At 40.7% G+C, this 141,658-nt stretch overlaps 11 protein-coding genes across 17 annotated transcripts in view; 7 read left to right on the plus strand and 4 right to left on the minus strand.

Annotated features, from left to right (window-relative positions):
* The first annotated feature begins 2,929 nt into the window (after nt 1-2,929).
* Nucleotides 2,930-14,405, plus strand: nkpd1 (NTPase, KAP family P-loop domain containing 1). The gene is made up of 5 exons (XM_078257146.1): nt 2,930-2,969; nt 4,581-4,697; nt 8,023-8,351; nt 10,870-12,333; nt 13,884-14,405. Exons 1-5 carry the CDS (start codon nt 2,930-2,932, stop codon nt 14,169-14,171), a joined length of 2,238 nt encoding a protein of 745 aa, XP_078113272.1. The 3' UTR covers nt 14,172-14,405.
* A 2,197-nt stretch (nt 14,406-16,602) lies between these two features.
* On the minus strand, nt 16,603-22,828 carry LOC144515556 (LIM and senescent cell antigen-like-containing domain protein 1). 3 transcript variants are annotated; one of them, XM_078246528.1, is made up of 10 exons: nt 22,668-22,826; nt 21,541-21,697; nt 21,302-21,368; nt 20,180-20,300; nt 19,819-19,968; nt 19,553-19,703; nt 18,523-18,615; nt 18,359-18,407; nt 18,153-18,228; nt 16,603-16,896 (listed from the first exon to the last, which is right to left on the minus strand). In XM_078246528.1, the coding sequence occupies exons 1-10, from the start codon at nt 22,694-22,696 to the stop codon at nt 16,782-16,784; spliced, it is 1,008 nt and encodes a 335-aa protein (XP_078102654.1). In that variant the 5' UTR covers nt 22,697-22,826; the 3' UTR covers nt 16,603-16,781. The 3 variants fall into 3 exon arrangements, with proteins under 3 accessions (XP_078102654.1, XP_078102663.1, XP_078102672.1); XM_078246546.1 differs by lacking the exon at nt 16,603-16,896 and adding an exon at nt 16,923-17,924 and having other exon boundaries at nt 22,668-22,828; XM_078246537.1 differs by lacking the exon at nt 22,668-22,826 and having other exon boundaries at nt 20,180-20,271; nt 21,541-21,587.
* Nucleotides 22,829-26,113: 3,285 nt separating this feature from the next.
* txnl4b (thioredoxin-like 4B) lies at nt 26,114-28,438 on the minus strand. Its single transcript, XM_078246558.1, has 3 exons — nt 28,234-28,438; nt 27,984-28,135; nt 26,114-27,440 (listed from the first exon to the last, which is right to left on the minus strand). The coding sequence occupies exons 1-3, from the start codon at nt 28,363-28,365 to the stop codon at nt 27,275-27,277; spliced, it is 450 nt and encodes a 149-aa protein (XP_078102684.1). The 5' UTR covers nt 28,366-28,438; the 3' UTR covers nt 26,114-27,274.
* Nucleotides 28,439-28,672: 234 nt separating this feature from the next.
* Nucleotides 28,673-30,565, plus strand: trmt10c (tRNA methyltransferase 10C, mitochondrial RNase P subunit). Its single transcript, XM_078246583.1, has one exon. The coding sequence runs from the start codon at nt 28,925-28,927 to the stop codon at nt 30,470-30,472; it is 1,548 nt and encodes a 515-aa protein (XP_078102709.1). The 5' UTR covers nt 28,673-28,924; the 3' UTR covers nt 30,473-30,565.
* Nucleotides 30,566-30,925: 360 nt separating this feature from the next.
* Nucleotides 30,926-36,427, minus strand: blzf1 (basic leucine zipper nuclear factor 1). 2 transcript variants are annotated; one of them, XM_078246605.1, is made up of 7 exons: nt 36,340-36,427; nt 35,422-35,507; nt 33,846-34,297; nt 33,258-33,457; nt 32,862-32,990; nt 32,012-32,231; nt 30,926-31,915 (listed from the first exon to the last, which is right to left on the minus strand). In XM_078246605.1, the coding sequence occupies exons 2-7, from the start codon at nt 35,438-35,440 to the stop codon at nt 31,730-31,732; spliced, it is 1,206 nt and encodes a 401-aa protein (XP_078102731.1). In that variant the 5' UTR covers nt 35,441-35,507; nt 36,340-36,427; the 3' UTR covers nt 30,926-31,729. The 2 variants fall into 2 exon arrangements, with proteins under 2 accessions (XP_078102731.1, XP_078102722.1); XM_078246596.1 differs by lacking the exon at nt 36,340-36,427 and adding an exon at nt 35,863-35,973.
* Nucleotides 36,428-36,441: 14 nt separating this feature from the next.
* On the plus strand, nt 36,442-46,462 carry ercc5 (excision repair cross-complementation group 5). Its single transcript, XM_078246570.1, is given in 16 exon segments — nt 36,442-36,808; nt 36,941-37,116; nt 37,246-37,361; nt 37,513-37,525; nt 37,527-37,615; nt 37,900-37,975; nt 38,391-38,534; nt 38,628-38,838; nt 39,221-40,177; nt 41,020-41,303; nt 41,463-41,582; nt 43,329-43,542; nt 43,996-44,140; nt 44,272-44,472; nt 44,666-44,750; nt 45,449-46,462. Coding segments are annotated over 16 exon segments (3,447 nt in total). The 5' UTR covers nt 36,442-36,720; the 3' UTR covers nt 45,977-46,462.
* Nucleotides 46,463-46,545: 83 nt separating this feature from the next.
* Nucleotides 46,546-51,673, plus strand: mettl21e (methyltransferase like 21e). Its single transcript, XM_078246616.1, has 5 exons — nt 46,546-46,874; nt 49,005-49,165; nt 49,268-49,385; nt 49,495-49,592; nt 50,004-51,673. Exons 1-5 carry the CDS (start codon nt 46,820-46,822, stop codon nt 50,328-50,330), a joined length of 759 nt encoding a protein of 252 aa, XP_078102742.1. The 5' UTR covers nt 46,546-46,819; the 3' UTR covers nt 50,331-51,673.
* A 2,166-nt stretch (nt 51,674-53,839) lies between these two features.
* On the plus strand, nt 53,840-56,992 carry mettl21ca (methyltransferase 21C, AARS1 lysine a). The gene is made up of 5 exons (XM_078257159.1): nt 53,840-53,919; nt 54,403-54,576; nt 54,673-54,818; nt 55,186-55,303; nt 55,616-56,992. Exons 2-5 carry the CDS (start codon nt 54,426-54,428, stop codon nt 55,999-56,001), a joined length of 801 nt encoding a protein of 266 aa, XP_078113285.1. The 5' UTR covers nt 53,840-53,919; nt 54,403-54,425; the 3' UTR covers nt 56,002-56,992.
* Nucleotides 56,993-58,766: 1,774 nt separating this feature from the next.
* Nucleotides 58,767-76,582, minus strand: tpp2 (tripeptidyl peptidase 2). Of its 3 annotated transcripts, XM_078246628.1 has the most exons (29): nt 76,332-76,581; nt 74,438-74,566; nt 74,161-74,256; nt 72,672-72,776; nt 72,408-72,532; nt 72,129-72,292; nt 71,796-71,950; nt 71,625-71,701; nt 71,413-71,540; nt 70,104-70,352; nt 69,899-70,014; nt 69,602-69,773; nt 69,334-69,491; nt 69,162-69,238; nt 68,958-69,064; nt 68,287-68,441; nt 67,990-68,106; nt 67,788-67,888; nt 67,602-67,698; nt 67,360-67,497; nt 66,922-67,166; nt 66,329-66,407; nt 65,125-65,163; nt 64,487-64,650; nt 64,275-64,371; nt 63,987-64,117; nt 62,581-62,833; nt 62,099-62,218; nt 58,767-61,931 (listed from the first exon to the last, which is right to left on the minus strand). In XM_078246628.1, the coding sequence occupies exons 1-29, from the start codon at nt 76,494-76,496 to the stop codon at nt 61,842-61,844; spliced, it is 3,849 nt and encodes a 1,282-aa protein (XP_078102754.1). In that variant the 5' UTR covers nt 76,497-76,581; the 3' UTR covers nt 58,767-61,841. The 3 variants fall into 3 exon arrangements, with proteins under 3 accessions (XP_078102754.1, XP_078102763.1, XP_078102771.1); XM_078246637.1 differs by lacking the exon at nt 65,125-65,163; XM_078246645.1 differs by lacking the exons at nt 58,767-61,931; nt 62,099-62,218; nt 62,581-62,833 and having other exon boundaries at nt 64,024-64,146; nt 76,332-76,582.
* Nucleotides 76,583-85,801: 9,219 nt separating this feature from the next.
* Nucleotides 85,802-131,440, plus strand: rasa3 (RAS p21 protein activator 3). Of its 2 annotated transcripts, none has more exons than XM_078246657.1 (24): nt 85,802-86,055; nt 101,991-102,108; nt 104,648-104,751; nt 105,892-105,986; nt 109,036-109,112; nt 114,815-114,895; nt 115,017-115,089; nt 117,842-117,915; nt 118,022-118,126; nt 119,038-119,194; nt 119,296-119,444; nt 119,914-120,028; nt 120,183-120,257; nt 120,406-120,529; nt 120,976-121,082; nt 121,714-121,791; nt 121,907-121,984; nt 122,282-122,355; nt 125,559-125,665; nt 126,163-126,245; nt 126,354-126,562; nt 126,653-126,756; nt 126,890-127,073; nt 127,460-131,440. In XM_078246657.1, the coding sequence occupies exons 1-24, from the start codon at nt 86,001-86,003 to the stop codon at nt 127,533-127,535; spliced, it is 2,502 nt and encodes an 833-aa protein (XP_078102783.1). In that variant the 5' UTR covers nt 85,802-86,000; the 3' UTR covers nt 127,536-131,440. The 2 variants fall into 2 exon arrangements, with proteins under 2 accessions (XP_078102783.1, XP_078102792.1); XM_078246666.1 differs by having other exon boundaries at nt 126,656-126,756.
* A 1,771-nt stretch (nt 131,441-133,211) lies between these two features.
* pros1 (protein S) overlaps nt 133,212-141,658 on the plus strand; it is an 8,993-nt gene continuing 546 nt past the window's right edge. The window contains 15 exon segments of the mRNA XM_078246679.1: nt 133,212-133,544; nt 134,172-134,329; nt 134,811-134,835; nt 134,937-135,017; nt 135,199-135,321; nt 135,500-135,625; nt 136,734-136,862; nt 137,080-137,320; nt 137,554-137,740; nt 137,886-138,050; nt 138,201-138,369; nt 138,951-139,084; nt 139,214-139,442; nt 141,011-141,093; nt 141,095-141,658. The exon segment at nt 141,095-141,658 is cut by the window's right edge and continues 546 nt beyond it. Of these exon segments, the coding sequence (XP_078102805.1) occupies nt 133,466-133,544; nt 134,172-134,329; nt 134,811-134,835; nt 134,937-135,017; nt 135,199-135,321; nt 135,500-135,625; nt 136,734-136,862; nt 137,080-137,320; nt 137,554-137,740; nt 137,886-138,050; nt 138,201-138,369; nt 138,951-139,084; nt 139,214-139,442; nt 141,011-141,093; nt 141,095-141,199 (2,034 nt within the window). The 5' untranslated portion in view covers nt 133,212-133,465 and the 3' untranslated portion in view covers nt 141,200-141,658.

Genomic DNA, 141,658 nt, shown 5'->3' on the forward strand with positions numbered 1-141,658 from the left:
AAAGATCAACTTGTACCAGAGTGATGGGAAGAGAAGAGTATGGAGAAGGAAAGGAACTGCTCATGATCCAAAGCATACCACCTCATCAGTGAAGTATGGTGGTGGTAGTGTCATGGCGTGGGCATGTATGGCTGCCAATGGAACTGGTTCTCTTGTATTTATTGATGATGTGACTGCTGACAAAAGCAGCAGGATGAATTCTGAAGTGTTTCGGGCAATATTATCTGCTCATATTCAGCCAAATGCTTCAGAACTCATTGGACAGCGCTTCACAGTGCAGATGGACAATGACCCAAAGCATACTGCGAAAGCAACCAAAGAGTTTTTTAAGGGAAAGAAGTGGAATGTTATGCAATGGCCAAGTCAATCACCTGACCTGAATCCGATTGAGCATGCATTTCACTTGCTGAAGACAAAACTGAAGGGAAAATGCCCCAAGAACAAGCAGGAACTGAAGACAGTTGCAGTAGAGGCCTGGCAGAGCATCACCAGGGATGAAACCCAGCGTCTGGTGATGTCTATGCGTTCCAGACTTCAGGCTGTAATTGAATGCAAAGGATTTGCAACCAAGTATTAAAAAGTTAAAGTTTGATTTATGATTGTTAATCTGTCCCATTACTTTTGGTCCCTTAAAAAGTGGGAGGCACATATACAAACTGTTGTAATTCCTACACCGTTCACCTGATTTGGATGTAAATACCCTCAAATTAAAGCTGAAAGTCTGCAGTTAAAGCACATCTTGTTCGTTTCATTTCAACTCCATTGTGGTGGTGTATAGAGCCAAAAAGATTAGAATTGTGTCGATGTCCCAATATTTATGGACCTGACTGTAGTTATACAGTAATTATGTTATTCATTGTCATGCACATACAAGTGCCCAGCCCATGTTGACTTACTGTATGACACCAAAGATACTGTTGCAGTGGTGAAACACTTGTTGGACAAGAACACACCTTGTTACATATAATATTACACTGCAAACTAAATGTTGTATTCTAAGCCAAGCTCAACAAATATGTCACAAAATGAGGTTCCCTTCCTGAAACATGAATCTTTAATCTCACCTGAATCAAATTAGAAAATAAAGATTTATTTATTAATGAATTAATGTATTAAATATTAATTTAAAAGATTAAAACCTGCCTGCCTCTATAGCTAATAATTATGTTCCTGTAGGTAACCGTGCACACAGAACTCTGTTAGAATACACATGCTGTACATTTACACCAGTATGGGCTTTTTTTAAGATGTATTTTTTATGCAATCGGGATGTCTAAAAAGAGGAGCTAAATGAAAAATCTTTTAAATTTCAACCATGATTCACATGAAAAATTACCTGTGTAAGTGCATGGAACTTTGGGAATGAATGTATGAAAAATAGCCACCTTGACATGATAGGCTAGTTTATTTGTAGCTTGTGAAGGTACACCGTGACACCAGATGGTAAAGAAAGGCTAATCCACAAAAGACAAAGATACAAAGACCACAATTAGGCTTCTAGCTTGTTGGTCAAAGCTTGACTAATCAGTTATGTTATAACAAATCCTGCTCTGGGAAAAAAACCTTTGGTGCTACTGCTTTGACATCTTAAACTGCTATGCATGTCAATTCAGGCCAGGAAGAGCAATCTAGCCATTCCCAACCTGGAGGAAACTAGGAATTCAGTTCATGAAACAGATCATGCAGACCCAATGCTCCAGTATTAAAATCACTCATTTGTTCCATTTTTCCATGGACCAAAAAAGTTGGACAGTGAATGCCAGCAGCTATTGCAAGAATGGGGATTTTTCTAGCTCGTAATGCTTTCAGCAACTACCCACTTCACTCAGATTCTATGAATAGAGAGACGATTGGAAGCAACAGGAGTAGTATGGTGTAACAGATTGGAAAAGGAGAATGGAAGAAATGTACAGCTCCATCGCTCAAGACATAATTTCACTTGCATGTGACCTCACTTCCTGGAAAATGTCCTTCCTACAGACATAGCATGTGGTTATCAGGTGCCTTTTTATCCCTCTCTTATCAGTGTTTTAACGTTTTATGGCACTGAAGTCTTGAGGTTCACCACACCCTAGCTGCTTGGTCCTCTCTGTTTGTTGGATACGTTAAAAGTAGCGATTCAAAGATAAGTTATAATAAAGATCAGGACTGACTTTTGGAACTTAACCAGGTAAGTTTTAGTGATTATCTTATGGGTTCTAAGAGCATAATTACAGCTTTATGCCGATTTAGTATTATTTTGTGCAAGCTGATCAAAAGGTTGTATCATCAAAGTTAAACAAACTTTCTCAAAACTAAAAGTCTGTCTGTAACTCCGTTTTCTTATTTGTCTCTGTCTATGAGTCCATTAAGCATGTGCAGGCAAGAACACAAAAAGAAAATATGTTGCCAGTAGTGAAAGGGACTAGGTAATTCAAGGTAATCATTGACACAGCATAACTGTTGACATTTTGTGCACATAAAAAAAAGAACACCCTGCACTCTGGGAGAGTGCATAGTCAACGCATTCTCACGAAGAATGTCAGGATATCATCTTAAAACACTTCACTTAAATGCCTGTCAATCAACTCTCTGTAAAAGAAAAATGAACTGTGGGTTGTGAAATTCTGTTTTTGCCATGTAAGCACTCTGAAGGACATTCATTCCACACGTGCAGCTTTCCATTTAGCTGTAGAAGTGTTTGTTACATTAACAAACAAGTCTTTCACACCAAATCCTCAAGTTAAATTGAGTGTACTGAATCAACAGTGTGAGTGTCCGTATCAGTGGGTTTTTGCATTGGAGATCCCCTCACTGGGGACTGAAAGTACTATAGTCTGCTGTAGCCAAACAGAAAGCAAACACACAGACACACACCTCGACTGCCTGCGCCGACTTCCCTGCTGTTTCTCATTCTTCGCAGGTCAAAGGGATTTTCTGTGAAAGGTGCATGTCACACCACACAGTCATCATGTATAAGCCAAAAAAAGGTGAGTTATCTGCAGGTTATGATACGTATGTGGCACGTTCTTCTCTCCTCCTGCTCAGAAGGGCTCCATTTTCACTTTCCTTTGCCAGTCTGAATTAATAAATATTACTGGTGTTGATGATGATGATGATGATGATGATTATTCTCTCATTAATTCAGGGTCCCATTTTCCAGCATGCTGTTCTTTATCATAATGTACTAGATCGTTTAGCCAACAGTTATGGTTGGTTTGTATTTCAGCTTGAAACTGTTATTCTTTATTGTTCAGTCCCTCCAGGATTTCGCAATGTCGTGATCGCAAAAAATTCACACGAATTCAACCATGAATTCGGTGCGACTCGCAATTTTGACCAATCACCGGAACTTTACAGCAAATTTGACCATTAACCGGAGTTTACCACGACTTCAACCACTCACAGCAGTCCCACGTGCCAGACTTTGCGTCAGTATGTGACTCTGCAGACTGATCTCATGAAGTGGCGTATGTATGACACAGCAATTTGTATGCCATTTTGGCGTGTTATCAAGATCGCTTTTTAGCGTGTTTATCAACGCCGTTTGGCCTCCATTGACTTACATTACCTTGCGATTGCGTGTCAATTTACGCCGTAGCGAGTAGTATGAAAGGCCGAAAATCCGCGTAGGGAGGTTGGTTGGGGTGGTGGATGGGTCAAATACAGGACTTTCGCAACTTTTTTGCAATTTTCACTGTCTCTCGCAACTTCATTGCACCAAAAAGACATTGCAACTTTTTGGCCATTTTTTACAAAAGCTCCTGCAAAATCAGGCATTTTGGGCCGCAACAATCTAAAAAAAAGGCCGCAAAATCCTGGACGGACTGATTGTTTGTCATGTATCAATTAGCATATAGCACACCGCATGGAGGATGTATTTTTGTTTCTTTTTAACTACTTATGTCTATCCATTGTGGTTTAACATGAGTTAATTTGTTGTTACTGTTTTGACGCTTATAGACACCACACATACACACACACACACACACACACACACGTTGCCAGTGGGTCTTAATCTAGCTAAATTCTAAATATATAATTATGAAAAATGTAGTGTGTAAAGTGATAGGCCTACATATGTACCAAGTTTACAGTTTAAAGTTTAATGTAACCTACATTATAGCCTATACTCTATAGTGTACAATAGAATATTCAATAAAAAGTGGCTTCTCCACTCCTGTTCAAGAGATCTATTTTTACCAGTTTTTCCTCTGAAAATGTAAATGCTCATAGACACCGACAGTCTAAGCTGTGAATGTTTTCCTAATAAGCTCACCTTATTAATGCCTACATGATCAAGTGTCATGTACCTATACTGTTGTTTCAGTTTAGTTCAGCATTATTGAGCCAAAGTAAGTTTTCCTTTAATTAAGAACATTGTCGGTAATGGTTAGTACTTTGAGCCAGTTTTCTCAGTTCAAATGTGAGCAATTCTTTAAATAGGTGTGTATATTCATCCTTTAACTTTAGGTTGCTTGTAATGTTTTTGCTCACAGTTGTGCATAAGAGTATCAGCTACTGTAAGTTAATTTGAATACAAAATGAAATGTAAAATGAGTTATCCATGCTGTTTTGTTTCATTCTAAATCTCCTTTTAGATGATATTTATGCATATGCGCTGTCCAAGACCCTGACAAAAGTTTCATCACCTGCAACTGTAGGACTCTACTCTTCATGTCAGAATCGAATTAACATGATCCTCGGACAAATGGAAGGTATTTAAACACTCTCTGTCCCCCAGCATGTCGTCTTTTTTGTCTGCTGGATCACTGTTGCTTTATCAACCACTTAAAGACCAGTTGCAGAGCCGCAGCTTCTCAACAGGCAAGCCAGGCAACTGCTTGGGGCCCCAGGCCGTTAGGGGGCCCCCCGAGGGCTGACAAACTTTACTCCACAGCAATGTCTCAAAATGTGGCCACCACAGTGAAGCATGATAGAATTTTTTTCAATTGAAAGTCAAAGGGAAAGAAAGAGGAGTTATCCTTCTGGGAGAAAAAAAGAAAGAAAAAATAAGGATGAGAATATGCAATGAATGTTTTTTTTTGGCAACTTTCAATAACAGCTTAATACACTCCGCCCACAGTCCCATCCTCAAGGATATAAGGGTGCAGGGGCAGTTACAGCACACAATGTAATCTTTCAACAAACAAAACATAAATTGGCTCTTTGACGAAACAAAAGATACAAGTTGTAATTCTGTTTAACAGCCAGATGCTGTTCACCTCTTTGTGACCTTCTGCATGCAAGACAAAAAAAATAATTGTAAAACTTAAATGTTACTGTATATGTTGCTAACTTGAACAAAATTGAAAACAAAATGTTTGCAACTTACCCAATTACCCTAGTTGGGATTGTTTTGTGCCTCTTACACCTAGTCTATCAGCAGGAAATGTTTGACGTACAGCATGGTACAGTGTCAAGGCACAAATCTATGGTAGAACCTTTCTAGCAAACTTTAGCGTCAAGCAATATGCTAAATTCTGCAGGTAACAATTCAAAATTTGAAATGTAATGATAATACAGTAAGAGAAGGGGGCTTTCACATCTGACAACAAAGTCCAGTTTAGAGCTGAAGATCTTTGGTTGGGTTCGGTCTTAATTTCTATCATTTTACACAGGCTCGGGCCGGGCTCGGGTTCCGGGTTGCGCGGTAAATGAGCGGTCAGGTGATGCGTTTCGATTAGTGTGAAAATGGATGCTGAGGAGGTGAAACAGAGGCTGGCCTCTGGAGGACTTATTTTATTTCTTTGTTCCAACTTCCAAGTGGCCTATAGCCTACGTTAGTCATGAATAAATGATGTTAAAAACAATGTATAAATGACTCATTCTTGATGAAAGACAAATGAGCTGTGTGCATCTCTTTTTTCTTTCTCTCCCTTTTCCCGCTCACGGTGTGAGGCGCGTGTCCACGCTATTCTCCGACATGCACTCTAATCACTGCTGATAGACAGCCTTTTGTACAGTCGGGCTGTAAACGGGTACTGGCTTTTAAAAAGCTGTCATCAAAACGTACTTGTCAGGCTCTGGCCAAATTTTGTCGAGCTCGGTCCTTGTCGGGCCTAACTTTTAAGGCCCGATTACAGCTCTAGTCCAGTTCATTTGATTAGTATGAACAGGGCATAACCGTATATTTTTCCCAAGGAGCACGTTTTGCTCCTCAGTTGAAAAATGTAGGAGTGACTTACATAAGATAACTGCTATTACTGTTGTAGCTAATTTGTACAATAATACAATAGTACAATCTTGGTTTCATTAGACCAGAGAATCTTGTTTCTCATAGTCTGAGAGTCCTTTAGGTGCTTTTTGCCATCTCCAAGCAGGCTTTTATGCGTCGTTCACTGAAGAGAGGCTTCCATCTAGTCACTCTGCCATAAAGCCCAGATTGGTGGAGAGTTGCAGTCCTTCTGGAAGTCTCTCCCATCTCCACACAGGATCTCTGGAGTTCAGCCAGCGTGACCATCGGGTTCTTGGTAGTCTATATCAACGGCGTTTCATTTCCGGGATTGTTCCCTTGCTGCTGGAAATTACGCCGGATGTCCCTAATTTTCGGCCGGATGTCCGTTACATTCCGCTTTCTTTGTGTTGGCATTTGAAACTTCGGTCAATTTATGAGGACTATGGTTAACTGCTCCTCAGATATCTGCAGGGTCAATCCAGACAGTTAGCTAGACTATATGTCGAATCTGAGTTTTCTGTTGTTGCACGACTAAAACAACTTTTGAACAATCTGGCAATGCAAGACTACGTTCTTGATCACCTCTCTTACCAAGGCCCTTTGCTCGGGGGCTTAGCTCTAGGAGGAGTCCTGGTTGTTTAAAACTTCTTCCGTTTAAGAATGATGGCGGGGCCACTGTGCTCTTGGAAACCTTCAATACAGACTTTTTTTTATAGCCTTCCCCAGATCTGTGATGTGACATAATCCTGTCTCTGAGCTCTGCAGGCAGCTCCTTCGACCTTTTGGCTTGGTTTTTGCTCTGATATGCAGCTGTGAGAACTGTGTGCGCCTTTTCAATATTTGTCTAATCATTTGACCACAGGTGGACTTAAAGTGTATAAATAGAACTCAAAGATGATAGAGAGAAACGGGAGGTACCAGAGCTAAATTTCAAGTGTCACAGCAAAGGGTGTGAATACTAATGTCAACATTTTCTCTCACATTTTTTCTTCTTTTTAATACATTTACAAACATTTGTTAAAATCCCGTTTTCACTTTTTCATTATGGGACATTGAGTAAATTGTTGATAGGGGGTAATGAATTTAAACATATTTAGCATAAGGCTGCAACAAAACAAAAAGTGAAAGGGTTTGAATACTTGGTGAATGCTCTGTATATCCCAGCTCAAGGTGTGCTCACATCACACTCCTTTTATACCCCCCCCAAACACATTTATGTCATATGGGATGTATAGCAAATATGGTAATTACAAGTGGTTTCCTTTCGCAATATACTGTGGCCAAACAATCCCCCTCAGTAACGACTGTAACAGGGCAAATGTGACCAAATCAAATTACAATTTACAACAATGTCTGCAAAATGATAAGCATATTTTCGCCTCAATAATGACGGCTGAACAGGTGCTACTTTGATCTTTAAAGATAAGACGCACATTTTTGAATTGAGGACATAGTCACCTTGCACAGGAAATATGTGAAAACTCAAACATGACAACACAGGTTTCCATTTTATAGACAAGTGGCATTAAATAGACTGAATGGAGCGTGTGCGGCTCTCGTGGAGTCCGTGTTACCCAGAAGGTCTTGCAGTATAGTTGTAGTAGCTTTGACATGTTGCAAAAAATCCATTGTTCACTGACTACATTTTAATTTTTTGAATGTGCTTTTTGCACATATTTAAATAAACAGGCATATATGTATTATCCTCTTTATGTCCACGCCATTATCCAACATGTTGTTTTACCTGTCTTGATGTCTCTTTGCCTTGATGTATATTACTTGGTTTACTTACATGTACCCCACCCAGCTATATCATTTATCCTAAATCTAAATGTAAATAATAACAATGTTTTGTGTCTCTTCAGTGTACATGAAGCGGGAAGCTTTGCGGATTGAGCAGGAATATGAGGGAAGATACAGGCCTCGCTCAGTTACGCCTTCATTTAGTGGCTTTCTAGCACTCATTGGCCGAATGCTCTTCTACAGGCCCATTTGGACAGAGGAGAACCAGCAACACCATAACATTAGGTTCATTCATGTACATTTTAGTGCCTGGCATTTTGCAGGCAGTGACCTGCTTTGGGCCGGGCTAGCCATACGGCTGTTTCATGCCATGCAGATAAACTTTGGGAAATTACAGATTGTACTCTACCGTGTTGCTCAACATAATGAAGAAGACGAAGTCAAGAACAAGGTTCGTAAATTGAACTTTTCTCAGTTAATAAGTAAAATCTACAGCCATGCTAGTGACTCTGTATCTGTACTCGGGTGAAGCTGTGCTTTGAGCTAAATGCATGCCAACATGCTTACAATGACATTATATACATGCTACTGTGTCACAGGTTCACCATGCTCACCATCTTAGTTTAGCACATGGACATAAATCAAAGTACTCACTTTTTTTTAATGTTTTTGTCAATTATTTTCCTAAATTTTTTAAGCTTTTTCTAACATTTGTCACTTTTTTCCAACGTTCTTTTGTCTTTTTTTTTCTTTTTTTCCAAATGTTATAAAACACCCAAATTCAATGAAGAGTGTACTTACTTGTGAAGAGCGTTGTATGGAACAATCCACGTTGGGTTTTTTTTTACAATTTGGTTGAAAGAAACCCAAATTTGTGATGTAGAAACTTTTTGAAAATGGGTCGAATTTGACCCGAAGACAATAGGAGGGTTAAAGAACACATTTAGGCTACAAAAGGTGCATTAACATGTCAACATACACACATCACACCACAGAGACCCTCTGTCCAACAGCACTTTGCAGCCTGTGCAGTGTGCACACAGAACTGATTATTAATCAATAACTATACAACCGGAAAAGAGGCCAAAACTTAGACAATAACACAAACATGACCAACAAACAAAGACATAAAAAGAGCTATGTACACCTCAGTGGGTGCAACAAGAAATATTAAAAAGCAACAAATGAAATAGCCTGACGCTTCTTACAGAACCAACAGCAGATCAAAACAACGCCAAGGCAAACATGACATGCATAAACAATAAAAACTCCACCACAGCTGCAGCCACAAACACGTGTTAAAGCCAAAGGGGAGCTGCACAGTTTTCGCACAACACATGCACACAACGCTACGTTGAAATCTTCTTCTGGAGGAAAGAGTGTGGAGTCTTGAGCACAGCTAAGTCCTCCACAATCTGCTGCAGGTTCAACTTCTCTGCTCATCCATTTTCAAAGCGTAATATATCCAGGCAACTCAGCCTCTCGGTCCCACTATAACCAGTCCACTCAGTCTCTCTGTCTGTTTTCAAACATTTTAGCTAAATATGAGGCTCTATAGTCGTTGTGACAGAGATTATTGTTAAAATAGCAGAAAGGCCTCACATACCTCACTAAAGGTAAAAGTTAATGTGACGTCACGTTGGAGGATCTACCATGTGCATTTCATCATTTAGCGTTAAGCAACACACCCAGCATGCACCTGCTCACGCCAAATTGTGGGTGTGTTTGATTTGGGTCACTTAGCGTGTTAGCCGGGTGGTGCATTAAACCAGGAATTCATTAAAGGTCGATGCAACCTTTTTTTTAACCTATGTGCCGAGGTACATGAATGCTAACTTTCCATTCTCACATGGTTTAGCTGGACTTTTGTATGTGACTTTTGTTTTTACTCTGTAACGGATGCAACTTGAAATAAATACTTGAGATAATAACAAAATACTTTAGTAAAAGTACAATGTTTTATTTAAATTAAATATAAGTACAAGTAGCGTACACGAAAAAGACTTTCTTACAGTTACAAGAGTAAATGTAATTTGTTATTTTCACCCCAAGACATGTATTGTAAAAAGTGAAATTTTGACGTGATGATGGCGTTAGATGAAAAGTCAGGGGATCACCAAAGTTATTAGGATTCATAGTCTGGGCACCATAAATGCATGTCATGGCAATCTATCTTAAAGGAGAATTCCGGTCGATTTCAACACGTAGCTCTGTTGTTTGGAAATTTGGAGTGCTGTCAGTAGCAAGAAAAACTAAAACAATCGGTGCTGCCTACACGTGTTATCCTCCTGCTAGCGTTAGCACCCAACAGGCTTAAACAGCGCAAGTTGTTGCGCACGTGTTTTTAGCCTCTAAACATGCTCGAAATGTCATTACAAGTGCCTACCCATGTGCAGTGATTCCTTCCGAGGGAACACAGAAAATTTGACTGGAATATTGGATTGTATGAGTTCGACAATCGACTAGTGTGGACTTGACCAGAAAACAGGAAATAAACAGAGGTATGTGCACTGGCTGGATTAACACAACTTTTATGCCTTTCTGTCAAAGCTACTGCAGTCAGATTCGCTGTGTTCCCTCGGAAGGAATCACTGCACATGGGTAGGCACTTGTAATGACATTTCGAGCATGTTTAGAGGGTTAAAACACGTTTAAAACTTGCCTTGTTTAAGCCTGTTGGGTGCTAACGCTAGCAGGGGGATAACACAGTGTAGGCAGCACCGATTGTTTTCATTTTTTTTGCTACTGCCAGCACTCCAAATTTCCAAACAACAGAGCTACGTGTTGAAATTGACCGGAATTCTCCTTTAAGGTTTTTATTGATATTTCAGTCTTAACCAAAATGGAGGACCAACCAACAAACAACCAATAACATTGCAATCTCTAGGAAACATTGGCATCTAACCTTCCTAACCCTTCTGAACTGCTTCCCATATGCTGTATTTCTTTTTTTTCTTCTTTTAATTCAGACAGTGGAGAATGGTCCCAACCATTGGAGGTCCAAAAAAGTTTGCTGCTGCCCTCTGTGGTTTCTCGTCCTGTCCATTCTTGTGGTACCAATTATCATCCTGGTATTCGTGTTGACTTTTGGCCTTCCCAAACCTGAGGTGAAAACAGGCGGGGCAGTGAATGGAACAAACAGCCAGGTGGATGTGCTGGAGGGCCTGGCCATCGCTGCCTTTGGAGTCCCTGCAGCAAGCGCATTGAGGTTTGTCTTTCTGATTGGTAAGAACCTTATCTTCAACCAGGAAAAGAACATAAAGAAGGGGATGGACAATGAGCGGGTCAGCAGCCATCTGGGCTTCATGAACGAAGTGAGGAAGGAAATGTGGTTTCTGTCTCGATTCATCCAGTTTATGGAGGTGTTTGAGAGGAGGAGGATCCGGGTGGTACTGCAGATCACCAATCTGGACCGTTGCTCCCCCAAAAAAATTGTCGCAGTTCTGGATGCCATCAACATTCTGCTTTCAGATGAGGAATGTCCATATATTTCTATTCTGGCCGTCAACCCAGATGTTCTTGTGGAGAAGGTGAACTTTGCAGATGGCTGCTTTAGCAAAGAGGACAGAGCTTATGCACTGTTGCACCGCATCGTGACTCTGGCCTTCACGGTCCCACCGCTGTGCGATGATTCAAAGCGCAGTTTATTTTACAGCCTCACTAGTAATTCAAAAAACCCTGAGGACATAAGCATGAGTGGAAATAAATGTAGAACTGGGGGCCTCGAAAAGACATCCTCCTCAGATTTATTTTCACTGGAGATTGCATTTGAAACGAAAGAGTCATATCTACTGATGGACAAAACTACAGCAGACCTGGATGTAAATGAGAAGGAAGTAGAAATGTTGGTCCGGAACATCCTGACCAGCAATGAAAGGAATCTAAACACGTACATGTTTGAGGATGCCATGTCTATGAGGAGGGCGATCAACTCCATTCGGGTGACTGTGATAATCATGAAGACTTTAAAGAAAGAGCTTCCTCAACCAGAATACATCGCAGCATGGGTGGTCTTGGCCAATCAGTGGCCTTGCCGCCTCAGCTGGATCATCCAGTGTGTGGAAGACGCTCAGCAGAGAGCAGATATTGATCGTAACAATTCAGCAAACACTGATGATTCAAAGACCTTGTGGACAGTGTTCAGCGAGTCCAGGGCAGAGCTGTATGTGATGAGTGCACAGATTGAAGACCTCCTCGAGCAGGATGGAGATCCTGAGATGTTTGAAAAATTCCTCACGGTAGATTTCCAATTCACTGTGAAGGACTTGAAGACATTTGAAGAGGCGACGGTGAACCTGGATCATTCAATTAGGAAGGAGCTGGCTCACATTAGAGGGACATCTAGGCTGAAGGATTCTGGTTGGATGAGGAACCTAGCTCCTCTGCCAATCACAACTATCATCAATATGAAGAAAGAGGATGTATGTGAAGAGGTAAGAAACTTCTTTGAAGTTATAATCTTTAAACCTACATTGTGTAATTCTTTGAGTTGATTCTTAGCAAAAAAAAACTTTGTTCTTTCAGAAATATGTGCTCATTCATGTGTAATGACATCCACCAACTAATCAAAGTCTTCTCGTAAGCGTAGAATCTGACATTCAGAATCATTCAGAATACATACGGGCGAGTCGCTCGAATGACGGCCGGCATGTTGCGCCTCCATCTTTAAAATACATTAGCCAAAGAGGGACATACCTCCGCATTTCGCCCTTTTACATTCAGTTGCACCCCGCACCGTGAAGAATGCCAGGGGGAGATTACTCGCCAGGGAAGCGAAAAAGAGAATTAAAACGACAACGCGACAGGAGTTAATATTGGAGTGGCTAGAACAGCTGCGTGTAAACAATGGAGATACTAAGAGCTAATTTCGGGTTCGGCCACCGTAGCAGTTAAAACGCGATCGGAATGGGAGAGGCTAGAAAGTAATATTCAGTTGGTTGTCATATACAATTTCACCGCTAGATGGGAGAAATTCTTACACAATGTAGCTTTAAGATTTCAGTCCTGGTTGATTTGCTGTGGTGATATCAGCGAGTGCAGTCTAACACTTCTTGAGCACTTTATCAGAAATACAACAGCTGGTTTTTAACAACTGGTGTATCTGTTTAAAGTGCAGCCAAACAAATTCATGTTATTTTGATGAAGATGTTAGTCAATAATTTGCCTTTTTCTATCATGACATGAGCAACCACAATCTGATTTTCCCATGGCACGAGTTGGAGGTGTGCAGCCAGTTGGCTACAGCTCACAGTGGCTGCTCGTTCTTGTGACATTCAACGAACGATCACTGTCAGTGCTAACCTTTGTGACAAAAACATTGCATTTCCTGTAACTGCTTACCCTCTGTGTCACCAGTTCAATGTTTTTTTTCTTTTATGTGAAGCAGCAGTAGTAGAAAATGTTCGGTTTATATTAACAGTAACCTAAAACAGCTGCAGATCTAGAGTTTGGTGAGTGATCAGTAAACAGTGAGGCTGTTATCAATAAGTTATAAAGTAATACAATTACAAATAGTAACACAGGATTACATGCTGCATCATTTCTGTGAAACCCTTGAGCATAGGTAGTCCATTTTAATCAATCCCGGTAATTGCGGACACCGCCACTAACAATGTAAATTACTATATAGAAGGGAATATATATTGAACTTAAATACATTGAATGACTTTTGCTGAAAAATGCTTGCTTGCTTAGCTTAACATAAATAGTATCCAAAAAACAGGGTTTCATTTTTAAATTTAAATCTAGTATTGTAGAGTATTGTAAATTGAATGTACCTTTATTAGGGTACAAAGCAGTATTGAAATGAATGTTTATTCAACTCACACGATGGTGCAAAACAAAACTATGTTTGGACTTTTGCACGTGCAAAAAAAAAAAAAATAATGTTTAGATCAATTCAGTTATTTCAGGGAGGATTAGGAAGTCATTTATATTAGGTCTCTGTGTTTATAATGCTTAAATGTTCTTATTTTTTTCCTAGTTGGAGCGGATGGAATACCCCCGTAAGTACATTGATACTGTGAAAAGCCACAACCTCAACGGTGCAGCACTGGTCTTTGGTGATGCAGATGATCTTAAAGACCTGCTCGGTATGACCTTTGGTGAATGGGCAACTTTCAGACTCCACTTCCTGGGTTTACCATCACATCTCCGACCACAATACAAGAACATGGCACTGACACATTCTCATCCTCAGAACAAGCTGTCTGGAGTTCCCCTCCATGTTTCCAATCAGTACTTGTCTAATCCCAGTCTGATTAACAGCTAAATTTCAATCCATTTCCAGTAAGTGCGATAACCCTAAAATTATTATCTGCATTTGTAACATTTATTAACAATCTTTACAGTAACAATACCAAGTTTGGGAGTTTATTTAAGTGTGAAGTAATTACATTCACTTTGCAGGAGCTTGTGAAAAACTCTTGATTCTGCCAAGAAAGATATCTTCTGTAACTATGTCAAATACCTATCACGTACATGTTGTTCTTTTACTTAAAGGGGCCAAGCCCAACAATGATAGCTGTAGTTTTACACACAATATATGTCCAGTAAATCAACGGCAGTTGACATGATTGCACATTTGTGTTTTTCATGGATCCCATTTTCCTATAATGAAAAGGTCTTTTTCACAATAGATATTTGTGTGTGTTAAGCGTCACACTAGGAAAAGCACATTTATGATGGCTGAATGTCATTTAGCTGCTTCAGGTTCAGGGTCCTGGTATTGTGCATGTTGGCTCACTGTCACACTGTAATGGCCTCACTGTGACACTTGGAGAAAAAATATAAAATAAAACGGAGTCATTGTTTGTGTCACTAATAATAACTGCTTTTCCTGCTACAAGTCAACATGTCTACTGTGAAAAGACCTATTATGAGACACACTGTTGTTTTTACAGAAAAGCTGTGGAACATACCTGAAGACAATACAGAGCAAATATTGTTTTAACATTGCTTTTAAAATTATTTTCAGTAATATTAAAATATATCATTACAGATTACATGACCTTATTGTTGGAAAATAATAAGCTTAACCTATTAAAAGCCTCTATTTTCAATCTGTCTTGCCACACTATCACACTAAAGTGTGACATGCACATTAAGATATGGTGTTTGATCAACCTTTAGTTCACTTAGGGTTAACAGAAGGCTCCATATAAAAAATTGCAACTTGATTGTAGGTTTCTTTTTTATGTTTTGAATGTATTTTAATTTTCTGTTTTGTTTGTTTGTACTGTAACTTTTACTGTGGCTTTATTCTGGAATCAGTGAATGTTTATAATGAGGTGTGTGGTGTGCTTATACCAAACATCATAAATGCATGCTAGTTTGCAAGTTTGGTACCATAACTTTTTTATTTTTATTTTAACGTTTAGGTTGTGGAAATTCCTTTGATGCAGACATAGTAGGATTACATGTATTTCAGAACCTGAATTGGCTTTAACAAGGTATATTTGGTATTTCATCAATTCAAATTAATTTGGGAATACTTATTGATCCTTAAGAAGAAAATAAGTACTTATTAATACTGTATATGTGCTGCAGTAAACTGTAATTCCCTATTTCATGCAAATCAATTAAATGTAAAGTCTGACAAATGAAATGCATATGCAAGTGTCCCATAATTAAAATGCCCATCCAAGCGGATGTATTATTTGTTTTGTAGCAATGCTAATTTTTTTCAAAATACTTTTTCCAGTTTGCAGCAAGCCCAAGTAATGTGCTGACTCATTAATGATATTTTTTACATCAAAGTGTGCTCATGTTAAATAATCATTTTAAGTTTAATTTCATCTGGATTCATTTCATCTGAATTCCTTTGAACTATTTCCCTCCGAAAGTTGCAAAAATTAATTTGGCTAAAAATATCAGGCTAACAAACCCCAGGCATTTACAGTACACACAATACTGAAAGCATACAGTACATGCTGACGTTTATTTAAATGAGGATTTTGTAGTCTTTCTAATCACATGAGCACCCTCTGATCTCATGTTCTTCCAACTCTCTGTTTGAAAACATTGGGATTAAGGGACCAGTTGGACAAATCAGCAGTCAGTAATTCTTTCAATAAAATATTTACCTGCCAAGCCAGGCTAGTAGAACATGACAGGAGGCACCAGTTAATCACCATCTGATATTTATTATATTAACCATATCCAGTGGATTTATTAACACTTAATGGTTTGTATATAAGCCTCGCTCCCAGTGATAGCTCATTTCTAAAGTTTTTCTTAAACATGTTTATTTTTTCATGTTAGCAAGAGGAGACATCATTACAATATCCTCAAGAATACAGTGGATGCTTTGTAATTAGTCATACTGAGGTATAAAAGCTCAAAGGTGAAAAGGCAGGTAGAATTCTGATTTGGGGTATATTAAGGCATAACTATAACTGCACACAAGTCACATTTTAACCATTATATGCATTTTAAGACGTATATATATATTCAAGGCACACGTAATTCACACATAATGACATAATGTCAAACAGCAATCTTTTCAAATTAAAGAACATGTTATACATAGCAGTTTGCAATCGTGCTCATGGTAAAGTCATAATAAACTGGGACAACACATCTTTTCTAGAGAGAAAAACTTATTTGGACAATTTAGGAATGTTTAAAAAAATTAACATTTGCGTATAAAAAAAAATAAGCATCTGCGAACAGGCTCCTTTTATGACAACACCACAGTGATATACATTTTTATATATTTATTTATTTATTTTTTTTTTTTAAATCGGATCCCATTTCAATGACTAATCGTGATGTTCTGGTATAATGCTGGGTCCTTATGTTGTTATTCAGCATTTGTCCTGGATGTTTTACCATCACAGAGACAGTAGCAACACTTCCAGGTAGTTTGGCCGGAAGCAGTTTACTTGCGTCCCAAGGACTCGGCTAGCTTCTTGAGCCTTTTCTTCAGCTCCAGAGGAAACTTCTCATAACACTTTTTACAAACGGGCTTCATGTCAAACTCAACAAACTTGTTCCTGCAAAGGGAAGAAAGACCATGTCAATACAAATGTGTCATCTAATTATTAGTCTTTAGCCCTAACCTTTCAGATTTCCTTCCCAAATGCATTCTTTTTTTATCTAAATATGATCATCACTGCAGGTTAAAATTTATTTAAGGTCACAATCTGCTCACTTTAAATAATACTAACATTAGGGCCGTACTTTTAGGAGGTAACATCCCATCTTCGGATCTGGAATTATCTTGGATACCATTGAAATTATCATGCAGGTTTGTCGTTTAGTGCAAGGCAGCAATTACTTATCTCACTCAAAAAAATAAAGCTCGAGGGAAGTAGAAATTTCTCATAAATTAAGCTGAAACAATTAGCAGATTAAGCGATTAGTTGATCGACAGATCGTTTAAATTGATTTTTAAGCAAAAATTAAAATAAATACAGTGGCCCTGAGAGCGCAATGCACTGCAACTTAAGAAAACACATGCAATAAGCCAAGACACAAGCAAATGGAGAAAACATCTTCACCAATTTGATAGAATATGCACAGAATATCATGGGCTTTAGACCAATTGAACAAAACAAGACATTTGAAGTTGTCACCTTGGACTTCTGTTTTCTGACATTAATTGAGCAGATTATTCAATAATGAAAATAACTGTTAGTTGCAGCCCTACTGATAAGCATCACTAAAGGCAAACTTGTGTTTGATATAAATGTATACTATAGCGGTTTTGCAGAAATTCCATTAACACAAAACAATGGCAGGGTGTTGGTTTTACTTGACACAATAAATAATGAAATAATGACACCATGCCATACTGTCAAACAAGTAACACCACAGAAAAAGAAGAAGGTAGCGATAGCACCAACCAAGGATGGAGTGGTGAGTTGTTGAACAATAACAACACTACAGACAGACAGCAGTTTTTTTCTTGCGGTCTTTGGCATCACGCTCACGCCGAGCCAAGCGTCGTTTCAGCTCCTCAGGCATGCGCTCATAGCAGTGCTTGCATACCGGCTTCAGGTCAATTTCAACAAACTTATCTCTGAGTTACCATAGAAGGGAAGTGAAGCATGGAAGAGGAGAAATTGGAGGAAAAAGGAGGGAAGAGTTGTAGCAGGAGAGTGAAATACACAAAGACACGTGTTAAGACTGACACTAAGGTAGGGGTTAAGTAGGAGTGTTAGAGTACTGAGAGGAAAACAACAATCAGCTGGCACTAGTGTACATGATTAGTTAGTAAAAGACGCTATTAATGAACAACATCACTTACTTGAGAGTGAGTTTTGTGTGGCAGGTGGAGCACGAGAAACAACTGACACACCAAGCCTTGTTGAGAGCAGACACCACTGAGGGGTTCACAGAAGGAAAAAAAGGATATTATGAACATTCAACGGTTGTGTGTTCAAGTGACATTTTATGTAAAAAAAAACAAAAAAACACTGTACTGAATATGCTCTTTATTACAGTGATACTCACCATCGCCTTCAATCACACGGTTGCAGTGATAGCACACATCGCCGAAGAGCTTGATAACAGAGAAAACACAGAGATGGAGTTTTTATACAGCAAACATTGCTAACATTATAATGTGCGTCATGTCCTCCACAGCCATTACTTTAATTGGCTCTTTTGTTTCTTACCTGGTTATAGTGAGTCTCACAGTAAGCCAATCCCTTCCTCTCGTAATGCCGATGGCCGAGGAAAGGCTTCTCACACTTGGCACACACAAAATGCTGTAAACAAAAACAAATGTTGCTGAGGGAAACATGAAGGCATGTGAAACTGACTAGAGGAGCTGGTGCCAACACAACATGAATATTACATGAATACGTTTACTTATTTACTTACTTACTTACAGGCTTGACCTATGGAGACATGTTTTTTAATCACATTTAGCCGACCAGTGCCAAGAAGAAACCACTGTAATATTTCTATAGTGTTCCCACAGTGTTACTTTTTTTAAATTAATTCTACTTGTCTGGCACCTACCAGATTAATTTCAGATAATTACTGTCTTTAGCATTAAATCGACTGCTATACGCTGTTGATAGAGCTTGTGAACAGTATAAATTCAGCAGCCTCCAGACAGATGAACACACAACTTGATCTGCTGTGCTCTGCCTCAGGAGAAATAATCCTACTTAAAAGTGCTCACATCTCCTACTGCCTTAATGCTGCTTGTTAACAGTGTTTTGGTACTTAAGTGGTTTATTTAATGAATTCATATGCATAAGTAATGGTAACCAACTGTGAAATGTATTCTAGATTTGTATTCTGCTTTTGTGTGAAGGCATTACATACATCAACCATTAAAATTGATCAGCATGACATTTGTCCACGACTATAAACCTGTCAGTGGTCTTTCTGAAGCCTACTCCCTTTAGTCCAACTTACAGTGTGCAGAAGAATGTTAATGAAACACTTGTTATACTCAATTTAGGCTTTTCCTGAATAAATGCCACATGATTCTGTTACTACGTCTTAATTATTTAATTCGCCCCTTGATGTACCTCTCTCTGGGAATTTGGACACATCAAGTTGGCAACTCAATGGAGAGATAATGTCTAAATCAGTTACACTTGCCTGTCCTTACTTCTTTCCAAACAAATACCAAATACAGGAACGTAACATTGCATCCAGTGTATTATAGTCTCATTCTTGTTGACAAACCTCCACATGCCACTGCTTGCCCATGGCATTGACAACACGCCCCTCAATAGGTCTCCTACAGGCGCCACAGATTGGTACACCCATCTTGTCGTGGCAGGGCAAACAGAAGAGCTCTCCCTTGAGTTCCCTGGCTTCAACTGTCAATTCTTTCCTGTGGACAGAGAAACATTGAACAACACAATAAAGATATGTTTTCATGTGGTCCTGAAATATATTCTGAAGTGTGTTTTCTGTGCTAAAAAGTGGGGCGGAGTGGGGTGACTGACCCACAGTTGCTGCAGTTGAAGTGGTCTGGGTGATATGGGTCATTCTTAAAGATCAGTGGCTGCTCCTCAATGATGGCATGGCACTTCTGGCAGATATACTTGCCCAGGCCACGAGCTTTCTCGCGGTTATGGCATGGTCGACACAGGTGCCTGAGGTAAAATAGGAGGAGAACAAAATGTCTGGGTGTCAAGAAAGTCTACGTATTATATGATGTTTTGACATACTCTGTCACAGCTGCTTAAAATTCCATTATTTGTTAAAACGCAAAAGTAAGGGAGTCAGCAGCTTGACGTGTGTAACCACCTGTTTTACAGGCTGTCACAGTGTTATATTAAGACTGTAATAAGATGGGATACTTACCTGCCAGCATTTTTGACAAACCCCACATCTGCAAGCACAGCCTGGCAAATGTCACAGCAGAAGCAGTCAGGGTGCCAACTATTGTTCATGGCCTTAATGACACGACCAATGATGAACTCCCCTAAGGGAAACCCATAAGTGAGAGATCAGTTTGAGACAAGTCTAAGTTTGGCTTTTCCAATATTTGTTGGGACTGGATGCTATTTTTGGGTACTGTACAGTAGTTTCTATAGAGCACTCCATTATGGAGTCCTGGTGTTACTACAATACACTGCAGTGCTTCCTATAGTGTTCTCAAAGTGACACTTTAATGTTGAATGCATTTTAATTGTCCATTTAATTTAATTAGAGCATACCGTCTCCCCTTGGACACAGGCAAGCAGTATTAAAATAAACTTACGTAGCACTAAAATGCATCTTGGGTGATCCAAACACAAGTGGGAAGTTAAAAGTATGAATAGGGGATCTGATCTCTCAAACAAGATATGGAGGTCAGGGATGCTTACATTCACATATGTACCGTAGTGCAGTGGTTCCCAAACTGTGTGGGGAGATGTGGTGAAGGCTAGATGCTTTGGTATACAGTGTTTGCTAAGCATGGAGCAGTTTGTGAAAGGTCTGTTGGATAAACGTTGAGCAAACAACGATCCAAAGGCAAACGGGGGACCAACGGAAAGGATTTGGGAACCACTAGTGTGGTGAGAACACAATGACGGCAATAAATGAATGCTTAATAAACATTTTAATGTGCTTATGTCTGACAAACCATCCACATATATACACCAATGTCAAACAACTAGGCAAGGGTTTCAAGTTCAACCCTACACAAAGTCGAAAAAGCCAAAACAATCCCTTCTATGGCCATATTGTTAAGTGCAAATGATATTTTTTTCTGTCCATCTCCCGCAAATGAAAACAGATGTAAGCAGGAAGTCTAAAAAAAAGTCTAATCATAAATAATCATGTGAGGCACGTCTATCTCAATTAGATCTAGACATAGTCAGAATATATACTTTATTCATTACACAATGTGGTCACTAGTCTTTTTGGGGTCCACACAAACCCACAAATACTAGATCTGGACAGGCCCTAAATGAACGAATGAGGCCCTATAACACTCACCACACTGGTGACAGCAAGGGGCAAAGAGCATCTGGAAGTCATGTTCACAATATTTTCTTCCTTCAAACTGTGAAGAGAAGAATATTGAGATTCCTTCACTTAAGAAAAACATTCTGTATATAAAAGAGTAGCAGACAAATCATCACCACACATGCAGTGCATAAAGTATGGCTCATCATTTTTCAGTTCAGTTCAGTTCATTTGTAATTCATATTACAGTGATTATTTGAGTGCACTACCTCATAGAAGAGTCCATCTGGGAACTGCTGAAAACACTGAGCGCACACAAAGCACTGCTCATGGTACAGCTCTCCATTACTGTTGACAATCTTCTCTGTTGGAGCAAAGCCACTCTTACATCGCTCACAGGCCGCACTGGCCAGGGCATTAGCAATGCTGTTGCATAAGACAAGAAAAATACATATTAGTACATTACTTACCCTGAGTCACTGTGAAATGTTAGGCTGACAAATAGCTGAGATGCAGGGCTGCACCAATGTTTATCATTTCTCACATAACTTCTATATTAACTGCTTGTTTCAACAGCTGTCACCATGCAGAGTGGGAAATAATATGTGAATCAGTTGTGGAACTCACTAACACCGTTACTCACTGCACAGCTATCGCCTAATTTGGTAAAGGAATAGAGGTACTCAAACCTAGCTGAGAGACGACGTGCAGTATCTATCTCTCTCGCTCTCACACACACACACATTAATACTAGTTAGTAGTTGGTTCAATAAAGTTCAAGGGCAATGCTGGCTTCGTGTGGAACGTAAAGAGGTTAAAATTAAGTTGAAAACTAAAACAACATTAGCGTTAGCTAACCCAAACAAACGTAACGTGAATTAATGTTTAAGTTCATCCTTAACGTTAGCTAGTTGCTGTCTTTTAGTAACTTCAAATCAATCACGGTCACACCTAGCTAAATCCTTATAACCTTTATGATTAACGTTAGAGTTCAGGTGCGGTGAGTACTAATAGCTAACTCGCATTATGTTGAGAATTCAAAAACCATTAACTTAAACAGCTAGCTAGCTAACTAACGTTAGCATGCTAATCTTACAGTTAGCTTCAATATGGGAAAGAACCGAAGAACACTAGCTAACGTTACCATTATTTCGCATATCGTTAGTTAACCAGCTATAACTTATCAACAGTGAACCAACATTTAAACTGGACCAAGATATGAACTGATAATAACATTTTTGCTGGTGCCTTAAAAATGGTGCATCTAGCTATTCTAGCTAAACGGTTAGCTAACTAACTTTACCCCAATGGTTAGATACGTTGGCAAGCTAATGTGACGTTAGCTTTGACTTACTGGCTGAAATTAGCGGTTGTGTATGTTTGCTAATAATCTTACCTGCCCGTCATTCCAGCCACCCCCAGCATCACCCCCGATCACGACAGTTTTAGAAACTAATACACTAATTGGTGTGCTAGCTAATTACTTTCGCTGTTGCCAAAGTTTTCAGTGGTAAGCAGAACAGACTCGTTTACGCCGTGTCGCCCCCTACCAGCAGAGCTGTGCCGTGCCGTTCAGGCGACCCACTTGGGGAGTGTCCATGGTATCCTTGATCATCAACTTTCTAAATCTGCTCTTACACCAAACTGCCCTTGATTAGTATGGATTTTAAAAAGCCTCATAATACTGGATTACAGGCGGGACAACAGTCTATACAAAAATGTCCATACAAAAATGGGATATGGGCTATATATCTATATCTAAAAGACATAGTGTAGGCTACATGAATGCACTGTATGTTTCTTATTTTATATCTTCCATATTTTCTTACCAATATCCAAGACAGAGTCACATATAGGATATGTGGTAGGCCTATAGATGTCCCTACACATCTGCACAGCCTGCTGATGGATTAGGACCCGTTTACTAAAGAGACAAAATTCTGATATGTGCATGCATTTAAATCTTGTCTTTATATTTCGGATTAAATAAAGACGTTGCTTGTTTAAACACTGCAACTAACAGAATACATAGACTATATAGTATTACCTGGCCTGTGATGTGTACAAAGCTGTGTGACAAAGCTACCAAATTCACACTTCATCTCATTCAGAGCGCCCACTGAGTTATGTCTTATATCTGATTTCACTTAATAGACCTATTATTTGAATGTGTCCTCTCTTGCTTGTGCTTATTTTTTATGATGTCCATGTCATGTTTACGGTTGTTTATATACCTTCTTGGAAAGCACTCTGCTTGTATTACACTCTATTCCTTTTCCCTGTAATGATCCAATTTCCTCACAGAGATGTTTGAAGTTTTAATGTAAACCTTGCGACTGAGTTTATCCTGTGTAGAGGTGTATTTTTCTACTTGGTAACATGACTTATATTTTGCCTATTTTTTTTTACTGTAAATACATAGCATCTATACATTAGACACAACATATTTTGCACAGTGTTTGACCAATAAAATGTTTTCTGTGAGCCGTTAGGACAGAGGATAAGAGCTCTGCAGTAGGCGCACAAGAGTTATAAAGGGATATAAAAAGTGTTATAGAAAAAAAATAAAGAATCTAAACAAAAACAATAAATTTCTGGTATTTTTGTTGGATCCACCAAAAGAAACCTCACTCCCAAAATAGTCTGTTTTACTAAATGCTTAAAAAAATATTAAACTTTGTGGAGCATCTTAGAACAGAGATCAAACTCAGCTCAGCTCTCTACAACCCTGTATAGTCTTAAAACGAGAAAACTGTGCAACAAAGCTATAATAATAAATAAAAAAACACTAAAAGCAAATTAAAACAACAGTATTTTTATAGTTCAGACATGACATACATATTCAAACTCAAATATTACATCTTTGGGAAATGTAAAAAAAAAGAAACAAATGTTACCGTCCAATAAATCTTCTCAGTACTTGTTTAGCTAAAAGAAAACACACTGTCACTATAAGCACTGAATACAAATGCAGTTTATACCCAGCAAATGGCATGTTGTTATACAACAAAATGTACTGTAAGTCAGTAAAGGACTGCAGACTTTCAGAAACAGAAAACAGAAAATTAAGACATGATGGGTCGCTGTTAGAGGGCAACAACTCAAGGGCAAGATTTTTCAATTAACATGTACACATAAAATACACAAAAAGGATGACTATCCACCCTGTAAAACAAGTATCCATTTTAAGTGAACATAATAGTTTACAGGTCTCTTTCATTGCACAGTCCAAGAGTGTCCATAGACAACATCCTTGATGAGTCCACTTAACAGATCTTCCAACTATTATTCTTTCTCTATTTCTTTCTATTTCTTTCTCAGTTTGCTACACACTTTCTTTTTATCACTTGAACCCCCCCTAACCACAAACTTCTCTCCTCCTCACCATCATTTCATACCTTGAAGCGGACATGCTGCAGGTGGTTGGAGTGTCTTTTGATTATCTGTTTGATGAGTTCTGGGTGTGTGGCCTTCAGGTAGGAGCTGGCTGGCTGGTTCAACTGAAACTCAAAGCAGCACCACAGTTCTGGCATGTGAAAAACACGCTTCCTGGGGCACCCTGGTAGCTCACCTGGTAGAGCGTGTACCAAGGCTCAGTCCTTACTGCAGCGGCCCAGGGTTCGATTCCAACCTGCGGGCCTTTGCTGCATGTCTTCCCCCTCTCTCTCCCCGATTTCCTGTCTACAGCTGTCCTTTTAATTAAAGGCCCAAATGCCCCCCCCCCCCAAAAAAAAAGAAATCTTTAAAAAAAAGAATAAAAAAGCATGGTTCCAGCCCCAGCACACCTGTAGCGACCCCGATAAAAATTAAAATCAGATTCAAGTGATCTGACTCTCGCAGAAATATTCTTCATTTGGTTAAGCTTAAAAGGAATACTTCACCCACAGAATGATCATGTGTATATCAATCACTCACCCCGTGTTACCGTGAATTCTTGAAGAGCATTTTGTTTTACTTGCATGCCTCCACAGTCAACGAAGAATCCAAAAAACGGAGCAAATTCTTGATGAATTAAAGTAGAAATAAGAATTTTCTCCGTTTTTGGATTCTTCATTCACCATGCAGGCATGCAAGAAAAACACATTTTTCTTCTGGAATTCAAGGTAACGGGGTGAGTAACTGATGTACACATGATCATTTTGAGGGTGAAGTATTCCTTTGAAGAGCATTCTTATTCAAAACTGACTTTACAAAAGACAATTTAAGTTTATTTTAACCTCTATAAAAATGTTTAAAATGTCTCATTTTTTCACACAGCTAACATCAGCAGCAAAACTAACCTGCTAGTAGCAAACTGAATACTTGAGGACAGAATGCTTAGTAAATCCCTAGCCCAGCTGACAAAATGTGACGAGAAACCATTCATTTACCCTGAGGCAAGTGGCCTTCACCCCAGCCAACACCAGGTATGAGTGTATGTTTGTGTTTTTATCCTTTTCTGGTTATTTTTTTTGTTCTTGGGGCCACTTGAGGGCAGTGAGCTGCAGATTCAGGTAACAATTCTCTATGTTCATCACTATGAGTGACCACTTTCACAGTGTCACACTGTTTTCATGTTATCATTTGATACATTATTATTAAAAAAAAAAAAAAACTATTAAGTGAGAATTAGATTTTATAATGATAATCTAATGATGAATAATAAACACATTATCTGTTTTGAAAATCATGTATGCTTTTATATTTTGTTGCAATAATGTCACTGGGTCAATGCATCTGTTAAATTTGGGGGAGTCAACTACTCAGCGTTTGATTTAAAAAAAAATCCTATTCAAAGTACTGAGACTTACTAAAGCAGCCAGATGCAAAGCATGTGTAATATCTGAATTAAATGGTGCAAGATAAAATATAAAAGTTTATTACAAAAAAAGAGCATGTACATTACATTAATTGTATATCTCTGATGATATACAGCTCTTTTCCATGGGAAACATCAAGATGACACAGCATTTTTACAATAAATAAATTCAGAATGCAGTTGCAGAACCTTATCAAAACTCACATTGTCTCTATCAAGTCTAAAATGTCAATACATCTCAGTCTTTCCAACCTGTTTTGATTATAGGCTGTTTATAAAGATGAACGGCTTGACAGAGTCCCTAAAGTGAAGTCTCAAACGCCCCCTGGTGGCTGGCTGCAGTATAGCTCATAATATCCCCCATCCACTATGTTAGTGGATGGGACATGGGCTAAACTAAAAAAAACAAAGTACACGTCAAATGATTTTTGCCCCAAAGATTGTTTCTGTCATTTTAGGTAGTTATTATGACGTTGTTTGTTCAAGTGTTTAATTTTCTGATAAGTTAGGTTTTATTAGTTATTTGATGCTATAAAAACATGCTGAAACGTCATGATTGACTTGCAATTGGTCGGGCGGGATGTTGATAACGTGGCTTCGCCGCCCGATCACTACTGCGCAGCCTCTGGCTCCAAAATTACAAGATGGCAGCACCTGTGTCTGGAATATTTTGGCTTCACTTTTGTACAGTGGGAGGAAGTGGAGATGCATAGTCCATCTTTGTAAACAGTTTATGGTATTGGTAGTAACTGTATTTCCAAAAAAAGTGCCCACTGGACTTTTCTTGTAAACAAACAAATGTTTGTGTTCACAGTCTGTGTTCATTACCAAAACTAATTGTGTGTATTTTTGACGTCTAACAAACATATTTAATGCATTTACTTTCTTTTTTCTTAAAAGTTTGAAACCTGTTTTGTTTACATCCATGTTTACTGGCTTGCAGTCTTCTTATCCACTGTCTCACAGTGACTTTACATTAGTGTGTGTGTTGTTGTTTTTTTTAAAATATTACCTGTTGATAGTGAAACCAGCTGGAATGTGTGCATTAGAGCAAACAAAACTGGGAACCACACATAAAAACATTGCTCTATAGCGTTAAGATCATTGATTGCTTGAAAGGTAAAGCTATTTTTTGACAGTCAATCTACCAGACATGGTTGTTGCCACTCAGAAAGAAATAAGGCCGCAAAGTGTTGGAGTTGATTTTAAATTCCATGGTAGAGGAGATCATATTTGGGAATATTTTGAGGATCTATGGGACTCTGGACAATCATCTTCCCACGCATGGCTCCTCTGTATATGACTTCAATCAGATCCATGAAATCTTGTTTGGTTTTGAAGCTGCCGACAAACTTGGTGTGATCTGGGGAGCTGAGAGAGAAAATAGGGTCAATCTGACAGCGTGTACAATCTTTGGTAACTATGGTAACTATGCAAAGCCAGCTTCTCAAATGTAAATATGTGCTGCTTTTCTTAAACTACATAGCTGTGGGATATGGACTGTTGGCTGTGGAGCTGTAACAATGACTCTATTAGTCCATCAACAGAACATTAATCTGCAATTATTATGATAATCTATTAATTATTTAAGTCATTTTCACAGCAAAAATGTAAAAAAATAAAATAAAAGAAGGTTTCAGCTTATCTAAATTGAATATGTTGAACTGTTTGTTGGGCAAAACAACACATTTGAAGATCAGGCTCTGCGAATTCTGGTCATTTTGTAGACCAATACTAATTTGAGAAAATAATCAGCATATTAATTGATGACGAAAATCGTCGGTTCCAATATTTCCATTCTATGGTTTCAGTCCTATTTTTGATACATTTTGACGTAGAGAATAATACATAACGTTATATTACTTATTATTAGTTATCATACAACTACAACCTCAGCAACCTCCGTCCACTCACCCATAATCCACTTTCATGTGCTGTCCGTTGAAAAAGAAAACAGTGGAGGGGATGTAACTGATGTCAAAGTATCTTGTGTAGACGGGAGCTTTATCCACATCAACAATGTAGATGGACGCCATGTTGCTTAGGCCATGTGCAGTTTTTGACAGCTAAAATGAACAGAAATGACAAATTAACAAAAGCACAACAGTCGTGACACTTACAGGCGTTTGATGAGTTATTTGCATTAGCCAATGATCTTGCTTACAATCTCATCGAGCTGGAGACAAATCGAGTCTTCGTCTCTCCCAAACCTCAAAACTACGACTTTCTCTGCTACGCATTTGATAACTTCATCTATGTCTTTTTTGCACGTTAATTTAGGCAAAAACAAACTCATTTTCGAGGCTAAAAAGTTAGCTTTCCCTTGTTGTGCTAACAGGAGGAAATTACGTCATTATTGCTGTACGACACTGTGAAAAAATCCGCCTGGAAACTACATCAAATTGACGCGAGTGTAAAAATGGTTATTATCATTATCGACCCGTCATAGAGAATTTAAGCTACAGTAAAAGTGTATTCGTTGAATTATCGTGTTATGGTCAGCTAGATACACATTTAAGACCAGACAAGCTGTGTCATGCCCTATATATATGGTCATGCTATGTAGTGGCATTTCACTACGACACATTACAGTGTGACACCGTTTTAACAACGTGACCTTCTTTCTCCTAACATTTGACAAGCACGAGCGGCCTGACAAGTGGAAACAACTTTGGGACAATTTAGGACACATTATGCACATGGTACTTTGATGCTACATTTTCATGACGGTGGACAACGGAGAGAACCGCGTTGACGACACTTTTTGTTCCGTTTAAATTCTCAAATTCATAGTCAGACAGTCTTCCTCGTTGTAGTACTTTTGATAGAGCTGCAGTGTGATATATACTATCGCGATGTTACGGCTCTTCACTAACCAGGGTTTTTATGAACTCTGTAAATGCAGTCATTTTGTGGCATCCTTTGTTACCAAGAGGCAAGTCATCAAGGCTCATCACCGACTAACGTTACACATCCCTGCTCGCCTCTTCAATACTGGGATCCCAGTTTGGAACGACGCCCTCCAGCCAAAAAGAGATAAATCTGAGGAAATGCATACACTAGATCTGGACAAATGGAAATCTGTAATGAGAGCCCAAGCGGCATCAGAAGAGAAACAACAAGTCAACGACAAAGAGGAAGCAAGTGATGAAGATGAAAACCTCAAAGATCCAGGTGGTGATTTAAAGGACAGTTCTTCACTGGAGGCCACTCGGGATCTGGTTGCAATGTGGCGGCAAGCTGGGAAGTTTGTACCTCAAGAGATGACTGAAGAAGAGGTTCAGACGCTGGCAGGGCTCACCACCACGTCCTCCAGGAAGAAGTACCTGAAGTACCTGGCCATCAAGGAGGGCCACAAAAGGGCCCGTAAGGAGAAGCAGCAGCAAAGGAAGGCAGAGAGGGAAGCCTCAATGGAGACGAGAAGAGGACGGGACAGTGATGCGGAGAAAGAGAGAGGACCTGAACTTAAAAACACATTGTTCCTCCAGTTCTGGGGGCGCACCCTGGACAAGCACCTGGCCTGGAGGAACGCCCAGGCCATGCTGTTCGATCAGCCTCTGGTGTTTGACATGAGCTATGAGTCCAACATGGCCAGGCGGGAGATAGAGAACACAGTGTCCCAGCTGATGGAGGTTGAAGGGTGGAATCGGCGTGCCAACGAGCCCTACCACCTCCACTTTTGCAACCTGCAGGCAAATGGGGCCTACCAGAACGAGCTGCTCAAACGATACGGTGCAGAAGCCTGGGAGCGCCTGCTCATCACCAGCTCTGACCAACAGCATGTGGATCTGTTCCACCGCGAACAGCTCGTATACCTCACTGCAGATTCCCCCAATGTCCTCCGCAGGTACGACCACTCCAAGGTCTACATCATCGGAGCTCTAGTGGACAGGTCGAGCCAGTCAGGCTTGTCACTGGCCAATGCCAAGCGTCTGAACCTGGCCACAGCCCGTTTGCCACTGGATGACTTCCTTCACTGGGAGATGGGAGCCAAAAATCTGACTCTCGACCAGATGATCCGCATCATGCTCACTTTGAAGGAGACGGGGAAATGGGAGGAGGCGTTGAAGTTCGTGCCTAAGAGGAAGTACGATGGCTTCCACCAACAACAGACACAGAAAGAGATTACCAAAAAGGTCAGGGGAGTCACAAATCCCAGACAGGATGGTGAAAGGTCTGTAAGATCTGGAGAAAGAAATGGTGAGAGGACATTTAAAAATCAGGACCAAAGTCTTTACAGGTCCCATAAAGAGGCTGGGTTCAGTAGTAGAGACAGAATGGCTGCACTGCCCAGTGACAGAGAAAACAAACCAGCTGCAACCAGAGTACAGACATCATTCAAGAGCAACATGGAGGGAAGAAAAGGTCCAGGCAAAGGCAAGATGTGGTGGAGTGACGAGTGAAGTCAACAAAATTGTGTAACTTGGGTAAAAAGGGCTGTCTGAGGAAATGTCAAAAACTGAGATGAGTTGTAAATAAAGTGTTGTAATAGGTAGTCACTGGTGCTTACGGACTGCTTTTGTCTTCCAGTTCCAATGCAGGGTTATAAACAAAACAAGACATTTAAAGAAACTACTTTGGTCTTTATTTTGGTCTGACATGGATGAAAAACGATGCATAAATATTTATGGTGTGCTTTCACTGTGACTTTTACTGTCACCATTAATGCAAACTTTTCCAAACAGATTAACATTATACAGCTTTGTTTTTAAAAAATTGCAAAAAGGCATGTGCAATACATTACTCGTCATTTCATAGTGTATTCTGAGGCAAAAAAACCAAATTTTTAAATGAATTACAAAATCATCACCCAAAAGGAATGACAAACAAAAATAGTAATTTCAAATGTTATTGGATTTTACCTTAAATGTTGCTTTAAATTTTTCTAACACCACACAAGTGTGTACAATAATTTATTGTAGTACCGTCAATCACTTCCAAAACATTCAATGTATATTATAACACCTTTACAGCATGCATTGTACAAAATATATTAATTCAATATAATAGCACCATCATATCGAGAAATTGGGTACATAGGTACAGAGCACGTGCGACTGTACAATTAGCTCAATGTCTGTTAACTTCCTGCAGGATGTTCCCATAACAGCCGGCCCGGTCAAAACGTATCAATACAGCCCGTTTGCTCTATTGTATGCACATTGACTTATAAGATTATGTAAACAACACTTAATACACGAGCCTTATATTCAAGTTTGAATAAGCAGACACTGTCTGTTCACCACGTAACACTGACTCGTCTTGACCTCACAATAAATAGCCTTTTTTCCATAGTTTAAACCAGACTACAATGGCTCTAAAATGCACTCGGTTTTCGGCACTTTCACATCATGATCCCTGAACAAACTCCATTTTTGTTTTGGGTTAAAGCGAGCAAAATTAAACAGCAGGCTGATCAAGTTTTAAAACATCTGAAATTGTGGAAATCCAAAGATCAGAGATGCAACGCACTAAAATGGGTAGCTGATACAAAAGAAATGTCTGCTGGAGAAGTCAACGTTTTGGTGTTGAGTGAAGGAGCAGAAGTTGACACAAAACGGCAATATCCAACAGAGTACACTCCCGTTCAGATCTCATTTCGTAAAAAGCTCCGATGCTGCATTGGTGCCAAATGGGGACGTTTTGCTGCTCCTCCACCCCTACAGCACCAGGATGTCTCCGGTGCAGCGCTCGCAGCAGTTAAAAGTAATGTTCTCATAGCGGGTATATGGGTGAAACCTGCCGATGCTCTTCTTATTGCTGAGAAAGCTTGGGGGGGTGGAGTCGCTGAGCGGAGGGTCTGCTGTGTTTTCTGAACAGGAAATTGGATCTAAATTCTTCAGCACCTAAGATAGAAAACAGACAAAACATTTGTGAAGCTCTGGATGTCATGACAAATGTTAGAGAACAGTCAGATTCGTACACGGATATGAAGTTCGTACCTTCTCAGCCATCTTCTCGGCCGGAGTGCTACAGAGCTGCTCCGCCGTAGCACTGGTGCTCTTCACCGCGCTACTGGTGTTACCCAGCAGGTGGGAGTTGATGGCGTCTGCTAGCTTGTGATTGGCTGCTGCCAGATCTCCTGTGCTGAGGGGCTGTGCACTGGGGTAGTACGTCTGCGGTCTACCCCACTGCAGGGACACCAGGAGCTGCTCCAGAGATCTGAAGACAGAAAAGCGAGCAACGTCAGCACATCATCATCATCTATGCTAACAAAACGTTGCAGGAGGTGCACAAACTTTCAATTCTATGTGATCGGCAGCCAACGATATCCAAAATCTAAGACGATATCTAGTCTCATATCACGATATCGATATATTGCCCAGCTCTATACTGCTATAATAATTATTATCTTCTCTCTGGCTCTCTATCACACTCCTTTTGAATAGCCTAACAAATGCACCGGACAGTGGACATCTAGAGTAGAGTGCTTACTGTGAAGGAAATGCCATAAGTGGACCTACGACTTTATTTATCATTAATAAACACGTTGAATTGAACCAAGTTCGAGTGTTCCTCATCTTTAGGATTTTTGTTGGGGCATTTTTTTATTAGATAAAAGTTAAGTGCAGATAGAGAGGAAAGGGGGGAGAGAGAGTAGGGGTGACATGCAGCAAAGGGCCGCACACAAACCCGGGCCGATGCCAAGGACTCCGCCTACATGGGACACACACTCTACTGGGTGAGCTCTCTCTCATATATATATATATATATATATATATATATATATATATATATATACATATATCTATATATATATATATATATACACACACACACACACACACACACCTGTGAGTGAGCATCATGTCGCTGGAGAACTCTTCTCTCTCCAACAGCAGGTCCTGGATAGCTCCTTGTGCCTCCCTGGTCTGTCTCTGCAGCGCTGCTCTGGCATTCGTCAGCTCCTCTGCCATGACTCTGAGGAGACAATGACAACATTGATGCAAGTGTTTTGATCAGCATGACAACGTTCAATTAGGTCATCTCAGATTGATCCTTGTAGAAGTAGAATCTTTTTTTAATTGTTGATTTGTCTTCCTCCAGAAAAGCTGAAATGTCGGACGCTTGAAGGATGAGAGCATAGCAGCTGGTAGTGCCCTGAAATAAAAATGTCCCATCCCTTTCCATCATTTCCAACCACTTCTCCATTTCATTTGTCACACAATTGTTTGGTCTACTTCATACCTGCTGGCCAGGAACTTGCTCCTCCAAACGTCACACTGGATACTCATTCGCTCCAGCTGCTCTGCGGTGTGTGCCAGACTCCGGCCTAGAGCCTCATTCTCCAGAATCAGCTGGTTCTTCTCCCGCGACATACGCTCAAAGTGGTACTGAAGGTCATCACCCACCGACGCCACCAGCAGTTTCTTCAGCTCACGGTTCACCTGGCACACGGATGAAAGTTACCAAAAATACTTTTACAGCTGTATGTGTGTGCATGAGGAAATACACTGCTTTTATATTCACTTAAAAACACGTAATCACTGAAAAGACAAAAATACAGGGCTCTCATTTCTTAGTCAACTCAAAGAGACAATAAGGAGCATGATTATATTGTATTACCAATTTGGACTTATCTGGACAGAATTACAAATTCAAGCAATTTTACATGAAACATTGGAATTCATTGATAATATTAGTGATCGCTATACTGTTCAAACTATCCATAATTCCTGCATGGTTTGATACATGAAACGGCAATAACCCTGACTGTGCAAAGCCTAGTATGTCTAATATCTTAATAAAATGCATCTGCTTCATTTGGGGCCTTACCTCTGTCTGCACACGGAGCTGATTGGAAAGCCCTTCCTTGTCCTGCAGCAGCCTGCGTTCAGAGTTCTGCAGCTTATCCAGCTGTCCTCTCCAGTCCTCCACCAGAGGTAGCGGGGGAGAGCCCTGCTCCTCAGCCTGTTGCCCAGCCTCCCCTTTGCCCTCAGCAGGTCTTGTACGGGTGTGCCGGCTAATAGCAGCACGTGGGATGATGATCCTCACAGCCTCCACCTCCGTGCAGGCCTCTCGACTCACCCTGCCCAGGTGGAGCACCCCGAGAGGCTGGGGGGGAGCGGGATGGGTAGATTTGGGACAGTGTTTGGGGCTAGCCACCTTCAGAAGGGGAACTGCAGACGGACCTGGTGGCAGTGTCTCCGTGTTTACCTCCAGGACGGCGGGCGGTTTTTCAGTTTCCATGCCATCGCCAGTGCCTCGGATAGGCACACTAGCAGGGCCTGGAATAAATAAATATAGCCAAGTTTACACTTTGAACTTAAATGTGTCCTGAGTGATCCAATCAGACGTGGACCGCTCTAAATGCAGGAGTGAACATTCCTATAAACACACTGTATTGCACAAAGAAACAGTTGATTTGCCAATGCCAAATATACGGTGGCCGACAGGGGCAAACGCCCCGCAACTTAAGAAAACACACGCAAATAGACAAAACACAAGCAAATTAAGAAAACAACTTCATTAATTTGACAACACATGCGCAGCATTCAGCAAATGCGCTGCAAATACACACAACACAACCAAATAGATAAACGCGCAGCAAATATGAAACGATGCAAAAAGAAAAGCACACAAACCCAGAAAACAAATGCAACAACAAAAACGCAGCATCCAGATTACACAACGGAAGTTCTCCAGACCTCTAGAAGGAGCAGCTAAGTGGAACAGCTTGACTTTCAACCCCCACGGGGAGAGAGCACTCTGCCTTTTTATTAGAGTCGGGTATGGCTGCAGCCTGGAGAACTCCATAGACTGTATATTAAATATAGATGCTGCATTTTTTTGTTGCATTTGTTGTCTGGGTTTGTGTGCTTTTCTTTTTGCATCGTTTCATATTTGCAGCGCGTTTATGTATTTGGTTGTGTTGTGTGCATTTGCAGCGCGTTTGCTGAATGCTGCACATGTGTTGTCAAAAAGGAGTTTGAAAAAAAAAAAACTAAACGATTATATTCCTCAAAGTAAGGTTCAGACAAGACTATAATTTTGATATCAGCACATAAACTCAGGTACTGAATGGGCAAAAGTATAGAAACATTTCAAATAACACCCAGCCATAGCTGTATGGATGAGTGGAGAGGGTTTTTTTCTGTGTTTAGCAGCAGTTACAAAATCTGAAAAATCAAGTGATCACTTAAGATGGTGTATGTTCACGGTATCATTTTAAAGTTGTAATGAAAGACAATATCGATCGGTCTAAACCGGCTAACTATGAAAGCAGTTCCCTGTGTAATAACCTTAACATACATTCTATGTAAATGCTCAACAGTAAACAGAATGAAAACATAATTATTAGTGATGGTCCTAAATAAAAGTAGTCCCAAATTAAAACCATAACGTTACATACCTCTCACAGCAGCAGTCATTGTGGAGGTGCTGTTAGTTGAGAAGGAAGTCCGTTACAGTTCAGGTGAAACCAGGTGACTCGTCGTCCTGTGACAATTAACAATGGAGAAAGTGTTTTGTTGTTGTTAGCATCTCTAGCATTCAGTGTTAGTGACGGCGATCAAAGACGGCCGCTGGTCAAAAGTCAGGTTGAACAGCTGAGGTCCTGATAACGATAATGTTACACGATAACAGTAGCTAGCTAACTTAGCTGGGTAGCTAACGTTACCCTGCTAACGTTAGCTAGCTGTTTGCTGAGCAGCGTTGACGGGAAGTTTAACAACCCCACGTTAAAGTAACGTTAACGCTATCATGATAGCTGCTTCCTACACGGAAAGAACCTTCCCAGTAGCATCATCTGGGATCAGATTTGGGAATTCAGACAAATTGTTAGATAACATACCAGCCGGGTAACTGGGTCAAACCTCCTCGATTAATTCGCTGTAAGCAGCAGCTACAAGCAAGCTGTTTATTTTGTCACCGGACACAGTTGGCCTGATCTGACGAGTTGAAAGGGGCGATTTCTGCCCTGGGTCTGTATCTCAGGCAACACTTCCTGCCACGAAACACAACAGAGAAACACCTCCTCTTTTGCAAACTAAAGGCCGCAGAGAGTTCACTGTTCGGCACTGTGCATCGATCAATACTCCAACTCGTTCGTCTAACTTTTCTACTGACAATATCTATAACAATGACATTTTGTCGAAGCAGCAGCAAGAGAAGCTTTAGCCTGACAGGCTAAATCCAGGAAAAAAATAACAATTGAAAGTCAACTGTCCGTCCTATCCACAAAAACTGATTTCTGATCGGTTGCCGTGTTGTTCCAAACAATTACTCACGAGCCGTATAGACATAATCATTAAACGGCTCTGGTTCTTACCGTAATTCTTATAAGAGAAACGAACCGTGAAACTGATTAAACATCATTCATGCTGCTGCCCGAAGCTGGTGGTGTAGCTGTCTATGGGTGTAACAGCTCAATATAACCCGACGTGAATAAGGCGGAACCTTCATGCGTAGTCAAGTAACGTTATTGCTTTCCGGACAAAAATAGTGTAACAACCAACGTTGAAAAGTGCAGCAGTTTATGCTCTCTTTTACTGTCTATGAGTTCATGCCGTGCAGATTCTTATTTTCCACTTTAGTGATTTCGGAGTTGATATGAGAACATGCTCAGATAAGTGAAGCACAATTAATTTGTTTTTGTTTTTCAGTTTTTAATATTGACAGTATTTCGGTTGAGTTTTGGTCTATAGTTATAATGGGAGTGCATGGGCTCTGGAGGCTGCTGGAGAGTACAGGGAAACCCATCAACCCTGAGACTCTGGAGGGAAAGGTCCTTGCTGTTGGTATCCTGACTTGGTTGTGATCTATACATCTATCTTTCTATCTGTCATTGTTTGAGCAGGGTCCCATCGTCTTTATCTCTCTGTCAGATCATGTATTGTAACCGACTGTCAACCTTAACCGGACCCCTCCAGACATCAGTATATGGCTGAACCAGGCAGTGAAGGGGGTGAGGGACCGTGAAGGCAACAGTGTCCAGAACGCCCACCTCCTCACTCTCTTCAACCGCATCTGTAAGCTGCTCTTCTTCCGCATCAGGCCAGTCTTTGTGTTTGATGGGGACGCACCACTGCTAAAGAAACAGACTCTGGTACGTCCAATGCTGTCTGAAGAGCCACATGAGCAGTCTGTCTGTGTAAAATACTTCTTTGAGATTTCTTCCAAATGGATGTGATTCCCACATATTCTGTCATTTCACATGGCCGTGCCTCTTCTGCAGGCTCTGAGGAGGCAGAGGAAAGAGGAGTTGAGCCGGGAGTCGAAACAGACCAATGAGAAACTTCTCAAAACATTCCTGAAGAGACAAGCGATCAAAGCTGCACTTGGAGACCGCAGGTAAGAGACCGTGGCAGTGTACAATGGAGGGATGGCAACAACAGAAAAACGCCAATGTTTCTCCTTTCTCTCCCTCTCTACTTACCTACTGTCTGAATGCATAATTTCTTAAAAACTACAAGGTGAACTGTCTACTCTCCTACCGCCACAGTAAGGATCCTCTACCCAAGCCTCTCCACTGTGAGGAGAGATGAGGTGGACGACATGTATGTTCTACCAGCCCTGCCAGCTGCAGAGGAGAAGGACAAAAACAGGTCAGAGGCCTGGAGAAGATTACTGTTTGCTAGTTATAGTAAATAAAGTGGCAATTCAGTCATATTATCTACAGTACAGTCCACTCCAGAGTTTTAAATCCATTGTTTGCGAAACAGTTGAGGAGGCTCCAAAGCTTTTTCATCTTCACGTGTTACATGTGTTAGATAGGAGAGTCAAGTTAACACTAACTGTGCATGAAGGAGCACACATAATGTATTGTTTTATACAATTATTTCACCTACAATACTGGTATAATCATTTTGAATGTGTTTCGTTCTTGCAGTTCCGAGGAGGACGAGGAGGAGGAGGAGGAAGAGAAAGAGTTGGAGGAGACAGACGACGGCTATCACATGTATCAGGTGAAATGATTACATGCACAAGAGCATCACATTCTATAGCACCAACACCAAATAAAATAGCTTCAAATAGTTAGTTTTTTTATTCAAGCAAATATTGATGGTATTTTGGCTTTTTAATAGTATTTTCATATTGCTTGGTTGTTGTTGGATCCTGGTCTGGTCCTGGCTGTGTAGCAACAAAGTTTTTTTGCTGAGTGAAATTAGCAGTGAAGGCCTCTGTTGAGGGATCATATCTTCTTGATTGTTTCATAAAACTCTACGAGTTGCCAGTGTGTTTCTTATTTAGAGTCATGTCCAAAAAAATCACATTATTACTATGTTCTTATATTGGTTGGCTTTATCGCCCAGCCTTTCTCTGTGTAAACGCCCTGTTTGATAATTGACATTTAAAGCCAGATTGCTCATTGTGTCTTAGGGACAATTGTATGAAGACCCCAACTCAGTGGACATTAACTCAGAGGAGTTTGCCAGCCTGCCTCCTGAAATGAAACATGAGATACTCAAAGACATGAAAGAGTTCTCCAAAAGACGTCGGACCATGTACCACAAACCCCCAGAGGTACTATTAGCTCTCATTCGTGGCACACCCACTCACTCACCCATCTCACCCATCTCTTGCTCTTCAACACAGACTCCTCTTCACTTCTCTTAGCATTCAGGAGACTTTTCACAGTACCAGCTTGCCGGCCTGCTGCAGAGGAACAAGCTGAACCAGCGACTGCAGGGTGTGGAGAAAGAGATGAGCCAGCAGAGCACCGGCAGCGCTCCACAGCTCTACCAACTGGACGGGGACCAGCAGAGTCACAGTGTAGAGTCACACCGACTGGTTTCAGAAGACTATTCCCACTATATCCTTATTAAAGGTGAGGGCAGCTATGATGGTGTTCACTCATCAAAGGACCATAACAGGTTTTCAGTTTTAAACGTTTTCGGTTTTAAACGTATCAAAAAGAAAGTTTCCAAAACACTGCTCACAATTTTATTATGACAGTGTCACTCTAATATAAAGTAAAGCAAACACATTGTTTAGTGTGATATCATATTTTAAATCTCTGCAGGAACATTTGGTGCCATATTTCAATCTATGGTTGTCTGGAGCCTAAGAAATGCATCTATAACCTTCTGATGTGTTTTAGACAGTGGTTGTTGTAAAGTAAAGGCTGATTTGTGGAAGGGGCCAAATCCGAAAATGCAAACTTGTCTTCATTTTCATATTAAAAACACCACTCCGCTCTTTCTACACAGGCTCCAAGAAGAGTGAGACTGCCCCCGAGAGCCGACCTGCAGCTGCAGGCTGGTCTGGGAGCTCCCTGACAGGCTGCGAAAGACGAGCAGCAGACAGACCTGAGCCATTGTGGCGTCCTGCTTGTGAGGACGAGGCAGAAGTGCAGGGTCCCTCCTCAAAAAACTCCAAACCCTCTGTCTTAAAACCGTCTCGGGGAGACCCATCACCTCCCTCGCCTCGTACACTCAAGGCGATCCAGGCTGCAATGAGCGACAGCTCAGACGAGGAGAAGGTGGACCATGATAAGGACGGCAGTATGTCCCCGCGCACCCTGCTGGCAATCCAACGAGCTCTAGCTGAGGAGGAAGATGGCGCTGCTGCACACAGCACTCTAATCAGCAGCACATCCACCAAAGTGCAGGCAAATATTCATCATCCTGGGCCACAAGTGGTCATCGGCAGCTCAGAGGAAGAGACAAAACCTGAAGATGTGAACCCTTTGCCTAATGAAAAATCAGATTTTAAGGGGAACCCAACAGGGCAAAGTTTACACGGGAAAGATGGTTTGTTTGTTAGTAGTTCTGAAGATGAGATGGAGAGTGTGATCGGTCAGAGAAATGAAGCACTTCGCTATGCGGCGCAGCAACAAACTCTTGAGACGGAGATGAAGTCAGAAGAGGAGACAAAGAGAAGACAGTTGACAGAGGATATACAGACGGGAAGTAGAGGACAGATGGAGAAACCAGAAGAGCTGGAGGGATTGAACACAAAGCCACGTGCTGCTGCTGCTGCTGCTTCCAATCAAAACGCATTATCCATTAATCTCTCTGCTCAACTATTTGGAAAACCCCTCAGTGCAGAGACTGACATTCATCCTGCGTTGTTAAAGCAGAGGAGCAACAAGATGATTGAAGCTCAAGGGGAAAGGAACGGAGATGATGTGAAGTCGGAGGGCAGTGAGGAGAGCGAGTCAGAAGGTGCAGTAATAGTTGGGTTAAGATCACACTCATTCGTCATAGTCGTATCCAATTTAAATTCATTTATCGCATATATTGGACCAAAGTCAGGTTAGCAAAGCTCAAACCAGAGATGGATCCTACATGTGATAGGTGCAGGCAGGCCCCAGCTTCTCTGCTTCACATGTTCTGGCTTTGTCTAAGTTTGACTGGTTTCTGGAAATTTATTTTTAAACCCTATGTCAGTTGCACCGGGCTCTGTAATTAACCCTTGCCCACTTGTTGCACTTTTTGGTCTCTCCCTAAAAACTGCAAATTTTTTTCAAACCTCCATAAAGCCAGGCGATTGATTCTCCTTAACTGGAAGTCAAGCCAACCGCCTACTCATATAAACTGGGTACGTGACTTAATGAGCTGCATCCATCTTGAAAATATAAGATATCTGAGAGATGGGAAGCAGGAGAAATTTAGGACCATTTGGAACCCTTTCATTTCCTACTTCTCTTCTATCAATGCCACATCTTGCCATCACTGTCTTCATTAGTCCCCAGCTGATACCCTAGAGACGAACCACCTTTATTTAGTTATGTTATTTTAATTATTTTAATTTATTATGTTATTTATTTTCTATATCTTTTTTATAATCTTTTTCGCTCCTCTTGCTTGATGTGATAGTAACATCACAATTATAGTTTTTTTTTCTTCTATCGAATAACTACAATTGCCATAGAGGATGTGATTGTTGTTCAATATGTCTGTTTATGAAAATAAAGTTACATTAAAAAGAAAAACAAAGATCACACTCATTCATAACTTCTGAAACCAGCAGATATTAACGGAAGGGCTCTTTTGTGTTTTCCCAGAGAGCTTCATCGAGGTGTCAGACGAAGAATTTCCAGAGGACGATGCAGATGACTCACTAGTGATGACGGGACAGAAAGGATCTCCAGATGAGGCCCGTAGAGACGAGACCAAGCAGGAAGAAAACCCAGAGGAAGGGTTGACAGAGGCTCCAGCTGCTGCTTTGGAATTAGAGGAAGAAGAAGACAAAAAGAGACGGACAGAAGAGAACGCGCTAAAGGAGGGAACAGAGACAGAAGAATCCAGCTCAGCTCCAGCAATCAATGAATGGGAACACTTTGATGTGGTAAGCTTCCGTGTCAGTATTGTTTAGACACGCAATATTTTGCCTATAATGATAAAAACTATTTTAAAGAATATAAAAGTTACCCTTAGGATTTAAAACAGAAAAATAACAAAACAATCGATCATTTTATTTTGACTTTGTGTGTGCGTGTGTGTGCAGGATGAGCTGGAGGCGCTGGAGAGCTCTCTGCAGGCGGAGCAGAGCAGCCTGAGAGAGCTGAAACAGCAGCAGGAGAGGATGGCGAACACAGTCACTGGACAGATGCACCTGGAAAGCCAGGTGAACCGAAGACACTGTGAAATCACATCAGGACATACAGACACATTTAAACCACAAATGCACTCCACTCCTCACACTTATCCTTAAGGAACTTATGAGCTGCTATTAGAGCTGGGCGATATGGAGAAAATCAAATATCAAGATATTTTTGACTAAATACCTCGACATCGATACCGCAACGATATTGTAGTGTTGACTATTGGTGCTTTCACAAAGTATTTACACAATGAGATTTTTGATAAATAATCATCTGTAATGTAGATATAATGACTAAGTGGGTAAAGGCAAATAATAGAACAGTTACAACAGTCTGGTAAGTTCAGAAAATGACATCACTTTACTGTAATGCAGCCTTTAAAACCAGGAAAAGACAACACTTATGTCATATTACGATATCCAAAATCTAAGACGATATCTAGTCTCACATCACGATATCGATATAATATCGATAATAGAGATGCACTGATTACAACTTTCTAGGCCGATTCCGATTTTCTTTGAGTTAGGCCAGCCAATACCGATTTTTGGCGATTCCGATTTCATTTTTTCTAACCACTTTACAGCACACACAAATATGTATTTTCTATCTTTTCTTTAATAGAACATTTTGCACAAAACATAGGACATTTTTTGAACAGATAATGGATCACAATAAAATAGAACTATATAAATTACTCCTGGTGTGGGAAATTCACACACATCTAAAGGTCAATGTTAGAACCATTTCCTTCTTTTCACATCCAATATCTAACTAAAGAAATGTGATTTTGGTTTTTGGTGTCGTCCCTCCATGCCCTACTCTGTCCTTGCAGGTGTTGCATATTGCAAACTTGTTGTCTTCTGCATACACGCTGAAGAATTTCCAAACAGCTGACATGTTGCAGGTTAATTCACGAGGTTCCCTACATGTTCAAGAATAGCGCCGACACGCGCTTCACACCGCGAGCGGGTACGCGCGACACACGGCGGAAAAGTTGAGAGAAAGGAAAAAGAGACTGTGCTGTCGCGTCCATGTGTGTGCGTGCGTCCTTGAGAACTGTAACTCGTATAACGTATGTTGTCAGTTAATTGTAGCATTGACCGGCATGACATCGGCATATGTCAGACTGACCTGCCGGTCACCGGTGATGGCCGAGCGTGTGAAAACCGGCCAATTCCGGTCACCAGCCGGTCTATCGGTGCATCTCTAGTCGATATATTGCCCAGCTCTAGCTGCTATCAAAGAATTTTCATTGTAAAAATAGAATACAAATGTAGATACACATGCATGATATGTGTCAACCTGGAGAAGGCGACTGGGGGATATATTTGTTTGCGCTGCCTCTGCCGTACATTCCCAGAGCCATGCAGTCAGTATTACTTTACAATCCTTGTGGTAAGTGTGCGTGTGTCTGTCAACTCATTCACACTATTAAATATCACAGGCTGTCAGCATTTTCTGCCTTCTAACACCACCACGTAATGTAAAACCTCTAAAATGCAATTCTTTATTAATCCCCTTGGCTGTTTTGATAATGCTGCTAAGAGCGAAGGTATTTCTCAGATGATTGCCAAAACATGCACATACTAAAAAGGTTGTAGTTATAAGATCACAGTGCAAAACATAGTGTCATCAAGAAATCAGCATAACCCCGATGTGTGCAGATTAAGACACAAACCATCAGCTTTGGTACCTAGGCCATTGTGTGTTTGTTTTTTTTGTTTTTTTTTATTTGCGAGCAATGACGGTTTCATCTTTGATACCAGGAGCTGCTGCGGCTGTTTGGCGTGCCGTTCATTGTGGCGCCGACGGAAGCCGAGGCTCAGTGTGCAGCACTCGACCGCGCTGAACACACACATGGGACCATTACGGACGACTCAGACGTGTGGCTGTTTGGAGGGAGACACGTCTACAAGAACTTCTTTAGCCAGAACAAATATGTTGAACACTACCAGTACAGTGACCTGCAGAGCCAACTGGGTCAGTGCTCTCCATCATCTGTTTAACGTTTGGTCCTTATAAAGTAACATGTTTGATCATTCATTTCCTCTTATGCTGTTTTTTTTATTTATTTTGATTGTTAAATCGATTGTAAAAACAAACAAAAAATATCTTTTTATAATTTTTTTTTAGTCAGAATTTGACATTTTCTCTCATGTTCCTTTTGAAGTGTCTAAATTGTTCCACTTTTGACTTTTAAATCTTTAATTTTGTGGTGCATATAAAAATTCCTTTGGTCTTAGTTTTGGGGAGAAACAAACCAAACCACAGACATTTATCACATGCATGATGCCATGTCATTAGATTTTTTTTCTGTTAAACCTGCAGATACCCTGACTTTTATGTGTCTGTAAATGACAGGTTTGTTCAATCTTATCATATTTATTTAGTTTCCATCTCGTTCTATTCCAATCTGACCTCTGTCTGTCTCAGGCCTGGACCGGACCAAACTGATAAACCTGGCTTATCTGCTCGGGAGTGACTACACAGAGGGCGTGCCGGGGGTCGGATATGTTACTGGCATGGAGATACTGAATGAGTTCCCAGGGCCAGGCTTGGAGCCACTCTCACAGTTCAGGTGTGTGTGTGTGTATTTTTAAAGCTAGTTTATTAATCGTTTAGTTACATTTTTTAAGTTCTATATTAATTAAGGTTTATATTGTTTAAAAAGAAAATAGCATTTTTAACATTGATTGATTGATTCTTTAGTAAATGGTGGTTAGAGGCTCAGGAGAAAAAGCGTCTGGTAGCTGATCCTCGGGACACCAAGGTTAAGAAGAAATTGAGGGACCTAAAACTGCATCCTGGGTTCCCTAACCCTGCGGTGGCTCAGGCTTACCTGCAACCTGCTGTGGACCAATCGGAGAGCTTCTTCAGCTGGGGACGCCCACAACTCGACATGATCAAAGAATATCCTCTGTGTGTGTGTGTGTGTGAGTGAGTGTGAGTGAGTGTGTGTGAGTGTGTGTGAGTGTGTGTGAGTGTGTGTGAGTGTGTGTGTGTGTGTGTGTGTGTGTGTGTGTGTGTGTGTGTGTGTGTGTGTGTGTGTGTGTGTGTGTGTGTGTGTGATCAATGTATTAAGTTTCCTTAACCAGTCTTTTACATTCTGTCTGAGTCGTTTTGGCTGGAGCAGTCGGAGGACAGAGGAGACTCTTCAGCCTGTGATCAAGCAGCTCAACACCCAGCAGGTAACCAGGGTTACTAGTACCCCAAGGGATACTTTTGTAGTTATTTGCCAGCTAATTACTCAACTAATTAACCCAACTAGAATAGATTTAGGAAATATACATCCACGTGTTAAAGAGGAACGTAAACTCTTTGTTATATTTACAAGCTGGCTAAAAGTAATGGATAAGCAGTTTAAATTGGTAACTAAAAGTAATGGAGAAATGGTTTAAACATCTAGCTTCTACCATTGTAAGTGATGGGAGTGCAAATGCAAACTTGAGCGTTGACAATTGTACGCAACAAATAGTGTAACATTATCCACTTTTATATGTTCTAGTTAATAATGTTGACTATACATTAAAATATTAAAATTAAACATTAATTATACATTTACATTATACATTAAAATACAATCCATTCATAAGAACATATTTGGAGCATGACGAGTGGTGCCGATGAAGGGTTACTTGAGTTCGTCAGATGGGGCTGTGGGGTTACATCAGATGTACAACTGAAAGAATTTACAGTAGATGGCTGCAACACATGTTCAGTCCAGTAAGCACACTAAACAGCATCTCTGACTGTTGTTCTTGGTCACACACTCTTAAATGTCTCCAGTTTGATCTTGTAAGTTTGAAAGAAGTCAGTAATGGGGGGGGATAAATCCACTTTGTAGTCTAACATCATTCATACTTTATCTCTCACCGTTTTGGTTTAGACTCAGCTGCGGATCGACTCGTTCTTTCGCATGGAGCAACAGGAAAAGCAGACGATCCACAGCCAGCGACTCCGCAGAGCCGTCACCTGCTTAAAGAGAAAGGAGAGAGATGAAGGAGAGGAGGAGGACAGTGAGGAGGAGATGCCATCCCCATCCAAATTTAAGAAAGGGAAGGAAGCAAACAGGAGTCTGAAGAAAGGAGGAGGAGGCGAGAGAGAAGAAGAGAGGACCGTGGCAGGAGGAGGGTTTCTGGGGTCGGAGGTGATTGTCAAATCTCCTCTGAAGGATGTCAGCAGCACCAGCCAGGAGTCCCTCTCAGTGAAGGCCGTCCCTCAGTCTACTAACACTGTACCTCAGAGGGCCGGGAGGAGCAGCAGCAGCAGCTCGGGGGAGGACAGCGATGGTGGCGGTGAAGTTGCTATGGTTACAGCCCGATCTGTGTTCGAAGGCAGCCGACGAGGCCGCGGAGCGAGAAGCACAAGAGGGAGAGGAAGCACAAGAGGGAAGGGAAGGGCGAAGAAGTTGTGACATAACATTTACAGAAATTGTCCAAGCAATTCTGATATTGAGTGTGAAACATGTCACACACTCCCAAATAATGTCTGTGAAGTTATATTTGAGATGTATAAGGTAAATATGAATCATGAACGGTGATGAATTGAGCTTTTTCCGTATTCTTTCAGAATATGTGTTTTGTAAACTTTCGAGACGTATATCTGTGAGAGGATTGGCAATATGTTGCATTCAATCTTTGAGATACATTGTTTGTAGTTGAAGTCTTTCCAAAGTTTGGCTCAGGCTTGTTATTTGTTGTGCTAATGTTTTAACTGTAAGACTTTAAGACAGGTGCATGTCTTCAGCGCCCCACATCCCATTTCTTTCAGGCAGTATTTCAGTCGCCTTCTGCTTCTGCCTGCCCCCCCCCCTCTGCCTTGGACCCACACCATTGAGGCTTTTGCACATGTGAAACAAATCCTAGCGTGTCTGAATAAATACATGACATTTTTATAACTTGCAGCTTGCAGTGGTATTTTAACTTGTTAGTTAAATTGTTTGGGGGTCTTTATTTAAAACATTACCCCTCCTTTTCACTCCCCAGCTCCAGTTCAGCAGTTGGACAGAGCAGCTGTCGCTGTCCCTCAGGTATATTGCATCAGAGAAGGGTTTTAAGCATGCCCAGAGAGAGCTAGAAATGTTGGGTGGAGTAGAAGTAGTTGGGCAAGAAGTTGGGAAAGGGTGCCAGCCAACAGCCTGCTTGAGATCTGGATCCACAGTGACCCAAAGGACTTCATCAGGGACCACAAATCAAGAACGGCAGTTGGCTGCTATAGATTTTCTGTTTGGGGCGTTATTGCTTGGACTCCTTCAAACATGGAGACTCAACAGCAAAGGATCATGAAGGAGGACTCCAAGACCAAGGAAGAAGGTGAGAATTTGGAGTAATACACAACAACAACAAAAACTAAGGATTCTTTCTCATTTCAGTGGCTTTATTGGCTGTATGGCACAGGTTTTGCTTTTTTTGAAACAAGGTCACAATTTTTAAGAAAGCCTTTTCCTTTATGAAACACTTGTGTCTTAAACATTTCAGAGATAGAATGCATGCATCGTTTAATTTAAATCCAATAAACCAGCTGAGGATTTAATGTCAGAGCTTGTTAGCTGTTTGGCTTGTGTTGAAATATGTATTCCATGCAACAATTGCATCTCTGCTTGTTAATGACAAATATAACCAAGATACTGTATGTATACACACAACAGCTATAAATGGATCTCATAAGCACTCGCCAACCTTTGCATTGTCACTCTGTGGGCTCCCCTGACCTTTTCTTTAAACCAGTGTTACATAACTGAAGATGTTTGTCAGGTGCTGTTAGTAACCGTTGGCACTGACACATAGCTGGAGTCTGACACACTGGCATGATGTTACAAACAAACACAGCAGGAACAGAGGGGCATTATGAGACTAAATGGGATTTATTCATAGATCAGAGAATCAAATGTTACCTGTAATGTGATACGAAAGAAAAACAACAGGATTACTCATCTGCTTGATTGAGGGCTGGAATATTTTAGTGTCACATTTAGGTGATGTGCAGTGATGGACAAAATAAACACGAAACACCGACCAATCCTGCACAGCAGCCCTGCAGTCTTATCATGTTGTTGATGGTTTTCTGTCTAACAGAGATTTTCTTATAATTTTTTACCCAAATTACTTTCTTACTCGTGGTATCTTGCCATTCAGATGGTTTGGCTTTTATTTGGCTAAGTTCTGAAATACCCATCTATGAGATTTCTGCTTCCACTCCTCTACAGTGGAGGAGGTTAATGTACTTAATGTGCCCCCCCCCCCCCCCCAAAAGGCCCATTGTGAGCCAAGAAAAACCCTCCTTTATGATGAATCATGCACAAGTTGAAGGAGCTGATGGGATTACATTTCACTGGAATTGTACCTCATACGATTTCATGTGACAAAAAAAATCACTTTATTGATTGATTGATTGACATATTCATAATTATGTCTTCATTAGCGTTTAGTCACCTGAATTAGTTTCAGGTGATTGTTGAATTGTTGTGTTTTCATTAGCTTAGAATGAACTTTTCATCTTTCACAAAGCCCACCACGTTGCACCGCCATGTTGCACCGCCATGTTGCTACAGTAACCCAGAACGGATAACCAAACAGTGGCTCTAGAGAGGTCCTTTTTCATTGTTTATGCAACCTGAAGGCCACCATAGGTTTTTCTACACACTTGAAAAGGGAGGGTGAGGGAAGGGGTATTCAGCTGGTTGCAATCTGAACCTCACCACTAGATGCCACTAAATCTTACACACTGCTCCTTTTGTCTTTTCATTTGCAATGTCACACAATGTTGATGCACCAGCAATTCAGTCAGCAACTCCTGTAAATCACAAGTACCAAGGCAGGTGCACCATATTAAGCGGAACAACTAATTAGCAATGTGTTTCAATTTAAATTGACTTACTGTTGTTGCTGCTTGAGTTGTTGAAGCATCGAACACCTCAAAATGAATTATTAAAACAGCAGTGGGAACAAGGAACAGTGCTCACAACAGATGGTCATTAACAGATGGGAAGAGACTGCAAACAGTTCACTTTGAACTCAAAAATTGACATAGACTTGACACCTCTGCCAATATCAACACATAAATGACACCATTATGATCTTTTTTTTTGGACATTTTAGGCCTTTATTTGACAGGACAGCTGAAGACTTGAAAGGGGAGAGCGAGGGGGGAATGACATGCAGCAAGGAGGCACAGGTTGGAATTGAACCTGTGGCTGCTGGGTCAACAAGTTAACCTCTATATATGGGCACCTGCTCTACCAACTATGGGCACCCGCCATTATGTCTTTTACAAAACTAGTATTTGCTTGAGGCTACTGATCTGTATTGTAACGTGTTTTGGTTACTTTGCCTCAGTAGCAATGTTGAGTACTGTTTATTCTAATGACCTTTTTCAAAATGTCGGCAAAATTGCCCTCACTTTGTAAGCTTTCTTTTTACCTGTCTCTCCCGTGGATGCAAAAGCAGGTGCTGCTGTGGATGAGGAGCTAGCCAAAGCCATAATGGCTCGCTGTTTCCACCCCTCCGTCATGGGCCCGGAGGCCTGGGAGGGATATGTCTTTTCTGATCTGGAAATCCGTATCAAAGAGTCCACAGACCTCTATGGAGCTGTACTCTGGCCCTCGGTATGCCCAAACATACATTATCCCAAATATTTAGCTGCTGTACTGTCCTCTTTTTTTTTTTTTTGCCCTGTCAGTGAACTATCAACTTGTGTCACCCAACAGGCGATGGTGTTGTGTCATTTCTTAGAGACCAACCGAGACAAACACAACCTGACGGACAAAAATGTGATTGAACTGGGTGCTGGAACTGGGCTCGTCTCCATTGTATCCAGCCTGTTGGGTACGGAAACAAAACAATCCAGTGATTAGCTCTCACAAGTCTCTTTGCTGTCTCAGTTCCTGTTTGTATCTCATTTCTTTTAACACTTAGCTGCACTGTCTCTCTCCAGGTGCTAAGGTGACCTCCACTGACCTGCCAGATGTTTTGGGGAACCTCCAGTACAATGTAATGCGCAACACCAGGGACCGATGCAAGTACATCCCTCTGGTAGGATTTCTATTCTCTCTCTGTAGTAATTTCATACTGTCGAGTTGATAACATACAAAATATATTTAGCTATGGGGTGCCTGGGTAGCTCACGTGGTTGAGCGTGCGCCCTGTGTACAGAGGCTCAGTCCTTGCTGCAGCGGCCGCTGGTTTGATTCCGACCTGTGGCCCTTTGCTGCATGTTGCTGACAAGACAACCATCAGCAATATATGTTGCATTGTGTTTGGTTGTTTTTCGCTGTGTATATTTGGGTCATGGACCAAATATAAAATCTACTGTGTCACTTCATGAAATCTTGAGTGCAGCTAACACCAAAGATGATACAAAACACCTTAAGAGTATGCAAAAGTAGGCTTTACCTTGTAAATAATGTGAAAAATGAATCAACCCTAAATCATCTCTGTTTCTAGGTCACAGAACTCATCTGGGGTCCGGAGGTGGAGCAGCGTTTCCCCCGTGCCACACATTGTTTTGACTACATCCTGGCAGCTGATGTGGTGTACTCACATCCTTACCTGGAGGAGCTGATGGACACATTTGACTACCTGTGCCAGGAAAACACGCAGATCCTGTGGGCCATGCGCTTTCGTCTGGACCCAGAGAACAGCTTCGTTGACCGCTTTCGGCAACGCTTCCACGTGGAGGAGCTGTACGACCTCCCCAGTCTGAGTATCAAACTGTACAGAGCCTGGAGGAAGGACAAGAGGACTAGAGACCAGAGACAGGCTGCTGCCTGAACTGTTAACACAATGCATATTCATTGTGTGTGAGTGTTTCTGTGACTGCAGAATTAGGTGAAATGTATAAATTGTGTTACTGAATGGGAAAGTTTCATTTATTCTGTAATGTCAAGTGTTTTCATGGATCTCTTGTGCAAATGTCTAAATGTCTCTTTTAGACAGTTTCATATGACAGAATATCTTATATTATTATTATATTATATTATTTACTGTATTAACTGGTGTATTTATCTACTAGAAACATTTAAATATAATGCAATACTAATTAACAACACCACAACCTCCAAAATGACCAATGAATTCAATCTGACACGTCAACAAAAGCTGAACAGTCTTATTTATTGTTGATCTGATCATTTTAGTAAACTTTGATAAACTGGCAACTCTATATGTTTTGATACACCTGAGGCTTTTTCATGTTCAGTAAGTGGGCATTTTGGATTTTTCACCCTAATCATGACATCAATGCTCCAAATGCTGTTTTGTTTTAGGTCATGTTGGTCAAGAAGCCCCTCTGCAGGATCAAAGTGATGCAGCACAGACTTACACTTCAGATCTTGGCTGACAATGTTGTTTTGTTCCAGTCAGCTCACAGCTCTGATGATGTGGGCAAATGTGGCTCTGGATTTTTCAAGTGGATTTCTGATGAGCTAGTGGATCTTATTTAGGAGGTCTGTTGCTGTTTGACTTCACATGCACATTATGATCAGGTTTTATTATCATTGCCAGTTTTAACAAGGACAGGAGAAGCATACTATTTATTTCAGTATATCAACTATTGAATGGATTGCCTATACTGTTGGATCAAGTCACTGATGGTTCTCTTAAGATGAACGCTCTGGGGGCCATGAATGACTGGAGCGTTAACCTGATAATGTTAACAGGCAGCAGCAAGCAAAGCTGAGCTGAGCTTTAACGTACAACTGAGGCTGGTGATTGTTTAGCAGGTCAGACAATGTAGAGCTGAACCTGACAAGTGAAGTCTGGGATGTCCTGATGCAACTACTGTTTTGATTCACTTTCACCACTTTCATAGCGTAATTTTCAGTTAAAAAGCTCTAAAAGCAAATTACTGTACACTACCTGCTCAGCACCAAACAGCAGACAGACCCAGTTAGAGACTTGCTGGTGAACCTAGTGGAGCATTTAGCAGCTAAAGCTCCAGATATTTCCTCAAAGAGTTGGTAGGGACCAAAAACAGAGCTAAAAGGAGAGTGAATATTGGACTCACATTCATCAGGTGGCCACAAACTCAACTCCAAATGAATGATAATGTTGCTCTGTAACTGCTGGATGTGTAAATAAGCAACTGTTTGTTACCATAGCAACCTAAAAGATGTAATGGCAGTGTTGTGTTCACAGCTGGTTCCCACTGCCCCCAAGTGGCAGAGAAATTGGTTATTACAGGTCTGATGTGTGACTTGATGTTTGATGCTAGAATGAATGGTCCAAAAGGACGGGCAAAGGCATGACCCGCCTCTGATTGGTTGATGCGTTGGTTAGGTTTACGCATGAGGAGTGAGATTGGTTAAGGTTAGGGTAAGAATATCAGGGTAAGCCAATCAGAGGCAATTACATTTTATAGTTGGGACAGTAACATATATAAAAGCACAACAATGTTATTGCTAAAAATGCAAAAGAAAATATTGTATTTATTATTTTCAGACTTTAATGTTCATCACCACTGCATGATGTGGCATAAAAAAAACAAAAATGAAAATAGTACGAGGTCTTCCCTTTCCATCATACAAAGACCTACAGTCATAATCAGGCTCACCTTTGTATAAACATAATAATCACACTGCAGCTGCCCATTTAAAAATCAATTTACAAACATCTTCCATTAATCAAATGCTATATAAATCCAACAAATTTAAGAATTATTTGCAACATTTATCTTTACTTTGGGTAATATTTCACCACCTAAACACTTGAAAGAGGTCAAATAAAGAAAGAGAGGTCATCCATATTGGGCAGTATGTGCTGCTTCAGTAAGATGAGTCACACACAAACGTTGCATGTTTTGGAAACTCACCAGTTAGCTTGATTATCTTGGAACGAGTAAGTTCAAGTCACCTGCTATTAATATGACCTATTAAATCTGATATCTAAGTCATGATTCCAGATCCTCCTAACATTTTCTGTCCTGCCATTCCTTGTGTTTTTGCCCGTGTGATGGATGTGTGCTTGACTGCAGGAACACAAGCTGGATTAAAGAGGAACAAGAGAGGCTATCTAAGCTGGTTGCACTGTGTATCATTGTCAAGCCAAACGAATACTCAACTGTTGAAGACTGCGGCCCTAAAGAGGTATCAGTTAACTTTAGCACTCTTTCAACAGTCTCTTGGTAAAATACAACCTTTCATCGAGAGACAGAGCTGAAATGCTGCCTGGCATCAAGCTTAAAAACTTGTATCTTTTATCTAAATAAGGCTGCTCCACATCAACCCTTCCTGAGGTTCGGGATGGATTTCAAGTTTTGGGATGTGAGTGGATTTAGAACGACGATATCTGAAACTGGGAGGTGATACTTCATGGCCAAGGCTGAATGTAATGGTAATACATGGGTGTTGCATGCCAGCTTGATCCTGTTGCCTCCCATCTCTGGTAAAGCAGTTGAGGTTGTTGCAGGTAAAACAAGCAAGCTAGCAAGTTATTTACGTAGACCTTTGCACAGAGTTGTTTGTGTGTGTGTATCTACGTTTGTGTATGCTTATGTATGTGTATATATACACTTTTTATGTACAAACATATCTGTACATAGTAGTCAAATGTTTGTTCAACTATGTTGTCCTTGTTTTAAGCCATATGTCTATTTCTGTATAATTTATACTGTGAGAGCAACAAAAAAGCTGGAGTCAAATTCCTTGTATGTGTTTACACTTACTTGGCCATTAAAACTGATTCTGATAAGACCTGGCTTTCATCTTCATTTATCTTTACTGTCTGATAACAGTGTTTCAGAAGACGTGACATCAACTTAACAGAAATTCAAATAAGTTAATGAGGCTTTAAATGGTTTGGTGCCAACACACACACACACACACACACACACACACACACACACATTCATGGTTTTCTGCCAAGATGCTCTCAAGCCAAACACATATGCTGTTTTGGTCTGGGGCTGCGTTACCAGTGTAACGCGCAATATGTGTCCGTAGGTTTTAGCACATTATCTTTTCAAATGATATCCAGTATGAGGTTACAGACCGAGGAGGCTTCTGGAAAGCACCAGCAGAGAAGTCCTTAAGCGACACTGGAAGCAAAGATTCATGGCTGTTGGTATCATGACATTCCCGTCATTCCCTCTCTCCTTTTGGCTCCCTCACCGACTCATCTTTGTTTGTGTGTGTGAGCGTGTGCGTGTGTGTGTGTGTGTGTGTGTGTTTGTGTGTACATGCGCTCTGATCTTGTATCTTGCTTGTGTTCATTTCTCCTAGTGAGCACGGCTCTAAAAATACCCTCATGCCCTTGTGATGATGATGGGTGTAACCAACAGGATGCTGAGACTATAACCTCAAAGTCAGAGGTCTCCAGATGCATTGCTCCTGAGGTCCTTCACTGGGAAATAAAGCAGCAGCAGGTAGGCCAAATGTCACAGGTAGGGTGTTTGAGCGTGAAGTTTTCACTTTATTCACACAAGCTGTGTGGGAAGCACTTGCAGAGAGAACTATTTTTAACAAGACTTTGGACGTAGGATGTTAGGGTTTGTGTAACATGTCTCCCATGTAATATTGTGCTCTGTTCCTGGTCACATTAGAGGACTTGTTTTGCCTATTTAGCTGGGTAAACTGTAGGACTGCACTTAAAAGTAAACTAATTATATAAACACAGTAGCTAATTAGTATGTAAAATATCAAAATATATGAACACAAAATCTTGCAAATAATCTTGTATATCCCCTAGTCTGTTCTCACTTTGGTAACAAAGACATGAAAGACACAAGATAACTACTGTAAGTTAAGAGAAAAAGGAATTTAAAAAAAGAAACATTACATTAAAAAAAAAGGTTTAACTGAAGCTCTATCAATCTCTAATGCATATATCTGCTATCTGTCTTTCCAAGTCCAACAGCATACAGGACTTGATATGGATACTTTGTCCACATACTGTGTGGAGGGAACCAGTTATATGAGAAGTGGAGAGGAAGGCAAGGAGGAGGAAGAAAAGGAAGGCGAGGAGGAGGAGAAGGAAGAGGAGGAGAAAGATGGGGGTGAAGAAGATAAAGAGGAAAAAAAAGGTCAGATGAACTATGCAAGCAGGAAGTGAAACATTTCCAAACTCACACTGAGCAGAGACCACAGAGAACTGAGCATCTGACTTTTGTATCATTCAGATGAGTCAGCCATCCAGAAGATACAAAGACCAGCCTGGGCTCCGCGTTTCTTCTACAAAGCAGATAAAGAGGTGTATAATTACGTGGGCCAGGAGATCATCATCAGGTGGGGTCTTGACTCCTATGCAGGCATGATATGGCCAGCAGTGAGTAGCACCTTTTTTGCAACCTCATTCACCACAATATGACAGACAGTACCTGTGTTAATACTATTTTTTATAGGATGGCTCTGTTTACTGATGCAATCACATGCCAAAGTGTTAGTGTCAGTTTTGGATTATGGGGATGTCATATATTGAGATGCTGCTGCCTAAACTCTGAGGCCCCTAGACGACATAATAACCACTGCTTCTTATTCACATACAAAGATCTTGTATCTCATCTTTGTTGCCCTGACCCTCTGGCCCATACTTAACCTGCTCCAGTGATGCTTCAGGAGCCCCGACCCAGAACTGATCTTGGAAAAACACTTATACCGCCCCTGTAACTCAGTCATCTTGATTTCCCCTTAAGGCTCTGGCTCTCTGTCACTACCTGGACACCCATCGCGAACAGTTGAGTCTTATGGACAAGGCGGTCCTGGAGATCGGGGCAGGAACTGGCCTCCTGTCTGTTGTAGCAGCGCTCCTCGGTAAGAAGTTTTTTTGCCATTTGCACAGGTACAGAGTAGAAGTCAATCAAAGAACAAGAAACAAAGATGTGGGGGAGTAATGAGCAGTTAAAAAGAAGAAACACAGAAGAGAACACATCTGGGTGGCTCACACATTGAGGTAAAAAAAAAAAAGTGATGTCAATAGGTCAGTATGTTTGCATGTGGGCTTTAGGTAATTAATATACAGTAGTTCTTCCCAGTGTGTATTAGGGGGTTCAGGTGAAGTACTATGAGTTCAGATGGACTGGGGGCTTGGAGTATCTGAAACAATGAACTTCCTACTGTCCTCAGGTGCCTGGGTGACAGCCACAGACCTTCCAGAGGCCCTGAGCAACCTGAGAGCCAACCTTAACAGCAACACCAGGGGCCACTGCAGATACGCACCCCAAGTGGCAACTCTGTCCTGGAGCGACGACCTGGAGCGCTCCTACCCTACATCCGTCTACCGATACGACTACGTGCTGGCAGCTGATGTGGTCTACCATCACGACTTCCTGGACGAGCTCCTGGTCACCATGAAGCATTTCTGCAAACCAGGAACGACTTTGATCTGGGCCAACAAGGTGAGGTACGAGGCTGATCTGACTTTCATGGAGAAATTTAAAAAGGCTTTCCACACAAGTATGCTGGCTGAAGACGAAGAGATGAAGATCTTCATGGCAACGTGTAGAGAGTGAGAGACAGAAAAGATATGGATGTATTACTCAATGGCCCCTACAGGCCCAGGGACTCCTGAGTCAGAGTCTCTGTTTAAAGTTATTAACATTACTCTTTGGGAAGTCAAAGGGCGAGTATCTGCCACCATTAAAGCAACACTATGTAACTATTCCCCGCTTCGGTCCCCCTACAGGTTGGAAGCGGAATTGTCCATTACATTACATTGTCCAGTTCATTCAAACTACAGATCCGCTACCCGATCTGGCAAACTTGCATAATGTAATGTGATGAACAATTCTGCTTCCAACCTGTAGGGGGACTGAAGCGGGAAAAGTTACATAGTGTTGCTTTAAGTTTTGCATTTGTTGTTTATTTTTCTCTCCAAATAATACAATGGCACAGTGCATTTTTAAGCTATAATAATAATAATAATTAGTAAAGCTATTTAAATTATTTTCACGGTAAAATAGCTCAGCTTTAAGAAAATTCAACCTGCATCACAGGTTTCCTTTGATGGTTTCATATATTAATTTGTAAAATGTAATTAAAGATTGTCCGTTTGGAACTGTAGTAGCAGGAAGGCGTGGGAAGAGACAGCCTCTCTTCATCTCCAGCATAAACAAAATGCTGAATTTCAGTTGCATTTTTTTCATGTTTTCACCCGAACTGTAGTTACTGTATGATTAACCTGTAAAATATCGTTTTTAAAGATGCCAAACAAACACATTTCTCTGTCCACCGGAGGGTCAGATGCTGCTATGTAGAGAGGAGGAGCTTTTACCTGTGTGTGCTTCAGGGCCCATTATCTCGTCATCTGTTATAAAGGCTTTATGACGCTCGCAACCAGCGAGCACTACAGATGGTAAGAAGGGCAATACAGCAAGAGTTTTAGTTTAGTTGTTGCTTGAACTTACACTTTCACTTATTTCCTTTTTTACTCCATGCCATCCTGGTCTGATACCATATTTACTACCTTGTGAAGCACCATATTTGGCCTGAATAAGTCAAACCTACGCTACATAAGGTTCAAGAATAGTTCATTAGAATCAAACCAGTTATGTCTCAGTGTTAACAATTAGTAGACTAATTAATTGACAGGTCATCTTTTCAGTTATTTCTTTTAAGAACAAATGCCAAATGTTTGGTGGTTTCAGCTTCTCAAATGTGCAGATTTAATGCGTTTATATTTCATATATGATAACCTTGAATACAAAAGCGCTTTTGCACACTTCTTTTTTGGGGCAGGTGCGTCGGAAAAGGTAAAGGTTACCAGTAACACTTGTGAAGAAGTCCCACACACTGTCCATTACGCATGCAAATGCTTTATTTCACAACGTTCCGGTCACATAGACCTTCCTCAGGTAGCCTGGTTGACACCAGACCCTTCTCAGTAGTAACTGAGAGTGGTCCAAAAGGGGCGTCACCAACGGACGCCATTAAAATGCCTCTGGGAGCATTGGATAGTCCTTCAACCAATCAGACCAACGATCCGGGTGACGTAGCAGCGACTAATACATCCAAGGCATCAACGGGTTGCTGTGCTTCGGTAGCTGTCATGTTGAATGTAAACAAATCTCAAATTTGCCGGAAGTTCGTCAGGGTTTTCCAGACTGACCAGTCAGTCTGCCCAAGAGCCCATTCAAGCCCATTTGCAATTTTTCCAAATCGAGGCACCAATCATAACCATTGAGGCGGGCTTTACTTGATGACGATAGCGCAGCGACAGCGAGCAGCTTTTTGTTTGCATTCAACATGACTGCCACCGAAGTGCAGCAACCCGTTGATGCAATGGATGTATTAGTCGCTGCTACGTCACCCAGATCGTTGGTCTGATTGGTTGAAGGACTCAGTTACAACTGAGAAGGGTCTGGTGTCAACCAGGCTACCTGAGGACGGTCTGTGTGACCGGAACGTTGTGAAATAAAGTATTTGCATGCGTAAAGGACAGTGTGCGGTAACCTTTACCTTTTCCGACGCACCTGCCCCAAAAAAGAAGTGTGCAAAAGCACTTTTGTATTCAAGGTAATCATATATGAAAAATAAAAGCATTAAATCTGCACATTTGAGAAGCTGAAACCACCAAACGTTTGGCATTTGTTCTTAAAAGAAATAACTGAAAAGATGACCTGTCAATTAATTAATCAACTAATTGTTTTTACTTCAACACTGAGACATAACTGGTTTGATTCTAATGAACTATTCTTGAACCTTATGTATCGCAGGTTTGACTTATTCAGGCCAAATATGGTGCTTCACAAGGTAGTAAAGGTCTGTGTGACCGAAACGTTGTGAAATAAAGTATTTGAATGCGTAATAGATAGTGTGTGGGACTTCTTCAACAATATATGATAACCTAAATATCTTTAGGTTTTGGACCGCCATGGGACAAAACAGTCAATTTGAATGTGTCATGTTAGGCTGACATTTTTAAGGCAAAGAAATTCAGTTAATTGAGAAAATAATCTGTAGATTGATTAAAGATAGTTGCAGCCCTATCTCTGCGTGTCTACATCAGTTATGAAAAGTCATGTTTCTGATGGCATGTGAATTGTAAGTTGTTTTTTTTAAAAACATTTCCATTATAAAAAAAATAAATTGAAGAAAAACCCTTGTATCTGTTAACTTCTTCTTGTACTTTACTCATTTCTGAACAAACTCTTGGCCGGCTATTTCAAATGACGAGGTCAATGAAAAGAATAAAACTGCTCACTTACAAAACCCAACAAACACTCCAACACACTCCATTTTGCTGTACGTACAAATGATGACCAGAGCACACTTTAAATTCTTCCAAATATTTTTTATTCAGTGTCGTTTTCCTTGTTTGTGACTTAACTCCACGTGACCACAAAATAGCGTGACAGTTGCTTGGGTCTTTTCCACGTCATCGAGGAAGAATGGGTATAAAATAATATAATACTAAGAGCATACAACCTTATCTCATAACATTCTGTAAAATATTGGCATTTACTAGATTTTATGACTACAAATATAAACACTCAACATCCAGAAGAAGTATTTCTGAAGTATTTCCTGACACCAGCAGAGTGAGAGCAACAGATATAGAGAAGTCTGTCTGGTGCCAGAAATGGACGGTACAGTCCTGTGGTGAAAGTTAAGGCCATTTTGGAGAGACTGTCATTGGCAACGTGTACTGTAGACAACTGAACCCTGAATGTAACATTTGCCTGAACCAAACCCCCAAACACGGGAAAGAGGAGAAAAAAGGATGAAGCAGCAGAGAAAACCGAAGCAAAAAAAGACGACGAGGACAAATTCTGTTGAACCCAACTGACTCCAGTAAAGTCCTGCGCACTTGGAGGCCTGTGCTGCTGACCGCTGCAGAAAGTGCACGCAAGTCGCAGCTAAAAACAGAAACACTTTACCCCTGAGTCAACATGGGTTGTGACAACTGATTCGCTGCCGGTGAGCACCGTCACACTTGTTTAGTCGGGGCCAACTTCAAATGTTTACAAATCGCAAACCGACAAATCCTACTCATTCTGCCTTTAAAGTGGGACAATCATGATTTGGTTCAACTGATAATACTACAGACTGTGATAGGAAATCTTACTTTTTGTTTTACAGATGTACAAGCAAAAAAAAAAGATAAAAAGTGATTATGTAGTTTATAGCTTTAACATGGTCCTCTTTTACACTGGAAAACCAAACAGCTGTGTCCTCGTTTGATTCAGGCGAGATATTTTAATGGACCGTGCCAGTGTTTTTGAAGTTTTAGCTCGACTAAAAATCATGTAAACCTGACCATTTAGAAATATTTTACAGATAGATGCATTGTTCCTACCATTCTGTACAGTCACCGTTTCCCATTAATTTCCATATACATGAAAAACAAATGGTTGATTTTCAAACTTGCTCAAAAGGGGAACTACTAGCTACATTTGGATTAGATATTTGGAAATAAAAGTTGTATAAAGCATGACTTTGCCAGAAAATGGTGCGTTTATGTGGAACCCATAGTAAAAAGATGACTGAGAAATTTGGTTTTAAGGGCTTTTAATGCAGACTTGGTGTTCACCATTGGGTTTCAAAAGTCACCTAATAGATTGAAAATAAACAGATGCCTTAACAACCCCATTAAAAACTATAAAATAACATAGGATGCAAAATGGTTAGCTGTGATGTAAAGTTATTTGTAGTAAATCAGATAAAAACGTACAAAACCCACTGGCATGGTCCTTTTAAAGTAAAGGTATCTGAAGAAAACACTAAAAGAACCTTCATGCTTAACCCTCGCTAGTTGGCTATCATTTCAGTTCTGTAGGGAGAAAATGTTCATGTACACAAAATATGCTCACAAGTAACACGTTAAGTCATTCACACACACACACACACACACACTCATGAAAATAACTGGATTATCGTCAGAATCTTGTTTGGGATTAAAAATCTTTCAAATGGAAATGAACTAAAATCTGCTTTCAAATAAAACAATTGTTTTTCCTTACATCCTAAAAGACATGCATATACACAAAATACATCAATTTGAATAATTTGTATTATATACCTATTGCATTTTAATATTTTTTTTATGTTACGTGTGTATGTACATTACTTATGACACTGTGTACAAATGCAACATTCTGAATGCTGCAGAGACGAGTTTAATACTGCGTGAACATTTTACAATGAAATCTAAACATCCTGTCGCTGCCCACAACGGCATCCATTACGTTAGTGAGGTCTCTAAAGATGAAGTTTGTCAAACGTGCTGCTCAGGTAACTGCAGTATAAAATGAGTGGCCAACAGGTAAGCAGAAGCCCAGAAAGTGTGTTTGTGGCTTCCTATTAGCTGACAAATCACTGACGGCCTGCATACAGTGCACGGACACATCAAACTGCAGATATGAGCTTTGTAACTACATTTGACACCAAAAGGCTGATGGGTGAAATGATTGCAAGCAGCTGAGTGTTGACTGACGCTACGGATTCTGCAGCCTTGCACTGGTTTTTATCCCATCAGAAAAAAAAGGTAAGGTACATGTAGAAAGGCACCTTAATATTGTTTTGTGTTCTGTGTACACGTGTCGAAGCCTAAAAAGACTAATAATGTTAACTTTATCAACCCGGCCTGCCTGGAACAATCAAAAAACAAAGAAAAAAAAAAAGATATCAAGTTGTGTCTCCCTTTTAATCCAGGGACCAGGCAGACTCTGCGTGCCCTCGTATGTCCGAACATCATGCAGAAGCAAGTCCTCCCGTCTTCTCACTGAAGCATTATAACGGCCAGTTGGGAGTTTTTCTGCAGTCGATTTTTTGGAAAAGCGAGTAGATGGAGTCAGTTTATTTCTCTTTAAAAGACTTGGGATGCATCCCTGGGGTCCACACTGTCCCTTTTCCACAATATTTACACGAGAGAATGAGGTTATCTATGTGATATGGAGTCCAGACAGCTGAGGATGAGTGGGGATGTGAAAGCCTCCAAATGTGTAGATGACACCAAAGTAAAGGACAACACCTAAACTAAGAAAGCACCGAGCTACAGTATTAACAAGCCTTGGCAATAGTTTGGGAGCATTTTATTAATTTAAACTGAATTATTTGTGGTTTTTCCTTTTGGTGGCATTCAAATTAACTGTCGGGCCGCGTGGTCTGCAGAGCTGTAGTGTTCCACAAGACATTTACGGACAAACATGATCCCTTTTCGCCTTATAAAGTGTTGAGTGCCGCAAACCATTTACACAGCGTTATCCTTCATTTTGGTGTCCGCCTACTTCTAAATTTGAAAACCCAGATGCATAGACCATGTGTGACCCTGAGGGACATGATATCAAAAGGTATCATGTAATGGACCATGTATGGCTATGCTGCTCATGCATGCATGCATGTGTGTCTGTGCCTAGAAGAGTGTGTAATCTGCGGGGTACATGACCGGTAGCCAGTTCTCACTGAAGGTGGCGCAGTGTAGCCATCGGAGGTGTCGCATGAGCTGCAAAACAAAAAAAACAAACAGGAAGTTATTCCAAGGGAACAGGGCAGACATTCAGCTAACATTTGTTCAATTACACTCTACTCTACTTGAAGAGTTATGCAGCCAAACATCTAGTATACATCTTATTTATGTTGAACCGATATCAGCCGTCACTGCTCTCATACCTGGATGCAGTTCTTCATGTTGTCTTTGCTGGGCTTCTCCTCCACCATCTTTGAGGCGTATTTTAAGGCTCGGCCGTACATCTTGTTCACAAGAGCGTGTTTGTATGAAAACATCAACACCTGAGCCGAAAGGACAGAAGACAAAGAAAATATATTAGCTTAACATGTATTGAATTAATACAAAGTAGTGCGCTTTATAGTGACATATAGTACATCCACCCAAATTCACATTTCCAGGGGAGAAACCAGAGGACAGCACATTGTTTTAGGTACGACATTCAGATAGCGTGGTGCTTACGACAATGAAAAATTGAGGAAACAAAATCACAGGTAAGGGGATGAGAACAAATGAGAAGTCTGGTGATCTTTTCATGGAATTTGTTGACCAAAAGAAAAATATAGAATATGGCCAGCTGTCCTCCATTACAATGGAACGACTTTGGCCTTTCCTTCATTTTTAGTTTTTTAAACATTTTGCTTACCTTGGAGTCAGTTAGCTCTGCCCACTTCTGCACCTCCCAAAACGTATCCGTCAGCGCTTGAACCACGCTGTGCACGGCGTCGTCAGAACTGCTGGCCACTTGTTCCCCAACCTCCTCTTCTGCCGCTGCTTGTCCCGTGGAGACAGCACCGGCGCCATCCTGCGGCGCTGGGGGCAGCAGGAGTTGGTCGGCCAGACTGCAGCCCTTCCTGCACAGAGCGTCCAGCAGAGACGACTTCTGCTTCTCCATGTCGCTGAAACACAGACGTCAAAGACAGAATTAAGGCCTCAAGGTTGTTGGGATAATCTACTCAGGGTTTCCCCACAGTGTTTAATAGCAGAGGTGGCCCACCTCGCCTGAAACAAAGACCACGTTGGCTGACCTAAATAAATCCATGCACTTTTATGAGTTTAAAAGTGAAGCAGAGGCACTATTTCACACAGCACTCTAGTGCGTAGTTTCTGTCTCCCCCATGAGGAATTCTAAGTAATGACGCAGTTGCTTGTGACAGAGGAGGACACGGAGGATTAAAAAAAAACATGGACTCTTCAGAAGAGGTAATTATCTTCACTTGATTTTCTGCGAGCGAAAGTCGCCAGACGACACCAGTTTCTGAACACAGAAATACAGAAAGTTGTGTGGAGCTGATAATCCTTTTTTTGCTTTGCATCAACTCATTTGGCAATGACTTGAACGGACGTTCATTTTTATAAAAAAAAAAGTTACGCACTAACGCTTCAAAGCCAGACTATCAGACTTTTGTAGTGCAACAGTAACAAAAAATAGAGGAGTCACCCAGTCAGTAAATTAACTCACTAATGTCACTTACACGGCGATATCCATTACAAGTTTTGCTAACATTAGCCACCATAAGCTACTGGTAACACCAGATGACCAATTGGGGCTGTACCAACAACACCCCTGCGTGCACTGAATCAAAGTTAGTGTGCGCTTATTGCTTCTGAATTCAACTTTTCCTCTGCGAGACAAAGAATGTGTTATTTCCTTTTTCAAAAGCTACACAGTGGCGCTTTAATGAGTGCAGTTGCTGTATAGGCCGTCAAATACCAAGGAACTTGATCACAAGGTGAGATGTGTCAGAATCTGGGAGGCTTACCACCTCAGCTGAACAAGTTCCTGCTGCTGCATCTATCAGTTCATGTTCTCTGCTTGTTTAGGAAAAATCTAACTGTATATTGTAATATTGGTAAATATCACAAGTCTGTAATGTTCAACGCATTCAACGATTTATTTTTTCATGGGGTGCTGTAATTCACTTTGTGTGTGGTTAACCCACTATTCTCCTGCTCTGCTTCCCCCTTACCGCTAACTGAGTTTGAGCTGATGAAGGATTCTAAAGATCTTCATATTTGTACTATTAATACTAATGTGCGTGTGTGTCATACGTCTTGATAGATGCGGCATCAGGCCGAGGGTCTGTCTTCAACGTGAGGTAAACAGCCAGGGCCGTCTGGTCGATGTGGGAGATGACGATGTCGGCGGCCGTTTCCACCTCCCTCAGACGTTTTACACGCTCCTGAACACAAACAGGAGGAGGAGAAATGACTGTGAACAGAGATAATTGCGTAGTTTAGAATCCAACTTGGGTAGAAAAATGATGAAATGCTCCTGGGATTGAATTCCGTTCAAGCTTCCTCCATTACCCCTTTTCTCTTGCTGGCGTGTACCGTTACCTTTTCGGAGTCCAGCTGGTGCAGTCTTTGCACATGCAGTGGGAGGTAATCGGCGTAGTTCTCCCTCAGTTCATCATAGATGGAGCTGGAGTCCAACCTGAACGGCAAAAAGACAACATGACACGTGGTTAAATGAGAAGGAAAAGAATAAAAAAAAAATTAAAAAAAAAGCAATTTGTTGCTGAACAAAGCAGAAGAGCTACTGTGCACACTTTGTCATCCACTGAATCTTTAGGTCTCTCATAGCTTCGGCAAACTCCTCCTTCACGTCTTTCTCTCTGTCTCCTTCCTTGTCCTTCTCCTTCTCTTTCTCCTTCCCTCCATTTTTTGTTTTGTTGGGAGCAGGAATTAAGTGGTAGACGACTGGAACAATATCCTGTATGAACACATAAAAAATATATATAGTTTAGTCAAAAAATAACTGATACGGTCAATAAAAACCCATGACCTCTTTTACTACTCTGAATCAGAATCCCAAATTCTCCCCCTCTTCCTAACAATGCCATGTCCTTTGACTCCTTCTGGTTATCCCTTTTTAAATCAGTTAAGAAAAATGCTTTTTAATACCCATTATAAAAGCTTAAAATAGTGCTCATTATCAATTGATGTTGAAATTCATAGATATATTGGTAATTTTTACTGACCACCGGAACACTTTAACTGCTCTATATCAAAATAAATACATATTATGGCTAGCCTATTGCATAATTCAATACAGCAATAATGGCATGCTTTGACATAATTAATGAAGATATAACAAATCCCATTTTCAGGTAAGGAATAAGCCAATTCCTAATGGCAGGAGAGCAGTGGACGCTCTGTTGAACAGTGTTTCTAGCTCATCCAGTACCTTTTTAAACTTCCCTTGTCGTTTTGCAGAGGCCTGCCCCTGGTGGTCAGAATAACACACAGTGAGGAAGAGACAACACAAACAAAAAACAAAAAAGGATTCTCTCTTTCTTCATGTTTTTTTTTTGTTTTGTTTTTTTATATCTTTTATCCTCGCTCAGAGTCTCAGTCTAATCCACCTACCCGTCTCACTTAAATAATTGCTACAGTGGTAAACAGTGGTGTAATTCTTGTTGCCGACAAGCTCCGATTTCTATCTTGTGCTCACATTTAACAAATCTGATCGACGAGTTTTTCCTACTTCTGCTCTGCATCTTCACTCAGAACTAAAAACTACAGGAAATCAATAGGATGTGGGTTCACAGTGAATCCTTGACTTGAAGATACAACAATTATTGCGTGTGCGAGACTCAAACAATAAACAGATCTTCAGCAATGCAATGTGAAACAATATGGATATTTCAGACATTGGAAAAATATGCATTTGTAAATGGGTGCTAAAGTTTGACAGGAACATCGTTGCATTGGAGCCACGGAGTCAGGCAAGTTCAGCCAAAGACAAACATGACACATGTGAGATGATGTAAAGAGGAGCACCTGCAGCCCATGGAGATAGTGAGACTAAGCTCCAGAAATCAAATCAAATCACAATTCAAAGTGAATGTAACATTTTTGTAACACTTTAAGAAATATTTGACTTCAACCAATTCCTGTTTTTTTCTGTACACACACCTCTGAGTGAGCGCAATAGAAAGTAGTAATGTTTGAACTGTTTGACAGTGATAAAAGTTTGGAAACAGCGGAAACATTGTGGAGCACAACGTAGAACAAAAAGACGCCAGTAACAATGCAGAAACACACATAAAATGGGACTATGAATGAATCTATTGCCTCAGTGCATGTTGGGACGGTTCTCAACACACCTACCTCACACAATCACATGATCAGCACTCACTATATGAATGCTGCTCATGGTTTCACATCTCCACTAAATTTGCCTTGATTTCTAAATTAGAGTGCACTGTTACCCAAGATAACTTTATCCAGGATTTACAAGTCAATCCCCAAAATGCTTTCAAAGAACCAAATTAGCTGGATGAGAAACAAATGATTAGTTTAGCCCGATATCTGCTTGTTAGCCTGAGTAAGTTAAGCTAAACAGGAGACAAGGAGGATCGAGGGTAAAAACAAATATGTCCACTCACTGCTTTCTTGCCATACTCGCTCTTGGGGACAACCAGAGAGCCTGAAAGATAGCATCCTGGACTCGTCCCCTTTGGGATCCTGAAAAAAAATGGGAGAAACAAAGGGAGAAAATGATAGAGTGAATAAAGACCGGGGCATTAAACTGAAATTAGATCACAATAATATAATGAATACTGATGGCAGCATCAAAGAAAAAAATCAGGAAATAAATTGCAATATATCGCAGAACGTTGCAATATGGTATGTTGAAAATCGCAATAATATCGTATTGTGACACAAGTATTGTGATTATATCGTATTGCGGGGCCTCTAATCTACAGTTGTCACAGCTGCTTCTTCCTCAGTGCCATGGTGTCATGGAGGACTGTGAATATGTCCTGGGAGTAAATTAAAAGTAATCTTTTTTTATTTCTGTAAAAAGGTAAAAGGTAAGGTCTCTGCTGTTCTGTGATCAAGCACCAATCAAGTTCAGCTGACTGATTCTTAAGAACGTTAGCCTTTTTTGTTCTGTGCATGATAAGTTCTTTAAAATAAAGTTCCTTCTATAAGATCATACAATACAAATGAAAAGTCCCCCGCCAAATGGACTCACTTGTCGTCTGGGAGGGCTGTGACATAGAAGGGCTGTGTGGCACCTGGGCACAAGGTGACAGAGTTTGCCTTCTTCTTGGCCATGAGGGCAGCACGGTGGGACTCGTAGACATCTAGACTGAGTGTGGTGGACAGACGGTGAGAAACCACAAACGGCAGGTCCTTAAGGCGCTCCAGCTCACTGGACTGCTCGTGGCGGACCTGCAGACGCACGGTGTAGTCCCCCTTTTCCAGCTTCAGAGAATACTGGAGAAGTGAAACAGACAGAGAGTGTGTGTGGGGGGGGTGTTAGCTCATGGCGTGCACACCAGGAACTTATCCTTCTTATCCACAATCCTACCTTCCGAAAAATCTAGATATCTACAGATATGAGTGAACATCTGGCAAAAGAGAAAAACATGTAATCTTAGGGGCAAACTCCTAATGTGGCTAAGCATACCTGGTGTGGGTAGGCATCCCCTGAGCCCAGTAGTCTCTTGTTCTGATCAAACAGCATCCAGAGCTGACTGTCAAACTCAGACTCATACAGCAGCTCACACAGCATGGGACAGCTGGGGGTGACCTCTCCACTCTTAGGCTGAGGACAGAGGGGAAAAAAAGAAAAAAGAAAAAGAGGGTTATACACACATACAAAAACAAAGAAAAATGTATCATAGAAAGTGCTGATGGTGTTGGTGGTACCTGGTGAAAACTATAGGTGAGCACAATCTCGTAGATTTGTCTGTTGTTAGGCAAAACGTCCCTCAATCCCAGGGCTTTTATCTTTGAATTCAACGGCCTAGAACAACAACATCAAGAAGGATGAAACAATGAACTGCACTGTTTACTCGGGTGTGTGTGTGTGTGTGTGTGCGTGTGTGTGGTTACCTGAGAGGCTGAACCCAAGACTTGAGGGTGATAGTGGGGGACACCTCCTCGTACCTCAGAGGCGACGACACATCAAACCTCGTCACTCCCTCTGAGGCATGCTGGGCAGAGACAAATATGAGTTACAAACAGATAACTGATCATTTCTGGGTTGCAGCTTACTTGTCAGTGTTGCTAATCTGTAAGCCTGTTCTCTTCTTACTATGTGCAGGGGTGAAGGGGAAGTGTTGAGTCCGTGGAACGAGATGCTGTAGTCCACTGTCACGTCACCCAGGCTCGCCCACCAGCGTGCAATGCACAGCTCTACTATCCTCCCTGACTGGAGAGGAGACCAAAAACATGCAGAAATTAGTCCACCGTTACGTCATTTTTATATGTATGCATCTACGAAACGAAGGGACTTCCATTCCAGGGACTTGTGACTCTGGTACATACAGAGAATTACATATGTGCAAAATCCCAGTCAAATAAGCGTACATTATACATGAGATATACGTACCAGCACAGGGAAGGCCTCCATTAGTGAGCCTCTTTCCAACAGCGAGGAGAACTTGTAGAATTCATTAGCTCTGTACGCTTTCTGTTTGACCAGGTGCACCGCATGGAGAACAAACTTTGACGACACATCACCCGAATGAGAGGTCAGTGTGATCTCTGCAGGAGAGAGACAGGGACAGAGAAGTGAGAGACATGTGAGAATGTAGATGATGACAAGAAGAGGAAAAAGATTGAAACACTAAAAGCCACATTTTGATGATGCACATCGATCTCTACTTAGAAAAAAAACTAAGTAATTTCAAGTCACATCTCCTACTACTGATTTGTGGGTTATTTGATAATTAGGATGGATTTAAAAATGTTTCCCCATGCTATATCGCACTCGTTATCAACAATAAATCAATTGTGACAGCGACACTCTCAGTCACCAAGGCAGGAGGAGCGTGGGAGGAACAACCCACACTGACACAGAGGGACGCAGCATAAACCTTTTTTTTTTAATGCAAGAAATAAGGTTTCCAACAAGAGTAACCAAAATGCAAAAATTGGCTCTGAAGAACGGGTAAAACTGAATGTTAAAATCAAATAGAAATGGAAGAACATGATGTACTGTAATGTTTAATGTATCATATTATTACTTGGTGAATCAAAACAGAACAAAATGCCACTGACCTGCCCAGGAGGCTCCCTGAGGAACAGTGATGAAGTGGCGTCTGATCTGGCCTGGTCTGAAGTGGACGTCTGTGAAACTCACCTCGTGATTACGACTATCTGTCACTCTGTCACATGAAAGAGAGAGAGAGCTGTCAGACAAACCCACAAAACTCTAGAAGAGAGACAGAAGAAATAAAATCCTGAAATGATATAAGAACTTACTTGGTGGGGATTATAACCGTGATTGGGACTCTGAACAGCGGGCCACAGCTAAGTGCTGCTGTATCATAGCCACACACCTAAAAACAAAAAGGCATGCGTTCAGAGCGACCACATTAACATTGATGGACTCAGAAACAAAGTCGTTTCATCCTACTCTCTTTCCTATCCCCACCTCTGTGTAGTGCACACCCTCTCTCAGTCCCACAGGATCGACGCGGACATTCACATGACGACACTGGTTCATTAGCTCTAGATGGGAGGGGCACTGGACCCACGGGGCGGCACATGTGAGCGCCAAGTGTAGCTGCAAGGAGATTCGCTCAGAGTTTTCTGTGGTGGACGTTAGAAGAAGACAGATGATGTAAAAGATGCAAACACTTGTCCACACTAAACTAAAAGGCTTGAAATGGGAGGATTTTGCTACCAAGTATGAACAGTACCAGTGTTCTCCGGGAAGATGGGTTCAATTCCTACTCCGTGATCCGAGGATGCAAGAATGTGGGCTGGATCCCTGAGGTAGATGCCCTTTTGTGATCCCACAGTTACTGAGAAACCTAGGTGGCTTGTGGGTAAAGAGGCGTGTTGAGTGAGGTAGTCTAATGCCTTGTCCACCTGAGAGGAAGAAAGGGGAGTAGATTACTGGATGGCACACAGATACATGTAACGAAACAGCAAAAAATACTCACGATAAAAATGAAAGAACATGCTAAAACTGTTACAAGAGACAGAAGAGTTACCTGCATTATTCCATGGCCCTGTGCAAACACCTCGATGTCATCAACCTTCAGAGCAGTGTGCTCCAGCGCTCTCCTCACCGCAGGAACAGAGGGACAGATCCCGCTCTGTTTCAATCCTTTGAACACACACACACTTTGCATTTGTGCACTTCCATACATGTAATATATTCCCACATCTAGTATCAGTCTGTGACACTGGACGCACCTGAGAGGATTAGAGCGATGCCGCCACAGGCATTAGGGGACGACATGGATGTGCCGTTCATCAGCTGGGTACCACGAAGAGTCCAGTTGGGTACAGATGCAATAGCCCCGCCAGGCGCACTGATGCTAACACCCAGGGCCCCGTCTGTACTGGGGCCCCTGGATGACCAGGTGTACTGGTTGGGAGGCAGCTTCTCCCTCAGGGAATACTCTGCTACCATCATGTCTGGAGTCACATATGCTCCAACTCCTAAGAAGAGAATGGAGCAGTAATTAAGGCCACATGTAAAGAAAATTAATACATATACTATATTAGGGCTACACAATGGATTTTTTATCATTAGTGCTTTTGGAATTTCCGTGATAAAAACACACTGCCAATTACTTTAACATCTATCTAATAAAGCGAGACGTATCTGTATGTATTTATGTATGCGCGTGTCAGGGTTTTGGGGCGAGGTTGGTGGGAAGGTAACCTGTACGTCACACGCAGACGCCACATGCAGAACACTTTACAACATGCTTCCAACTTTAGCTACATGATTGCAGGATATACCAAACTAACTTTTCTTCACTTCACACGAGCGGATAGCTGGAAGGCCCTACGCTTTTCAGTGTCTATTATTTTGCTAAGAGGAAACTCAATAAAAAGCCATTTGCCAACACTATATAGTATTAAGTTGCTGTGAGCTGTAACCTACATTCACCACCGTCACAGAACATAATCTCGGAGATTATTCCTTCAGAGCGCTGTGCAATGTGAGAATATCTCAGAGTTGAACCGGGCAGACACATCAGTTTTCATCAGACTCACCCTGGGTCGGGTTAATTAAAGTCTACTGCTAACTTACAACACTAATAACATAAGTGTTATAAGCAGCAATACCACAGACCAAGCGATCAGCCCGTTCCAAACGTTTTCAACGGGCACTGTACTAGTCGATATGACCCACAAAATATTCCTAAAGCTGTTGAGTATATATCTGTCCCGCTGTGAATAAAAAAAAAAAAACAACAACAAAAAAAAAAAACTATACAGCCATCTCAACTTACACAATTAAGTTATTCATTCAGCAATAGGCTACAATATCAACTGTAGCACGTGTCTGTTAATGACCCAGTGTGATCATGGCTACATACATCAGTTTTCTAGAAAATGAAAATGTTAGAACAGTGTGTACAAACATACTAACATTATTTTTTATTCTTTTGCTTTTCATGCAGTCTGAAGGTGTAGACTAGATTAATAAGCATTAATAAATAATTGATTGGAGGTTTAATAACAATCTTCATGTCATCAGTGTAAGTACCTATGACACTGCTGGTGGTTCCCCCCGGGCAGCCGACCGTGGAGAGGCACGGGCCGTTGTTTCCTGCACTTGAAACAAATATGACATTGTGCTTCTGCACAGCCTCTGTGATCACCTCACAAATCCTCCTGAAAGACAAATTGACATAAATCAGTGACAGAGTGTAACACAAAACAAACCCATACACTCACACCCCCTGTTGCATTACTTACCCCGAATTGGGCCAGTGGGTGGCTTCCCCATAGCTATAGTTAACCAGGTCACACTTGTAGTTGATGACTTCAATCATCTTTGAGCGACAAGAGAGGGAGAGAAAAAATTAAAGGGTGGGAAGAAATCGGAAAGAAAAGGGTAGGCAAACTGCTGATCTGTATTTGTCATACCGCTCGGATGAGTCCTGTGCCCGTTTCCATGGTGCTGAGGCGGGTGTCTCCAATCTTCAGAGCCAGGATTTGGGCCCCGGGAGCTACACCATTGCGCTCGGGTTCCTCTGGGAAGTAACCTGCTGCAATGCTTGCCACGTGTGTCCCATGAGCCCCTTTAAAAGCACACAAGCAAGTTAGATTGGAAAATACACTGTGGACACACTATGCAGCCTTAACTGGTGAACCTGCCATAACCTGTTGTTATGCTGAATATATGTTTGTGTTAACGGACTTAATCATATGAAGGCTTCCTTTAAGAGGAGATGAATTACATGCTTTGGGATAGCTCACCTCCACTGGTGACGATGCAGAGTGTGTTTCCCTCATCATAAATACTAACAGAGTAGTTAAGCATCTCAGCATTTCCTAACGTGGCATACTCTTGCCTTTCTCTGTAGGAGCTCAGCACAGTGCACTGGGACAGCTCTCCACTCTCTAAAGTGTCGACTACGGCCCTAGAGAGACAGTAACAGACAATGTGAAGGATAAATATACCATGGGTAAACAGTTGTAGATGGCAAAAAGAAAAGAAACGCGTAATAAGAGGGAAAAAAAGTTGGGATGGCTTGCCTCCATGTGACGCCGTCGTGCCAAAGCACACAGTCATATACAGGACCAGGATCACTGTACTTCTTTTCTAGTGATGCCAGCAGCTCTGACTGACTCTGCAGCTCTTCTTTTTGCAACTTCTCCATCTGGAGAGAGGAAGCAGGGGGAAGGATACATGCGAGAGTGACAGTAGAGAAAATTCAGATTAGGAAACACCACATTACTGTGACTTGCAACTGCATGCAAACACAGAGTTCACAAAGAACTCCAGTTTGTAGGTCTGACCTGTGAGGGTGATGGGTGAAAGAGGTCAAACTCTTCTGTCTTGCGAGAGACCTCAGCTAGTGCTGCTCTGTGTGGTGGGTCCCACAGCTTCTCCTTTCGCTCTTTCTAGTAGACAATAACAACAAAAGGTATCTTAAAAACACCCACAGAGGATGGCAAGCCAATACATTTTCATTCCTTGGATCTACATGATTCTGACAATAAACATGTTTTACTACTCTGGCATAAATCTATACTAAGTAGTAACACTGCAATGGAGAGAGGCCATCTGTGCACAATAGGGCTGTTGGAACAAATTCCAAAAGTCGAATATAATTGGAATAATAAAAAAAAAAAAACTCAATACTATTCGAATGTGATTTTTTTTTTTAATAAACATGTTGGCCTCTTCTCACCGTGACCTACCCACATGTGAAAACGAAATGCTTTTGTCACGTCTGATGAACAATAAGTTAGCGGGAGTGAGAAACACAAGGCATTGTGAGGTCTTAAGATCACGGAACTGATGTTAGCGTTCCGTACCGAGTAACGTTAGTACAGTGGGAATGACAGGCTGTGGCTGGGAATCGGGAGAAGGGTGGGAAATACTTTTAATATCACCACCCACCGAGCACCGTTAGCCTTTACAATACACTTGTTAGATAAGGTTTCATTCTCTGTTGATTTGTGTTTGTCGCTGTGGGGTCATGGTGGAAAATGAATGTAAACAAAGTTGCGTGCAACGCGGCATGACGTAGATCCCCTTGGAAGTCCCTCTAGTGGACAGAACGTGTAACAACAACCACATGCTTAAGGCCGTTTTATGGTTCCGGTAAACTCCCATGCCGTAGCTACGCTGTCGCTCCTACGGCGTCGTGATCCTTTCGGAGTTCTGCGTCGAGGTTGAACGTGTTTCTTTACATCGCAGTGCATTTCACTGCCAGAACGCTGGGGGGGAGAGCGAGGGAGAAAGTGAGAGAGTGACGGCAATTGTCTTCGGAAAACAAGTTGTGACTCTAGAGGCAGAGAGAGAGAAATAAAGTGTCTCCCCTGTGCTTTCTGACCACGTGGGAAATCTGGAGCAGGAAAAGTTAACCCTCTCCTTGATTTCATGTTGTCTATGGAGAAGGAGAACCAGGAAATGAGTCGGGGGAAACGCAACGTTACCAAGCCACGGCCGAGCGACGTGTAGTCACATTTTTCGAGAGGTGCACGTCAGGCTATGGTGTAGGGTCCGGCGTAGACGCAGAGTGGTCTGCGGGGGTCTGCCGTCGATTCTATGCACGACCCTAAAACGGCCTTTATAGTGGCATTGACAATGAATATCCTTGTTATTAATAACAGGCTGCATTTGAGCATTAAATATTTGAATATTATTCGATTATTAACAAAAATAGATGAAATTCGAATGGTATTATAGGAGGAAGATTGACAGCTCTAGTGCACAACCATAGTGTTGCAAAAATCAAACCCATGGCAGACCTAATACAGCGGTCATATGTCCTCCTACCTGTATTCTTTCTTTGAGAGCCTTAGGGAAGAACTCATAGCCATTTTTGACTCCAATACGATACTTCCCTGATGGATTGACCCAGGCAGGAGGGATCTGGAAGACATAAAAAGACACAGTATGTGACAAATATGAAGAAAATTAGATGAAGTGTAAGTCTAATGATCTATACAAGTATAGTTAGATTTAGAAATGGGCCATACAGAATCAATAAAAAAAAATATTTCAGATTTAAGATAATACCTATGTGACAGCTGTTATTCATTTTTTTACTGACCTTAAGTGTTCTACCAGAGAGGCCAGTGATTGTCCCATCTTTAGGTTCTGCCACTGTGGTCATGTTCACGTCACCGCTGCCTGTTGTATCGATGATGTCGACGATCTTTGGCTTTCCCTCAGTTGTGACCTTAGGAAGCATTAATGAAGAAAGCAATCAGTAATCAATTAGGAAATTCAGGCTAAAAAGGGATGCATAGTACATAGTGAATAAATTATAGAGAGAATAGAAAATAAAAACAAGCTAAAATAGAATAGAATAAGTACAAAATACAAGTATAAAAGTTACAGTGCAGTGTAGTGTACAAAATGAACAATTAGCCTACTTGATTTATTGTCAAACAGAAAAGTCTTCAGCCTTAATTTAAGAGAGTTGCAGCGAACCTGCAGTTTTCTGGGAGTTTGTTCCAAAAAGATTGTGCATAAGAACTTAACGCTGTTTCTCCATGTTTAGTTCTGACTCTGGGACCAGAAAGCAGACCTGTCCCAGATGACCAGAGAGGTATGGATGGTTCATAATAATGTAGCAGAAGATCAGACATGTATTTGGCCCTAAAGCATTCAGTGATTTAAAAACCAACAGTAGTATTTTCATTTTGAAATAAACTCTTTGAGAGACACGGAGCCAGTGTAAAGACCTCAGAACTGTAGTGATGTGATCCACTTTCTTGGTCTTACTGAGGACTTGAGCAGCAGCGTTCTGAATCAGCTGCAGCTGTCTAATCGATTTTTTAGGGAGACCTGTAACACTGTTACAATAGTCGAGTCTACTGACTAAATGCATGGACAAGATTTTCCGATGTTCTTCGACCCCTGATATTCTCAAAGTGACAGTAGGGTCAGTATCTTTAAATAATGGCTTAGTTTCTCAAAATAATGACTTAGTATCTTAAGTATTTTAAAATAATGATAGTATCTTAGAATAATAACTCAGTATCTTAAAATAATGATAGTATATCGAAATAATAAGCAACATTCTCAAAATAATGATCTAGTATCTCAAATAATGAGTGTATCTCAAAATAATGACTTAGTATCTCAAAATAATGATATAGTATATCAAATAATGAGATAATCTTAAAATAAGAAATTTTCTCAAATATACTGTAATTTACTATTTATTATATCTCATTATTTTGAGAAAGTTGCTCAATATTTTTAGAAAATAAGTCATTATTTCGAGATACTGGATCTTTTTTTTTCCATCACATTTGCGGAAATGGGCTTCCATAACATTGTAGTTGTCTAAATGTGGCGATTAAAATTCAGGTCTGAGTCATGACTAGCTACACCAAGATGTCTGGCTACAGAGACAGATCTATGGACATATCTGTATAAACACTGACAGTTGCTTATCAACTTACCTAGCTAGCCAATACTGTGTAACATTAGTGAGCTAAGCTAGACTCCAGTGTGACTTGGCAGTAAACATGTAGTTACGGCTCACTAACCGACATCTAACCGATCGATTGTTTTTGCTACTTACAAATCTGGTCGCAACAGCCAACTCGTATTCACACTGACAGGACAAATTAAAATCACTGAGGAGTTTGAAGGAAAACGGAAGCGGACGAATTATGCTGTTAGCTGCCAGGCTAACAGGTTAGCAGGTATGCCCAATTAGCTAACGTTACCGCCAATGTAAGTAGTTACTTGTAAGTTAGTCTAGCACCGAAACACAATTCGACACCAGGAGGAAATGCTTGCTATCAATGGCATTGTGTTGATTTGGTTGTCATAAAAGCTATGAAGTTAATTGTCATAGTTGTGTTTATCAATCGATGCTAGCCATCTGGCTAGCAGTTGCCGTTGGGTGACTGTATGAGCCGGGCCTTAGCTTTGCTAGCTTGCACCAGTTAGCTCGTAGCTAACGTGAGGCAGCCGGTCAGATTTACCTGCATGCCGGGAGCCCCGGGATCCACGCCGGTGTCAAGGATAGCGATGAGTACTCCTCGGCCATCGTGCTCGGGGAACCTGGTGAGAAAAGACGCGGCGCCGGTTTCTTTCTTGGGGAGCAGCCCGTGAAAGGGGAACGGTTCTTCGGTAGAATGAGCAGCCATGATCAGAAGCGACAATGAAAACAAAGCAACGAAATGGGGAAGAGAGCAACACCACGGTGGAAGACGGAGAGGAGAGCTGTTAAAGGGGCAGGGCCAGCCACATCGCTCTACTGTAAACTTTATTCAGCAGGACTTTTAACATTATGTCGCTTAATGTTTGAGCTAACTTTACCCTTAATCCCATCATTTTGCTGATCATACATGCATGGGTTTAACTTTGGTTTGAGAAGTGTGGGGGGCACACAAAACAAAACTGTTTGAATCCCATTTCCTGCATTTATATATATATACATATATATATATATATATATATATATATATATATATATATATATATATAGGGACAATGATGATACAAAATCCAGGAAATAATTAAGGTGATTATAATGATAAATTCTGCCAGAAAGAATAGTATTGAACAATGTATAAGAAATGTATAAGAAATGTACTTTCTTTATTGTTTAATATAGGGGCCGATCGCCAAGACTTGAGAGGGGGGGGGGGGACACAAACGGGATAGTAAAAAGTGGGCCTGTCCCCAGTGGAAACTGCACCCTAGTGTACATGTTATGTTGTACCCAAGGCTGGCTTATCTCAAAGTAAAAGCCTGGACCCTAAGTTGTATGGGTCCCAGCAGTCCCCAGGTTCACCATAGCCTCTTTCCAAGTAGTTACAGGGACGTAGTTATAGGAACAGTCCACTTCTAAACAGTTCTACTAACTACTTTCCCCCAAAACCAGTTTTCCATTTGCATTCATACTGGCCAAGTGACCACAGGAACTGACCTTTTGTTATTATAATCTCAGCCATCTAACCACCACTATGTGGGAAGGAGAAAAGACCCTGTCCTGAAGTAGGAGCTGAAAGAGTTACAGGAACTGTGGCCAGAGGAACTTAATAATCCCCAAATTGGTCCAGTCGGAACAGGAGAAAAAAAAGGGTTCTAGGAACGTTATGTTCTAGGAACTGCAAAAATCCCTCCGGTTGGAAAGCGACTCATGTGCCAGTTGATTTATGGTAATTTAATGAAAATGAAATTTGTTTTAATATAAGGACCATGTGAACACACTACACAACACAAACTGAAACAACAGAGGACTTATGGGGGTACTGCATTTGATCAAAGTTAGGGGCCGTGTCACTATTATGAGTGTACCGTAATTTGCATGCCGTTTTATTAATAATTATCATATGAGCTGTCTTTGAATTCAAGAAAATTACTTAGATTGGAGATGTAATAAGCAGTGTTTGGGCTCAGGAAATCAAATTTCCTATGCTCTTAATCAAAGCCTAGAATGGAAGGTCATTTCACATTATTGATAATGCACATAAAAAGCCCTACATGCAACACACCCATAGTATGCACATGCACTATTGACTGATTAGATGTCCTCTCAGGAGTTTGTCAGCCTGTACAAAAAGTAGTTGATAGACATCTTCCTCACTCTACTGTTATCTTTGCATCACTTTGCATTCTCAGCTCTAATATTCAGACTCCACAAATGCCAAAATTCTTGGGTTGCACAAAGCTGTCTAGGGCTGATTTTCTATGGATTCTGGGTAAATTCAGACCTTTTTTGAGCAACTGTGTCAACATGCTCAGCTTCCTTTACTCCAGCAGCCTTCTTGAAGAATTAAAGGACAAGTGTGTAACAATACAAAAAACGCCCAGTAATATATCACCTCAACTAAGTGCAGAACTGAGATGCTATTGCTCAATACTTCTGCTGTAAATTTCCAACCAGTCACTGCACTCTCTAAAAGCTCTCCATTCCTTTTGCTCTTTAGAACATTGTTAGAAAACTGCAAATCATGAGTCATATTTTCCTCTTTTTTTGTGTCATTAAGTTGCTACTGGTCAGCAGGGGACTGATTGTCACCATGGAAACATTGCTCTTAGCAGAGGAGGCTAACTATTTAGGCTTAAACTAATAGTAGCCTTTAATTATGTGAAACTGTCTAACTTGCATTAGACCAGTCTAAGAAGAAAAATAAGACTGGCATAAGACTACAGGCCTAAAATATTCCCTCCATCCTGTAAATCTTGTAGTGGGTTCATTTATCCAATAAGTGGGCACTAGGTGGTGCTGTAATACTGACAGTTGTGTCACTGCTGCAGTCACACTTTGTTCTCTTGGCTGACTATACTAAACAGAAGTCATTCATTGCAAAGTTTGGCAGTGCTGCTACTACAATTCAATTTTGTATCATATTAAGGGAGAACATAATGGAATCTGATGTCTAAAGAATTACCTTTCAAACAAGTCTTCATGCAAACATCCATCCTTTGAAGAATAGCTGCTTGCACCAATCACAATGCACTTTACACTGCATTGTGCATTTACCCTGTACCTTACATTTGATTCTGTTAAGATAAATCTTGTATGCCTTTTTTTCATGCATTTAAGTGGTTTGAAGGATTACATATCCTCCATGAAGTGAGACCATTCTTAACCTCTTAGGCTCATAACAGACTCCAAGCTATCTGGATAATAAAGCAAGCAAACATAAACAAAGATGGTTTCTTAGTGTCAGGAAGGTTTACATTTTTGAGATACAGATTTATCACCTAAACAGCGATGTGTAGTTTGCTGGTTTGGCTTAACCTGGTGGCCCTGAGCAATTTCTTAGTTTACCTCTGTGTCAGGTCGGCTCTTCTTGGTAAACATGTTTGTTCGCTTCGTACTTTCTGTTATTATCTAAACAGCAGATCACTTCTGACTCCATATTTTAATGGTTAGGGTTAGGATAACATAGGATACAATAAATAAACTGATCATACATTTTTAATCTCAATTAGAGACTGTGGCAGGTGAACAAAAGGTTGTGTTTGGATAAATGTTTGGATTTCTGGTTTAACTGAAAGGATGGAGAAATGACTATCCGCATATCTGCATGTGTTGCTCATTAGTTTCTCTGTAACCCCACTACTAGCCTACAGCATGATTTCTGCATTTTGTATGTTTATTTTCTACAGATGCCGTGTTGAGAATGGAGGAAGGTGGAAACAATCAGTTTAAAAATAACAAATCTGATCACCATGGAGGTTCAGCTTATGTAAGTTGGGTATATTTAAGATACAGTTGCCGTGGTGTTATTTCCACATACCAAATCACATGCATTGTCTAAGACTTGTTTTCTACGTAATACCAGGATTAACTTTGCACATGTCAATCACCATCTGTTCAACTCAGTACACTCTGTCTATTTCACATCAACTTACATATACCATATCCATACACATTTGTACACTGTATGTTACGGTGTGTGCTTGTACTTAAGAAGAAGGAAAAAAAACAAGCAGCCACAGTTAAGAGGGTTAGTTGTAAGTGTGCAGTTATTTTAAGTGTGCCAATGCTGCTCTGGTGGCTGGCTGTGCATAATAAAACAACAGTGAGCATCCTTTTACTAATCTGCTTAGGGTCAGCATCTGCCTTCTCTTCCTCTTTCTGTCAATGGCTCTGTATTGTCACGCATACACGAACATATGCACACACTTGCACAGACACTGTTTAATGCCACAGCCACACTTTGACACATATTTTGATATTACTTGTTTCCTTTTTTGCTTGAGATAAGTTAGACCTCCAAAATATGAGGCTTTTTTTCTCACTCACACACATACAGTTAAACACACAGGCTTGTGGCTTACCACAGGGCGTAGCCACTTTAGCTAAACTGAAATAAATGCACGTCATAAACGTCTTTAAAGCATTATTTCCCTATGTGATGCCATGCATACAGCAGCTACAAAAGACTGTATTCGCTTCCTCCCATTTTTTCTTGCAGATATGATACTACTTTGGTTGTTATGTATTGATAGTGGCAACCCTTGACTCTTGCATTGTACTGTTATATTACGGTGATTTGACTGATCTGTGCATCAGTGATCTGTGCATGCAAAATTAAAAGTGAAGAGGAGAGTCCTCAGTTTACCTGCCGGGGTAAATCAACTTTAAATGAAGTTAGAGCCCAAATTACTCTCACCGATATTGCCACATGCTGCACAAACATGCAGCTGACAGGATGTGGCCAACATAAAGGACCTTTATTATTGCTGTTTTCCCCTTTTTTAAGTTTTTCTTCATAAATAAACTTGTCTTGAGAGGTTATTCAACATGGGTAATACCATGTTTATTATCTATGGAAGTAGTCGCAGAGTTTTAGAGGAGATAGTCAAAGACACACAAACCATGTTGTTAACTGTGTCACTGATAAGCACGCACAGGCACAATATGCACATTCAGTCAGTGGTGGAAAAAGTACTGAGCTACTCAAGTAAAAGTCAAATACAAGTCAAATTCATTCATTGAAAAATCTATGTATACAAAATAAATTACCAAAAGTAAAAGCGCTCATTATGCAAAATTGGCCATGACAGATTCCAATATGTATAATATTATGGGATTATACTGTAATTATTGATGCATCAATGTGTAGTAAGCTTCATTATTGTTGCAGCTGCTAAAGGCGGGGCTAATTTGAACTATTTTTACATACAGTATATATATATATATATATAATAATAATGCATCATAACGTATTTGTTAATAATGTTTGTATTCAGTTTCTTAACTTAAGTAAAAGTACCAATGCAACTATGTGAAGAATCAATACAAGCATGTAACAAGCATTTAAATTCACTTAAGTACAGAAGTATTACCAGCAGAATTGACTTTCAAAAGTCAAACTACTCGTTCTGCAGGAAAATGTCCCTTGTGAGTGTTATACTATTATAAATGACATTATTTGATGCATCAATGTGTAAGCAGCATTTTACTATTGTAGCTGGTCATGTATTTTATATAGGTATTAGGTATTAGTCCAGTGGCTCCCAATCTAGGGGTCAGGCCCATTGATGTATCAGGCCCCTTTCAAAGGGTCACAAGATAAGAGTTTGTGAGATGGTTAATGGGAGAGAAAAGAAAAAAAAAATCAGTTCTGCTCCACAAATCTGTGTTGATTTTTTGGACCTTTCTCTCTAATCTTTACTGTTTTGTTTACTGTGAAATATTGGATAGTTTTACCTCTTTAGACCTTGAATAAATGAAACCACGTGAGAGTAGTGTATGGGGATGTCTCTTTGGTGTAACTGCTAACAACTCATAGACATCTGAAATGTGTCACATGAGGCCCCAACTGGACACTGCTTTTTAGTAAGTGGTCACAAGCCAAAAAAGATTGGGAAAAAAAGTACATCCTCAAAATTATACTTAACTACAGTACTTAAAGTAAGTGTTGTTAATTACGTTCGACCATTGGTGATCCAAATCTAGAAAAAGTAACTAGAAACTGAAGCTGTCAAATAATGTAGTGGAGTAAAAAGTACAATATTTCCCTCTAATGACTGAAGTATAAGTAGCATCAAATATGAATGTACTTGAGTAAATGTACTTGATTACTTTCAACTACTGCATTCAGTTAGCTTTAGTGAATGGCAGGGTTGTTGCAGTGTGGAGACTGTCATTTCTCCCCTTGAGGAGGGTCTAACATGCTGACGGTAGCGATGAGATATATATCTTAATTAGATTTAGAGCTGTTCTAAAGGAGTCACAGCTAATCCCAACACTTTAGCTGGCAGCAGAAGCACTGCAGTTAACTGTCGTTTCTGGTAAAGAGGCTGTCTGACTGTTCTTTCAGTTCCACATCTCTGCTGGGTTGGGCTCGGCCAGCTGGGCTTGTAGAGTGCCCCAGACCAGAGTCAGGCTATTTTGAGGAATGTGTTCATGGTGATCTCAGAGGCGTGGTCCAATAGGCTGGGCGTGTGGACTGATGATGACCCTGTGTCTTTCATCTGAATGAATGGTAAACTGTGTCCAGACATCATCCCTCCTACTGAGCAGGCCAGCACCTTGTCCATTCTTCCATCTGTTAAATTTGACCCAAGATCAATGTCAACAGGAAAACAGCGACAAATTCATTATTTCCAGGTTATTACTGTCTTGTTTTGTGACTACCTTTAAGAACATTTTTCTTTTGGCACTGTCATTTCTGTCTGTCTGTCACCAGAAGATGAGTTTGGTGGCGATTTAGATACATTTAATAGCATTTCTAATTATATCTATATTTTAATTATATCTCTCAGAGACACAGTTCCAATCTCCTTATCCTTTATTTGACCATTCAAGAGGTGCCTATGTACTGACCACAAAATGTAGATGATCTAGCTCTCAAACACCTGTTTTTGAGGATGATTCCTCCCTTGAGTTAGTGGAGATTTGCACACTTGAGGCACCCTCTTAAACAGAACAAATCATTATTGTTGATGTACACTGTTTATAGAGGACATTTAGGTTGTTTGAAACGTAACATATACCAATAAACACTCAATAATGGCAGGTTGTAATGTTTGAGTTTAAGTGGTGAGGGACTTTGTTTTTTGTGCTTCTTGTCTCACTTTGCTGTTACGGTAAGGCCAGACTCAACCAAAATTAACATTTTGCTGCATGACACATAGTGGTCAACTCAGTTTAGGTTTCAAAGGCACAAAACTAATTTCATTGTGCTGCACTTCTTAGACCATATTATCGTACATCGTGTCCTGAGTTTTGCGGTGTCCATAAAGTAGTTGAAATGGTAGTATGGCTAATCCTTAGTTGTTTGCAGCCTGTACAGCTCAGAGCATGGGAACAGCAATAGAAATGATCTATTGCTGTTCCCATGATCTGAGCTTTACAGGCTCCACATAAATAACAGTGTAAAGCTGTTTTGTTGCTTTTTGCATCTGCAGTCTATTTGATGTAGGAAACAATCTGGGGAGCTGCTGCATGTGAGGCCCATTATAAAGGGAGAGTAACACTGAACAGTCACAGAAGATGCGTTGCTAATTCTCAGAGAGGCAAGGTACAAATAAATTGCTGATGTATATGAGTATGGTCCCCTAGCTTGGCCAGCAGCTGCAAGTATTCTGTATAGTTTTATTATCATTCAACATTATGAGCTAGTTCTTTTTTTTTTTATTATTCTTTATTACCCAGAAAAGTGAAAAGTATGCAGAGAATCATACAGAGGTATACAGAACAGTATACAGGTATACAAAGGACACAAATAAGAAAAACAACATTGCCAGGGGTAGCCTATATTACATTAGGATATTATGAGAGGTCCATATGTTAAATGTTTTTAAAGCCTTTTTGTTATAGGATTTCGAAATGAAATGGATGTAATGTTCAAACTCATGGAGGAAAAGTATAAAGTATATTTTTATACTGCTGAATTTACATTTATGAATGTGTAATTGTTGCCGTTAGAATTAACAAATGTATTATAAAGTACTTCTTTTCTTTGACTTTTGTGAAAACAAAATACCACATTCTCCCACATTAAAACAATATCTTTATAGATATGGTCAATGGTAAATTGGCTGAAGTTTTGCCAGAATGTTTTGGTGTGTGAACAATGCCAAAAGAGGTGCAAAACTGTTTCTGGGTGGTCTTCACAGAAATAACAATTTGTATTTATTTCTCTTTTAAATTTAACCATATAGTGATTAGTAGAGTAATATCTGTTAATTATTCTAAACAACACTTCCTTCACCTAGTTCACAATCAGGTACTGTATTTGTGAGGAATCATTCAGACTTTTTTTTCCAGTAAATGGCATCTACAAATTGGTTCCAATATGACATAACATGTGGAATAGATACAATTTCTTTCTGAAACAAGGCATGTATGTTCTTATTATTATTTTGAGGATGTTGAGAGAAACTCATTTTTCCAACTGGTGACTGGCTGGATTGAGGAGGGAGACAAACGTAGGTGGAGGTCTGCCTGGATTTTTAAAAAGCATCATTGTGCCTGATGGAATGGTATCAAATACTATTGCAAGTTCTTTTGGCACTGGAATATTGTATGTTGATAAAACACTCTATAAGAGCTAGTTCTTGTCAATTCAGAGTCTAGTTGTAAAGATTATGAAGGGTGATTAATGCCAAAGACCAGCAGTAACGTTGAAGCCATGTATGAGGGGCGATTAATGCCAAAGAGGAGCATGAAGAGAAGGAGCAGTGTCATCCACAACACTATTGCTGCTTTTTGTGTCAAATATTTCAACATGACAACATAGAGACATGGCAGTTTGATGTGTTTGGTAGCTGCTGCCAATGTCACAAAATAAAGTTGCTTGTTTTCATATTGCTCTTGCTATTAAGTGAGGAGATTTACTTTTAATCACAAAACCAACACGTCTCATAACTATACACACTGTGGCCATTCGGCACTAGACATGGCATCCTGTCCTGAACACTGTTTTGAGAAAGTAGCTGTTATTCTCATTTACCCAGTAGTGTCAGTCATATGAAATTTTTTTGTCATTTGGCATTTTGTCACCTCATCAATGATTGATATACATAAGTGGCCAGCATGAACAAATATAGAAACACGGGACACTCCCTTCATTTTTATGAAGGGAATTTTCATTGGCAATTTGTGTGCAATATCAGATTTGCACATTACCGTTAACCAGTTTATATTTTTAGCACTGTGTATATTTTGGGATTTGCACCTTATTGATATTTGACATGTTATATTTGTATATTTCCCTACTGTACTGCAACTTGCAATTTAGTTTGGGATAAATAAAGTTATTAAATTAGACATATAGCAATTAAAATCCCTCCAATTAAAAAACAATCATTTTTTTTATATAAAACATCATCATGTTGAGTTGATTCTGAACCAATCAGCTGTTAGATCAGGTGAGAGCCAGGCGTTTCCCGTCATGCCCCGGTTCCGCCTGGGCCTGGGTCGGTGCAGTCAGTGATAAGCAACTGCGCTGTCTGCCTCTAAAAACTGTGGCCGCCTTGATCTTTTGAGGTTATTGTTGCCTACGTGTGCATGACGTCAGAGCAAGTCGGAATCAAGTCAGACACAAATCTAACCGGCATTGGGCAGCAATCGCCGGTGATCGATTCTGCGCAGGCCTGGTTCATCTCGAACAAGCCTATTATATGTTTGTGAGAGTGGGCAGCAATTTTTTAAAAAATATTTGTTTTTATTTTGGGGCTTTTTATGGCCTTTTAATCGACAGGATAGCTTAAAGACAGGAAAGGGGAGAGAGAGGAGGGACGATGCAGCAAAGGGCCGCGGGTCGGATTCAAACCCGGGCCGCTGCCAAGGACTCAGCCTACATGGAGTGAGCTAGTCAGGTCGCCCCTAGTGGGCGGCACTTGGGCTGTCTTTAGTTTCGTAATGACACCACTTCCTTTCCTCCTTCTGTTTGTGGCACAGATCACCCTCCATATACATACATATGTGTGGGCGGTGTTTGTGTGGAGCCACACCTCCACTGGCGCTGCTGCTGCTGCGGGACTGAAGCTGAATCTGCCCGCTTGTTCTCAACCAGCCAGCAGCAGAAGCAGCGATCGGGACCGGAGTATAATCGCTGTCCGGAGTGCATAGATGTGCAAAACCCCTGGATTATCCGTGCGCTGGAGAGGCCAGAACCGACCACCGTGGAGGACTGTCTTAATATAGTTTTCAAAAGGGAAAGAGCCACGGGGAAAGCATGGCGGTAGAAGAGGAAGGTCTCCGGGTTTTCCAGAGCGTTAAAATAAAAATAGGTAAGAAGAAAAATCCCTACCCCCAGTCTGAGCGCCTCAATGGATGGCTCCATGTTAACGGGCCAAGCGGGCAGTGAAGGCTGGAGACTGGTGGGGGGACATATCTGTCTTGTTCCTGATGTTATTGCATTTCAAATCACACGCTTTTCTCTCAGCGCTGAAAAACTGTAAATTGTAAACATTTTAAAGGGGGGGGGGGGGAAATCGAGAGATTCAAATCCTTGTGGGAATTTAGCAGCTGGCATAAGAATCCAAATCAGGTGTGTTTGAGGTTCACATATGGAGACTTGAACTGGAACTGCTGGGTGATATTTAGCAGGCTGTGCGACATAAAGGCTCCACAGCTGCACATATCCAGATGCTTTTTCTGGACACTAAACATCAAATAAATCCTTTATTACACCTTAGCTGCTGCCACCCATTCATGTTATTGCACCCCCTCTTATCTCTCTGGCCTCCCCCCTCCAAACAACTTTAGGCTTCACTGTCTAGCTATTGATTGTTAGCCCAGATTTCTATTTTTAGATATTCAGTCTTCAGTGAGTAGCCTACCACTGGTTTGTAGGAGGCCTGTGGTGCATGCATATCTTGTGAATGGAGCCATGAGAAGACTGAGTACAGTTTGCAATGGAGGGTTTAGTGGAGAGGACAGTGTTTTCATGCAATTCAGAGATTTCTTTAGTTAAACTGTAGTAATAACACAATGCCAACTACCTAACCACACACATCTCATGGACTAAATAATAATAATACTAGTAATATTAAAACAGGAGTCAAAAATCAAGTCACCTGTAAGCTTACTTCTAAGTTACGTACTTGCAGTATTGAAGTTAAGGTTACTAATTTTCAGATTAATCTGAAAATAATTTTCTCTATTGTCAATTTATTTTGTGTCTTCAAGTAGTCTGTTTTGTTTAACCAATAGTTGAAAAGCCAAATATTTCAAATTTATAGTGATATAAAACCAACAAAAGCTGCATATCTTTCTAATTGAGACGCTGGAATAAGAGAAATTGTGGCCATTTTTGCATGGGAAGTATTTCAATGATAAATTGAGTGTTCTATCAATCGACTAATCCATTGTTCGACCAATTGTTTCAGCTGTAATTATAGTAAAGGTTATAGTGTTTATTTTGTTAGGGGAATAAGTCTAAGATGCTGCAGTCTGACCTGTTTGATAACATGTTCATATTTTTTTTTCCTTTTTAATATCAAAACATTCAAAGCAACACTCTTTTCTTGGGTCAACATGGGACGTTTGGAAGCGTCTGCTGTAGTTTTCACCGACATCTGGCGGGCCATTCATCCTGGTTGTGCTGTCCGCTTGTTTTTTTACTCCAAACAATGTGACAGGAGGAATGAGCAGAGAAAGAAAAAATCACAACAAACTCATGGGGCAGTGTGATGATGCCAGCATCAGACAAAAACAATCTGGTGGCCCCTTTTTTTTTTTGAGTTGAGCTGATGTACAAAGTTAGGCTGTGTTATTAAGCTCCTTACCTGCTGTTAAATTGGCTGGAAACAGCTGGAGGGAGAACCACCCTAATCAAGTTTATCAAGTAGTCCAGCCTCAGTGAGATGATAGGCTGCTCAGACCTGCAGCTCCAGGGAGAGTTGTTAAATTACAAAGGCCTTGTTAGATTGCTGCACTTTCTGAATGAATGTTCAGTCAGCCAGCAGCATTGAGTTCCTGTGAATGAAAAACTGAATGAGTGGAGGACCTCTGTCTGTCACAAACGTCTTTCCAAGAAACAAGCCTGCTTACTTATCACGGCAGCAAAGTGCAGTGGTGGAGGAAGTACTCGCATCCTTTACTTAACTAATAGTAGCAATACCACTTTGTAAAATACTTAAGTAAAAGTCCAGAAGACCAAAATGTAGCCTACATAAAGTATTAAAAGTGTCAAAGTACAGAAAAATGATCCCTGTGAGTTATATACTGTATATTATTGAATTATTACTAAAGCATTCATGTGTAAGTAGCATTTTACGGTTGTAGTCAGTTGAGGTGGATTGATTTTTTTACTTTTTGGATGTAAAATCTTATTTTGGATTGTAGTAGAGCTGCCTGCAACCGCTAGTCGATTAGTCTACCGTCGAAATAATAACGGAAACTATTGTTTAAGTCATTTATTCAAGCATAAATGCTAAGAAATTGCAGTTTGTAGAAGATTTTCATCTTGGCTCTCTTTCAGCTCTTTGTTTTATATTACTATAAATTGCTATGCTTTTGTCCCGATTCAATTCTTTCACGATACATGGGTGCCGATTCGATTTGTATTGCGATTCTAAATGTATTGCGATTCGATAGTATTGAATATTGCGATTTTCTTTTCCTTCTTTAACAAAAACAAAAGTTGAATAATACACTTCTAGAAACAATATATCATGAGACATTTCTAAAAACTAATTGTTTTCTAAAAGGAATGCACATCACATGTCAGTCAGACAGACATTTATTTCATCTGTAAAGAAGTACAGAACATGTATTTTCTGCATTTTCTGCTTTCAGCCTGTTTTGCTGGAAACGGATATGATGTTGTTGCCGTTGGTGATACCTTTTACCTTATACCTTATACAGTATTTAGGTGAATTATTCAAAAAAATTGAAAAACAATTCATAAAAATATTGATTCTAGGGAAAAGAATATATTTTAAAAATCATCACAAAAAAAATCATGATATATACATGAATCGATTTTTCCCCCCCACCCCTAGTAGTAACAAGTAATTTACAGCTGTCAAATAAACGAGAGTAGAAGAAAAAAAAATAATATATATATATATATTAAAATTGGAAGACGTGAGGCTAGCATTATGCGCTGCTGTTGTCAATATGGGCGTTACGGAGCCTCCGTGTTTTTGTTTTATTACTCTTGGCTACAGAAATTAGCACACATTAGCTCAGAGGGCAAACTTGGCTTGTTAACTTTATTACGTGAATGCCTTTGTAACCCTGAACGTCCCTGTTATAAGGTCAAATAGTTACATCATTTTGCTTTAAAACATGGCTTTATTTAGCGGAGGTAAAGTTATTAGTGTTATAAGTTAGTATGACAAACAGTTTGAGTTGCAACAGTGTTCCTGTAGGCTATCTGCTCATGCTCGTTGACTCCAGGGAAATGAAGAGTTTGATTGTAACATTTGCATTGTAATCATCTAGCATCCACGCTCAGAAACACACTGCAATACACAGCAGAGGTATTCATTTCCAAATAGTCGCCGGTACCCCGCTGCAGACAGGGTGCTGCTTGTGACCTTTTTCGCACACAGCGTGCTGCGTGCGATGTCTTTCGCGTATGTGGGTCACCAAATTCAAAGACAGATTACCGGACGGACTCACAGCGATTCCTGCCTTTGTAGTATGATGTCATGACTTGTTATTTACAGTTTACTGATGAAACACATTTATGTTGTTTTCACTTCTAAGCCTGTACCACTGCGTTTCCTCAGTTCTAGTTCTTCTGTATTGTCATACAGTGACAACAGTAGAGTTTACACCGTTACTAGCAGCAGTCATACTCGCTGTCAGTCCTATCCCTACGGCACTCTGCTCCCTGTAATGTCTATAACCCTTGCATTACATTGTTTTCATCAAAGTCTTGTCCTTTGGAATGAGACTGAGGCTGGCTGATGACTCAGAGCTGAAAATCTGCCAAATATCTGTAGGAGAGAGAGAGAGAGAGAGAGAGAGAGAGAGAGAGGATTTATAATTGTTAAGCTCCACCAGGTGATGACTCTCCTCAGTTTCCTGGATGAACACACTGGATTCGGAAACCAAACGGGGCTACTGGGCCCGAGTCCGTTGTGTCTGGCGAACACAGGAAACAGGACACTACCCCCAATTCACTTCCTGATTAGCTGGAATAGACTACAAAAGAATTGTGTTTTTTCCTGCATGGCAACAAGCTAATGCAAAGCAGATGTAGGGAGACACAGAGCGAGGGACAGAGGTGGTGTCTCACATACAGGAGCAGGCTGTGCTTCATCTGTCAGCGACTGTGTCTCTGTCAGCGCTCAGAGAGACAGGGGGATTCTCAGTGGCACAGCTGGAGTCAGGACTTTGCACTAATTAACAGCAACATGCGTGCATTCGACTTCTCTGTCACCTCACAGTTTAGCGAACTCGAAACACATCAAACCATATATATATATATTTTTTTAAATGAATACAAAAAATGAATTACTTAGACATCTTAAACCCCACTGCTTGTAGGTCAGTAAGCAATGGTACATCTGTGGAACAATGAAATGAAATATTGAATGAATTAGATTTGGCTTTGCTGTTCAATCCCCAATTTAAAGGTTTAGATCCTTCCAGAGTTCAGTGTGCGCCTGGTGCCAGGTGATGTGGCAGAGGATGTAAGTTATTGGATTGCCCTGAGAGTAGATCTCCACTGAACATGGCATTAGTTCTCATCGTAAGCTACTCAACCTGCCCTGCTGAGGCTTTACAGTGTTGTAACAATCCATTTGAAACAATCTTTTTAACCAAATCTTACACGTAACCTAATCTCACTTACTTCTACTTAACGTTTTTATTTATTTCTTACTGTAGCTATGTTACTTCTGTTACTTTATACACTTATTGACTTTTCTTACTGTTATTTTACCTTGAATTTGACTGTGAGCAACTGCAACTAAATCATTTCCCTGAGGGATCAACAAAGTATTCTGATTCTGATTCGGAACAGTACAAGTGTAATTTCTGATGTCGTGACAATAGTGGGAGTGGACCACTTTAGAGGAAACACTAGATTACATATTAGAGGAGGTAAAGTGTTGGCGGTCGAGGAAATAGGAGTGGGTGGCTGAATTCAGGCAGCTTAGGCTGGATGACTGAGGCTGGGTGATGCTACGCTCAGACCAGAAACAGTGATCCAGCGATTTTCCGCAGGATTGTGCGATGGTGGGAGTGCCACTTAACAAATGGCCCAATTGTGTGATGTCTTGTTGTGTTATTTATCCCCCCAACGTAGCACACATAGACTTTATATTTCACAATTACTGTTTTCCGTCAGATCGTTTATAGATGTCGACGTTTCCGACCGCACTTAAAAGCAGCTTTATTTCACTGGAGAGAAAGAAAGAGAAGAGACAACTAGGACATAGGGTGTGCTTTCTTGTTGCAGGAAGCATTCAGGTATTACGCAAACTCCCGGGCAGTTCAGCGCTTGTGTTTCATTTTTTACCCTCATAGTGTTTTAAAACTTTCTTGTGGCAGTGATAAAGGCAGTGATGTTTCCTGTTTACTGTACGGGACTCTCACATCGCCTCAAACCACAGCTCAAAACACACTGATAAGTCTGATCTCCGGCTACATGTATGGCCACCGCAGCGTCGGACAGCCGACCACCAGGCTGTGTGAATGCGGCCTGAGCCTGGGAGGGAAAACTTTGCAGTGACCAGCCCCCACCATCCCCCCGCCTCCCCACCCCTTCCCTTGACAGCTGGCAAACAGAGGTTCCCTAACTCCCTCCTGTCCAGAGGAGACATGGAGTGTGTATTTATGTGACAGGTTCTCCATTTTTTTCTGGAAGGCCAGCTCTTTGGGAATTCGTTTGCTGTAAACATATGTGTTGACTGTTTAGACGCAGGCCGTGTTTCGGTCAAGGCAGCTTTAGGCTGGTGGAATAATCCGGGTTGGGTACAGCAGCTCTCCCTGCACTTGGTAATGTGCCCTCCACGACAACACAGTACCAGGAATAGCGGGGAAGTACAGCCGTAGGCCCAGCATGCAGGGTCAGCAGGGGTAAATAGAGTGCCGCTCCTTCATGATGTCCTTCACATGCCCTGTGGTATAGCTAGACTTGATCCCTCCCTGGTATGACCTCTACCTGCTGACAATGACATGAGCACGAAAACGTTCACCGTGCTGAACAGTAGGGAGAGAAACCTCAAATGTTTTCAGAAGCAAGTGATCATATCGTTTCTATGGTGTGAAAAAGCAAAATTGCACACGCTGATTAAATGAGGTTCTGCAACAGTGTTACTCTCGTCTGGCTTGCCACATACAGGGACTTGCACCCAACCTACTCTCCCTTTCCTGTGCTTGCAAAAGATATCATGTCTTCTCATTATTGTGCGTGCCAAGCCTGTTTGTGAGTGTATGAAGGGGAGAGTTGTCCTCATTTGACATGTTTAATAGTTTTTTTCTAGAAGTTTAAAAAGAAAAAAACATAAAGCTGTGAAATCAGCTTCTTGTACTTCTAACTTCACCATGGCACCACAATGGTCTGATTACACTCACATCCTGAATGAACAAACCAGGTTTCCGACCCTAATTTCTAACATGTAAGCAGCTAATTTTCTTTCCTGCATGTGCCCTTTAGTGTGCATGTTTGTGTGTTTGTTTTACTTAAGTTATTCATTGAGACGAAACGACTCTATCTGAACATAAGCTCTAGGACACGCTAAATGGAGAGCGAGTTTGATCAGTAACTGAACACTGGTTTATCACAGAGACTGTGGTGTGCGGCATAGCCAGTCTTTAACTGTAAACTCCCTTTTTTTCCACGCTGTTCCTCCTCAACCTCAGCACAGCTGGAGGTGTGCATTTTCATATTTTAGAACTAATCATTTTGGTGTTTTTTGGCTGTTATTATCTACATTAAGGTAAAGAGACAGTGTGAGAAAAGATCATTTCCAGTCTACACGGTTGTTTGCGTGCATGTGTGTGGGGTATGTGTAGTGTTTTTATGTTTTGTCATTTTCAGAAGGACAAGAAAGACTTACAGTTTGTTTCGGTTCTTGTTTTGAGTCTCTACTTAGGACCATCAAAGGAACTGAGTATTGACTGTGGGATAATAAATTGTCCTCTTACAAGTTTCAGTCCTTCTTTCCATTCTCACGGTGTGTGTCTCTCTCTCTCTCACACACACACACACACACACACACACACACACACACACACACACACACACACACACACACACACACACACACACACAGGGGTAACTGGGTTGTTCACTGCTTTAAACTACATCTTGGATCCAGTGTAAATTCCTTTCTCCTCATCTCATTTCCTGTTGTAGCTTTCTCCACAGCTAACCGTTTTCCAGTTTTCTATCTGACTGACTGACTTCTCTTTCTCTCTCTCTCTCTCTCTCTCTCTCTCTCTCTCTCTCTCTCTCGCTCTCTCTTTCTCACTTTCTCTCTCTCTCTCTCTCTCTCTCTCTCTCTCTCCAGTCTTCCTCCTTTCTCACCCTTGGTTGAGTACACTGCTTGTATTTTTCTCACTAACAACCCCCCTTGCTTCTTCCCTTCCTTAAAGCCTATTTCCCAGGCTTGCTAGTCAAGCACAGAGCCACTGAAAGCATCCATGCCTGTGTATCCTTGAATGTGTTCATGTCAGAGAAGATTAGAATAACAAGTGGAGCACCGCGTCTGTAACTGTACACATGAGTGTTGCCGACTGAAGCTAGTCAACAGAGGAGGAACAGGAACAAAGCTACACATTCACTGCGTCCATTACGTTGTTTCAATCACTTGTGCTTCCTGATTTCTTCCGTCTGAGCCTCCTTTTCTTCACTTTCCTCTGCAGTAATGAGGCGGGGAGTCAGCCTTCTTTTAATGTGTCAATGGCCTCCCATTCACTCTCGCCCTCTTTGGGGTGTTCCTGTCATCATTATTTCTCTGCAGCGCTGCTCATCGCCCCCATGTTTTGCGTGCACACCACCACAGCACTCACACAAGTGCCAAGAGTGTGTCTTTGCACTGTGTTTTTGCTCAGATACTAGGGCAAGATATTCTCCAAGGACAGCTACAGTGATGGTTGATGAAAAGAGAAAGCTGCTGTAGTTGTTTTTTTTATTTATTTTCTGCTTATTTTGAATCTTGAGGAGAGAAAACACACCCCCTCTGGAGAAAGTAAATGAGCGAGATGAAAAAAAAAGGGGAAGCAACCAGAAGTAGAGGAAAGCGAAATCAGGTTAAAGCTAATTTTGAAAAGGAAAACGAAAGAATGACACGACACAGGCCGTACATTGATGAACAGCAAAAAAGGGGGTTCAGACGATAAGGAGAAAATGGCAACACATAGTCCAGCATGAAAAGAAAGTAATAGAGAAAGATCGACATACAGTGGCACTCATAAGTTTATGAACCCATGCTAAAGTTGACTAAAAAGAGGAATAAAAAAATCATCTTTTGTAAATTGATCTTAATGCCTTAATTAAAAAAATGAGGAAAAATCCAACCTTTAAGGACACCAATTTTGTTTGTGAATGAATAATGTATCGTAAATAAATAAATGTTCTTCCTTAAAATACAGGGGGCATAAGTAAGTACAGCCCTATGTTAAATTCCCATAGAGGCAGGCAGATTTATACCTAGAGATTGGCATGGGGTATTTTCCATAAAATCGTCTCTCAATGCAAATCAATCCAGCTATTAGGTTAACTGAAATAAAACCATGCCAATCTCTAGGTATGGTGAAGGGTATGTGATGATGTGGGGCTATTTTAATTCTAAATGCCAAGGGAACTTTATCAGGATGCATAGTATCCTGGATCCATGAAATAACTGGCCTTTAAAAATAAAAAGCTGCCTGCCTCTATGGGAATTTAACATAGGGGTGTACTTACTTATGCCCCCTATATTTTAAGGAAGAACATTTATTTATTTACGAAACACTATTCATTCACAAACAAAATTGGTGTCCTTAAAGGTTGGATTCTTCCTCATTTTTTTAATTAAGGCATTAAGATAAATTTACAAAAGATGATTTTTTTATTCCTCTTTTTAGTCAACTTTAGCATGGGTTCATAAACTTATGAGTGCCACTGTACTGAGACAGAGGATTACACACTCTGGTTGTAAAATGAAGTCTTTAATCTAATGTGTTGAACGGCAGGTTACTTGAGAGGCTTATCCTTTTTTTTGTAACAGACTCACTCTTCATTAAACATACACACACGTCATCAAAACAAATATGTTGTCCTTTTGCCTGTTTATTTGCATATGGAAAATACTATATTGATCTAAAAAAAAAAAAAAAAACACACATATGCAAAACGTGTATACTCCACTCTTACTATTGTAGTAAACTTCCCTCAATCCAACAAACTCTGCTGCTTATCAACTCATCCCGAAAGACAACTGTCCAGCACTTCCTTCTCCCCTTAACAGGAAGCAGCAAAATGTCTCTGCATCTGTAACTGTGGTAATGACTGGGCTGATGCTGCTTATGGGACGTTACAGGTGGTTTTGCATCTTTTAGCCTAACTAGTGCAGTGCCCGTTTGGAGCGAGTGCATGTTCAGAAAGGGCCGATTGCTTGGTTCCCTGTATTTTCTTTTCACAACTTCATCTAACTATAAGTGCAGTTCAATCAGTCGCGGCTCGGCTGCAGCTCATGTGAGATTCAGCATGTCCCCTTTTTGTCGTCTAGCCGTCACACATCCAGGTAGCGATGTGGCCCTAGCAAGGGGAAGGAGGGAGCCTGGCTCAGCCTGCTGGAGAAGCCGGTACAGCACGTAGAGATATGGCTTGGGTGAGTAGGGTTGGGTACTGTTCACATTTTTACTTTTACTTTATTTTTACTGGTACCTGAAATTCAGTTCCGGTACCTAATGGTACCTTTTTTTCCGGTACTTTACGTCTGTAATAACAACAAATTCATTTCAGTTGTAAAAATAATTCCAAACCTATTTATCCTATTTAAATAGAACATTTTGATATTTATTTAGAACACTCCACACAAAATAAAACCCTTCCCTCTCCCAAACCCATCCCTACAACCTATCAAATCTTACAGCCATTTTCTACTGTGCTGCGTTCTGGTTTTGTTCCATCCTCCACCACGCGCCATACCACACTGGGAGCGTCTCAAAAGCCTGACTCGCAAATTATATTGTCTCTACAAGTACTTTATTATTAAACTAGTATTTACCTTTCCTCCAAGCACTCCTGTAATTAAAGCTATAGTGCGTAGTTTCTGTCACACCCATGAGGAATTCTATGTAATGACAACAAAACTGTTGGTGCGTCCACATGATACAAGCCTTACGTGCCTGCGCATGTGTGAGTGCTGTACTGCGCATGTGTGGGGACACACGCAAAGAGAGTGCCCGATTTATGCTAGATAGATAACTACAGATTGCATTGTTAGTCAAAATGATGTTGTCATTGAACTGTAATGCAGTTGGAAGCAGAATTGGCCAGTACAAAATACGATAGTTACGAATTGTAACTCCAGATTCTATGAGTAGTAGGCGTAGCCCTCTAAGAGCTGTCACTATTGGGTTTATCCCTTTCGTGCATGCGCAGTCGTGAAGATTTTCTTTCCCGCCCTTGCGTCCAGCACAGGCCTCAACTACGTCCACAGATACCGTATATAACATGAGCGGACCCGTTGTTCATCTCCCAACATCAGCATTTTCTTCAGCCAATGTTAGTGGAGCAGGTGGCCCGAATCTTAGAGGGCTACGCCTATACTCATAGAATCTGGAGTTACAATTCGTAACTATCGTTCTATTTTGTATAGGCTTCGCCCTCTAAAGCGAGAATTATACTGGACGCAGCCCAGCTGGCGCGTACAAATGTGACGTCATGGGATCGCCGTGACTATTTATACCCGCGCTGGTGCTCGCGACACTAGTTGCAGTCTTCTCCTGAACAGCGGTGGCGCTAATGAGCAAAGGCTACCGACATTGCTCTTTGTCCACAAGCGGGACATAGACCAACTCCTCTCCTAATTGCACTGACAGGTCAATGTATCAAATAATATATTATTTTAATTTTTGATAAAAACCCTGTCATGATTATGAATTGGCCTAATACTATTGTGAGGCCCAAGTGCTCTCTGTAGTGCACGAACAGCTGCTGTGTTTGCCTGATGTCCGCTGTGCGTAAAACGTACTGTGATAACGCACGCACCGGGCACAGCCGGTGGAAAGCCTCCTCCGCGTCGTTGCCATGAGGTGGAGGAAAAAAACCCTCAAGGGAAAACACCCTTGACCGAAAAGAGCTTCTGTTGTCTGACCCCATTCAAAAAACGTTTCACCAGTGGGTGCGCAAAAACTGACCTCTCTCCATAGCCTTCATGGCAGGATGAAATGGCCGCCGCGTAGGCTTTGACTGTAGACAGAGCGAAATCATTATCCACTAATGTTTGGAGATAAGTTAACACAAGGGGCAGGGGGCATGATATGGGCTCTGCACCTTTTTCCACACACCAGCGTAACATGCCTAGCTCCGGGGGAAGCGCCCCCTGTGTGGTGGCCATGGCGGAGACAGCAGAAGCTAGCAAGGCGATATTTTTCTGTGCCGCGAGGCCCTGGGCTGCACACTGGTGCAAGCGGTCTCGGGGGGACGGAGGTGTGGGCAGGGTGGACGCCAGGCTCTGCTCTAGAGGTGGGACCGAAGGGAAACCCGCCTCCGTGTCGCCGTGAACCTGGGTAAAAGGCGCGTAGCGGGAAACCGGAGCCTTCAGTTTCCTGGGCTGGGAAAACGCCTCCTCCACAAATGACCGAAGCTCTGAGAAGCGCAGCCACAGCGGGGCTCGTTTGGACGGCGGCTGCTGTGTATAAACATCTCCACTCAGGAGGCCGCAAGCAGGGGCTGGGAGTTCAGCCGGCATCACTATGCCTCTCAGGTCCGCTGCTTTCTTGATGATGTCCGGCAGGTCCAAGAAGAGATCTTTGGCGGTGGAGAGTGGAGCCGCCTGTGGCAGAGTGGAAGATCGCCGAGGCGAGAGCCGCAGAGTGGGGGCGTCGATCCCCGTCTCGAAGTCCATTCTCTCCAGGGGGGAAGAGGGAAAACATGAGAGAACCATCCTCCTTGGGAATCGAGTCATCGGACGAAGGAGTCCTCTCCCGGCGGGTCCAGGGTGTCATGTTGCCGGGCTGCCCAGCTGCCATCCCCCTCACCGAAGTGCCAGAGCGGCGTCCGCCCGCCGTTTCAGCTCTTTAGAAGGCCGGCGGATGCAAAGCAGGCAGGAGGCCGGAGAGGAGAGCACCGCCTTGGAGTGATCGGAGCCAAGGCAGGACTCACAGCAGGGGTGGAGATCCTCCGGCAGGATATAGCCGGTCTGGCAGCCGGGGCAGAGGCGAACACCGCTAGAGGTAGAAGTCTTCATTCTGCTAGCGCTGAAGAAAAACTGGGCGATGAACACCGGGTCCGCTCATGTTATATACAGTATCTGCAGACGTAGTTGAGGCCCGTACTGGACACAAGGGCGGGAAAGAAAATCGTCACAACTGCGCATGAGCGAAAGGATAAACCCAATAGTGACAGCTCTTAGAGGGCAAAGCCTATACAAAAAAAGTTTTTTTCAGTAACGAGTAGTTTATGGGATTACAATTTGAAATTACCATTCAGTTTTAATCCCATGTATGCACGTTTTTTTGTTACTGTATCTGTCAGCGTATACACTGATATCAGTATATCTGTGGTTAGATAAAATCGGTCAATCACCTCGGTTAGTCTGTAATTCTTAGATGTTGCACGTGGCCCAACTACACAGATAACTTTGTATGTTTTGCCCTCTGCAGTAGCTCAGATTTTGACACAGATTTGTTTTTACGCTGTGAGTTCAGTCATTAAACACACAAACACACACACACACACACACACACACACACACACACACACACAAAGAGCTGAGAAAGCTAGGATGACTTGGATGGTGCAATCCAGTCAAGGGACCTCGCAGTCATGATTGAGAGCAGGAAAACAGAGATTGGAGGGAATTCAGGAGCAGGAGAGACGAATGAATGAATTACAGGAGGGAGATAAAATAAATGTGGGAGAATAAACTAGAGAGAATCGGAGGAGAAGACAACACAGGAGGGAGATGGAATAACAGTGGGAAGTAAAGGGATAAAGACAGAGAGACTTGCGTCATCGCGCTGCTCTCACACATAAACACAGACAGAGTCGGGTTCTGTAACAACAAATTGAAGCAATGGAGCGTGTGTCCTGTTTTACAGCTCAGGTGTCTTTGTAATTTGTGAATGAATGTTGTTATTTTGCATTGTGGTGTAATGAACCACATACAGTATGAATCAGCCCCCAGAGACGCAGTCATAACACTGTGTTAAGTTACAAACCCCACAGAGAGACACTTAATCACCTCTGTTTGTCTCAGCATGGTTTTATATGTCTCCTTTGAGTAGTATTATGGACCAAAGGTTGAGATGTACCAAATAGGCTCTCTTTCGTAACTGACCATTTGTCACTCTGATTGCAGATTTAAATTTTACAAAGACTTTTTTAGCAACAACGGCACATTGTGTAGAAGTGCAAAAGATATGCCCGGCATATTTTACTTATGGTCAACAAATCCTATTAAAAGGATGACGTATCCTTTAAATAGTGACATTTGCAGGACTTTTGCTTAACTGATTGGTCTCATGGCTGTAGAACGAGCCTACCGGCGTTTAAATAAATCAATGGTTTTATCCAAAAGGTGTAATTGCACGTGAGTGTGAGTAGTTAGTGAGTGTTTCATGACACATGTGATTACTCACCTCATTTTCCCTCCTCCTCCCCCTCTTCCTCCTTCTCCTCCTCCTCCTCTTTCTATTCATTCTGTTGCAACACCAACTCTTCCTTATCATGTTTTAAAATTGTTCTGTGATGAGATTCGATTCTTGTGAAATTCTAAACATGAGGTGTCAGAGCTGGATGGATGGCAGTGTAGTGTTTCCCATTCATTATTTATTGGAAAAAATTACTTTTTACTTTTTGTTGGAGTTGAGATATTGAGCAAAATGTCTAATTGGGCTGCTGCATTCATGTGCATATATATTGAGGAAAAATGACTTATTTAATCTGAAGGTAGCTATCTGTTTTGCTGTTTAACAGTCTGTTATCTAGTGTCAAATGCCAACTCTCTCTCGCTCCCCTTCTTCCCCTCCAGGGTCGAAAACACTGCATTGTGTACAACAGCATTGCGTGCTCTGCCACAAAGTAGCTCAAGATTTATACTGCATAGTATATTTAAACAGTTTCCTAGTGCAGCAACAGAAAGTGTTCTCTTTGAACAGACTGTAGAAATGCTGTTTGATTGGTTTATTTTTAGGCGTTAACACCCCTAAAGGAGCAAAAAAAAAAAAAAAAAAGCTACATCGGCAGTTCCCAAAGTGGGGATTGTGTCCCAAGATAAATACAAGGAGTCACAAGATGACATTATTGTTTTAAATTAAGCTTTGTTATAATGTTTTTTTTCTTGTGAAATACTAGACATTTTATATTTTAAGGCCTTTCAACATTCTTCACATTAAACAATTTAGACAGTAGACATTGTTTAATTTTGCAGGTTCACAATAAAATGTTGGGATCCACTGTTGTAGATGATCAACATTTTAAGGATCAGTTTGCAGCACCCAACCACACACTCGTGCTGTGAAGAAGTTGGTCCAAAAGGACCGAAATAACTCCCAGATGTCGGCTGAAAGGCAGCATCAGACTCCCATGCAGATAATGGAGCGTTATTGGCGCAGACAATGACAATGTTGCACTCATACATGTGTAACTATAGCCTCAGAGTCCCATGGGTCCTAAGGGTGAAGTGAACAGAGTACTGACTAACATGGATCCATGGCTTTATAAAGGAGAATGTATTGCTCCTGAGGGACTGGAGCACCACCTGTGTGTGTGTTTGTGTGTGTGTGTGTGTGTGTGTGTGTGTGTGTGTGTGTGTGTGTGTGTGTGTGTGCATGTGTGTGTGCGCGCGCGTGTGTGTGGCGTGTCTCTGTGGGTGGTTGGACCACATTCTTGTGAAAGGGTGTTCTATCTGTCACTCATGTTTGATTAACAGTTTAAGCTTCAGCGCGATTCAGGAAATGTCCCACGCCGATTCTTTCATTAACAAACAACACAGACGTCTCACACACACACACACACACACACACACACACACACACACAACAAACACATGTTATTTGTTATTAATGTGTCTGTTTGTGAGAGCAAGGCTTAATATTTGTGTGTCCGGCATAAGAGTAGTCACCCTGATCATTATACGTCGGTCAGATTATTCAAATTATTCAAAGCTAAAACAGGTGTGAACTTAAATAATACTATTTCTTTTTAAACTTTGCATGCTTTCAGTGTTAAATAAGTTATAACTTACTGTAGGCCCATATGAGGAAAATCTGCAATGTGTGAAAATGATCATTATTGCGATGACGATATGACTTGTGATAAATAAACAAATATTGAAGTGTGCATATTAGCTATAAATTTCCCATGTCAGCCTGGTTGTCTTCGAAGTCAGAACCTGATTAGAATACAATATTTTAAATATAACTAGGCTAAATGTTGTTCGTAGAGCAGCAACAGTAATGTTTACAACAGCAAAGTTACTATATAAACTCATTATTATCGCACTGGAAACTATCTAACATGTCAGTAAAATAAATAATATTCCTGACATCAAAATTTAGAAAAGAATGAGCTAAAGAAGAGATTTATTTGTCACCAACTTGAGTCAGGATCAGTCATTCATCCTGTCCTCCTCCCTTTGCTGAGGTAAATCAGGTTCACCACCAAGGTCCGATGACGTCATTGACGTACTTGACAATTAGCCATGTGCAGGTACCGCTGGTAGAGGGAGAAGGAGCTGGTTTGTCTCAGCCAGCAGCTAAGTTTACAAGATTTTGCTAAATTTTAAGATACGTGGCAAACTAGGATAAACAGTTAGACTTTATCCAGACAGCTTGGAGCTCAGCCCCGACACAGAGCAAGGGAGAGGCTGCTTTTAATACTGGGATTTGGCACCCGTCCCAAAATAAAATTAGTTTTCTTATTCATTGTGTTTTTGGCACCCTTTTGCGATGTGTTTATTGCGCATGTTCATATCGCAATGGCGATGAAAATACGATGTATCTGTCATCACTAACTTACAGCAGTGTGCTTGATTAAACAATGCTATTGCTTACAACAGCATTCCTAAATAAAAAATGCTCACAATCCCTTTTCTTTGTGCAGGAGAAGCAAAAAACATCCCTCCGTACCCGGGACCAAACAGGATGAGGGACTGCTACTGCACAGTCAACCTGGACCAAGAAGAGGTCTTCAGGACCAAGATCATCGAGAAGTCCCTTTGGTATGTTGAGGGGGCCTCCACCCATTTTGTGTTTGTCATCCTTTCAGTCTGTATATACAGAAAGGTGCAATCATGAAAGTCAAATTATAACCACTTTCTCAGTGGTCTAAACTCAAGGCTGAGACTTCATAAAAATGTAAACACATTTTTTTCACATACGGTAACTCCCTGCCTTTATGAATTGGAAGATTTAAGATTTAATTCACTTGGTTAGAGTTAATGTGATAGTTCACAACTATTATGTTGACAGAATTGGTGCTATTGAACTTTAGTATTTCGATGAAACATTTTCTCTCTACTAGCTTGGTCTCTCTATTTACATTTTTTTATATTTTTTGGCCACAATCAAGGTGTGTTATTACAAACACAGCAGAATTCTGTATAGTGGAACTATCTTATACAGTATTTCAAGCCAAGCTTAAGAGAAAATGCTTGGATGATGAAGGACTGTGTCACTAGTGGAATTTTAACATTTAAGCTACAATACATAAAGAATATATCAACTTCTTCAGTCAGACGCCTGCATATTGTCTGCACATAGACTGCATATTGTATCGCAGGATTACTAAAAGATCATGGATTGTGATTCCCTTCCTCCTTGATTTCACAGCCCAGAACTTTCACATTTTTCATCTGATCAGGAAACAAGTGAGATCCGTCCTGCATACAGAGTTTACAAAATTAAATTACGTGTATTTAAAGTCACAGTCTCAAAGATCTCTGTTTTGATCTATGGCGATAAGCGGTAATTGCAGGTGTGTTTTTGGATCTAACTTCCCAGAGATCCGAACAGTACGCCGCTTAAGACACAAGTTGAAGAGCGAGTCTGTTGCATTAGCTCTGCCTACCCTCTCTGGCAGACTCACCACTGCTGGGTGATGGAAAATACTAACTGTTCGTCGCTTGTGATTTTCTCAGGAATGTCGCCACAGAAACCCAGCTCGTAATACTGCAAATGCAAGGGCTTTAATCAGTGGGCCATAGACTCAATCATCATTTTCTTGTGGGTGAGGAGGAGTTTAAAGTTTAAAGGAGGAGGAGTTTAAAGTGTAAAGTCCTCCTCACCCACAAAGCCCTCCATAACCAGGCTCCTTCCTACCTCACAGACCTGCCCCACCGCCACAATCCCCCCCGTAATCTCCACTCCTCTGACACAAACCTCCTCTCCCCACCACTCAGGACCAAGCACCGTACCTGGGGTGACAGAGCTTTCACCATTGCAGCCCCCTCCCTCTGGAACTCCCTACCCATACACATCCGTGACTGTACTGACCTGAACACATTCAAAACACACCTCTTCAGATTAGCTTTCCACATACAATAGTCTTACATTTCTCACCTGATAGTTACTGGTTTTATTGTTTTTAATTGCTTTTAATATGCTTGTTTTATGTGTTGGTTTTATTGCTTATCTGTTTTTAATGTGCTATAAGCATTATCATTATCATTGTGTTGTTAATGCGGCATTAGTCTATATCCACGACGTTCCACTTCTGGGTTTGCTCGGTTCCACCGGAAATTCCGCCAGATGTCACTCTTTTTGGCCGGATGTCTGGCACCTTACGCTTTCTTTGTGTTGGAATTTTAAACCCGGGTCATTTATGAGGACTATGGTTAACTGCTCCTCAGATCTCTGCAGGGTAAATCCAGACAGCTAGCTAGCTATCTGTCCAATCTGAGTTTTCTGTTGCACGACTAAAACAACTTTTGAACGTACACGTTCCACCAAAACAAGTTCCTTCCCGAGGCTATTTTGCAGAGGCACCGTGGCTCCGTGAGGCACTTAGCACCTCCCAAGACGATTGTGATTGGTTTAAAGAAATGCCAATAAACCAGAGCACGTTTTTTTCCTATCCCGGAATGCTGTGTGGACTAGCCAGACCCTCCTCTGCTGCGCTGTGAAGGAAGGTCTGTTAATGTGAGACTAATGCGGCATAGATAGTAAATTAACAGACATTTATTTAAATTGAAATCTTCAACATTATTACTTTAAGCATCCTGTATTTGTAGGACTGTTTATAAATGCAGTCATGCCTCTGCCTGCCTGAACACCCACCCACCCCTCTGTGTGGCTTCATGCCTGCAGAGTTACAGAAGAAGTCAGTAGTTGTTAGTAGCAGCCCTGAGGGCTCAGCTCACGAGATTCTCATTGCTGTAATTGATCTATGGTCGTTGTTTAGGTGAGGCAGAGAGTGGCAGTTGATTTACCTTCCAGCCAGTGGTCACAAACAGGCCAATTTTTGTAGGCAAACAAGCTGTAGAGTCAACATGACTCATGGAAAGATGTAAATGCATGTGATCTTATTTTATGTCTGCCCAGGGGACAAAATCAATCATGTTTGGGCACAAATGATCTATTTTAGACTAGACTAGAGATTTAGGAGTTTTCCCAACCCTCTTTTGTCCCTCATGTCTTCTTCTCATCTTTCGACCACTGAATGTTTAAAACTACATCTGTGTTTGTGAAAAACACATGAAAACATGCTCGATGAGAGGAGTCTCTAATCACAGTTCATCTTGTGTCTCCTCTCACCTCCAGTCCGTTCTATGGGGAGGACTTTTACTGCGAGATCCCACGTAGCTTCAGACATCTCTCCTTCTACATCTTCGACAGGGACGTCTTCAGGAGGGACTCCAGTATCGGTGAGTAAACAGCTGCTCCATCTGTTGTAAACTTCCCTCAAACTCCATCCCAGCTTGGAAAATGAATCAAGAATTTCTTGATTCATGGGGGGTGTTTGGAAGGACATGCTACTTTGTTATACAACAACTTTCTTTTCAGATGTATACTGTAACCGCAGAGTGCTTTTAAAAACAACCAAACAATCCCTCTAAACTCAAGTTTAAAGTAACGGTCAAAGAACATATGTGGATACCACAGGATGAATTTAAATTTTCAGCTTGAACCTTATAATTTCAAACAATAAAAACAAACAAGTAAATAAATAACATGATCGACAGAAAAAAGGCAACAATTTTAATAATTCGTTTGAATCGTTTGAGTCTTTTATCAAGAAAAACTGTTGCTCCAGTTTCTTAAATGTAAGAATTAGCTTCTTTTCTTTGTTATATATTGAAGTGACTCGCACTTTGAAAATTGTGGCAGACACGGGTTGCTGGCTGTAGCTTCATATTAAACAGACGTGAGTGGTATCAATCCTCTCATCTAATTCTCGCCAAGAAAGCCAATAATCATCTTTCACAAATTGTCTAATTATTCCTTTAAGGTCCCTTATAGTTACACTGTTAGCACTAAAAAGGTGTGTGTCTGTTTGTGTGAGGGCAGATGTTTTTATCAGTGTCATTGGGTGTGGCAGTATGCATATTGGTGGATTTGTATAGTGTGTGTGTGTGTGTGTGTGTGTGTGTGTGTGTGTGTGTGTGTGTGTGTGTGTGACCACCGGCCACAAACTAGAAAAACATTTTAGGGTGTGTTTTGTATCATCAACAGCTTGTGTGTGGGTGTGGGCATGTGTGGGTGTGGGTGTGGGTGTTGGAAACAGAAAAGTAGCTTGTTACTTTCAGGGTAGAAATGACAGGGTCATATCCAGGCCACTGACGGTACACTTTGTGAGTATATCAGCACCAGGTGCCTACATGCATTTAAAAGCGATGTGGTGTGTGGATTGACACCATGTGAACAGGTGTGTGGGTGTTTGTTGAAGCTTGCATCTGAACACGTAGATCATTTTTAGGAAAGTGAGCTCATTTGTCTTTGTGTTATAATGTGTGTGTGTGTGTGTGTGTGTGTGTGTGTGTGTGTGTGTGTATGTGTGTGTGTAGGCAAGGTTGCAGTGAAGAAAGAGGACCTGCAGAAATATCACGGCAAAGACACCTGGTTCCAGCTACAACCTGTCAGCGCTGACTCAGAAGTGCAGGTCAGTACAGAGAAAAACATACACACACACACACACACACACACACACACACACACACACACACACACACACACACACACACACACACACACACACACACACACACAAAGCACTCTCTCTTGATCTTTTTTTCTTATTCTCTCGTAGATCCTCCAGTTGTTTTGTTTCTCAGCAACTCTACAGAAACCACATGACACTTATAGGGCTGGATACTTTTTGGTAAAAATGTGCTGGTGTTGAATGCTGACTCCGATTAGTTGTTACTGTAAATTCTTAATAGTTTTCTCAGTGGTGGAGTGAGTGGCAGAGAGAGCAAGTGCCCGGTTGCATAAACTACCTTAAGTTTCAAACTTAACTTTGTCCCTTATGCGAAATATTTCCCTAAGCTAAGGGGATCATTTAGGAGTGTTGCATAAAGCCTCTTAGGTTGTCTCTTTGCCTACTAAGGCTTTTACGGTAGTTACTGTCATAATACAGCACATGTGCACTTCAGCTACCAGGGTTACGCTTCACTCACAGTGTTACTTGACAGCATTATTGTCAGTATTACTGTAGCTAGGGTTGGGCAATTGGATGAATATATATCAGTGATCACCGTTGTTTTATTTTTTTGGTGCGATTTATGTCATTTTATTTTGCTAATTTCTCAAATAAAGTTATGAAAAAGTATTATTTTGGTTTCAAATGACACCTTGCCTTAGACACTGACCCTGCAAACAGCATACACATTGATGTGTGATAGTGTGTCTGCATGTTCATGTTTGGCAGAACCCAAACAAACACAGCATGTGTGCACCTGAAACATCTGAGCCTGCAGGGTCAAAGTCACCTGGCTCTCCGTGTATACTGTAGATCCAATTTCTTCACCTCCTTCACAGCTCAGTTTGTGATCAGCTGGTGAAAGAGTGAACACACAGATTTGATTAGAATCACTATATTTCCCACATTCTCACTTGTCATCAATTATTGACAGCTGGCTGTGATAGAAAAGTAAAATGTGTTTTGGGTTAGGTTGTGGTCTAGATTTGCTGTTGAGAGTAATAACAGGAAATTAGGAGTGGGAATCACCAGAGGCCTCACGATACGATATCATCACGATACTTATGTCACGATACCATATTATTGCGATTTTAAACATATTGCAATATTCTGCGATATAGTGCAATTTATTACCTTTTTTCCAACTTCAAATTTTTCACAATTTCAAATGATGTCCCCAAAAGGAAACTTTATCAACAATTTCTCTGTTTGTTCATCTCACTTTAATTTTATTGCTGCAAAATGGGATTGTCAAGCAGACAAACTGACCAACACATGTATAATAAAAGATTGATACTTGCGTCTGTGTATCGATACAGTATTGCCAAGGAAAATATCGCGATGTGCTGTATTGATTCCCCCCCCGTCGCCCCACCCCTACAGGATATCACGGAATGTTACAGGAATATGTTCATGGTTCATGTTCTTGTATGATGGAGGTAAAAACAGAGCAAATCATTCATTATTTTTGGGGAATGTTGAGAGACATTCCTAACTGAAATGTTCACTTTTGATCTCAATCTTTGCACTTTATTCTACTTTGTTACCACTGACATCTCTGTCTATGTAAATCAAGTGTACATCCTAACGTTAGTCCAAACATTAAGAACAACTCAAATGCTGAAGTGTGTTAATCACTGGGAAAAGCAGACACATTTCCAGTTTGCTGTCTTGTGACAGTGTAGCAAGTGGAGGGAAGTCTGCACAATTCATGGAAGCATTTAAGTGAATTTAGTAGCTTTTTCTGATTTACAGCTGCCAGTTAGCACCTCTGGGTATTCTTAGCAAGTTGTAAACAAGCTAAAAAGTAAATTTGGGGTTAAAAAATCTTTCTTTTTGTTACATGTTTGCTGCCATTCATCTGTGACTCCTGAAATCTAGTAATCTAGTTTGTAGCTGTTGCATTTTTTTCACTTGTCCTACATGCTTATTTAACACGTGCACGATTTCAGTATTCAGCAGTCTCACTCACCCACACGCATTGGTTAAACACACACGCATGCACGCACACACACACACACACACACACACACACACACACACACACACTGTCAGAGACACAGTGAACAGTAACATCTGCAGACAGATGGGTGTGTGTAGCCCTGGAGCAGGGATCTGAAACAGAGACACATTCATCCGAGGAGCCGGGGAGAGGAAGGATGTGTGAGAGAATGAGAGAAAAGAGAGAACGTGAGGGAGCTGGATCAAATGAAGTAGGAAGATAGAGTGTCTCTCTTCTCTTTTCAATAGAGGACACATTGTTTGGCCTGTGCGCACATGTGTAAGTGTGTGTGTTTGTTCCTTCTGCTTGAATCAGTCAGAAAGAGCAACGCCTGTTAGTTTGCATACTGATGCTGTTAATTAATGGAGCTTTTCTAGACAGCTGCACCACTACACTGTCATTATGTCATTAATCCAATCACTTCAGAGGGAAAATAACTTCAGCATGACGTACAGGCTCGCAGCTATTTACATACGGTATCTCTGTTGGTGGAGGAATACCACTTTTTTAATGTTTGTGTATTTATTGTTTTGTACAGGGATTTATTATTTTTTATGAGTGTATTTTTAACTCATACTTACAGTCTACAGATCAGGTCTTTTCTGAAAAACTGTTTCAACCATTTCCAACCTTGACAGTGCATATGATATGTATATTACTAGAAATTCAGGATACTTTTATGAGTTGAGACCCATGGTTGAACCCAATACATTATTCATTGTGAGAGATGAAATGTCACTAAGACATATTAAAAGCTGACATTTTTGGATTGGATTAGGTTGCACGTTATTGTCAGCAGAGTTTTGTCTCGCGTCAAAAGCCAACTCTATTTCACATACACACAAACAAATTGATGAATGCATGGTTTTCACTGGACATTGACCATGCTACCTGTCACTGGGCACCAGGCTCTGTGTGGTGGTGCCAGTGCTCTGTTCGTAAGCACTCCGCAGAACATTTAAATTCACAAGCGTGTGCATTAAAAAGTGTCTATTTGTGTTTCTGCAGGGAAAAGTGCACCTGGAGCTGCGTCTGAGTGAAGTCATCACAGACAGTGGAGCCATCAACCATAAACTAGCCACACGGTGAGACTGCACACACGCACGGACGCGCACACGCACACACACACACACACACACACACACACACACACACACACACACACACACACACACACAGACACAAATAGTCCTTATTCATACATAACGATACTACACCTCAAATTATTACTTGAACTGTGCAGTTTTATAAAAATTATCAGAGTTTATGTAAAGAGAAGAAAAGAAAAGAGAAATTTCCTGACAACATCCTTTGATCACAACATTGATTTTCTACAAACAATGATTTTAAAGCTTTATGTCAGTGTTACTGTCAGCTGATGTCTTATTTTTTGCCACGCTGGCAGTGAGGGACTGCAATATTGGTTGGTCCACCACTTTGGTCCAAACTGAAATATCCTTAAAACTATTGGATGGATTACCATTACATTTTGTATGGACATTCATGGTCTCCAGAGGATGTATTCTGCTTACTTTGATGATCCCCTGACTTTTCCTCTAGCGCCACCATCAGGTCAAAATCATAGGTCAAAATGTGACTTTGTTTACATTCCCATCAGCTGCAACTAGACTTTGTGCCAATTAGCTAATGTTAGCAAGCATGCTAACATGCTAAACTAAGGTGGTGATCATGGTGAACATTATACCGGTAACACTTTACAATAAGGTATACAAACAAATAGGTAGTTAAAGATTAGTTACTGTTTATGAAAGCGTAACGAATGATTAGTTACTGTTTTTCAGAAGGGTAGTTACTGTTTTTCAGAAGGGTACTACCCTTCTGAAAAACAGTAACTACCCTTCTGAAAAACAGTAACTACCCTTTCTTAAAAACAGTAACTAATCATTTGTTACCCTTTCAAAAAACAGTAACTACCCTTCTGAAAAACAGTAACTATTCATTAACTACCTATTTTTTTGTGTACCTTATTGTAAAGTGTTACCATTACACCTGCTAAACATCAGCATGTTAGCATCCTGACATTACCATTTAGCGCAAAGCACCGCTGTGCCTAAGTACAGCCTCACAGGTTTAAATCAACATTGAGGTTGGCCTGACACTACGTACAGTATGGTTATGGATGTGGTCTGATGTTAATGTAAGATTAAGAGTAGCTTAATGTAAGAGAAGCTGTATAAACGCATGTAGTGTGTGTCTGATACATTTTTCTGCTGTTGTACATGATGCTTAGGAACTCCCTTGTTCACTCATTCCTACTTCCTATATACTGCACACACCTGTACATTTTGCATTGTGGGATTGTTAGCAGGAAGTAGTGTTAATGCCATGGACACAACTTTTTGGTTTCATTGTGGGATTTTTGAAGGCTTCTAAGGTGCATGGCTTGTTGCCCGGCAACAGCTTTTGACAGGCAGTGAGATGGTTTGAGGGTCTGTTTTTGGATGTTTTTGAATCTGCCCTCGCTACATTGTTTCAGTGAGTGCGTGGTGCTGTGTGTTTAAAATTAACACACGTGATGTGTGAATTTCAAGTGTTTGCAGGGGATCAATGATATGCTTATGGTCTAGATGGATTATTATTGTGTGTGTGTGTGTGTGTGTGTGTGTGTGTGTGTGTGTGTGTGTGTGTGTGTGTGTGTGTGTGTTTGCTTGTTTGCTCTCCAGCTCTTCTGTTGTAACATACAGCAGTAAAGTCCGATGACGAGCCAGTGTGGCTCCGTTCCCGGAGCACATTGTGCATAAGGAGCTTAAGGCAGGAGGTCATCTAGTCAGATTTCTCTAGGAAGACACGTGTATGAGAGAGAGAGCGTCCATTCAGCTCTACCGATCAACCTACCAACTGAAAGAAATCTTCTTTAGGCAAGGACAGGAAATGTTATTTAACCTTCATTGCAGGTAAACTGAGCTTTACATTAAAATGCATTTAGCCACAAGTGATATGTACATAAAATTACAATAAATAAAATACATTAAGCGCAACAGCAACAAAAAAGAGAAAAGAAAAATACAGCTAAAAAAAAAAAAAACACCTTTTTCAGAATCATATTTATGTGATATCTTATTTATATGATTCATATTTTTTTCTCCATTTGATGCTACTTTATACTGATACTCTTCTATGTGTATCTGACAGATATAGTTCCTACTTATTTTGGAGAGAAAAAAGCATATGCTCATGTTATAAAATATGGTGCATTGTTATAGATCAAACCACCCAACAGTATATATTGTTAAAATCAGCCCTACCTCCAACAACTACAATGGTAAAATAGTACTTACACAATAATGCATCAGTAAAAGTAACCAAATAACAAAATGTACAATAACGTAACACTCAGTGGACAGTTTTTGCATAACATGTAATTTTACTTTCAATGCTTTAAATAATTTTTGTCTGTACTTTTACTTGAGTAATAATAACAAAATTGATGCAGTAGAACCGGAAAAATTGTCTTTTTTATTCCACACATTCTGCTTCCTTGTCAAAACCTGGCACCTAAATTACCCACAATGCAACTTGACCAAGGGCAGTTCGGTCTGATGCTGCCTTCAAATGGAACTCGTGAACTACGACATGGGAAGTCGTGAACATGCTAGTGACATCACTCTCAATTTATCAGATTTCGCACAACTTGCTCTGGAGCTCCAAAACTCCCCAAGACCTTGAAACGGACTTTGAGTTCCATTTGGAGTAATATTTTGAGTGTTAAGTCTTTCATTTCATTAATTGAGTATTTTTACAATGTGGTTTACAGTCACTTTTACTTAATTAAAATATCTAAATACTTACAGAAATGTAGTTGGTTGTGTGATACCATGGATGACATCTGAGGACAAGAAACCTATAACTAAACACAGTCTTTACTTGTGGAAGATATTCAAGTCCGTTGTTCTGATCTAATTTAATATTTAATTTCACCTACTTGTAATCGTGTACTCGTCAGTGACACAGACTCATAATCACATCTGCTTTTTGTGTGTGTGGTTTTGGCACTATGATGCAATTAATTCCCCTCTTACTTGAGTCAAATTGTTTTTGACAGGTTACGTGGGCGCAGAAGAGAAGCACATTAACACAATATGAATAATACTGACTAAAACAAATAAGTCTACTTCACCACCACTGTCTGGCATGCCAGAGCTCACAGTGGTAATGAAAAAGAGTGGAAGGGGAGAGGGCTGGATAGTAGGCTAAGCAGGGGTTATATAAACAAGCTTATTGGACAGGAAGCACTCTGGCATTAGTGACCCAGCCCTCTCCTTATTCCTTAGGAACCTGTCTGTGTGTGTGTGTGTGTGTGTGTGTGTGTGTGTGTGTGTGTGTGTGTGTGTGTGTGTGTGTGTGTGTGTGTGTGTGTGTGTGTGTGTGTATGTAAGTGTGTGTGTCAGCAGGATGGTGCAAGCTGTGCTGTAGTCGAGGGCTGCGCTGTGTAATTCATGCGGTGTGAGTAGTGGTGCATCACTGTGACACAAAGCAAGTGATTCGTCCCGCTGGGTGTCCTGTCCTGTTTGGATGCTAATCCCCTTACAGCATGATGTCATCAGATAGATAGATAGATAGATACAGTAGATAGATAGATAGATAGATAGATAGATAGATAGATAGATAGATAGATAGATAGATAGATAGATAGATAGATAGATAGATAGATAGATAGATAGATAGATAGATAGATAGATAGATAGATAGATAGATAGATAGATAGATACAGTAGATAGATAGATAGATAGATAGGTACATAGGTAGGTAGGTAGGTAGATCAGGTAGGTAGGTAGATTGTAGAGAGTCCTACTGTCGTAGAGTCAGAAGTCTGAAGATATGGTCTCTTCTGCTTTTAATTTTTTTTTTTTTCTGGCCTCTCTCAAGTCATCTTTGTGCTGTGTTTGTAGTTGCTTGATCACACAGGACTTAAAATTGGCACAACTCCTCACCAACAGCTTAAAAGGAATTACTCCCCTCTATCTCTTTTCATCTGCCCCCCCTCTGTGTTTCTGCCCTTCTTACATACATACAGACACACCTAACATTAACACCAGGGACCGTTTTCACATGCTGAGAAAACTCTCGGAGAGCTCTTTACTTGGCCCAACGTTTACAAGCAAGGACTCTCAGCGGAGGAGTGAGCTACAGTATGAATGGACCAGATGTTTATTGTCTGTGCAAAGGGGGCGGTTGACTTGATTGCTTGATATGATGCTCTCTTTAGATGTCGTTGTCGAGTCTCTTTCAGTCACTCAAAAACTTTTACAGATCATTAATATAAGTGTATTACAAAGTTTATTTTTAATACATTTCCACAGATGATGTGGCCATTTGTAGAGTTACATTTGTTATTGCAGACGTTTCGACATGTCATAGCAGGAAAAGCAGACGCGTAATTAATAAATAACATTGATCATGGTGGGGCGCCTGGGTGGCTCACCTGGTAGAGTGTGCGCCCCATGTAAAGAGGCTCGGTCCTCGCCGCAGCGGCCACGGGTATGGTTCTAACCTGCGGCTTCCCTTTCATGTCTAAGCTGTCCTATCAAATAAAGGTCTAAAATGCGAAGAAGAAAAAAAGAGCATGCTGGCTCACTGGCTTTGCTAAATGGAACAGAGCTATTTTTAATGTTATTAGTAACACCTGTGCTTTTCCTCCTATGACAAGTCAAAATGTTTGCTGTAAAATGGTCTGTTGGATAGCAGCAATACGTTCCTTTTATCCACACAAAAGCTTCAAGTGTCACTTGTGTCACGTCTTTAGATGTTCTAAGTATTTATTAAAGAGGGATATACATTTTCAACCATGATGAATGCACTTTATACCTTATAATCCCAATTTTGTCTGTGGTCAGGGAGTATATCTCCATGTGTGCATCCTTGCTAGTGTTATGAGATTTATCTTGATTGACCATCAGTGCAGAAAAGTGAACATCATACCTGAACAACACCTAGTCATTGGGATGGAAGGTTTTTGTTATTTCCCAGCTCAATGTTGCTGAGAACTTCACTTCAGAGCTCAGACTTCTAACTGGAACGTTTGTAAGTGAAGTTAAAAATGCATTAGGCCAATACTGTTTTTAGCTATTTGGTCTCCACAAACTCCATAGAAATATATGTCTTATCCTGCTAGATGATCAAATTTCCTATCTGTTGTCTCATGCTGGGCAGGTAGCATAGGTTCAACCTATCTTCTTGTTTGCTGAAAATAATATTGTTTTATACCATGTATGACGGTTTTTGAGAGCAGTGAGACTCCTGCTGTCGGTGTGGGCAAAGGTGTAGGATTGGGTGTCAATTCTCAGTGGTCTTGGCAGTACTGCTGACCCTTTCACATTAGTCAATTGTGTCATTGTGATTATATAGAGCTTAATAAAGCTTTACCAGTCCTCTGAGAGTATATTCAGATTAGTTTATGTGGCTCCTGGCTTTTAGCATTTTGGAGATCTTTTTATCCTATTCTATTTTTTTGTGCTGCCATTTTTTTCCCCTTATAAAAAGCTAAGATCGCTCCTCCTAACTTAACATAGTATAATGCTAAACACCTTAGCATAATAAAGATACTGTATACGCACTTTGTGAACATCTGTTGTCTATATTAGATTTATTTTCACCATTCAACCTTTAGTACCATCATCCCTGACATTTGGGCGATAATAAATTAACATAGTGTTAATGTTTTACGTGTGTGTGTGTGTGTGTGTGTGTGTGTGTGTGTGTGTGTGTGTGTGTGTACGCTTGTACAGCAGTGTGCTTATTCATTAATATTTTGTGTGTGTTTCTAAAGAGTGTTGGAGTGCCAAGGTCTTCCAATCGTCAACGGCCAATGTGATCCCTACGCTGCTGTCTCCTTACTTGGACCTTCAAGGTCAGATCTCTCACATGATTGGGCATGATTTCCCCAGTTAGCAGTCACAACTTTGTTTATCAAATGTATAACTTTGTAAAAAAAAATGTTTTCTCTCCTTCTGCCTCTCTGCGTCTCTCAGGTCAGAAGCTAAGAAGACCAAAGTGAAGAGGAAAACCAACAATCCACAGTTTGAGGAGGTTTTCTATTTTGAGGTAAATATTTCTGTGTGTGAACTGTTTCACAGTGGTTAGTATTGTCGGAAAAATAGGCTACCGAATATTTCGTTCTGTATTGACAGGTACTATATTTGAAAATGATTTATTTATTTTTTTTAAATTACATTTATATCTGCATTTATGTCAAAACCTAGAGACTTTCAAACATCAAAATGTTCCAACACGCTTGCCTGTTGCGTGTCACGCAGGCAGTGTGCAAACTCTAACCTGTTAACATGGGAGCCAAAATAAAAATGGACAAGCCACGCAGCTGACACACTCACGCCACGCATGCAGTGTGCAGGAGGCCTAAAAAAACAGTACATGGCCAAACGTATGTGGACACCTGAACAAAACAACCATATGAAATTGTTGATTCATTTTGTGTAAGTATCTCACACCCATGGCATACTTAGACTCCCTCTAATTAGTGTGGGTGTGCTCAGACTGGGCTTCATTGAGATCCATCTGACCATCCTATTACTTTTGTTTGTATCTGACTGGGTGGGTGAAGTTACATCTTTATCTTTTTTTTTTTAATTGTATGACATTTTGTAAAATAGTGTAATTCCAGCACAGCTTCACCTAACGTCAAACTGAGCAGAGGTCCAATTAACCAGAATAAGTGGGAAACACCTGTGTGCAGGGTCCAAAATTAGCACCATCTACTAGCCAAATGCTGGTAAAATATGTAAGTGGCTGGTAGATTTGCTTCACTCACCAGCCAAATAACAATGGCTATCTATTGAGTGACTGGTAAAGCTTGAACATTCACTAGCCATTTGGCTGGTGGACACAAAGAAGTTAATTTTGGACCCTGCCTGTGTGGATGTACAGTGCATTTAATAACCACCCAACAGATCTATACTCAGGTAGGCTGTGGCGTATAAAGGATACTCAATTGGTACTAAAGGGCCCAAAGTGTGCCATGAAAATGTCCCCCACACCATTACACCACCACCAGTAGCCTGAACCGTTGATATAAAGCAGGATGGATCCATGCTTTCATGTTGTTTTTGCCAAACTCTGACCTGAGAGATGGTTGTGTGTGAATATCCCAGTAGATCAGCAGTTTATGAATTACTCAAACCAGCTCTTCTGTCACCAACAACCATGCCACGTTCAGAGTCACTTAAATCACCTTTCTTCCCCATTCTGGTGCTTGGTTTGAACCTTAGCACATATTGACCATGTCTACATGCATTAAATGCATTGTGTTGCTGCCATGTGATTCGCTGATTAGATATTTGCGTTAACGAGTAGTTGAACAAGTGTACCTTATAAAGTGGCCATACTAAGTTATCTATGTAAGAAAAGTTCAAAGAAATTAGCAGAAGTAACTGAAAACTAGGGGTGCACGATTCAGAAAATGTCACGATTCGATTCAATATCGATTTTTAGGTCTCAGGATTCGATTCAATATCAATTTTCGATTCAAAAACGATTCTCGATTTAAAAAACCGATTCACAGTATGTAAATGTAGTTACTTTTCCCATGTGATTGCAGTAGACATACAATTACAATAATAATAATAATAATAATAATAATAAAAAATAAATAAAAAAAATATGAATTACTTTTTTGAATTCTATGAATTGATTTTGAATCGGTAGAGCTTGAATCGCGATACCAATGTGAATCGATTTTTTTGCACACCCCTACTGAAAACATTGCGTAATTGTGTTTATTATTGTATATTATATATGTCTGAGTGTCTCTTTAAATCCATGTCACAGTTCATATTGCTAGTAGTTAATATTTATAGATATTATTTGCCCAAACACGTGCTCACAAACTCCCTTGTATACTATTACTACTGTAATTGCTGAGATTCATGTAATAATAATTAAGAAAAAATAGCAAAAGCAACTGGAAACACATAAATGTTTGTTGAATTTGTTTTTCTTTGAATGTCTCTTTGAAAAACTTCACAGTTCACATGTTTTTATATTCATGAGTTCATATTTATAGATATTTTTTGTACACACACACACACGCACACACAAACACACACACAAACTCCCTTTTACACTGCCCCCGTTAACCCTCACTCACCAGCCGCTCAGCTCTGACATTTTTGTGTCGCTCCTCCCTCTGGCCTCCCCGCTGCAGCACTAGAAGACAACAGGACAAGAGTATGATTGATTCGGACAAACCACCAAACAATCTGGCCCATTGATTTCTATCCGACAAGACCGTCTCATTTATTCCCGACCAGCACATGAACAGGACTCATACCCTGTGGTGCTTTCCGCCTGCAGCCCCCCTCTGAGGTCCACGTCCACATGCAAACACAGGCCATCTATCATGTTTCTGCCATGTGGTTGTCCTTTTTTAATTGTTTCAAATTTTATTTTCTCATTGATCTAAATTTACATGGACCCTGCCACATTCTGATCTCTAATAACTCCCATTTTGACCCAGATCTGCTAAATGAGCTTAGAGTTTGATTTGGGTCATTTTGACCTAATTAAAAACAAAACGACTAATTCTTTTCAAAAAAATAGTGTGCAATTTAGAGAAAAAAAATCAGGGTTTCCACACTACTTAAGGGCATTGTATGCTTTGCAATGTAATAGTGAAGCATCGGATGTCTCAATTATCAAAATATTCATAGACCAATTTTCTGTCTGTCTTTTCTTTTACCAGCCTGTTTTTTCGAGATGTAGATGACCCTGCAACTTACCCGGAGGAAATACCAACTTCCACATGGTTTATGCTAAATGTTTACTCTGTCTCCATGTCTAGGTGACGCGGCCGTTAAGCTACACAAAGCGGCAGTTTGATGTTGAAGAAGAGGATGTTGACAAGCTGGCACTGAGGTGAGCCAATAGCTGTTTTAAAGGGGTTCGAAGTGAGTGTGTCAGTATCAGTGCTGAACTTAAAACTTCTCCCATGTTTGAATTGTACCCTGTGGTTTGTGTTCAGGGTGGATCTGTGGAACGCCAGCAACCTGAAGTTCGGGGATGAGTTCCTGGGAGGTGTGCGAGTTCCTCTGCGGGTGCTGGGTCAGGCTGGTGTCCACGACGCATGGTGAGAGGAATGTCATCTCCTTTCACACACTCTGTCAATCATTTTGGGTCTGTTTTATGATTTCTTTCCCACTGAACAAGGACTGTACTGTACCCTGCTGGGGATGGGCGGGTTTGATTTTATTATCATTGTCAATTGACGTTCTGAGTATGTGTTGCCACAGCAATACAGAATCAACACTGACAACAGACCTTTAAAGTTTGTATTTAACCAGGGTATATTTCACTGAGGATGAATGCTCTTTTTCAACATTGCTGACCCAACAGAGCCTGTTTTTGTATTTTATATATTTAGGAAAACTAAAAACTTCACCTCCATGAATGATCGGTGCACTGCTTTGGAAATCTGAACAGGAATTTAAGGGAATAACAATTGGGTATTCAGTGCAGTACAATACAATGTGGAATAATCATCCCCTTACATTTAATGAGAATATGTTCAGTGACACAATTTTCTAGATTTTGATGAGATTGACCCAACTTGGGGCAAAGCAAAAAGCTGTAAACACAACATTGACATATTATGGCCCTACAAAGTTGATAAGGCCAACAGCTTATTAACACATCAAGTAGACACGGAGCAACATTAACATTCACTAGGACTCATGTTTGTGGCCAACCGAAGAATGTCAGTCCAATTTTCACTCTCTTTTTAGCTCGGTTTTGGTCTCCACCAACTCCTAAAAGAAATATCTGGCCAAAACCAAAGCTTTAAGCTAAAAGATGCTATAAAGCTCTGTAGAGCTGAGGGAAACGGCAGTCGTGTGATATTTCTCGATGGGTTCGTCGCTACTAGCAACGCTCTTCACATCATAGTCATTTTTTTAATCATTGTTCAATGTTTGTCGCGCATTATCCCTTCAAGTTTCATCATTGTCTGATCTAAGATCTGATCATATTTTTCTTCTTCAGGTACTTTCTTCAGCCCAGGGAAAACGGAGGGAAGTCAGTTAAGGTAGAAGAGCTCGGCTCTCTGCGTCTGAACATCGTTTACACTGAGGACCACGTCTTCCCCTCCGAACACTACACTCCCCTCAGAGATCTACTGCTGCACTCTGCTAATGTAGAGGTACGTGTATATGAATGTGTCCTGCGGGATCTTGTGCTGTTAGCTCTCTACGCATTGCTGTTTAAATGCTACACGTTTACTTCTCGCACCTCTCTGTACAGCCTGTGTCGGCGTCCACAGCTCACACTCTGGGGGAGGTGTGTCGAGAGAAACAAGAAGCCGCCATTCCCCTTGTGCGTCTGTTTCTTCACTACGGCAAGATTGTGCCTTTCATCAGCGCCATCGCTCACGCCGAAGTCAACCGCACACAGTGAGTGTCTCATCGCCTCTTTTCCCTGACTACACGGCACAATTGAGTTAATAAATTAATTCAGTTAGTTAATTTATCTCAGCAGAGGAAGATGCATCAGATGTTGGAGAGTGTCCATAGTTAGAAAATAATTGTTGTATCTTTGGCAGATATACTGTATACTGTAGCTTTATCTATCTTAGCAGTAATATGAGTATATTTTCTTCAAGATAAGCCAGCTGCATCTTGTATATTTGATATTTGGAATGAATTTCACTTTTAAATTAGGTAAATTAAAGTGATTATAGAAATGAGGTCATCAGGTTGCATTCAAAAATGAACTAGCTTAGTATTTTGATATGACTGTGACAGTATGGGCAGCCACAGTATTGTAATCTATTATGGATATTAAATTACTCAAAACTCAAGGTGTTTATTAAACTGGAACTTGGATTTATACACAAAAAACACACCTTGTCTCCCTGTGTAGAGATCCCAACACCATTTTCCGGGGAAACTCGCTGACTTCCAAGTGCATTGATGAGACCATGAAGCTGGCAGGAATGCACTATCTGCAAGTCACGCTCAAACCCATCATAGATGAGGTATGGGCATGGCACTGCAATACTTTCATGTTTGTTTGTTTGTTTTTACTCTTTTTTATTCTTGATTTCATTTATGTCACAACTTTCACCTCTAAGAATATTTTTGCTAAATCAGTTATCAATGGATATTCACTACTTTTGTAACTCGTCACAGATCTGCACAGAACACAAATCCTGTGAAATCGACCCAGTCAAGCTCAAAGAGTCGGAGAACCTGGATACGAACAGGGTAAGAAGATAAGTGTGTTGTGTGTGTGTGTGTGTGTGTGTGTGTGTGTGTGTGTGTGTGTGTGTGTGTGTGTGTGTGTGTGTGTGTGTGTGTGTTTGTGTGTGCTCAGGGTGTTATCTGACATATCTGCCCTGCCTCCCCTCTTCAGGAAAACCTTCGTCAGTATGTGGACCGTATCTTCAATGTTATCACCACCTCTGGTGTTCGTTGCCCCACTGTCATGTGCGATATCTTCTTCTCTTTGAGAGAGTCCGCTGCCACGCGTTTCCAAGGTAACTCACCTCCTGAATGACTTAGAAGTAACATGGGCAAGAAGAAGACAAGCTGCCATTAAGGAACAGCAAATAGACAATAAAGACCTGGATGTGCGAGGTGTCCAAGGACACTTTCTTCTTTTTGTGCTCTGCTATTTGTGTCAACCCTGAAAACACTTAAGGCCTCCCACACACTTATTATGGTTGTGTGTGGAGTATAGAGTATGTACACCCAGTGTCACATACTGTACTGCCTCCTGCTGGCTGTCACAGGGCACGGCAGTCACAGAAGGAACAAGCTGTTATGACGAAACATATATCATTTATTATTATAGTCATTAGTTAAAATCTCATTTTCTATATAATTCAGACATTGAACAAATCTGCTTTTCTTGTTCCAGACTGACTGTATATGGAATGTACTTTAAGCAATTTCTCTTCATTTTTTTCTTTCTGCTCTATAGTTGACCAAGATGTCCGATACACAGCAGTGAGCAGTTTCATTTTCCTGCGTTTCTTCGCTCCAGCCATCCTCTCCCCAAACTTGTTCCATCTAAGGCCGCACCATCCAGTGAGTCTGATTTTTAAAACAAATACACAGCCAACAAACATATGAAGGGTATATTTGCAAAATGAGATATATTTGTTTTTATTTTTTCCCCTGAGTTATATATGTGTATGCAATCCAGGGAATATCAAACTGATTTTGGGTTGTTAAATAAGATACCTCAGTTTTTTACATCTTAATAAATCATGTTTGTTTGTGCACTCAAGGGAATTTCAATCAATATTCATTTTAGGAATGGCTTTTATCTATTTTTGCAAATATATATATATATACATATGCATATATCCTTCTGAAAATAAGTGCTGCTGGAAATATTTAGCAAATCTTGTTCATTCTTGACCTCGGAAACAGTAGCTTTCAAATATATTTCATGACTTTCCTCAGCAGAGTTAGTTTTGTTAGAAATGTTTAGTTCATTTATTTTTAGATAATCTATTTATGTTCAAATTTCCACATCAAGGACTTCTCGTGCCTGTTGGGATAAAAGCTGAAGTTTAGAGTTCTCTACTTTGGAAACAGTAACGTTTTGTTGATATATGTTTATATGTGTATTTCATATTGCTAATAGCTACAGTGCTTTTATGGTGATAGCTGATTTCTCGAGATTTGATTTCATGTCTTTTTGTGTCCCTAGGATCCTGCCACCTCTCGAACCCTCACCCTCATCTCCAAGACTATCCAGACCCTGGGAAGTCTCGCCAAGTCTAAATCTGTGAGTTAGAGTCATTAAAGTGTATTTTTCTATTTTCATTCCTGTAACTGAACTGAGACTTCATTTCATCTTCTTCTCTCTGTCACTCTTTCTTTCCATACTTTTTCCGTTCAAGGCCAATTTCAAAGAGTCTTACATGGCTGCATTTTACGACTACTTCAATGAGCAGAAATATGCGGACGCTGTGAAGAATGTGAGTATTCTGATTGTTTTCTTGTTACATGCAAAATAATCTCTGCCAGGTTTGTAGACACACAATCAGATATTGTCTTGGTTTTATATGTCAGATGAGGATAAACTCAGAGAAATGGGTAATGAAAGAGTGGAGACATTTGAAAAGAACTGAATAAGTGGAGTGGATAGAGGGATGTCTAAGCAGGGTTTTCATGGTTGGAAAGAATGTAGTTACTTGGATGTTGTGTGAGAGGGAACAAAAGTTACCTCCACAATAAATATACTGATATATGACATCCTTTACTTACCTTCATAGTTCCTGGATTTGATCTCCACCTCTGGCAAATGGGATCAGAAGAGTATTGAAACACCAATCATGCTGAAAGAGGGGTAAGGAGCCAACTTATTTTTAATCATTATAAAAACTTATTTTTAAAATTTTTAAATTAATGGAAAGAAACACCCCACATAAAAAAGAGTCTATAAAAAGCTCTCTCGATACCACTGCTAAGAAGTCCTACATATGTGATATTAGATTAATGTAGATCATTTATGGAACGGTAATTTGAGATTGTGTAATCGTATGTACTGTGGCTGTTACCATAACTTCAGTCACCTTTTCACTGCCAGTTGAGCAGCTTCAATGTTTCTCTTTTTACCACTTCATTTAGGTTGTCTTGGCACTTGTTTCTAGCTTTTGACAGTTGACAGTTGGGTTGACTATTAAAGCTCAACTGTCCAGACTCGGGGAAATAACTCAAAGGAATAGTTCCACATTTTGGGAGAGAAGATTGATACCACTCACATGTATGTACGGTAAATGTTAAGCTAAGGTGAGCAGCCAGTTAGCCTAACTAGAAGCAGGTGGAAACAGTTAGCCTGGCTTTGTGCAAGGGTAACTAATAATACACGGGATCTGTTGTTTGTTTAATTCATACAAAAGTAAAAACAAAAGAAAAAGTTACTCTCCGTTTTACAAGGGCCTATTTCTTGACTGGCCTGAAGCCAGTAACTTACTGGATTTTCCGCCAGTTGCCTGGCAACTGCTCAGTAGCAAGAACCCACATAATCATAAAGGGGCACATTTTCCCTTTTAAAGTTGAGTTCAGTTTCTGTATGAAATAAACAAAGAAGATATAACATGTTTTAGTGAGCTTTTAGAGGAGCTGGCAGCTGGACTGTTGTAATCGTTGGACATAGCCACACTAGCTGTTTCTGGTTGTTATGCTAATATAAGCTAAGCCAACCAGCTGATGGCTGTAGCTTCATATTTATCATACACAGACACAGATACATAGTGGTATCAATCTCCTCATCCAATTTGGCCAGAAAGTGAATTTGTGTATTTCCCAAATTGTCAAACTAGTCCTTTATGTCGTCAATAAAGTGGAGCTGGATTTTACCCATACCTTTTTATTTTTTTTACACACCCTCATGGTGTGATTCATTTCCAAAGTGACCCATTACAGTTAAAGATAGACCTGCGGCTGTAAACTGAGCCCTCTCTAACAACACATGGGCTGTTGATTTGATGATATTTCTAATGAGGCTGTAAAGGGAAGGAGAGTTTCCAGTTGATAGTAGCTGTGCCAGCACCTCGCTCATCAACATTCCCACCCTCTTTTGTTTCTGCTACCGGGCATAGAAGTGTAAAACTCACTATAAAGAGGGTTGATGGGAAGGGGTCAAAAGGCACCAAGGGCAGGTAAGAGCTCTCTGCATAAAGGCTTTGCCCTTGTGACCCCCTGTGTATGCACTGCAACCCCCCCCCACCAAATCAAGCTGGCCATTTTCTCTCACACCAACTTCATGCGCTACTGTAGATGCTGCTGCACCTTACTTTATATCTGTTACACTGTCTGGCACTGTGTGATGGATTTTACTCTTTCTGCAATTACACGGCAGTAGGCCGGTGCGTACAGTGACTGTTATGGTATAAATTAAGGTGTTTACCTTTATGGTTGTAAGCCTTCACTAGTGCTGATAGCCCTTCTCGATTCTCGCCATGCCAGACATGGTTAGTGTGACAGTGACAGCAGGGGTTAGTTACTGTACAAACAGTTCTGGGATCTCATATCTGCCCGCATCCTGACCCTTTATCCCCTTTGTCCAGAGTGTGACTATATCACTACCATACACATTAGAGTTTCCAGCACAGCTGTAGGTGTGAAACCAGCACATTCTTGGCTCAGTAGCGTGAAAAGAGTACACGGCTTCCTGGTGGAGAGTAGTAACTTTGGTGTTTATAACTCTGCTGCTTCATATTACATGTATGCTTTGGCCCTCAAATGCTAAAACAATGACATCCTGGTGTTTACTCTCCCTTAAAGGACCATACCAGTGGTTTTGCATGTTTTAGCCCATTAACAACAAATAGTGAATACATCACATCCCTGTCAGACATTTTTCAAAGCATGCCATCATTTGTTAGATTGATTTCAAGTTCCGGGCCACCTACTAGTTTCATTTATTTAATTACATTGTGAGAATGAATTTACAGATATTGGTAACTCCATTGAGATAGAAAATCCATCACAGTAGATTTATGCATGTATTTATTGATCTATTGGTTAATAAGTTGCGAGCTGAGTAAACAAGTTTGAACATTGTTAAAAGTTGAATGTAATTCTCTTGTAGGGCTGCAATTAACAATTATTTTCCTAATCAGGAAAATATTGGAACATCCAATGAGTCCATTGTGACATCTTCAAAAGTATTGTTTGGTACAACCAACTAAGTCAAAAACCAAAGCAGTTTAGTTTATAGTGATATAAAACACAGAAAAGCAGCAAATTGGAGAAGCAGGAAACAGACATTTCATGGCATTTTTGCTTTAAAAATGATCATTAAATGATTAAAATAGTTGACGATTACATTTTTGTTGAACAACGAAATGATTAATCAACTTGTATCAGCTCTAATTTATTGCATGGATAAATAAAGCTCAGAGGGTCGGGGTATCCTTCAACACACCAATCGTTACAAAATACTCCCTGTCTACGACAGCATTACCACATGACATGCAAATATAACCTTGATGTAAAAATAAACATGACATGAATTGTTCAGTGTGATGGATTAGCTATCTCAAGATTTTCATAATGTACTGAAACAAAATGGAAACCAGTGAAATCAGTCTGAAATCTTGTGTTGTGATTTGGCAAAAACCCAGTCGTGATTTATACACAATTTGTATGTAATGGGCTAAAATATGCAAAAACACTGTAACCTTTGATCCGCTGACCCATCTTATTTTTTACTCATAGACTGTTAAATCTATGAGTGCTTTACTGATGTTTTTTTTTACATGTACAGCAGCCATGAATGCAAGGAACTGCAAGCATGTGAACGGAATGATAAATGTAGACTAATGACTGCACAGGATTCCTTTAAGCAGAATGGAATTGTTTTTACCAATTGTTTTATGCAAAGTAATTCATTTATACTTAGGTACTGCACTATTTTAGCACTTAATTAAGGGATGCATTGTGCCAGATAAATAAAAATACTGTGATATATTTAAATACTTCTGTGAAACATGAGCTCATCTGTCAAGGTTTTCAGTGGCATTTCTCTCACCCATTTCCCCTCAGATTTATGATAAAGAGGGCACAAGGGAGAAACCGGTTTGGAATGAAGAACTTCAAGAAGAGATGGTTTCGCCTCACCAATCACGAGTTTACCTACCACAAAACAAAAGGTGCGGTCAAAGGTTCTAAGAATCTCCTTACAGTTTGCATTGTTGCCTCGTCTGTTTATGTCGTCGTGTGTGCTTGTGTAAGAATCGGCAGGAGGGAGAGAATCTGCTGAATATACGTTTAGTCTGAACACGTGTGCATTCAACACATATGGTGGAGATTAAGTTACTGAGCAGGCAATACATTTGTGCTGCATCCTAACAAAACGGGCCAAAACATAGAAACAAGCTGTTTCTAAATCCCATACTACATATCAGGTTTTTCAAAAGTGACAAAAATAAAGTATACTTATGTAGTCAGTATGCAGACTAAAAAACATTTTATTATTTTGCTGTTGATGGGCACTGTTGTCCCACGATGCAATGCACAAAGAAATGGCAGACTAACATTGCATTTTAATTTACTGAAGTTAGTAAATGTAATTATCATTTTACACATTCCTCCATCCTTAACTTTTTATGTCATTTCTCATGTCTGATATGTTTCCTTCTACGTCCAGGTGAGGGCGCTCTGTGCAGCATTCCCATAGAGAACATTCTGGCTGTAGAGAGGCTAGAGGAGGAGTCTTTTAAGATGAAAAATGTAAGGACCCCCACAGCCATTAAATCTGTGGTGCTTTGCACGTTTGGCCCAAATCACTCAAGTATTTAAATTCTCCCCTCACTTGCTGTTCCTTCTTCCCTCCTCCAGATGTTCCAGGTTATTCAGCCGGAGCGGGCGCTCTACATCCAGGCCAACAACTGCGTCGAGGCACGCGACTGGATCGACATTCTGACCAAAGTCAGCCAGTGCAACCGCAAACGCCTTAGCACTTACCATCCTTCAGCCTACCTCAACGGCCACTGGCTCTGCTGCAAGCTCTCAGCAGACGCAGCCCCCGGGTGTACGCCCTGCACTGGGTACGTAAAGTTGTCACAAATCCATCCAGCATCTGGTTTCCTTTTCTTTTGTTTCCACTCTCTTATCCTCCTGTATGCATCTGTTTTCAGCAGTCTCCCAGCAAACATCCAACTGGACGTAGATGGAGACAGAGAGACAGAGAGGATCTATTCCCTGTTCAGCACATACATGACCAAACTGATCAAGATGCAAGGTCAGACGCTGACACAAGTGGTTTTAAGTGTTTGTGAGCATGCACCTGTATGATTGCACATTTCCCCTGTTTATTTTCACATTGTCGCTTTTGTTCTGTCTCTCACTCTTCTGCCTGCTGTCTTCCCCTGTAGAGGCCTGTGGCAGTAAGTCTGTGTACGACGGGCCCGAACAGGAGGAGTACTCCAGCTTTGTCATCGACGACCCCCAGGAGACCTACAAAACCCTGAAACTGATTGTTTCAGCTGTGCAGACCTTGGAGCATCAGCACACCAAGTACAAACGTGACAAGTTCAAGAAGACAAAGATAGGCAGCCAGTATGTGGTTTGTTGTTTATTCATGCTTGTAGTTGTTTTGTTATAAACTACAGTTATTTTATATAAAATGCAATGGAGGCTTAGACCTGTGGGGAAAATGTTGAGTGTAAAATTTAGTTCAATACCGAGCAACTTTCCCCACGGACCAGCAGGTGGTGCAGCCTTACAGTCCACAATTGCCTGTTATTAATGTACAAAGTATGTTGGAAATTGAACGTAGCCCTTTTAACATAATATTGGCAATCATAATTTTTGCCTCCGTCTCTGCTCAGCACCTGATGATCTTGCCAGAAAATGTTGTTATTTATGTTCTATTTTTAGCCCCAAAAATCACTCTGTAACCTCCTGCCAACAACTAAACACCATCTTTCTCTTTGTTTCCTCAGGGAGCATCCGATTGGAGACAAGAGTTTTCAGTGCTACGTCCGCCAGCAGTCTGAGAGCTCCACCTACTCCATCTAGCCCTGTGTACAGTTTCTATGATGCCCAGAACCAGCCGGAATATTTCCTTTACTGCAAAGAAAATCCATTTTAACAATGCTCCATATCTAGTATTCAGTTTTAAATCTTTTTCTTCTCCTTAAAACAAGATTTAAAAAAAAAAAGGTCATTAAGGTGAGATCATTTGACTTATTTTCAATGCAATGTATCCATTCTTCAAGGAGAATATTTCACTTTTTAAAGACTTTTCAGGAAGCTAGTGAAGCTGTTTCAGAAATGAGTGTCACCTGACTGGCTTATTTGTTTTGCTTTAAGGAGAATAAGAGTTTTAAGAGTCAATACCAGACTGAACGAGCTGTGTAGATGGACTTTTTCTTTGCAGTGTCTCAAGATGCATCACTCCAAATTTGGGGAACAGACCTCAGATCAGAACAGTTGTGGAGGAAAGGAGAGATACAAATGAAGAGATAATCATACCATACATCTATGTGGGTCTCCTGTCTGTGATGTGTGATGAGAGAAACGAACATACGTTTTCACTGGACAGTTTTGACAGTGACCAACACGCACTTTAATCGCCTCTAAATCTATGGATGAACAAGCCTCGCAGCACACTTTCAAAAAGCTTATTTTATCTGTTTGATTTGTATTTGGTTATTTTATTGTTGAAATGTTCCGTTGTATTTCACAGAAGGTAGGAAGGACTGTCATTTTTCCCTCTTTGGTAGTGTTGTCCACATGTTTTTTTTTTTTAATTATTATTATTTTGTCCCCAACCTCCTCAGGAAGGCTGTGAAGGTCGAGGGCATACGATAAGTGATTGTTGGGACCAAGCACAGCCGAGAGCAGCTTGATGTCATCAATGTTTCTATCAATTCTATCCCTCATTTCATTATTAATCCTTATCATCAACGTGCTAACACATGTATAGGTTCAAGTGTTCACGTTTCATTTGAAGCTTTGTTCTGTTGTGGTTGGATATCATGCTCCTGTGCAGCCACTACCTGGGTTGAAGGAATAGCTTTTTTTGGAGAGATCTGACACTGAGTCAGACAAACCCATTGATGCCTTTTTTCTGTCTTCATGGGTTTCAAGTTGCAGCTCCTCTAAAGTAAGACAAAATACACTGGATGGCTATTAAGTTAGACTCCATCTTGATCTCCATCGATGAACAAAGGATATTATATAATGTCCAACTGCAGAACCAGTTTCTGTTGATATCAAGGCCAGATTATTCTGTGCATAAGCACAAATATATTCAGTAAAACACATTGTGTAACCACAATATAAACAGGAAATAATATTGTGCTAACAATATCCTCTCAGCGGCCACTTTATTAGGTACACCGTTACAATCTATTGCAAATCAGCTCTGTCATAAATTCAGCCTTGCCAAACTTTATAATGTTTCTTTTTTGGTGACATTGTCGGAAATGTGTCAATTGATTTTTTTGTATTATTGAGTTCAAAGTTAAAGGTGGTGTTGTTCTGGACTACATATTATTGAGAGGTGTTTCTATTTTTTTTGTCCGTATTTACATACAGTTCATGAGTTGAGCAGAATAAACACCTCTGAATATAATGCAGTTCAGAACAACCTCATCTCTAACTGTGAACTCAATAATAAACATATAACTAAATGACGCCTCTATGACAGTGTCAAAAAACCTGAACATTATAGGCATCATTAAAGTAGACTTTATGTATTGGATTGCATTAGACTGTACATGGATACATAATAAAGTGGCCACTGAGTGTATATAGTATGAAGTGTGCATAAAGGATTAATAAACACATTTTGAAATTCACAAAATTACAACAAACTATTTGCCACATGCTGAACCTAGAGCCTTTGGGCTCCTGTAGGTCTGTGGCCCTGGGCAGTTGCCCATTTTGCCCAGTTGGTAGTCAAACCTTGGTTAGCATGCTCACATCCATATTGGAAACATTTCATTGATTCAGTTGCAGGTTCAGATGAATGGAAAACAGTGTATTTTGCGGCTTTTAAGAGGTGGTGATATTTGTTCCCGACGTCCACTAATTGAGCCTCAGCTTGGCTAAGATCAGCATTTAACACACCCTCAAACTGCATGCAGACATAATAAAGGCATAATTATTTATGTTTCACACTGTGTAAGTAGAAAAAGTTGTTAAAGCCAAACTATCCCTTCAACTGTCAAAGCAGAAACTACATGCTTATTAACAAGGATGGTTTTTAGGTTCTAATTAACTGATATACTAACATTTTACCAGTCTTGTCTCAACTTATGATTGTGAAATGGATAGTTACTAGTGAGTTAGCTCTTTCTTACTTTGGAAAAGTTGCGCCGTGTAGTTTTAAACCTATTTATATGCATTCCTCTGAGAAACTGCCTGCTGTGAATCTTACCAGTAAGCACCCCAGAATCTGTTAAAGGTACAGGATTTATTATTATTGTTTTGTGTTGTTCTACGCTTCCTAAAGGCAACCAATCTCATTGGCTTTTATATTCATCAGCACTCACTCTTGCCAAAACCAGTGCATTTGAAGAATAGTTGTAGTCACAGCGACGGTAGCCTCCACAGTCAGTTCTATGCGACTACGACTTCAAACCACGACAAATTTTGTATTTTCAAAATCTAAGTACCTGGTTATGTAGCCTCATGGGTGTTCCCGTGATCACAGGATCCCAAACAGTGCCACTCATCACTTTTATAAAATTCTCTTTTTAAAAAGCAAACAAAAAAAGTCATTGTTTTGTTATGTTTTTTATATATCTCAAAACCTATACTGTTTTAAAAACAGACGAGTAATTATTCCGATGACATCTTTTTCTTTGTCGAATGTGTTGATTTATGAACTATAAGAAAGGTTCTCAACAGTTTGACTCTGTTTTCTATTGTCTTGTCATACAGAAATCTTGCTGTGTACCCGAATCGAATGACTGTGGTGTGTGTGTTTTGTGCGTATGTGCGTGTTTGTGAGTGTGCATTTGTCAGTATGTGCATGAGTGACTGACATGATGAGTTGTATTGCCAATTGAATTACCCCAGTGTTACAAGTCAGGAAAGGCAGAGTCCCACACAAAATCACTGCCTGTAATTATACTAAAGACTGTAGTAAGAGTGTAGAAACACTGTTAGTGTACTCTGGCCTGATATGGTGTATCTCCTCTTTCCTCTTGTATAGAACCACTGTTCCATGTCAAGGAACCTTTGCCAATATATTGTCCCCACTCATTTTATGTATGTATCACAGTAATAACATTGATGAAACATTAAGAGAGCAGCGCTGCTGTAACCTCTGAACTTTGGTGAGTGTTTGTTTCCACCAGTCACTAACTCTCCTCAGGTTTATGAAACTCAGCACTGCGTGGTTTTTTGCCAAGAGCGAGGAGACTCGGACTGAAGTATTAATCACCAAACCGCTCTGTCTCTCATCCCTAACTTGGTAATCACATTTGTTGTCATTTTCAGCAAAACGTTCCCAGAAACATCGGCTGAATTGGTAGGTTAATGCCAGTTACAGTAACGGCAACTCCTCCACCCTGAAGTCCACAAAAGGGATTATGCAATTATGGTGTTTCAGCATGCAATAATAATAACAACCCCTCAAAAAGCCCATCAAATTATCAACGCACATCTGCTGACCTTTTGCAGTGAAATTCCTCCTTGGATAAACACATGCCATAAGGGAGAACAGTGTATTTTACAAATATTTTAAAAGTATTAAAATAAGCCTGTTATATGTGTACATAAAACAGTTGAATGAATGGTGAAAATGTGATGTGTTTTTCCCCTGAATAACTAAATGAAACCAATATTAATGCAAATGTGGTGTCTTTGTCGTTGTGTAAAATGGTGCAGTCTGCCTCCTAACCATACTGTACAGACACATCAAGAGCTTCATTTTGTTTCAATTAGTAAAGATGTTTTGTAAAATTGTGTGTTTAGCTGTGGTGCAGAAACATTTATGTTTTCTTTGTGTCCATTGTTTGGGTCCAGGTTTTGCCTCTTAGGAATCAATTATTCCAGAACTTTTTCACAGCATACATTTTGACATGACATACCAGGAAAATCTAGAAAGGTCTAATTAATAACATAAGTGAATATGCACATTCCTGGTAGGGCTTATTCGGACAAATGGAACAGAACTAATTATTGTTATTTCTTTCACCTGTGCTTTTACTTCCATGAAAAGTCCAAGATCTACAATCAATTTCAGACAAATGCCTTCTAAATGATGTGTAGCTATTTACCACTGTGGTCTATTGGCTTTTTAATAACTTCAAATGGACGTCATGTCGAATCAAATCCTTGTCCTAGTTTGTCTTGCATTTACTGCATGTATATGCTTATGCCAGTCTGTGTAATTGCTGAAGAAAGACCCCCATTATCCTAGTCTTTCAATGGAACGTCAGATGTGAAGAAATGTTAATGAGTTTACACCATAGTGCATTCATTTTTAGAATATTAATTGCAGACTCTCACAACACAACATGGCATATGGGATTCAAATTGCAATGTCATTCAAGCAACCATAACATAAAGCCATTGTTTGTGCCAAAACAATATTTTGGTATTATTAACGAATCATGTGATTCACTGTACATAATAGTAGTGCTGAACCCACTGAGAATCAACATGTAGCCTGTACAGCAGCTTCTTTTGTCTTATTGTGGAGATACTGTATGGTTGCATTGTTCAGAAAAGTAAACGTAGCATGCAGTGCAGAAATACTCTGTTACAAGTAAAAGTCTTATTGATATAAGCATATCATAATTTATTTGTTTATTATATTTTGTATAGTTTAGTATATTTTGAATATGGAAAGTAACTTATTCATGCATTAATGTGTAGCCTATATCGCTTTAATGTTGCAGCTGGTAAAGGTGGGGCTTATTTTAAATACTTTATATAATGTTGGGTAGATTAACCTTCAATAATACATCATCATATCAGTTGAATTACATTTTGTATTAATAATCTGAATTCTGAAGTAGCTAGTTCCTAAAGCAGTCGAAGAAATGTAGTGGAGTAAAAAGTAAAATATTTCCTTTGAAATGTAGGTCTGTTGAAGTATAAAGTAGCATAAAAGTAGGCCTACCTCAAAACTGTACTTCAAGGTGTGGTAGGCACTTTATTTTATGCGTCATTGTGCAAAAAAAAAATACATAATCATATTTCAGAATGTTGTAATTCAAGTGGTCTGTGAGAAAACTAGACTTCTGCACCTCCGCTTGTTTTCAGGTTTTCAGCAGCATAGACTGTAGCAGCGCCGTTGTTTTCAGAAAATCTAGCCGTCGGACTTTGGCCAATCACACGTCATTTCAGAGAGAGAGAGCGTTCCTATTGGCTGTTCTACGCATGGATTGCTAGGACGACAAAGAGGGGAGAAGGATCCCCGCGGGAAGAGGTCTCACTCTACTTCAAATACTGGTGTTTTTTTGGTTTTTTTGCACTCTATACACTGCACTTTTAATTAGGCCTAACAGTACTTGAGTAAACGGACTTAATTTTCTACCACTGCTAGTAAATATAAAGTTTGTTGTGTGACGTTTCTGTCCTCATTACTTATGAGCTACCACAGACTGTTGGATGCTACTAAACACCTTGCTTGACTAAATAATAAAAAATTAACTAGAAAACATATACACAACTTGCTCAGCGACCATTTTCTCCGGCTTATTTCAACCGGGAGCCACTCAACGCAGCAACAGGGGGCAGTGTGTGTGTGTGTGTGTGTGTGTGTGTGTGTGTGTGTGTGTGTGTGTGTGTGTGTGTGTGTGTGTGTGTGTGTGTGTGTGTGTGTGTGTGTGTGCGTGCAGCGCTTTCAGACCCCTCCTGGCAGCCTCCTCCACTCCCCCCTGTCTCTACGAAAACACTTTCGGGAAGAATAAAGTTTTTCTGTGCTCAGCAGCCAGTCTTTACTCTGAGCCAAACCGTGGCCTAGCAGGAAAAACGGCTCGACTATGTGGAGAAAGAAACAGGCACTAGGGGAATCCTTGGCTTGTCTCGTATTTCTCGTGACGCTCGTCGATGCTCATCGATGTAAGTATGCAAGTGTTTGGGTTTTTGCGGTTTGAATTTTTAACCCTACGTAGTAAAATAATTCACGGAATACACAGTTTATTTAGTGTCAGTGCCTCAGATAGAAAGCAGCTTTCAGCCTGGATGTGACAAGTTGGGAACGGTTTAAGGACTTTTATAACTTTTTAAGCAAACGGTCAAAAAATAAAGTGTAAGGGGTCGTGACTTCACACCGCGAAACACTGCTTGGACAACATGAGCTGCTTGTTAGGGGTTTCTGGGAAATAACGGTTTCGCAATGACCTTTTTTTCTTTTCAAGCCAATTCACAGATGAATCATTTGGTTGTCCACACTTTTGTCCGTGCATGCAGGCACCGTCCACATCAGCCATCTGTCATGAGGACTTGAATTCCTGCTGGGATCAGTCATGTGTTATTATAATGTATAGCTGCATATGCCTGGTTGTATTAATCGCACATGTGAGAATATCACTGCACAGTAAATAGGCTTCAGTTCTGGTTGTTGTGATAGCCAGCATGCAAACACTGATAATGAAAAGATAGCTTCATACTATATATTTAAGTGTGTGTGTGTGTGTGTGTGTGTGTGTGTGTGTGTGTTTGTGTTTATATGTCTTTGTATCTCAGTCCTGAGCCATAACACAGCCTCCCAGTTCCTGAGCAGGCACAAAAGAGCCAACTCTCTGTTTGAGGAGAGCAAGAAGGGCAACCTGGAGAGGGAGTGCATCGAGGAGCTGTGCAACAAGGAGGAGGCCAGGGAGATCTTTGAGAACCATCCAGAGACTGTAAGATAAGAGCAGCAACCCCTGATCTTACTGGTTATCTGTGTCCTGAGGGCAAAGTAGCCTGGTTCCAGAGTCCCCTGGAAGGGGATGAGAAAGAAGAACAAGTGAAATGTCAGAGATGGGTTAAACCGTGAAAGTGAAAGAAAATGCAAGTGATAGATCAGACTATGGCTGCAACTAACGATTCTTTTCATTATTGGTGAATTTGCTGATTATTTGTTTGAACTATAACATGTCAGAAAATAGCAACAACAAAAAAAAAGCCACTCACAGTTTGCCACAACTCAAGTTGACATCTTCAGATGTCATATTTTGTCTGACCCATCAGACGCTAAAACTTAGAAACGTTTAATTTCCTTTCAGTATAATTCAGAAAAATGAAAACATGCAATGCAGATTTATCCTTTCTTTGTCTTTCTTTCCTTATTATTACATGTGAATTTGAAATCTCTTGGTCAATCTTTTGCCTGTTTTTTTCCAGGAATACTTCTACCCCAAATATGTTGGTAAGTTTTCAGAATTTATTGTGTTTGTTTGTCATGTTTTAATATCAGTTCTGTTTTGCCTGTAGTAGTCTGTTCTAAAAGAAAAAAACTCTTTGTTGCAGCTTGTCTGGGTTCACATCGTGTCGGCATCAACAACCAGAACTCGGATGCTATCCCCTCAGACCTTCGCACCTGTGTGAGAGGTAAGGGGCTTGTTACTGTAGTAGAAAATAGGCTAACAAAGGTTATCCCCACCCGTGAAATGCTTTTGTAAAGGCTTTCATTATCATCCTGTGTGTGTGTGTGTGTGTGTGTGTGTGTGTGTGTGTGTGTGTGTGTGTGTGTGTGTGTGTGTGTGTGTCCACAACTATTTGCTGCATGCAGAGATCAGTGACCAGTGCACACCACCTCCATGCTACAAGGAGGGTACAAAGAGCTGTGTGGATGGACAGGCCTCCTTCACCTGTGAGTGTAAACCTGGCTGGAAGGGGCCCCGCTGTGAGGACGGTGAGTTCTGATACATCATTTGGGATTTTAAATATTTTCGTTCAGCTTTTTAAATATGCATCTATCTGCTTTTTGTCAGTATTTTGTACTTGATAAAATAGACTTGATGAATGTAACCTTTTGAAATGATTGAACTGGCTGCTGATAAATGTTGTTGTGTGATGTGTTGACTGGGCAGACATCGATGAGTGTTCAGATCCTGAATTTCCAGCGGGATGTAACCAGAAATGTTACAACTTACCCGGTAGTTTCCACTGCATGTGTGAAGATGGCTACTTCATCAATGACAAAGTCAACTGCGTGGGTAAGACTCCATTTATTTTAGTTGCAATTTGTGCAGCTAAACTGCAATAATGTTATCAATCATTTAAAGTTTATTAATTTCAATTACACCAAAGGACAGAAAAGTACAGTTTCATGAACTGAATGTGTGTGTGTGTGTGTGTGTGTGTGTGTGTGTGTGTGTGTGTGTGTGTGTGTCCTGTATTAATGGTTTCATTGGTTAATGGTGTCACATATATGAAGACATCCAGCTGTTTTGCTGTCATAAAAGAGGGACATATAGCGCTACTAAGCAGCTGAGCAAGCAAACATGTTTATTATTCCTTAAATACCTCCTTTTTATTTAAACATATGGATGGTGGAACCCTCGCACTTCATAACAATAACTGTTGTCCAGCTGTTGTCCTCAAGGACTTGAACCATTTGTTATTTCTAAAGCTGACTGACCTGGGGTGACCTCTTATGTAACAGAACGTGAAAAGCTTTAACATCTGAAAAGATGTTCCATCCTTTTGGCTGTAAACAGACCATACTCACATGCTTGTTTTCTCATTTCATTAATTTCTATCTGTCCTTTTTCCGTGTGGGTGGTTCACTCAGTGTTTATCTTTGAGTGTGTTAAGGCTTGTTGAGTACAAAGTCTTCACAAACATGGACTGAGTCAGTTTGGTGAATTAGCTTTGTCCCTTTTTTTGATGGGCTGTCGAGATTTAGGAGACATTACATGAATGACTAGCTTTTATTGGTGCATTCAAGTTAGCTGCAATTCATAATTATTTTCAATTAATCTGTCAAATGTTTTTCAATGAAATCATTCATTTCTTCAACAAAATGTCAGAAAACATTCAAAAATGACACTCACATTTTCCCCAAGCCCCACGTGATATCTTCAAGTTGCTTTTTTTGTTGGACAGTGTAAACGGAACTGCAGCAAATATTTGCAGATGAAAAATGGAAGTATAAGAGGTTGTAGTTATTGTAATTGTAATATTTATTATTTTCACCCATGTACCAAAATTACACAACTCCATATAGTTTATTTGCAATTTTATTTTTTAATCAGGACTCAGACAGTTCATATTACAAATTCTCTCAAGACCATTTTCCCGTTGTCACTGCTTATTTTCCAGATATAGATGAATGCCTGATGTACCCCAGCCTCTGTAAAGAACCGGCTAAATGTGTCAACACGCCGGGCATGTATGAGTGCCGATGTCCCCTGGGTTTCAAATATGACTTCACTTCCAAGTCCTGCAACGGTGAGACTTCAATTTGTTTCTTGCTGTCTTATTACAAAGAGTCTTATAGTTGGACAGGTGACAAATCAAATCTGAGTCAATTAACCAGTTTTTTTTTTTGTATGTTTGAATCCCAATGATGGTACACATTTTGTAATCACACACTTTGAATAAAAAGCTACGATAGACATTGAACCAAAGATCACTGCCTGTACATTTTTCTCTTCCTGTCTTTTAGATATAGATGAGTGCGAGTTGAGTGTTTGCGACGGGACTTGTATAAACACAGTGGGCAGCTATGCGTGTCACTGTGATGGTCGTCAGGGTCTCCATTTGGCGAAGAATGAGCAGTACTGTGAAAGAATCCCTATTTGTGTGGAGCTGACTGACGATAGACACAGTGAGATGCTTTACCTGGGGGAGCAGTTTGCAGGCCTTCCTGTCATCTATCTGCGCTTCCGTCTGCCGGAGAACACAAAGTGAGGGTCTATCACAAACACACACACACACACACACACACACACACACACACACACACACACATGTTGTGTACTTATTTTCTTAAAGGATCGTAATAATACTGTAATCTGTCAATGCCTGTAAAAGTGATTGGGCTAAATCATTGGTATAATGCAATTACATTTGCACATAATTACAGTTTACAGATTACTGTGTAAACTTATATTTCTGTCTTTCCTTTTCTGGCTGTTAGGTTTGCAGCAGAGTTTGACTTCCGTACATTTGACCCAGAGGGAGTTGTGCTGTACGCAGAGTCCTCGCGGGACTCATGGTTCATGTTGGGGCTAAGAGGCGGACAGATTGAAATCCAATTCAAAAACCAGCACACATCCAAGGTCACCAGCGGGGGTAAAGCCATCAATGATGGACAGTGGCATGTGGTAAGAAAAAGCTGTAGCCCAGTAAGTCCCTACACATACTCAACTTGTTCCACTATGTGTTGTGTGTAACTGTAGGCTCTGGTGCTAAACTGTGTTGAGTCACAGTACAGTGAGAAAGAGTTATGATGATATGTGAAACATGCAGATCTCTGTGGATGAACTGGAGAGCAGCATCAGTGTGAAGATCAGCAAGGAAGCTGTGATGAGCATCAACAGCCCTGACAGTCTCTTTACTTCAGTTAACGGCAAACTGGAAACCAAGGTCTACATCGCTGGTCTGCCCAACCGCACTGACAACATCATCAAACCTGTAAGGAGGTCGTCTGAAAGCCCCCCACCCCCCGACCACATCTAATTGAATCACCTTAATAACATAGTCAAATGAATATATCAGAATTTACATTGGACCAGCTGCAAGCCAGTCTTGTAATGATTGTGTGTGTGTCCATCGATCCATTAGATCAACCCCCGACTTGACGGTTGCATCCGGGGCTGGAACCTGATGAATCAGGGAGCATCTGGGGTAAAGGAGGTCATCCGTGAGAAGAGGAGTAAACAGTGCTTTGTGCACGTGGAACGAGGGTCTTTCTTCACTGGTGCAGGACTGGCAAAGTTCGACATTGACTACAGTGAGTAAGTTAAGTTATACTTTATTAATCCCTATGGGGAAGTTTGGCATCTGCATTCAATCCATCCTAAATATTTTGGAGCATTGAGTAGCCACAGCACAGTGCCACAGGAACAAATGTAGTTTTGAGCATGGTGCCTCGGTTTAATGGCAGCAACAGAAGTGTTATCAAGCATGTGTGTTTTTTGGGGGACTGGGAGGAAAGAGGAAGAGGAAACACATGAACAAATGGAGCATACAATTCCACACAGAAAGACCCAAGTAGGTTTGGTTTCGAACAAAGACCTGTCTTATGTAGTCATATAGACCAGCACAGCTGCTCAGTAGACATACCTGTATACTTTATAGTTGGTTCTACTGTAGCTGTTACACTTGTATGTTCCATATATTCACTATCATGACAGAACTTCCCAGGGTTTTAGGAACACAGACTTTCTAAAAAGACCATGTGATTTGAAATATTCAAAGATTTGAGTTGAGTAAAACTAGGAACATGTGATCTGTAAAAACAAAATGTTCCTAAATGTCCAACCTGCCAAAAGAAATGTATTTGTGTTCTCCCATTTGTATGTGTGTAACTAGGTGATTCTGGGAGCTGGAATGTGGATATAAAGATGAACATACGTCCGTCCAGCAGCACAGGTGTACTCTTTGCTCTTGTCCAAAACAACACAGTCCCCCTGTCAGTCGCTGTGGTAACGCAGGGAGAAGATGCTGTGAGTTCATTCACACTTTTGTTGGAAATAAGCACACATGTATCTCTCTGCATGTCGGCACACATATACATGTACAAGCACAGACACACATGGTTAAAATGTGCAATGTTATTGACCTCCATGCTTCAGAACCTGCAAGTGTTCTTGGACGGTGTCTCTGTGGCAACGCTGGACTCACTGATGTTGTGTTACCCTGACCGGATGACAGTGCAGCTGAATGTGACGCCCAAAGAAATCCAAATCTCAGCCAATACCTCCACTGTTACCTACATGAAGTCTGATGCCCTGTGGGAGGCACTGAAGCACCTCAACAGCACCATGCAGAACCCCATCAGTACATACATTGGTGGGATACCAGGTTAGTTTAAGTAGTAGGTAAAAGTACAAAAGTAACTAACTATGAGCATGATTTATTAGCTATATATAGTCTCCACTAAAGGGCTAAATAACCTGGCTATAATAACTTCACTATGAATGCCAACCGGTCCTCATCTATTTTTAAGAAAGCTCTTTCAGAGATGTCATTGTCCTTATTAAAGAAGTTCAAAGCAAAGCTAAATGGAATAGCTTCTTGATTGTGCTGAAACAACAGAACTGTTGGCAACTCTCGCTAGCGGCTGTACTTAGGCATAGTGGTGCTTTGAGCTAAATGCTAACATCAGCATGCTGTCATTCTCACAGTAGTCTATATCCTTCGCGTTCCACTTCCGGGAGTTGCTCCGGTGCTGCAGGAAATTCCGCCGGATGCATGTATTTTCCGTTTCCTTCCGCTTTCTTTGTGTTAGAATTTTAAATTCTGTGGATTTATGAGGACTATTGTTGACTGCATGGTAAATTGATACAGCTAGCTAGCCTATCTGTCCAATATGAGTTTTCTCTCGCACGACTATTTTGCAGTGGCTCTGTGTGGAGTTTAGCACCGCCCATGACGATTCTGATTGGTTTAAAGAAATGCCATTAAACCAGAGCACGTTTTCCTCCCATCCCTGAATGCTATGTGGAGTAGCCAGACCCTCCTTCAGCGCGCTTTGGAGGAGGGTCTGGCAAAGCGAGACTATTCTCATTGTAACAATGCTAACATGCTGATGTTTAGCAGGTATAATGTGTACCATTGTCATATCTTAGTTAAGGGTGTTAGCATTTGCTAATTAGCACTACACACAAAGGGACAGCTGAGGATGACGGAATTGTCAGTTTTGCAGGATTCTGGTCATGCACCAAAACATTGTACAATTTACATTTTTGACCAGATGATGGCGCTAAAGTGATTACAATTCATCCTGAGAGGGACATGTTGAGATATTTCACTTAAACCCAAATGCCAACCTCATGGTGGAGCTAGAGGAAAACCCGAGGATCACCAAAATCATTAGGGACATTTCCTGGGAACCATGAATGTCTGTACAAAATGGCATGGCAAACCGTCCAACAGTGGTAGAGATATTTCAGTCTGGACCAAAGTGATGGACCGACAGACAGACAGACCAATATTGTAATCCTCGGAAGTCATGGCTTAAAACTTTGTCATTCGTTACCTTTCCTTCCTCTGAAGAAAAAAAAAAAAGAAATTCTTCAGATTTGTTGTTAAATAAATGACTAAATTAATGAATTCAGCAAAGTCAGTCTCTCCTGGGGTGTAGTGGAATCTTTAATTTACACTCTTAGATTGTAGTAGCCTTCTTAAGTCAAGAAGTTATGACTCATCTCCATCCAGTGTAATGGTTGTTTTGGGGTAATGTTTTGACTAAAATTAAACTTTGTACATTAATGCAGTTCTCACCTCTTTTTTACCTGTTAATGTGTTATTTTTATTTTTATTGTTTAGCATGTTATAACCATGGTAGCAAAAAGGGCTACAGTATATTTACCACCATCTCTCGTTATTGTCATTCTCACTGACTGTCCCATTCGCTCTCTCTCTTTCAGATGATGTCCCGTTACCTACCACCCCAGTGACGGCCTTTTACCACGGCTGCATGGACATCACTATCAACGGCCAGCAGCTGGACTTTCGACATGGCTCTCAGCAAACATAACAGTATTAAGTCCCATTCCTGTCCTCCTTTGTCTGCCCCTGAGCGATACCCTGACGCACCGTACCCGCACAGAAAATGACCTTAATTAACATCGCATTAAAAAGCCCTCACATTAGGCAGCATCCCACAGCGGCCACTTCTTGGGATATTTTGGAAAGAGAGATATATAAAATGAGAGGTGATGGGAGGGAGGAAGAGGGCGAGAAAGAAGTGACAGGAAGAGGAGACGGAGGTAGACGGTTATGGATTTAAAAAAATGTTGTGGTAACTTTCGCTCATGGGTTAATTCTAAGCTTTGTCTTGTGCTTTTCATCCATACAGTATAATTGTTCCAGTCCTGGGATCATTTTGTTATTCATGTTTTTTTAGTGAGCCACAACGAAAGCTGGCTTGCCAATGAGCTAGTTGGAAGCTGGATGACGTAGTTGTAGCAGTTTGTTGAAATGCTTTCCAAGAAACGGAAAAGAGTTTGAGTTTGAGTATGAAAAGAGCTGAGCTCTGTGGCACCCATACCATGTGTTGAGCAAGAGATGGTTAT

The sequence above is a fragment of the Sander vitreus genome, chromosome 1 (genome assembly GCF_031162955.1).
Source record: "Sander vitreus isolate 19-12246 chromosome 1, sanVit1, whole genome shotgun sequence".
Taxonomy (NCBI): Eukaryota; Metazoa; Chordata; class Actinopteri; order Perciformes; family Percidae; genus Sander; species Sander vitreus.

Coding starts and splice junctions, on each gene's coding strand:
- nkpd1 (XM_078257146.1), top strand. CDS start 2,930: ATGTCACACCACACAGTCATCATGTATAAGCCAAAAAAAG. Junction 8,352..10,869: donor AAGACGAAGTCAAGAACAAG/GTTCGTAAATTG, acceptor CTTTTAATTCAG/ACAGTGGAGAATGGTCCCAA. Junction 12,334..13,883: donor AAGAGGATGTATGTGAAGAG/GTAAGAAACTTC, acceptor TTTTTTTCCTAG/TTGGAGCGGATGGAATACCC.
- LOC144515556 (XM_078246546.1), bottom strand. CDS start 22,696: ATGCTGGGGGTGGCTGGAATGACGGGCAG. Junction 21,369..21,540: donor CAGATGGACTCTTCTATGAG/GTAGTGCACTCA, acceptor TTCTCTTCACAG/TTTGAAGGAAGAAAATATTG. Junction 20,301..21,301: donor CCCTTGCTGTCACCAGTGTG/GTGAGTGTTATA, acceptor GGTTTCCCTTAG/GGGAGTTCATCATTGGTCGT.
- txnl4b (XM_078246558.1), bottom strand. CDS start 28,365: ATGAGTTTGTTTTTGCCTAAATTAACGTGCAAAAAAGACATAGATGAA. Junction 28,136..28,233: donor GTCTCCAGCTCGATGAGATT/GTAAGCAAGATC, acceptor TGTTCATTTTAG/CTGTCAAAAACTGCACATGG. Junction 27,441..27,983: donor CACATGAAAGTGGATTATGG/GTGAGTGGACGG, acceptor TTTCTCTCTCAG/CTCCCCAGATCACACCAAGT.
- trmt10c (XM_078246583.1), top strand. CDS start 28,925: ATGTTACGGCTCTTCACTAACCAGGGTTTTTATGAACTCTGTAAATGC.
- blzf1 (XM_078246605.1), bottom strand. Junction 33,458..33,845: donor AGCTCCGTGTGCAGACAGAG/GTAAGGCCCCAA, acceptor TCCGTGTGCCAG/GTGAACCGTGAGCTGAAGAA. Junction 32,232..32,861: donor GACATGATGCTCACTCACAG/GTGTGTGTGTGT, acceptor TTCTGTCTTCAG/ATCTCTGGAGCAGCTCCTGG.
- mettl21e (XM_078246616.1), top strand. CDS start 46,820: ATGGAGACTCAACAGCAAAGGATCATGAAGGAGGACTCCAAGACCAAG. Junction 49,386..49,494: donor CATTGTATCCAGCCTGTTGG/GTACGGAAACAA, acceptor GTCTCTCTCCAG/GTGCTAAGGTGACCTCCACT. Junction 49,593..50,003: donor GATGCAAGTACATCCCTCTG/GTAGGATTTCTA, acceptor CTCTGTTTCTAG/GTCACAGAACTCATCTGGGG.
- mettl21ca (XM_078257159.1), top strand. CDS start 54,426: ATGGATACTTTGTCCACATACTGTGTGGAGGGAACCAGTTATATGAGA. Junction 54,577..54,672: donor AGATAAAGAGGAAAAAAAAG/GTCAGATGAACT, acceptor TGTATCATTCAG/ATGAGTCAGCCATCCAGAAG. Junction 55,304..55,615: donor TGTTGTAGCAGCGCTCCTCG/GTAAGAAGTTTT, acceptor TACTGTCCTCAG/GTGCCTGGGTGACAGCCACA.
- tpp2 (XM_078246628.1), bottom strand. CDS start 76,496: ATGGCTGCTCATTCTACCGAAGAACCGTTCCCCTTTCACGGGCTGCTC. Junction 71,951..72,128: donor CTGCATCGTCACCAGTGGAG/GTGAGCTATCCC, acceptor GTGCTTTTAAAG/GGGCTCATGGGACACACGTG. Junction 67,889..67,989: donor CCCCTTCACCCCTGCACATA/GTAAGAAGAGAA, acceptor GTCTCTGCCCAG/CATGCCTCAGAGGGAGTGAC.
- rasa3 (XM_078246657.1), top strand. CDS start 86,001: ATGGCGGTAGAAGAGGAAGGTCTCCGGGTTTTCCAGAGCGTTAAAATA. Junction 121,985..122,281: donor ATGCGGACGCTGTGAAGAAT/GTGAGTATTCTG, acceptor TTACCTTCATAG/TTCCTGGATTTGATCTCCAC. Junction 127,074..127,459: donor AAGACAAAGATAGGCAGCCA/GTATGTGGTTTG, acceptor TTGTTTCCTCAG/GGAGCATCCGATTGGAGACA.